Source organism: Zonotrichia leucophrys, chromosome 11 (assembly GCF_028769735.1).
Source record: "Zonotrichia leucophrys gambelii isolate GWCS_2022_RI chromosome 11, RI_Zleu_2.0, whole genome shotgun sequence".
Classification (NCBI taxonomy): Eukaryota; Metazoa; Chordata; class Aves; order Passeriformes; family Passerellidae; genus Zonotrichia; species Zonotrichia leucophrys.
Window position 1 is genome coordinate 16508823 of NC_088181.1, and position 117305 is coordinate 16626127.

General features: G+C 39.4%; 5 protein-coding genes across 12 annotated transcripts in view; 2 read left to right on the top strand and 3 right to left on the bottom strand.

Annotated features, from left to right (window-relative positions):
• Positions 1-4467, top strand: part of LOC135452982 (hydrocephalus-inducing protein homolog) — a 5002-nt gene extending 535 nt beyond the window's left edge. Inside the window, exons 2-6 of the mRNA XM_064723539.1 lie at positions 798-896; positions 1581-1790; positions 2999-3136; positions 3456-3633; positions 4108-4467. Coding sequence (XP_064579609.1) covers positions 798-896; positions 1581-1790; positions 2999-3136; positions 3456-3633; positions 4108-4373 — 891 coding nt within the window. The 3' untranslated portion in view covers positions 4374-4467. The remainder of the gene's footprint in view (positions 1-797; positions 897-1580; positions 1791-2998; positions 3137-3455; positions 3634-4107) is intronic.
• A 15417-nt stretch (positions 4468-19884) lies between these two features.
• SLC7A9 (solute carrier family 7 member 9) lies at positions 19885-37964 on the bottom strand. Of its 3 annotated transcripts, none has more exons than XM_064723478.1 (17): positions 37686-37964; positions 37307-37522; positions 34620-34780; positions 33351-33456; positions 32404-32773; positions 32064-32189; positions 30755-30902; positions 29578-29820; positions 28747-28872; positions 28258-28357; positions 26816-26860; positions 26370-26493; positions 24664-24767; positions 23794-23890; positions 22398-22547; positions 21663-21837; positions 19885-20153 (listed from the first exon to the last, which is right to left on the bottom strand). In XM_064723478.1, exons 6-17 carry the CDS (start codon positions 32166-32168, stop codon positions 20089-20091), a joined length of 1482 nt encoding a protein of 493 aa, XP_064579548.1. In that variant the 5' UTR covers positions 32169-32189; positions 32404-32773; positions 33351-33456; positions 34620-34780; positions 37307-37522; positions 37686-37964; the 3' UTR covers positions 19885-20088. The 3 variants fall into 3 exon arrangements, with proteins under 3 accessions (XP_064579548.1, XP_064579547.1, XP_064579549.1); XM_064723477.1 differs by having other exon boundaries at positions 37304-37522; XM_064723479.1 differs by lacking the exon at positions 37307-37522.
• A 2996-nt stretch (positions 37965-40960) lies between these two features.
• Positions 40961-74141, bottom strand: CEP89 (centrosomal protein 89). 5 transcript variants are annotated; one of them, XM_064722856.1, is made up of 19 exons: positions 74016-74141; positions 72201-72307; positions 70484-70639; positions 68215-68416; positions 66379-66484; positions 64416-64441; positions 63214-63268; positions 62300-62518; positions 61762-61904; positions 61323-61373; positions 60247-60330; positions 59279-59380; positions 58261-58372; positions 57462-57642; positions 56429-56596; positions 55606-55747; positions 54186-54275; positions 47609-47778; positions 40962-41635 (listed from the first exon to the last, which is right to left on the bottom strand). In XM_064722856.1, the coding sequence occupies exons 1-19, from the start codon at positions 74052-74054 to the stop codon at positions 41413-41415; spliced, it is 2376 nt and encodes a 791-aa protein (XP_064578926.1). In that variant the 5' UTR covers positions 74055-74141; the 3' UTR covers positions 40962-41412. The 5 variants fall into 5 exon arrangements, with proteins under 5 accessions (XP_064578927.1, XP_064578926.1, XP_064578930.1 ...); XM_064722855.1 differs by having other exon boundaries at positions 40963-41635; positions 64416-64444; XM_064722857.1 differs by lacking the exon at positions 56429-56596 and having other exon boundaries at positions 40961-41635; positions 64416-64444.
• A 39-nt stretch (positions 74142-74180) lies between these two features.
• On the top strand, positions 74181-78035 carry FAAP24 (FA core complex associated protein 24). Of its 2 annotated transcripts, none has more exons than XM_064722862.1 (5): positions 74181-74629; positions 74884-75046; positions 75643-75782; positions 76076-76228; positions 77552-78035. In XM_064722862.1, exons 2-5 carry the CDS (start codon positions 74935-74937, stop codon positions 77792-77794), a joined length of 648 nt encoding a protein of 215 aa, XP_064578932.1. In that variant the 5' UTR covers positions 74181-74629; positions 74884-74934; the 3' UTR covers positions 77795-78035. The 2 variants fall into 2 exon arrangements, with proteins under 2 accessions (XP_064578932.1, XP_064578933.1); XM_064722863.1 differs by having other exon boundaries at positions 74184-74629; positions 74895-75046.
• Positions 78036-80064: 2029 nt separating this feature from the next.
• Positions 80065-110626, bottom strand: RHPN2 (rhophilin Rho GTPase binding protein 2). Its single transcript, XM_064722861.1, has 15 exons — positions 110434-110626; positions 99857-99972; positions 96599-96727; positions 93811-93886; positions 92751-92828; positions 91991-92115; positions 90909-91075; positions 88406-88593; positions 86925-87081; positions 86325-86444; positions 86025-86219; positions 84844-84920; positions 83710-83856; positions 82761-82916; positions 80065-81533 (listed from the first exon to the last, which is right to left on the bottom strand). The coding sequence occupies exons 1-15, from the start codon at positions 110494-110496 to the stop codon at positions 81282-81284; spliced, it is 2046 nt and encodes a 681-aa protein (XP_064578931.1). The 5' UTR covers positions 110497-110626; the 3' UTR covers positions 80065-81281.
• Between the last annotated feature and the right edge of the window lie 6679 nt (positions 110627-117305).

The following is a 117305-nucleotide window of genomic DNA, read 5'->3' on the forward strand; positions in this document are numbered from 1 at the left end:
CAATGTAAAATGAGGTCTTTATCTGCATCATGATGAGAAGGCTTCCAGCTTCCCATGTGTGTCAGCCCATGAAGAGTTGTGATCCCCACATAGCCCCTTCCAAACCCAGCTAGAGCACTCACATCTGCGCCTTCACCCAAAGCTGCTATTGCAGTGACAGCTCCAGAGCAAGACTTTGCAAAGTCACTTATTATGGAGCACCAAAAAGTCACTTTTTATTATGCAGTTTAGAAAAAAAAAGAATGATGTAAGGAAGCTGAAGAGTTTCTCAAAAGCCCAGTGTTGGCATTAAGTTTATGGAGAAGGGTTGTACCTGCTCACACACAAATATCAGTTGTTTCTGCACTGTACAGTTTTTCTGAATCAGGAGAAACAAAGCCCTATATGAACAGTGTGGCTGAATGTTTTCAAATAGAAGCACAAAATCATCTCTATTTCCTGGTTGTTGCCATGTCTGCACAAGTAAACCAGGGAAATTCAGGTGGCCATCCTGAAATCCTGGAATGGCTTGGCTTGGAAGGGACTTTCAGAGATTAGTAGTTCCAATCCTCACTGCCTGAGTGCTGGGGGCACCCAGTTCCCTCAGGCAGGTTTGATGTAGGAGGTGCAGATGGAGCCCAGGTCTCATCTGTGGCTGGGCTTGGACCCACACTCGACTGATGGCCTGGACATTGTCACCCTTGGTTTGTGCCCAGGTCCCTTTCCAGCTGCTCCTGGTGTGGGAGGTGCTGGAGCCTGCAGCAGAGCGATCTTGCTCAGCGCAGCCAGCTCACTGCAGCCCGTGGTGCTTTTTCCAGGGGCTGTCATCCACTCCTGGGGTGTCTCAGAGGCTGCTGAGGATGAGGGGACTGAGCTGGTTCTCAGAGATGGAGCACCCCAAGCTGGGAATGCAGGAGGTAAGTGGGAATTTGTCTCATGTCCATGTTTCCAGTGTGGGAGGTGGTTCTGTAGCCCCAGTGCCACTGGTGGCCCTCAGCACTGCTCACAGAGGGCCTCACATCCTTCCCAGTCCATCACAAAGCTCTGCTGAAGCCAGCGCTCACTGGAGAGGCCATGTGGGATGTTTTGTAGGGCTGCCCCAGGATGCTCCCTGTGCAGCCCCTGTGGAGGGCATTGCTCCCATTTACCTCATCAGGTGGTTTTCAGGACATTTTTGTAGGAACTTTGGCTGTAGCAGCTTGAGAGAACAGCACGTAAGTCAGAGAGAGGGAGAAAGGCCTCAGAAGTCAGATGAGCCTTCCCCCAGCTCCAAGGGCTCCCACCTCCAAGTCTCCTGGTATTCTGAAGAAAGTGAGAAGTGTTTCCAAAGACAAGTTCTGCAGCAGAGAGAATTTCTTGCTGCCAGGAGACATTCTGGTTGACTTTAATGTAGTCTATACTCATGGATAAGTGATTATGGGAGAAGATTTTCCCCATGGTCCCTCCACCGGTCAGTGGCATGGGCACAGGATGAGATTAGGATGATTCTGGCTGTGTTTGGGGAATAGGCCCCTCCAGCTGTGACTCTGCTTTATTTCAGGACACAGCTGCTCTTGTGCATCCATTTCCACTCTCACCATCTCCATCTCCCCTCCCTGCAGGTGTTTGATGTGCGGCCGCTGTGGGGTGAGCTGCAGCCAGGAGAGAGCGAGCAGGTCACCTTCACCTTCTTTGGGCACGCCAACGTGGTGGCGCGTGTCCGGGCGCTGTGCCACGTGCAGGGAGGCCCCAGCTACGAGGTGGTGCTGACCGGGGAGGCCTCGTGCCCCAGCTACCAGCTGGACCTGCAGGAGATTGACTGGGGGCTGCAGGTACCACAGGCTGCTCCTGCCACAGCTCCTTGGCTGGCGTCATGGCCACCTCCATCCCAGGCTCTCTGCCCCGCTCAGCCCCTCTGCTGCCTCTGGGGCTTGGAACACAGCCTGTGGGAGACAGTCCAGCATCCCAGCTGGATTGAAATGGCCACCCCCACCCCTCCCTCCCTTGCCCTGGCTGAGGGACAGGACACTGTCCTCTCCAAGGCACCTGACCCTGCCGCCTGGGGAGCACAGGGCTCCCAGGGAAGATGTCCAGAGGGACCTGTCCCTGAGATGGCCCTCCACTGATCTGCTCCTAAAGCTTGAGCTCCAAGGAGATGCTCTAGTCAAATGCTCTTGCTTGATCCACAAAATCATCCAGGGAGGAACTTGGGCTTTCAGTCACTCCAGTACCTGAAAACAATGTCCCACAATAATCCCCACTTCTTTTCTTGTTAGAGTCCACAGATACTTCCAGTTGCTGGCACTGCCTGTGTTGTCCTGTGTGTCTCTCTTGTCGCCTGTCTGTTTCTTGCCAATATTTGCATGCAGGTGCCTTTTCTTCTGGAATGCCTCTCAGAAATGCACTGACTTTCAGATACAATTCAATGGGGACAAAGTTGTCAAAGCAAAACAAAACTGTTCATTACTAAATTCAGCCGAGCTGGGTGTGTGTCTCCCTGCCCCCGGGGAGGAGCAAACACACCCTCCAGCAAAAAGGAAATCTTTGTATCCCCTCTGTACCTAGCTGGGACAGTCCCTGGCCCCTTTCCCCTTGGAGGGGTACTCAGGAACTTCCATTCTCTCTGACCAACAACTTTTCTGTCCCCTCCCCTCTCATCCTCCTTCCTTTTGGTCAGGTCAGGTTGTCAACCCCGTCCCTCTGCCAGCTCACAGCAACACCCAACAAACCAACCTGAACAAATCCAAACCACAAACAGCAACATGCAGAACCAACAACTTTCATTCTTTAACTTCATAAGCTTTTGGCTCTATCTCACACATCTCAGTGCCACCTCCTCTGTTTCTCCTGGCTGTTGGTGGCCCCTCAGAGTGCAGAAGACCTGGTCCCCTGGTTCATTTATTCCTGGCCTTTCCAAGGCTTTTCCCTCTCTCTGTAGCTGTGTGGTTGCACTGTGGCTGTGTGCTTTCAGTGCCATGAAAGAGGCAGGAGGTTCCCAGCATCAGGCCTGTAACTTCTCCCTGCTCTGTCCTCTCTGCAGAGGTTTAACAAAGTCCTCAAAGCAGAGGTGACCCTGCGGAACACCGGGCTCATGGAATTCGCCTTCGTGGTGCCAAACTGCAGAACTGGCACTGCAGCAAAGCCTCTGCCTGGAGTGCCCGTGGTCATGCCCACCACAGTGAGTAGCACAAGTCATTGCCTCTGGCCCTGTGTCAGGTGGCCCAGGAGAGAATTAAAGGAAAAAAGGGGGGGAAAAGAGGGAAAAAAGTGGGGGAAAACCCCCCAGCTGTGCTGAGACTGCAGCCCAGTGAGAGCTCAGGAGCACACACTGCACCCCAGGGGTGGAGGTGCCAGCTTTTGGGCACAAGGAAGGTAGAAAGTGATGTGGTCTGATGGTTTCTTCTGGATGAGAACCTGTCCCCTCAGCCTGTCTGTCCCCTGAGCCATCCCACAGCAAAGCTCTGATGCAGTCCCTTCCTCCTCTCCTGTCCCTGCAGGGTTCCCTTGCACCTGGCCAGAAGCAAGTGTTGAAGGTCTATTATCTGCCAGGAAAGCTGGGAGCCTTCCACAAGACTTTCCAGGTCCAAGTGGCTCATCTGGAACCGGCAGAAATCGCCCTGAAGGGAAAGGGGACCTTCCCTGGGGTTACCAAGTACCGGCCCAGGAAGCTGAAAGGTGAGCACTGTGTTGGCTCCCAGGAAGATCCCCTGGTTTCCCCCTGCCATCACACATCAGGCAGCTCACACCCATCTCCACAAGCCTGGAAGTTGCAGGGCTGCCAGACCAATGCTTTGGCCTCTCTGGTTGCTTCCTGAGTTTTGAGCAGTTGAGTCCATTTAGGCTTTTTCCCAGGATCCTTTTCCCAGGATCTTGCCAGCACATTGTTGTAGGCCTGGAAAGATGATGGCCAGGCAGAAAAGCTTGGGAAAGCTGTGAGAGAGGCTGGCAGGGCTTTTGGCAGGGTTGGATGTGTGTGGCATTGCAGGGGATGAGATGATCCCCTGTGAGTGAGAATGAACATGATTCAGAGAGGAGCAGCAGCATCCATTGTTTCTGGGACAGGCCAGTGTTGGGGAAGTGGGACTTCTCAGCTTCAATGGGATTGGCAATGTGCCTTGTCTTCTATTTATGGATAATTTTTTCCTTCAGAAGAGGAGATACTGCAAGAGGAAGGAAAAAACCCAGAGGAAGAAGAAAAGGAAAAGGATGAATCATCTGTGACCATCTGTGGTGATGGAGTCACTGATGCAGTCATTGATGCAGTCACTGATGGGTCACTGATTGTCACACCTGAACAACAGGCTAGTGTCCAACATCTCCCCAGGCCCCTTCAGCTGAGGGACTCCCCCAGCAGCACCCTGGGTCTGGTGGAACAGGTGGGAGGGTTATTCCCACTTGGGAAATCGGAGGAGTAGCAGCTGTGCTCCCTCCCAAAGCTGCCTTTGCTTGTGGCCAGCCCATCCTCCATACTTGGAGCTCTCAGATAGGTACTGCCACTATCAGATTGCAAGATTTCTGGGCCACTTGCTGAATTTGGAGAGCTTGTGGTGTGTTCTCTTTTGTGACTGAGAGAAATATTTGTATTCAAGGGTTTATACCTAGAAAGTGAGCAGAATATTCAGAGTCAGTGAAGGGCCAAGCACCAGCAAAGTCTTCTTCATTTGCTGTGTAAATGGCAAGAAGGGCAACTGAACTGGTGAACTTTGTGATCTCCAAATGGCCTTATTCATGATAGCCCTCATTTTTTATTGGTGTATGATTCCATAAAGCATTTCTCTCCTGTTCCAGAATACAGAGGTTAAGCGGAAAAAAATATTATTTTTTTAAAAGGCAATTTCTATACCTGTATGATGGGAATGATGTGGTTTCTTCTCCAGTGATACTGCCAACCTTGAGTTTTCAGCTGAGGATAAAGAAACTGAATCATCCAAATATTCTTCAGAAGACAAACCTTGAGAAGACCAAGGGAAACTGGGAAGCTCTTTGAAGAATCTACAGAGCATAAGAACCTCAAGGATTGGCATTGGCACATCTTGTTTACCAATAAAGCAGGGAAAGGAATCTCTTATGGGAAGAAATCTGTGAAGGCTGAGCCCTGCCCAGGCATGGTGCAAACTCCATGAGATCCTGCACAGTCTTCCTCTTCTCCCAGTGAAGCTTTTCAGGACAGAGAACTGGATCCTTTCCACCTCTGGGAAGCACCTGGAGCTTTTACAGCCACCCTTAACCACTACTTGAAGTCCCACCTGTCCCTTGCCCCTGGAATTGGAGAGCTAATGCTGTAACCCCTGTCATGAAGGCAGTGACACCCTTGGGATGGTCATGGATGACAGTCTGAGAGCAGCCACGGTACCTTGGGGTACTTTGGCCCAATAACCCTGGGGATTGTGGCAGGCTCAGAGAGAACACTCTTGGTCAGGTGTGAGATGTGTGGCACTGATTGTGTGGGTCATTATGACTGAACTTATTGCTCATACAGTATCTACATATTGTCAGTGCAGTATAAAATATCAGCAGGTCTAATATAACATGAGCAGCTTTGGCTAGAAACCTGCAGGTTTACAGACTTTGCAACTGCAGAACTCACAGGGACAAAGCAACAAAGCACCTGTGGAGCTACTTCAGGATTTTATCTCTGCACATGACTGGGTCTTAGCTGGATCTGCAGCCAGAGGCACCAGGAAGCTGCTGGGGCATGCAAGGAGCTCAGGTGGCACAGGGGAGTGTGGCAGGAGCCTTTCAGCCCTTGCTCCTTGCCAGATGCAAGGGAACCCTGCAGGGCTCCCCTGGTGCTCTTCCTCTGCCTTCTGCATGCTTTCCCATCCATAATGGGATTTCAGACTCCAGAAGAGCAGCCTCTGTGAGCTGCACTCCCAAAGGCAAAGGTGTTCTAAAGTGAAAATCACTGCTCTAACTTGTGCCACTGTGCTGCTGAGTTGAACAAGAGGAGCATCCCCAGCAGCACCCCTTTTTGCAGCTCTCTGGCTCCCAACTAACTGCACACGTGCCAGCTGTGCCAAGTAATGGGGATTCTAGCTGTGATCACACACTGGCCAGATTGTGCTATCATGGTAACTGATTTTGAGAGGAATGGCAGATTTGTCTTTACAAACAAGCTGTGGGTCTGCTGGTAGATAAAACCAGCACTGGGAGATAAAAGAAACAATGGGAAGGATTCCACTGATTGATGAATGGAAAATATTTGCTTTTACAAATAAACTTTAGGTTTGCTGCTAAATTAAACTGGACATTGAAAGATAAAAGAAACAAAAGGGAAGAAAAACCCCTAAATTCCATAAGAATTAAAAATTAAAGGGTAGGGTTATACCTTAGAGGGAAATCTTTGGTATCAGGTGTATCAGGAAGTCTGAACCTCTCAAGTACCTCAGCCAAGGGGAAAGAGAGAAGGGAAATGTGGCTGGAAATTGGGATAAAAAGGGAGGCTGTGTCCTCCAAAAATTGGAGAGAACCCAGGGGAATGCCCCATGGCCTCTCCCTTTATCAAATAAAGCCAAATAAAGCCTCTGTCTCCTTTTTGGACATAAACCTCTGGTGTTTGTGGATTAATTTTCCTAACATTTTGATTCACTGTATTGCAATCAAGTAGAAAAAATATTAAAGAAAGACCTCATAAAATCAGGCCTGCTCTGTTAGATCCATGTCTGGCCTATCATTTCTTCTAAGTGGAGCTGGCACTTAGCAAGCTCCCATGTGAAAACAATCCTGGTATAAATGGTTTGTTAACATAACAATCTATTTCTGAATGAAAAACAACCGCACCTGCATAAACACTAGATCTATCCCATGAGAATCACTAAGAAAATATGTAAACAATTTAAGAATAAAGATATTTGATAGACAAGTTAAATACCTTTTTCTAACCAATACAGTAATTGGCAAAAAAGCTACTGACCAACTGGAGGCACACACGAGGTCTGTAAAACTTCTAAATGAAGTCTTGGCTACACTGAGTTACTGGGAGTGGGAGCAGAGCTCTCCAGAAACTTGTAGCTAGAAGGATTTAATGATATTCCTCACTTTGAGGCTCTTCTAGAGCTTAACTGCCAACACAAAAGCGTTTCCATGATTGTTTTAAGCAAATAAATGAGATCCATGAGAATTGGGATAGACCACAAGGGTCTGGGACAGCCTCAGTGCAGAGGCCAATGGGTTGGATGTGTTACAGAAACCCATAAGATGCACACCTAGAGAGCCCTTTCCACTTGTACAGCAGCTGGGCACGGAATTCAGTCCATGGAATTCAGTCCATGGAATTCAGTCCATGGAATTCCCAAGGCCTTATCAGTTTCGCACAGTCACTGAAGTCTCTGCTATCACAGAAACCCAAAATCACTGGGGTTGGAAAATCCCTGCCAGCCCATGGAGTCCCAGCTGTGCCCGATGCCCACCTTGTCCCCAGCCCAGAGCCCTGAGTGCCACCTCCAGCCCTTCCCGGGACACCTGCAGGGATGGGCACTGCAAAGCTCCCTGGGCAGCCCCTGCCAAGGCCTGAGCACTCTTTTTGCTTTTTCTACAAAAAGGAAGATTTTGTATTAAAGACATTCTGTACTTCTGTTGTCATTTATCCTAGGCCTCTGCTTGGAAAATTTCCTCACCATGGTTTGATAGACTTGACGATCTTGAAGTCTCTTCCAACCTAATGATTCTGTGATTCAAATATCACCAATTAAAAGAAAAAAAAGCTGTTGATTCTTTCTCTCTTCTTCTTCCATCCCCTTGTTAATTTTCATCTTCTGAATTCTGCTCTTTATTTTCCTCTCCATTGCATACAACTGTTTTTAGTACTCTCATTCATTTCTATTCCCTATCTATTAATCAGCAAGAGGTAGAAAAGAACAAATGGAACTGTATCTGTTGGGAACAGCTCTATGTTTTCACAGCATTCGTGGTAGTTTATTTTCTGTGAGACCATTGCCCATTTGTCAAATTCAACTGAGCTGCTGGACAGACAAACAGATGCTGCAATTACACAGAAAACAGAATGTTGTCTCCTTTCATGGTGACTAAGTAGAAAATTTTGACGTTTTCCTCTCCTTCCCTTTTCACTATAAAATCATGACAACAGGAAAATGTAGATGCTTTGACAGGCTTCAAGACCACCACTTTACCCAAGTCTTTTCTGCTTTAATTACTTTTTATCTAATAATACAGAGATTAATGAGTAGTATCAATGAATTAGTCTAACAACTGGCAATTTTAATGCATTTTTATACACACTTGTATAGCACCATGATACAGTCAGATCCTCAGACTGAAGCTAAACTCTAACCCATGTCCGGCATGGGAAGAAGAAGAGTAATTCCCAGGAAGAAAGTTCTGTTTCCAAACAAAAAAAATCAATATTTGATGAGCTTTATCACAAAAATTAAGTATATTTTTAATACAATGCTAATGATCATAGACAAGCAAGGCCTTAATATATCAAAATGTAACAGAATGGAAATCCTGCAGGTTGGTATAATGAGAAACTATTATTGTCACTTAGAAGATTGAACTGTTTCATTTAAGCAGTTCTGAATGCTAAAACGCTCAAAGTAAAATATCAGGAGTTGTTAAGTGTAACGATTTTTAAATCAGGATCATTAAACAGAAGGATTACTGCAGGAGCTGGTGATGAAAGCTGGGGCAATAAAGCACCCATTTAGCAGGTATTCAACTTGTAGCAGAGAACATGAGTGCTAACAGTTCATGATTTAGAAAATTTTACTTCAGTCTTGAGCATTTTCCAACGTTTTTGTGTATGACTCAAGCAGTCTTTATTGGTAATGTGTGCTTAATATGCCATGATGGGGTGGGAACTGCTGTGCAGAGGGCAGGAAATAATTTATTCTCACAGGTCCAACTTTCTTCTGCAGTGAACATTTAAAATTAAATTTAAAAAAAATGTACAACCCACATCCCCAAAGTTTTCTATGTTTATGGAGCTGTCAAAACAAGACACTGTACAGAAAGTTGAGAGTTTTGTGGGCCTGTTTTGCTGAGTCTTTGCAAGACTTGATGTGTTAGACTAACGGCTACAGACTTGCTTCCTAATCAAAGGAAAGCTCAATTCTTGATAAAGAATTTCTGCTTTTGGGTGTCTTGCTTGCTATAGAGCTCCATGGCACAGATGATGTAATTCCAAATCACCACATGGCAGGAATTATTAAAGGGAAGATGCACCCTGCATTATCAAGGACAGAAAAGGCTGGGTTTGAAATTAGTCATTCTAGAAAGCTCTTGAGGTTTTGTTGAGCTTCCTTAACAAAATTATTTCTCCATCCTTGCTCCTGTCCCTTCCCTCTGCCTCTCTTTTTTTTTTTAATATTTTTATTAAGAAAATACAGGAAATACGCTAATGTACAATGGAAGCATTACACTGTGTTCAGGACATTATTGCCTTCTTTTGTAGAAGGGCTTGGGATATTTGAAAAAGCCATGGAAGTGTAGCAGAAGCATTCTGTATGTTGGAAGCTTCCACAGAGGAAGCAAGATGTGATCTTACAAGTCAGAATGAAAAGAAAAAGAAAAAAGAAAAATAAAAAAGGGAAAAAAAAGGGGAGGGGGAGAAATCTGACAGTGTCACAGTAACATCTCTAACTGGTTATCAGGAAAACCAAAGAAATAAAAATATAAAGAAGGAAAGGAGTTGGAATGAGTTGTTTGAGAAATATGACAAATATTCTCAGCAGACTTAACAATGTGTCTAAATAGGAATCATTTTTTGTGTGCTATAAAAGCATCCAGGAGTTCCAGGACTCTGTTGCCACAAGCAAAGAACAAAATGCTGACCCCAGAAAGAATTCACATTCACTTACAGGGGAAACAGGGACACATTCTTTCAAAACCAGAAGCTTGCTGTTGGCACTACTAAAACTTATACAAAGGACAATTTCCCATTAAGCATTAAATTACAAGCAATGCCTGCAGATTCACAGGTGTGAATCTGGCAAGGGTGAAGGAGAACTGATGGTTGGAGGTAAAAATTACCCTGCTGTCTTTAATGTTTTCTTTTACATATTAACTCTTATATTTGGAATAATTATCTATAACATTTGTAAGGAAAATGTTGAAAGTACATAGACTCCACAAGCAAACAAATTAATTTTCAAGTGGTTTCAACTTGCCACCTTCTTATTCCAGTTGAGAACGTTTATACAGTTTTGAACATATAAAGTCTGGAGAGTGAAGTATAGGCACAGTCTGTACCACAGAGTGTCTTTTTCCATTAAAAGAATGTTGTAAGTGCCATTTATGACTTTATTTAAGAATGTACAGCTGGTGCTTTTGAGGAGAATATGTAAATGATGGGTTCTTTATAGGTTCAGTATTAAGTAAATACAGACTGCTCCAGCATCATCCTATTTGATGCTGCTGAAAGGAGCTAATCAAATAGTCTATAAATACCTGCAGTGTCCTTTTCCCTCAGAGGAGCAAGTTACTCTCTGTGAAATTAATTTCCATATTGTGTGTGCTAAATAGAGTAAGTGACAGCTTTTCAAACACGTTGTGCCATTTCCTAGTGAACAAGATTTGCATCATTGTAATTTAACATGGGCATCATGTTATTAAAATATATATAATAATAATATATTAATAAATAGAGAGGTCAGTGGCCTGATAAACCACTTCTGGATGATGACAATGAAGTGTTCTGCTTCTTATTCTAAGGATGGAGGGAGGTGAAAAGGTGGAAAGTGGCCAGTCTGATCACTGTGTCCATTCCTGTAAGAATGTGGATCTTTTTCCTTTGTATTATGTTATTCCTGGAATATCTACAGGCACAATCCAATCTCTACTATTATGCCTTAAAATAGAACCAACTGCCTTCAGCTCAACAGGCAAAAAGGGGAACTTCCTTTATTGTTTAGTTTCCTATGGCTGTGTTTGTTAGTGAGCACTGAATCTAATGCTGCCTGTGATGGGGAAAACGTCCATTTTTAGCTACTGTGCTTTCTGACCTGCATTCCTGCAGCTTTCCATTTGGTTTGATATCTGAAATAAAAGGCATGTGAGTATTTCAAGGCTTTCTTGACTGAGCAAGGAACAACTCTGGGTAGTTTTTGCCCTGCCCTGCCCTGTTGGAAGGATGGAATCCTTGCACAAATCTGACTCAATCCCAACTAACAGGGCCTCCTGCCTGGGAGCTGCACTTTCCAAAGAGAGCAGGCATGGAAACACAGCCTTGCTCTGCTTGCCATACCTGCAAACTCACCCACTCTGGGTTCCCAGCAGCCACTGGGTTATTTTATGCTGGACTATGGGCATAAAGCTGCAAATTCATTCCTGTCACACTTGTATTGCCAGTAATGTTATTTCACTTCTCAGTCCCAAAATGAACCACCTTGGACTGACTGCAAAACATAATTTATTCCCATATTGTGCATGTTGTGTTTGGAGGGATGACTCATTTCAAAAATCAGAAGAGAAAGTTCATTCTGTCCTAATTTAAACCTACTCATTTTACAAACTCTCTTTTACACCTTTATTCCTTATAAAAAAATATCCCATTGTAGAACAAAAGCTTATCAATTATTGGAAAGATTAGACATCAGAAATGTAAAGTTGACAACCAATCTATGGATAAAATCCTCCAAATACTTTCTATTTCTGTGCAGCATCTTATTGTTTATATTTTTGACAGGTTGCATGACCTTTCCAATGATTTTCACTAAATTTCCCATCCTACCTTTGAAAGACACTTTATTGTCATCCAGGTGTAGGTTATGTGCCTGCCCAACTAAAACATGGCTGTAGTTTAATTCTAGCAGTGATGAATTGCTTGAGCGAATTCATGCAAACAGGGAAATAGAAATTAAATTCATCACCCTAGGAAAACCATTCTTCCCCATGTAAGTTAGTAGCTTTACTGCTAAAATCAATTTGTTTTGGTAAATTATGCAAAAATTCTCAAAGGGCCTAGGTAGTTGATGTATTATACTCTTACTGTTTCATAATATTAGAAAATGAAATTTATTCACACAATATTAGATGGCATAAGCTGAGAGCTTTAGTGGCAATTTCTGTTTATTACAATTAATCTGTGTTGTCTGTGGTGACAGAATTCCCACAATGTGTAGGACATAATCTTTATGACAGATGCTTTTTATTAAACTGTACAGAAGTGTTCTTCATTTGAACAGAACAGGTCAATTACTTCTCTATTGCAAGGCCTTTCAATTTTTCTAATAATCTCTAATGAAATTCAGGGTTTATATGGAAACTGTTTGTATTCTGAATTCCTGGAGTATCAGGACTTCAAAATGCCCTCAGAAAATAAACGGCTCCTCAGACCTTCTAAGCAATGTAAGTGGGAGCTATTCAAAATTACTTCACACATCTTGTTCAGGGTTCTAAAACTCAGTTTGCAGTTCATTCATGCAAAGAGTCCTGCAGCTGAAATCATTGGAGTTCCTGTTAAATGCACATGGCTGTCACTTGATAGGATACAAATCCCTAAAGAAATACAAAAATAGTGTGCTAGAGATACTGGGGGTGAGGAGACAAGGAGTGGAAACCAGGATTCACACAAGTAATCCACGTCTGGGCAATAAATCGTACAGCCAGAGAAATACAATAAAGAAAGTAAATATGTTTTTATATTTTTTACATCTTAATTATGGAATGGTGAGCCGGCCAATATAAATTGTACATATGTGTGCATGAGCATTTTTTCTGTGGCCCTCCCTGGGCATTAACCAGCTGCAGTAACTCCAGAAGGTTTGTCCTTTGTGAGGAGTTTCTACCCAACTCCCTGCACAGGTTTAATGGACAATGGGGCCTCAGGCAGAAAAGCCATCACCCCAAAGGGAGGGAAACAGCACAGAGCTCAGCTTAACCGGAGTGAAATTAAAAATATACATAACAAAAAAGCACCAGAACGTTGCTTGCCGTATTTCAAGATCTGTTGCAAAGAGAGATCCCAGAATCCCAGAATGGTTTGAGTTGGAAGGAACCTCAAAGCCCACCCAGTGCCACCCCTGCCATGTCAAGGACATGTCCCTTCCACTGTCCCAGGCTGCTCCAGCCCCATCCAACCTGGCCTTGGGCACTGCCAGGGATGGATCTTTGTTCCTTCTCCTAGCAAACATAATCCCAATGAACTGCTACAGCTTTTTGCAGATGGAGGTGCAAAACAACTTTTAAAGTGTCTACAACTGCCTCCTTTAATAATTTCTTTTCAGAGGATAATTTTTGACATAATACATACAAATACAATGAATTAAATACATCATGCAAAATATTGTGAACTTGAACATTCATGTCAGTTTTAAGCACCAGACAGCTTGCCTGTGTTACCTCAGAAACCTCTAAATATCTTTATGTGAAGAATACAAAATTCATATTTTTGGACAAAATTTAAATATTTGTTTAATAAATATGGTGCCAGTTTAGAAAAGAAAAATCTTCTCTCCCAGTACTGTTTTACATTCCCTAACTTGTGTGTAGGCATGTTGCACTGAGTCAGGGAGAGGTAACAGCAGGTCTGGAGGGCAAGTGAAGCTTTGTGAATGTTAATTATAACTATATATTACAATTATAATTACAATTATAATGTCAGTGGGCTGGCAAGAGCCCCAGGCCCCAAGGGAGATGTTTCTTGGTGCCAGGTGACAAATGTGGTGAGCCTGGAGATGGCCACATGAACTGACCACTGAAGCTGGCAGGTTCCAGTGTGGTTCACAGCTGTATTCCCAAACCTTGAGCTCCAGGATCTTCACTGAGTGAAGCTCAGAACTCTCAGTGTCCACCCTCAGACCTGCTGCTCCTCTCCGGGGGCTCTCTCCATCAGGAATCCTTCAAATCCGTGGGTGTGAGGTATAAAACTAGACTGGGACAGAGGTACAGAGTATTCTAAATAACATGGACCTTTAGATGACCATCATTATAGAAGTGATTTTGTCAGGTTTGCCCCTCTGTCCAAGTGCAGAAGAACTTTTGGGAGGGTCCTTCCACTCAGCAAAATTCTGAGTACTCTAATTCTGACAGCAGTGTTGAGGAACTCCACAATGTGTTTTGATTTCAAAGGATTTTCTCCCAGCCCTCCTTTCCCTGTGTTCTGCAAGCTCACAGAGTTTGTGTGAATAGGCACTGACTAATCATGTACTCACAGTGGGAAATTCAGAAATTACTGTGTAGGGAAAAAACTGGGTAGGAAAAAACTACTTTTGTAATTTATTTTTAATGACAGTATCTTTTCCTCTAATCAGAAAATGGCTGACAAAATACATAGTATGATGCCTGAAAGGGGGTTGTCTTTTCTACTTTATGTCTTCTCTATTTTATGTCTTTTCTATGTTATGTCTTATCTTTATGTCTTTTCTACATTACTCCTTCAGTTTTATCTAAAGTCAAATTTTTTGTCTTTTGAATCTTTTGTCTTTTGAATCTTTTTAGTGGCATATTTCTGCTCAGGTCATGGCTTTAACATTTATAAAAGCTGCTCTCCCTTTAATTTTGTACCAATGAGATCCACCTTGACAAAGCACACAAAGTCCTTCAAAATTTTTCTCTGGTGCAAAACTCACAGGCTTTGTGCTGGTTTGGCACAGCCTTGTTTTTGGCAGTGGTGGAGGCCACAGAAGTGGCTTCTATGAGAAGCTTCTAGAAGCCTTCACCCTGTCCAAGAGAGCCAATCTGACGGCTCTGAAGAGGGACACGCTGCTGGCTCGGTTAGAGAGGCTGGAAATGCCTCTGGGATGCCACATTTAAGCAGAAAATCAAACCAGTGCACACAGGGTTTTCCACAGGGGTAGGGAGGTGCCAAGTCCACAATATTGCTGGAAAGTTTCTTTTATATACATAATATAGCTCCTCCCAGGGTCTCTGAGTTTTGCACCATCTGTTACACATTCATATTTAAAACTTTTATCTTCAAGGCTTTGTGACTTTGAATCCTCTTGTGATTCACATAAGCCTTGTGCCTTAAGCAATGGCCCATTCTTCTTCAGCACAATGCAATCCTCCAGCAAAAAGGGAACCATACAAAGGTAATTAAAACCATTTTTATGGCACAGCTGATATTTTTTAAAGTTCAGTTCACAACTGTTCAATATCTTACTTGGACAAAGTAACTGGCAGTTTATGGAGACAAGTTTAATTTTCTTTAATGGGCTAATTGAAATTAATAAATTCAATTATTTTGAGATAAAAAAACTTTGTAATTTTCAGGTAATGTATTGCCATGGCAATGTGGAATATCAGGAAAAATTCCTCACCAAAGCAGGATGGGAGAGATGCCAAAGGAGCAGCATCATGCTGCAGGTCATCCACAAGATGGCAATAGCAGAATGAGCTCCTGGAAGTTCAGGCCTTTAAGAAACTGTGCTCTTTGCATCTGGTGCTTATTTGGAAATTTAATTTCGCTCAGAGCAGAGCAGACCCACGTTAACAGAGGATTAACCCTTAAAAACAACAGCCTGTTGCATATTCTACACCTCATGCATGATGCATAAATTCCATTCTAACACAGGATTCTGTCTGGTCAGTGTCAGTTTCTTCCTCTGAATCCTCACGGTGCCTTCAGAGCTGAGTGAGGTGGGAAGAAGTTCGTTTCTTCTGATAAGAGAACAATAAATTCTTTTTTCTGTAAGATTTGGGTGTCCTGTGGCTGCTGTCTCAGTGGGAGTCCTTTCTTTAAAAAGGTATCCTACATAGCATAGTTTCTATTTTAACATTTTTTATAACCTAAAACTATATTTAACACAATACTTAAGAAAATTAATACAGCATAACTTTCTGACACAACACATATTCATTTTCATATTTGTGAAAAGACAATCATAAAATACACATTTTTCACACAAGGGAGAGTAAGAAGGACAGTCAAGGAAGCCAACTTGGCAACTTGGGTTGCCAGGACAAGGCAAGGCAAGTGGGAAGTAAAGATTGTTCCCAGGCCAGGAACAGCTAGTCTGTCCAGCCTTGATCTAACACCGAAAACATTGGGGCTGCACATTTCCCTTCATATGCTAAAGAACTGTCATTCTGGTCCCAGAGCCCAAGGGCAAAATGTGGATTTTTCCCTTTTGGTACTGTCCAAAATTCAGTACCTGCAAGCACCGGTCCCAGGCAAAAACTGCCCAGAAAAATGGATCTGGCTTCACATGGTTCTCCTAAGGGTTTCCTCTCATGTGCTCCTGGAACACTGGGATATGAGAGATCCTTGAGGGTCCTGGGAGGAGCAGGGAGAGCAAGGGAAGGCTGGGAAAAGCTCAGAGAAAAAAGGGATATTGAATTCCAGGTGGGGTGGGATGAGCAAGACAATGGAAAGCAAGGGAGGGCTTCAAAGGCAACTGCTGGGTGTGCAAGGCATGGCAGGGGGAGGTGGTGAAAGCAAGGAGAGCCCTGGAAGGGAAGGAAAGGCAAGGCTGGACCTGGACAAATCGCAAGGAAAGTCAAAGTGGAGATGGGTGAGCAAGGCAGTGCAAGGCAGTGCAGAAAAGGAGGGCCAAGGAAAGGCTGCAGAGGGCGTAGGAAGGCAATTCAAGGTGTGGGGAAAGAAGGAAAAGGAAGCAGCTGCTGGAAGTTTTAAGCTTTTTGGTATCTGCAAGAGTGAAAGGCTCCACTGGTACCTTGAGGGAGGGTGAATATTTCAGAGTACGAGACACACCTGCTGCTGATGCCAAGATGATTTTTGTCTCTTCTTTTATATATTTTTATATATCTTTTATGCATCCTCAGCACTCCTAGCATGCACACTTGTAGTTCCTTCAGTCTGACAACTCAGCACAGTCCTGGTGTTCTGTTAGGCCAGGAGACCAAACACCCTGGAGGCCTCACAGGGCCAGAAAGGCCTAAGCTAGCTTGAGAAAACAAGATAGAATATATCCTGGAAACTAAATATTTGACCCATTCAGGGGAAAATTCCTCAGGATGGGAGGATATCACACCATTCATTCAAGCCTCTCACTGGGGCATCTTTATTAGAAATGCTAATTTGTAAGGTCTATAAATTGTACACCTGATCTACCATGTATGTGCCTTGCAGTGCATTCCACCTTATCAAAGTGGTGCGCCACAAGAATCCCTATTAAAATACTGAGGTAAAAACCTTAAACCATGTCTGGCTCTTAACTTTTAGGACCAAGGAAAAGGCACCAGTGCAAGCCAGACTTTCCTTCCCAGCTCTAGAACCTGTGGCCTTTGGGCACAGTCTGAGTCTAAACTAAAGGGTTTCCTACTACAGCTCTGTATGAAAAGAATAAAAAGCAAAGAATGCTTCCCCATTGCCTCTTTGAAGATTAAAGTTGCCTCTAACAAAAACTTCAGAAAGTGCTTTGTTTTCCAGAAAATGAGGCACCCTGTTGGAAGTTACTCCTAGAGCTTGTGGTTGATACACTAGGGCTGCTAACACCAGCAAGCTGACAGCAGGACACTGCTGATCCATTCAGCAAGCGAGCAGCAAACTTTCCATATATGAGGTGAAAAAGCTTCTGATATACCAAGTGAGCCAGCAGTAAATGTTTCCATACATCCAGTGAGCCACTTGTGGACATGACAATTGCCACTCTCAAAACTCTCCCTCAGCAGTCTCCATTTGGATCCTGACTGTGAGACTGAAGGCTCAGGATGGTACCTAGAGCTGAGAAAGAAAGTGCAAATAACAGGGTGTGTGCTGGGAGTTTCATGGGTTCAGCTGAAATCAGCTGGCACTTTTGGGAGCTCTGTTTTTGCCAGGTGTTTTCAGGTTTGTAGAAGGACTCTGAGAGAGTGAAAAGCTTTGATAGAGGAAAGGAGCTTTTACTGCTCTTTGAGTATGGTGCAAAGAGAGGTGAGAAACAAGTGCTCACTTTGAAAATAGTAAAAAGGTTTATTAAACCTCAACAAAAATACAACAAAGGACTAAATAAGGAAAAATTTGCAGAGCTAGGAACTGCCCCCCATGGATACCACATGGCCAGTTCCCCTTCAAGATGGATGCTCAGTCTTTTATACCCCTGGGGGTTGCATCAGCCAGCCCTGGTCCCTCCCAAGGTCTGTCAGTGAGCTCTTCTTTGCCATTTATAGGTGCAGACTGCTTTCTTGTAACTGGATTGGAGAGCAGCTGTTGCCATGCCCACTCCCTCAGCACCAAGCTGCACATGTGTGCCTTGCATGGGGCAGGAGGAATGAAGAGCTTGTTACTGGGGCAAGGCAACAGCTGACCTGCCATCCAGTCACAAGAAAGCAGTCTGCACCGATAAATGGCACAGAAGAGCTCACTGACAGACTTTGGAGGCACCAGGGCTGGTTGATGCAACCCCCAGGGTATAAAAGACTGAACATCCATCTTGAAGATGAACCGGCCATGTGGTATCCATGAGGCGCAGTTCCTAGCTCTGCAAATTTTTCCTTATGTAGTCCTTTGTTTTATTTTTGTCAAGGCTTAAGAAACCTCTTTAAATTGTCGAAGTGAGCAGTTGTTTCTCACAATGAGGGAGACAGAGGACTCCTGCACCTTTACTGGGGTAATGGGAGCGAGTCCCCTGGGGCACAGCCCATGGGGGTTTCTCTCTCCCACAGGGTTTCAGAGGCTGCTCACAGGACTTTCACTGCTTAGAGTGACTCTGAGATGTGTCACAAAGCCTCTTTTCCCCAACCTAGCACTTGAAGAAGCAGTCAGGGCTCTTCACTTCTCGGTCTCAAGGTTGTTTATTGTTCCTTATCTATAAAATTCTTTCTCCTGCCCTGCCCAGGTCCATCCAGCAGGACAGTTCCAGGCACTCTGCCTGCCCCCAGGGCACTGTTATGGCTTTATACTAAAAACTACATTTACAATGTTTACAATTACTTCCCAATACCTATCACCTATGTTAGACAGTGAGCTTCTACTCTAAACCAATCTGTAAGTGCCAACATCACAGCAGAAGATGGAGGCCAAGAAGAAGGAGGAGAAAGGCTGGACATGCCCACATTCCTCCATCTTGCCTCCTGAACCCCCATTCTAAAAACCCCCAAAAAATCTATTTTTCACCTTGTGATAAATTCACTGTCATTCTGCTTAAACTTTCGTGGCTTATAAGTCTGCATATAAAGGTTGGTAATTGTTTTTTCTAAGGGCTGAATCAAAGGCACAGGGGTCTGGGGCTCTGTGCCAAGGTCCCTGAGCCCCCTGGGCAGGGGCTGGAGCCCTCCAGGGCAGCCAGAGGAATTTCCTGGGTTCTGAGAGGTGCAGCCCCTTTTATCCCAAATTCCCAGCCACATGCTGCCTTCTTCCTTCCCCCATTGGCTGAGGTACCAGGAAGGTGCAGCCTTCCCAAACCACCATCCCACCTACCCCATATTCCCCTCAAACCTGGCATTTCCCCCCAAAGTGCACAAACTCAGCCTTGTGCTGAATCTGTTTCAGCAATCACTGTCTGGGCTCTGTAATAAACCTGGGGCTTGAAGGTGGTAAAGACAGTGAGCGATTTCAAAGATGTTAATGTGAGAAATGGTTACTCAATTTTCATTATTTAGAAAGGTTTATTAAACCTAGCCAAAAACACAACAGAAGACTGAATAGAGAAAAAAGTTACAGCACCAGGAGCAGAGGATTTCCCCACCCTGTGCTCCCCCACACAATGGAGATTTGGCCTTTTAAGCCTTTAACCCCTCCCAAAGTTCTGTCCATTACCCCTTCTTCACTGTCCAGTGGTGGAGATCTCTTCCCAAATCCAGATTGGAGCTCAGATGTCACCACAGTGACAAGCCAGCCCTCCCAGATGTCCCTTGATAGCCACACAAGGGGGTACAACAGAACTATAAACCTATAAAACTTTTCTGAACCTCTACACATGCTATTTGTCTGTTAATTGTGAGAGTCAATCATCACATTACTCATCTCTCACACTAACACCCATGGAATTGCTTGTGAAGACATTTAAACACACCTTTGCTTTAATTCAGAAAAAAAAAAAACAACTTTAATTCAGAAAACAAGACACCATAATTTATTAACAAACAATGAAACCAGCTTTGCTAGACACTGTAGTCTGGCTTAGAAATCATTTATTATATGTATTTGATGCTTTGAAGTACTGAAGTGTTGCAAAACTAATACACCAGTACCAACATAACAATTTAGCAAATATATATGTGTGCCAAACTAAATTGAATATATTTCAACCAGTAGAGCACTTTAAAACAACCTGGTGGGTATAAAATACTTCATTCAGGAACGTCTTCTTCTGGAACGACTTCCAAAAGCATCTGGAGGTGCATAGTGATGGGCTCTGAGGAAAAGATTTATTGTTAGAGGCTTTATAAGAGAACTTTCAATTCAAACTCTGAGTGAGAAAACTATTCTTCTATGTCATTGGTTTTTTAATCTGTATTCCTATTTCAAAATAAAAAATAAGGGGTGGGGAATAAACAGGCTTAAGATCCAAACTACAGCATTCCTCATTTCCAAACTTCCACTGGAGTATAATGCTTCAAATTACATAATTTAAATTATAATTAATTATAATTATTAAATTATAATAATCATCCTGGGGACAAGAGAGACAAATGATGGGTTTTTAAATGTCTGTAGAACTACTAATGCTGTTGTATTCAGCTAATTCCAACTACCCTCCTAGAAATACCTGTGTATCCTGTTTTGCCTGAGATAATATCAGAGTTTCTCTAGGGATTATGCAATCAGTTCATAAATGGTCATTCTGAGTTCTTGCAGCTTTCACTGTACTCAGCCCTGGGATTATTTTTTATCTTAATGCTGTTAACATTTTCTTCAGCAAGGATAGTTAAATTAATAATCAGAGGTAAAAGCCCGGTGTTTGGTGGCATAAGAATGTCTGCTAATCTTCAGTTAATGGCTAAAGCAATGTTTTGAAATACAGATAACTGAAAAACTGACTTAACAGATTAATTAGTTCTGTTTCCTTGTGCTACTACAGTGATGTGTTGTTTTTGGTGAATTAAGTTTAATTTTTCCTCAAGTAGACATTATTTCTTTTCAGCAGGAAGGAGTGAAATCCAGTCTTCAGTAAAGCCCACTGCATGCTAGGGAAATTGCTTCCCTGCACATTCTGCTCACATGCTTTATGTGAAGAAAATGCATATTACATGATTGGCTCTTCACAAATATTAAAATGAATACTATATGTGTTATGTTGGAAAGTTATGCTGTATTAATCTCTTTTAAGTAGTGTGGTAAATACAGTTTTTCAGCTATAACATAATATTAAAATAGAAACTGTGTGATGTAAGATACTTTTTGTAACTAGCACTAAGAATGGAAACGATAATCAAGAAATTCTTCACATTATTCTCTCTGGATAGAGATAACAGCAACAGACCCAGAGATCCCAAGAGAAGAATTATTGCCTCCTTATAAGGATTCAGACTTGAGGAACCCAAGAAGGTTGATTTACAAGATGGGGGTGGGAAGCTGAAATTAACAAAAACACCCTGGTTTGAAAGGAATGTTTGAATCATATATGAGATCTATGAATATGCAATACGCTGTTGCTTTTAAGAGGTAATTCTTTGTTAGCAGTGTGCCTTTTGGCAGAGTGCAAAGCACCCAGATGTCCAGAATTCTTTGCTTTTTATTGTCTCTCACTGTCCTAATTTTTATTGCTATTTTCATTACTATTAAACTTCTAAAATTTTAACAAAAGCGAATGGCATTTTTCACACTTTAGTAGGGATTGACCAAGTAATGAACTTTAACATTCGAATTAATCTCAAGTTTAGCAAATACTGGGTTTGGAGCTGGCTACCTGAGGTATACTTACTTGATATTTTTTGTGCCCATCTGAATTTTAAATGAACAAAAAGTGCATAAACAATAAGTCCACTAAGTATAAATAAAGTACAGTACAAATAGGGCAGTTCAGGTGCACTGATGATTGGTGCCAGTACCAGCACTATTGACACCAGTGTCACTATGACAGGAATGATGATGGGGACCTGCAAGACACAAAGAATAAAATCACTTCCTCATTCTTTAGCTGTTTTTACAGAAATTGTCTGTATGAAAGAATATTTTTATTGCATTATGCATTTTTTTGCTTTAAAATTTTCTGGAATCAGATGGGGCAACGGAAGGAGTATCAGAAATATGGGCAGGGAAAGCACTTCTGCCAAATTATCCACTAAGATCTCTTATTTCAAATTGCAGTGTCCAAGTTTGCATTTTAATAAATAATATGGGGACTGACTTACATGCAATGGCCTGGGGTCTTATTTTGGATATTCTTTCAATGGAAGTCTGCTGAGTGCAATTACTCATCTCTGAAATTTTGGCTTTTGTGCAAGTGAAAAATCAATATTCTGTAATCTTTTCCCAGTCCTTATGAGCTTTGGGCTTATGAGTCCTGGTGCAGATCTGCTGTTAAATGGTTGGATTTCAGGCAAGGGGAGTAAAAAACAAGGATAGTCCCCAAGGGGGCTGTTGAAACATCCAGATACTGAGTGTGAATTCCTGCTACAGCATCTATGGAAAGGAGGAAAAGCCACACAGAACTTACCCTGATAGGTCTCTTGAGTTCCTTCCTTGTAAACCTCATAACAATTAGTGCAAGTACAGTTAAACCATAAAATATCCAGACTGCAAAGCTGAAGTAATTTATGAGGGAATTAATGTCACCAGGAATAACATAAATAATAGCAATGGCCCCCTAGAAATGAAAACAAAAATTAGTGTAGTCTATTATAGAAGGAGGCTGAATTTTACTTCTGTTTCATTACAGCAGCATGTGTGATGTTCCAGAGTATGAACTGTGAATTCTTTTGCTTAAATATTTGGGTTTAAGTGCGTTGCAGCACCTTTAAAGATTGTGACTGCTTCCTGCCAACACGTGGTTATTTTTGTGTGCAATCTGAATTCCATTTTAAGTCAAAATTCTTATCATTTTTATGCATTAATCTGTTTTATTGTTGACTAACTATCTTGAAGATACAAAATATATTTTTAGGTTTTTAATACTACTGGGATTGAAAGGAATGAGGAGGAGGTGTCTTTACAAACAAACTGTGGGCCTGAGGGTAGATAAGGCCAGATAGGGAGAGGTGAAAGAAGCAATGGGCAGAACCATAAATTCCATAGGAATTCCACTAATTGACACAGACTGTTACTCACTCAAGACTGTGCTGCATCTCTGGACTTAGAGAAAAAGAACAGGGACATGAGGAGAAAGAAAAAGCACATTGGAAATGAGGTCTGTATTAGGTGATGTGGGAAGTCTGTACCCCTCAAGTACCTCAGCCAATGGGGAAAGAGAGGGAAATGTGGCCAGGAAATTGGGATTAAAAGGAGGCTGTGTCCTCTAATAATTTGAGAGACCCCGGGGGGAATGCCCCATGGCCTCTCCCTTTATTCAAATAAAGTTATGAGACTCCTCTGTCTCCCTTTTACATAAACCTCTGGTGTTTGTGGATTAATTTTCCCGACAGGATTGAATAGATCTTGTTTTGCCTTGAAGATAAATGAGTAAAATAAAAATAACAAGATGTTCTAGATATATTCTTGAATGTGTCGACTGACTGGACTTTTTTAGTGTGAACTAAATCTTCTACATGGAGGAAATATTCCCACATGGAGGAAACAGGGTAGTGATAGCTGGCTTACAAGTATCCTGTGAAAGGTTTCCCTAACATTAACTATTCATTTAAGATTTTGTTCTCATGCCATTGATTGTTAACCATTTTGATTTTTAAAGTCCAGTTCTGGAACAAATATGTTCAGATTAGAGAAGCTGGGGGTTTTTTGTAGTCTTCTTCCCAAAATGCATTTAGCAATTTTCTTGTCTAGATAGTTAATGATAGGTGTCAAAACTGCTTGTAAGAAGCTGTGAAAGTATGAATTACTGGAGAATTTTTGGTGATAGGTGATGATTATTTTTCTGTATTTAAATACATGCTTACATAAAATATAATGGCAGGTGCTGGTGTTAAATGCTTGACACTGATGTAGGACAGAATCTTCAGCACGTGCCCCTCACGACCTGCGACGTACACAAGTCTGGAAAAACAAAAACAAGGCAGAGCAGTTGGTGTGGCACCTGGGCTTTCAAAGGTGTTACTAAAGTAGACATCCAGCTAATTCCATCAGGATTTTCTTTGATATGCATTGGGATTTAAAGATTGTAGCAGTTAAAAATGAAGGAAATTAAATAATCGGTATTAAAGCAGTGAGATGAAACAAATTCTGAACAGTATTAAAATAGTGCGCTTGAAACTAATTTCAGAATCATTATCGAAAATTATTTTGGAAAATGTTACCAACTGTGTCTCTTTTAATTAAATATTTCCTTTTTCATGTGTTTCATAGTAAAAAGCTGTATTGACAACCTTTTGTCAAAAAATGGTCTTTAAAGCCTCATGGTATTCAGATGCTTTTGAAATCTTAAAATATTTTAAATAGTAAATGGAAGTGCTGAACAACTGATAGAAAGGAATAGCTTCTCAACTACCTTTGCTGGTGTAGTGATGTTTTTACTGGTAGCTTTTAACTGTTCAATTCTCAGCTTTAAAATTGATGAGAAATTAAAAAACTTTTGTGCTATAGTGGTATACCTTCATTGAATTAAGAAGAGACAGTTTTTCTAACTTTCAAACCTCAATAGCCACTGTTTCTTTTTGAAAATTAAACAATATAGCTAGATTTACAGGCAATTTCAAATTACATTTTGTGTGATGTGGATCAGAAGAATGTTCTTATGTCTGTAGATACATGTATATACATTTTTCCACCCTTCAGAACCTTTCATGAAGATATTTAGAATGGGGACTTACCTGCCTGCAGTGAAACAGGTGCCATTGGCAGATCCAAGTGTGGAAAATACCACAAAGAGAGGAACTATCCAAGAGGCTGGATAAAGGACTCTGTCTCCAAATGTCTGGGAAATGGGATTAAAATTAATCACTTTTGTCATTTTAACTACCATTTAGTATAATCAGTAATGTTAGAACCTCTTTGTAAGTAAAGTAAATGGGTATCTGAGCTGTGTAACCCAACAAAACCATGTTGTATATTTTGTGTAGTTATTAAAGAATGCTCTGCCAGATAAAGACCTGGATTCATTCACTGACCACTATAAAATGGAGTGGAGTGTTATTGTCATGATGTTGTCAGTTCTTGCTGTAGAGCTCAGCTAGGTACAGTGTCCAAAGGAATTTGAATTTAAATGGTTTTGACAGGTAGGTTTAGTTTTTAGTTGGGTTGGGGTTTTCTTTTAGTAAATCAAGCATGAAGAGCTTTGCTTTTGCACAAGTCTGACATCAGAGATGTTCCTTGGTCCAGAACTGGGGCACTTAAAGGCTGCTGACAGCTGTGTAGAGCTCTCTGCTCAGAGCCAGTGCTGAATTTTGTTAATTCCTTTGTTAATTGATCAGTTCAGTGCTGGTTGCTGTGAGCTGTTCAGATTGAAAGTTTAAAGGTGTATTAAAAGGGACTGGTTCTTATACAAGATTTAACTTCATACATTCTCTGCTGTACCTTTTGGTGCAGACAAGCTGTTTAAATGCATAGATCTAAATTTTAAAAGGTTTTATTTTAATTTTTTAAATTTTTTTTTGTTTTTATTTTTAAAAATTTTTTAAGCATTTCAACATTACTGTACTTCTTCACTGGACAAGACCATTTTATATATATAAAAATTTTTTTCATTATATTTATTATTTATTATATTGTTAAATAGTATTTATATATTATTATGCCACTAATTTTATTATTTTATATGTAAATATAAAATATAGATTAATATATATGGAATATATACTTTTAAAATATATATTTGTATAAATATATATTTTTAATTATTATTAAGGGTTTTTTTAATGCTTGTCACATACTGTTTGTTTTCCCCAAAAACTAGCATTAGGAAAATTGTTGCAGGACCTCAACAGTTGTTTCAGAGACACAGAAAATTTACTGAGTGCAACTGAGGGGCAGATGTATTTTTTATGGCTTCAGAAACTTCTGTAATTTCTACTTTTACCTGTAAGAGTATGTCTTGCAAAAAATGTAAAAAACCTATCTTTCAAATTTTTTAAGGAAAAAAGCCCAAAAAGAATAAGGTGGAAGTGACTGATGGACAATTTGCTGTTATCTCCATAACAAACTCAGATCTATGTCCTTTGGCATATCTCAGAAATCCTGGGAACACTGAAAATGCCAAAGCAGCTGTCAGATGTTATTTCCCTTTCCATCTTTTTGCTGCCTATGGAAAGCAGTCCCTCTCTGACTGCAATGTTTACAATATGTTTGCTGAAGAATTTTGTTACTTTTGCTTCCTTCTTTCATTCCATCTGGAGATGACAGAACTACTCTCAATTTGGCATTACTGAAATTTTAGATAAAGGAATGATAATAGATAATGGGGGAAAGGTGGCACTAACAGCTTAGACTAAAATTAATTTTATCTTACAAAAAATTAATGGAATTTAATGGCTCACATGACTTCAATGCAGATGTTCTGTTACAAAATTAAGTAACTTACCACAGCAACAGCCTGGGACTGCAGGAGCTCTGTTGAAGTCATCACAGTGAAATAGGAAACATTTATCAGAACATAACAAACTGTGACCAAGGGGATTCCAATAATTATAGACAGTGGCAGATTTCTAAAGAATGGAAAAGCAAAACCCCATCAGCATTGCTGGATCACTGCTACAGTTATCATAGTAAACTCTGGATTCTTACTTTTCCTATTTACTTTTTTTTTTATACTGTAGAGCTATGAAATCAAGATTGTAAAAAATTATGCAAAGATACAAAGCCTGTAATAATAATTAGCTAATTAGCTTTGTCTGTTAGTGCTCAAACCTTGAATAATAGAATATTAGTGCTTTTAAAAAACAAACCAAAATATATGCTTGCTTATAGAAAAATATATAGGGCTTGATTTCTTGCCAGTAAAAACACTGCTTTCCTACACAGCTTTACCTGTAAGGATTTTTAAGTTCCTCTGTGATGTAATTGAGTTGATTCCTGGAAGGAAAAACATTCATAGAGTATTTCGGCAGTCAGGGGTTTAAATACTCACCTATGAGGTGAGGTTATTTCTTCTGTTATTGTTTTTAATCTTCTCAGTTTTAAAAAGGAAAAAAAATGTAAAATCAATTTTTTAAGTGGGAAAACTACAGGATAAAACCAATGTGAGCTTCTTATCCAAAAGTCAGGCTCTTGATTCACCATCTCTTTCTGCATTATCTCTAGTACCTCTGAGACTAAGTCTTGGTTAAAATATCCCAGAATATTCAAACAAAACTTTGGCAGACATCTTAGATTTCCAAAATTGTCTTTCAACTTCAAGCTTTGCAGTATCTGAGTCTTTTCAAAGAAAAGCACAAGTGTGCTGGGGGCAGAGAGAAAAGCGAGTCTGCTGCTGTTTCAGAGCGGTTCTGTAAGTGATCCTGCCTTTAGAAAACAGCCATAAAAACCTTTTTAAGGATTATACCTATCTGAGTTAAAATTTCCAAATACCCATTTTTGCTATAGTGTGTAGACCAATTGAAACAAGGTTTTTATATTCAGCCTAATTGAAACAAGGTTTTTACATTCATCCACTCTGAAAATCTGAAGAGTGAGTATTTACAGTTCAAAGGCAAATTTTCAAATGGTAGTGCCTGGTGGTTACAGACACAAATAATTATTTAGGGATCAGCTTCTTTACCCTCTAAAAAGTCCATGTGAATGCCTGAATTAGCAGACTCATGCCTGAGTTGAGGCTATCAAGCTTGGAAACAGAACCTAAAAAAAATAATCTATTTAAAATAAATTCAGTTTCAAAAGCTTTTAAATGGGAATTGCTGTGTGGTAGACCAAGATTATATCCTTATTTGCTCCCAAAGTACTGACCTATATACAGACTTTTGCAGTTTGTACATTTTAGAATAACTATGGATTTGTGCCAACAGAACTCAGTGCCAACTGACATTCCCCAAGAAAAAAACTGCAAGTTGAACCTTATAATTTCTGACACAAAGTTCCTTTTTATGTTCTCCTGGACTAATCAAACACCTCTATATATTTCACAAGAAATGGAGTTTGGTGGGGTAGCCTGCAGGGAAAGCTCTTTTGTCTAACACAATGGAATTAAATTTGTTATATTCTCCTTATTACTGCAATATCTAATCACCTTCAACACCAAAGCAGTAATTGTCCTTTTGGGATCTAAGATATTTTCTTTCCCTAACAAACAGCAACTAAAAGAGGGTGGAGTTCTGGGGTTTTTTTACCCAAACTAGTGTTCTTTTTCCAGAATTCATCAAGACATTCTTAATAACAAGTCAGTTGTTAATGCCTTCAGAGGGTTCTACAGGGAGAGAGTAAACCAGTTAAAGGCTGTTAAACTCTAACTGTGAAGGTTAATAAAGATTTCTTACCATCCATCATATGCCCAGAGTCCATTATAAAATGCCAAACTGATAGAACTAACAGAAATTTTACTGCCCTTGAAAGAATCTTTAAAGTTATCAGTTTTTCCTGCAAATAAGAGGAAGATTACTGATCAGTGTTGGAATTAATTCTTGTAATGCCCCCACCAGATGAAAAAAACATTCCCACATGGCTCATGTTTTGAAACTGTTCACTTATAAAATTAATGAACACCCTTTTGTATTAATTGATCTGTAGTTTATATTTGTAGATCTGTAGATTTGTAGTTTGTATTAATTGATCTATAGCGTTGCATTTTGCACACATCCCCTTCTGTGAAAGAAAATGCCATAATTTCCAAGAGATTTAGAACTAAAACCCTGAATGAAGAGATCCAGGGCTGTGTCTTATTTCTGTGTCTCTTCTCTCAGTGGGGAATTTTTAATCATCATAGCAAAAGCTAAAATAATGTTTTCAAATAACATATATTTTATTACCTTGTGCAAGTAGAACAATTCCACTTACAATAATGATTGTGACAATGATCATTTTAGCAGCTGTGAGAAAATTCTGGAGGTAACTTGCCAGCTTCACACTCAATGAATTCACAATTGTAATTACCACTAAAAGAAACCAAATTATGAATTTTCACACTGTTTGTCAGAATTTAAAGAAAAGTTGCCCCTCCCCTTATTTACTGTACTGCTTTTCTGTCACATTTTTTTGTCTATGTATATTATATATATGTATATTATATATATACATGTATATATATGTGTGTATACATATATATGTATATTGTATATATTTGTATATTATAACAACATATAAACATATAACATAAACTATGTATATATAGTTTGTATATTATATATATATATATATATATATATATTTGCCTGTCTATACAGTTTTTGCTTACTGTGTTTGGATAACTGTAGAAATAGTGAGGAAAAACAGATTTATGAATTAGACTTTTATGGTACATTTAATAAAAAAAATTTAAGTTGCACAGCATTCTGATAAAGAAATAGTACTTCCACAGTTATTTTTTCTTCCTTTTCTGCTAGAGATAAGCATTCTATATACAGATGTATCTATCTTAAGGAAGAATAAAAAAAACTCAAACTAGGGGAAAAAAAACATTTTAAATCCATCCTTTTTATGCAGTTTAATTAATTATTGTGGGAAGGACTCACTGGACTGTGTCTTAAAGATTTCTGGTGTCTCTGTGAAGATGAACATAAGGAAAATGCACTTGTGGATGGGGCCAGACACAGGTCACAATGCAATTTTGGATCTGGGCTGTCTAAAATTGTGATTCTTACCAATAGCAGCAGCTGCCAGACACTTGATGACAGCCTGGGGTGGGTCACAGCCCGGGTAAAAAGGAGCTGATGCATATTCTGCAAAGCTGAGGCAGATGATGGCAAAGGAGCTGGGTTTGGTCACCAGCAAGCTCGTCCAAGAGAACAGAAAGGCTGGAATTGGCCCAAAAGCCTCCATGAGGTAAGGATATTCTCCCCCAGACTTTGTGATCATTGTACCAAGCTCAGCGAAACAAAGTGCACCTGAATGACAAAAAAAAGCAGGTTTAGTTCATGCACTTCTGAACCTGGGACTGCTTGAAGAGATGATCACTTTTTAATAGAAAAGTGCAGGGAATTGATCTGTACTGTGCACCATTACTCTCTTCATGTTTCTGTTTATTTTACTGTATATGCAAAATAAAATTTTAATTACTTCTGAACAATTGAAAGAAATACCCTGAAATTATTCAGATGCAGTCTAAAATTTATTACCATTGATATTTAAAACTTCACCAAAACATGACAAACAAACGTTTTGATTTCATTTGATTTCTGTTTAAGAAATGAACACTGTAAGAAGCACTTAAGTGAGAACTGCACTGGCTGACACACCTTTTGGAAACTTGAAAAACATACTTTCTGCACAATTTTGAAATAAATTGTCTGCTAAGCTCAGCATTAAAGTACAGTGATACTTCCTATTCTATTGCTGTATGTGGCATTTTGAATTAAGGTTTTTCTTGTTTGCTGCCCCACTTGATACAATGTTCAAAATTTTGTTTTACTTCTTGAAATATTTTGAAGTGCTTCGTGCTAAATTTTCAGATAATAGAATTATAATTGCAGAAGTTTGCAGAAAGCCAGCAGAAAGTACCTAGCTTACTATCAGTAAATTTCACATATTGGCAGCTATTGAAGTAGAAGACTATTGTCTTTATTACAGTCAGTAGATGAAGCAGGAAAAACTAAAACTTCCTTTCGAAATAGAGTGTAATTTACAATTTTGAAACTTAATTTGTCTTCTAGAAACACCCCATTTTTAATTTATGGTTGAGTACTGCATATATAAAATACAGAGCAGTATTTAGTTGATTTTGTTCTGGGTGCTATAAGCTAATTTGTGAAATGAGAATATGCAGAAACAGCAGATAGCAAGATTTAAGGCAAAGATTCAGATTCTTTGTTGAGTTTTTACCTAATGTTGCCAGAACTCCACAGGCTGCCCAGATGGTTAAACAAGGACCCACAGCTTCCACATTGGCAAGAACTGATTTTGGAGAAACGAAGATACCTGAGCCAATGATGGTACCCACAATCATACAGATTCCACTAATCAGGCCCACCTTGAAGTAAAATGAGATGGTTTTGTAAGCAACTTCTAGGAATTCACCAATTACTTCTCAATATCACAGAGCTACAGTAATTGTCCTTACTGACTGGTTTTTATTGGCTTTCAATATGTAAGTTCTATAGAGAAATATATTCAACAATTTTGCAAAGTTTCACTCTTCTTATCAAGATCTCTCTGTGGTGTACTTCCTGCTGTTTTCAGAAGTACATCTGTTTGTGTTTTGCCTGCCTATTTCCTTTATTAAACTGTCTTTTGGACTATGTGAGTCTCAAATATAACCTTGAATGGGTGAACTTGCCCTTTCCTCTCTGATTAAGCCATGACATTCTTTTACAAGCACTTGATGAATTCTGAATTTTCTAAGATTCAGAAATTCATGGATGGGATCCTTTTTTGTTGCTGTTGTTGGGCAGCTGTTTTCCTGTCCTTGCTTTAAATATTTGCACCTAGGAATGGTGTTGCTACCAGTGGGTGAGAAGATCATGTTCTCCCAGATCTGCAGTGACCTACAATATTGCATGAAACCACTGAAACTGAGGCATGGACTACTCAATATTTTCTGATAGCTATGGCTACTCTAATAACATCAGTATTTTTCCAGTCTTGGCACCAAACTAAAACTACATAGGTAATCTTTCTCCAGGCTACTTAGATTAAGAGAAATGCCACTCCCTCCCGAGAGGAAGTGACACAACTGTTTTCTAAAGCCTCTGTAATTTTCTGTAAGAGACAGATTTTCACTTCTCTTCAAGTACCAGTGCCTATTTTCTGCCTATAAACACTAACAAACTTTCAGAAACAATGAGCTGGACAACCAACTATGACTTCTGAAAATTACATGCAGAAAAAAAAACCTTTATGAAATGCCTCAGTTGATCAACTTAGAGTAAGTCTTTGAGTTATTTTTATATCTGATAACTTCAACAACATATCCTTGGGGGTTTAGTCTGTTTTTATCAGTTATTTAACTTCAGTAACTGGCTGTCTCTGAGAATGCAAGCCAAGCACATAGCTGAGATATTAGGATATTTTTGCTAAATTGGACACAGTGGTGGTTTTGTAAGCTGATGCACATGCACAAATATCCCCTTGTGCCTCCCTCTGCCAGCCCCGGACCCAAGGGGAAAGGAAAAAGGAGAGGAAAAAGGTTTGCCTGCTTCTGTAGGTTCATCGTTTGGGGCTCATGACTCTGGATGGATTGTCTGTCCTCTCTTCCTTTGTCCTCTCCTTTTCTTCTCTTCAAGCTTTCTTCGCCCATTTGTTTTCCTTGCTGAAATTTCTAAGGAAACAACAACAAAATCTTACTCTAGCATATGAATGTTGCTGGACTTTAGCTGATGCCCGTGGGTACAAATGAGTGCAGGTAAATATGACCAGAAAACAAACACAGCACACGGTCACTCCCAGGAAAGGATTTCCATGGCACTGCCTGCTCAGAGAGGAGAAGGGATGCCAGCTCCACCTCCTCCTCTGTGGATTTTCCTTACACCCACCTGTGTGTAAGGGCTTCTGTGGCTTCTCACATTCACTTTGCAGGATGTCCTCACTGGAACGATCCAGCTTTTATAGCCAGTCCTTCCTTTGAACTACTCCAAAGGTCCGGACAGGTTTTATCTTCCTCCCAAAAACTGGTTTTCTTCTTATCTAGGAGACCTTCTTTCCATTCTTCATTTAATTAGGCTTTGCCTCAGTTCCTTGGAGATGGAAGCATGTGCTAAACAGAGTGTGGGCTACCAGAATTATCTGTTTGGCAGCTACCAGAATTATCTGTTTAGCAGCTCTTTGCCTCAGAAAGGGTGACCAGTCTTCTCTGTGTTGATTCAGGGTGAATGTCTTCCACTCAATGCTTTGTCCTTTTTAGAACTGGAATGTAAAGAGTTTGTTTTCAAATTTAAATTTACGGGGGTTTTTTCGGTGAGGATTTTGCTTGTTTCCCCTAGTACTGGTCTAAAATACAATCTGAGACAGGGAAGGAAATTGATGAGTCTCTAGATTCAGTCAAAAGTCTCTTCTCTCCTAAGACTCTGCAACTATATTTACTTCAATTTGAACGCTGAAGATCCTTATGCTTTTTTACAGATGGTAACTGTGGAAGGCATGTTTAGGAAACATAAGTTGTTTTTTTTGTAAATTAATTTGTAACTGTCCACAAAAACTGCAGCATTTTAAATTGAAAGAGTACCTATCTCTAGTATTGTTGGTCTTCAGAAACATTTAGGCTATAAAGACATCAGGTTTATCTTCTGAAATAAAGATTTTTTAAATAAACATAATGAATTAACTGTTAAGATTAAACCTATGAAGGAAAACTGCACACATGAAGAATGCAGGGCTTGGGTGGCTGAACTTCATTGCAGCTTTGTGCCCAACATTTCTCTTTGAAAGCCCTGTATTTAGACTGCTTCAATCATTACCTTTAGCAATTCTTGCTTTCACTTACCTTATTTATTTAAATTTGTTTGCAGTTAATCAGGTGCAGGAATCCTTGCCAAGTGTGTTTCTCCTGTTGGATTTCCCAGCCAGTTACAAGCAAGGCATGTCCATGTCTGAAAGCAGAATACGAAGAAGGAGCAGCAGCCTAAGTACAGAGGTTATAAAAGGTAATCATTAAACCCATTTTCTGCCAAGAAGTTTTGAGTTAGGAACCACAGGTAAACTGATAGTCCAGTTAGTTTATCTTTAAAAACAAGAAAATCCAGCTTTGTCCCATTTGTGAGAATGTTTGTCCAGTGCTAAGCAGCGCATCACAAAGTGAGAGTGAACCATCATTTGGAGAATCTATTTTGATGATCTTTACAGCAAGCAGCTGGTAATTCAGGAATGCTTTGGCAAGATAACCTTGAAGTAATTGTCACATTATGGGTGCATTAAAACCATGTGCTCAATTTGAAGCCTATTAAAAATAGTTGATGTTTGTATCTCGAGAAGGTAGAGAAGCATAAGCAAAAATATTTCCTTTGTTTTTCATTAACTTGAGGCAGCTGAGCGGGCAGCTGGTGATCCCTTTGCTTGCAGCTACAAAGATTTTCCATTTTTGTAAATATTTGAAGATCTTGCTCCAGTGAAAAATGCTATTCTCTGTTTCTATTCAGTTGTATATCCAGGAAAAAAAAAAAGTATTATTATCCTGAATTCTGCCATAAGGTAACTGCTTTCATTTGAGCTAGTCATCCCTAAAACACTTGCAAAAAGCCCCTTAATCATGTTAATCACTTGATTGTTTTTAGCAGTGCGGTTGTACAACTCCTTTGCTGTGTGCCACTCCAATCAGTGAGTCCTGAGCACCCCCCTGTAAATGAGTTTGTCAATAAATGCCTACTGGTAAAAGCTAAAAAGTGTTCAAATACTGGCTCCTGATGTTAACATTTAACATTCCTTGCCTCGTTGAGATAATGGCTCATTAACATGCACTACAGGGCTGGAAATCAAGACCAAATTGTTGGGTCTGAGTATCAACAAACCCACCCTAAGCACGTTTTGACAATTGTTTTCCTCCTGTTTTAACAAACTCCTTAAGCATGCAGGATTGATCAGCAGGAATTCCCTCTGCAGTGATGATGTAAATCTGTGACTAAAAATGGACTCTTCAGAACACGTGAAACATTTGTTAGTTTATATTTGCCATGTCTTCTGGTGCTTGAGCCAGACTGCACTGGGAATGTTTTTCTCCAAAGTAATGTTGGTACAGAAAACAAAATCAAAACTGTACCTTTTTAGTCACTGGCTTTTCCCTCTCTTTGTTTTTCTTGTTTAATTCTCACAGAAATGGGGTTAAGATACAAGAGGAGCTCTTCCATCTTAAATAACAACTTCTTGAAAAATTACCACAGTAAGAATGGCCAGACAAAACTTTGGGGTTTTTTTCTTTGCCTATAGATAAAGAGAATAAAACAGGTTAGAATTACAGTCATGCTTCAACCATATGAAAAGGCAAGTATGAACAATTTATTCATTTTGATGAAAGTTTTACAAGGACTTTTAAAATATTTTTCCTGGTAATTGTGATATATTATTAAAATAACCAATGTTTTCATATCCTTCAATTTCCCAATTTCATTTGGTATGAGATATTATGTAATGTACTTCTGTCTTCCTTATTCTGATAATTTTGAAATGAAGGTTTATAATCTTTTCATACCTGTGTTGTTCCTGAAATGCCACAGAGACTATTGAAATAGCTGATGTGAAAAGAAAAAAAAAGAAGGGGAGGTCATATTATGGGGCTAACATTGTCCCTTGAAATGAAGCAGGCACAACTTTCACATCATCTCAACCCTGGAATTTACAGACCAACAAAAACCCCAAAAAACACATAACTTTGATGAAAAGATAATGGGGTATGTAATGTTTAATGTTCTGTTAAGTAAAATTTTGCTGAGGAATTTTTCTGAGATTCAGTGTAATCTTTGATTCATTTGTGTAGATGTGTCAGTTGTCCTTTCTCCTTCAGATCTGTTTTCCATTTTGTTCCTTCAGATCCCATAAAAGCAGCATTGAAAAGATGCAGTTTGAGTTTTTGCCTGAGCACCTGGTTTCTTTAGTCCACCTGGAATGTCTGTCTGGAGAGCTCCACCTGCTCAAAAGGTGTCTTCAATAGAAAAGTACCTTCATTTATTTGTCTAGTTTTGTTTTAGGGGTTGCTCTCCTTGGGATGCTGTAAGCCCATTAAAAGGTTTTTAATTTTACCAGCAATCCTTCTTTTCCTCAGCCACCAAAGGGAAAAAAAAATAAAACATTGATTTCAAGGATTCTAATGTTATTTTCCTCATAGACAAGAGAAATGACATTTTACAGCCGTGGGAAAAGAATCCTTCCCTCTCACATAGGTACACAAATAGATGAAGACATGAATGAGTTCAAATTCCAAGGCATTTTGAGGCAAACACTTTGAGGGCTGCTCCTATTTAACCCTGTAGTTTGAACCTTTTCAGGATGCACTTTACCAATTAAATCGTAAAAAGTAATTTTCAACTTTAATTCGGGAAATAGCAAGGGTACAGTATATAAATGCACCTTTTATTATCCCTACTTACTAAAAATGAAGGTTAATGTTTGTTAGGGTTGGAATTTATTGCTTGCAGTAATGCATGCTCTGCTTTGATCAATACTAAAGCAAATGATAAGGATCATCCTAACTTGCAGTTTTTAAATGCAGCTTAGCAGTATCTCAGGGTGAATACTTTCCATTCCAACCTTCCTGCTTCCAGGTTATTGAATTTTAATGAGAGGACCAGCGTGTTTCCCTGCATTTTTCTGACCATATAAATGGTCAGATGTGTTCTAAGATTTTATCTCAGTACTGTCATTCTTTAAATAACTTTTTTTTTCCTAAATAACTGCAGGTATGCTGCAAGTGGAATATAAAGAAATTATATGATTTAATAGCTGTGGTGATCTGGGTCATGGTTTGCAAGAACTTTGCATCTTGTGGAGGTCAGCAGGAAATATTAGGTGACTGCAGTTCTTAGCAGAACTGCTTAATAAACTACAGCTCTTAAGAGAATACTTGGGGTTTAAATATCTGGTGTTTTCCCTACTTAGTTCTTGGTTCCAGTGGAATTGTTTTTTCTTCTGTGACAAATAAGGCTTTTGAAAAGATATTCAGGTCTGCTAAAGGTTTTGTAACAGACCTGCCTGAATAGTGCAGAGTCTTTAGTCCAACGAGAGATTTATTTTGTAATTTTTTAAGCAGAGCTGTTTAGAGACTCTCAATAAACTCGTAAATGCTGGGTAAATTCTATCCAAAAGGCCACCAAAAAAATCAAGAAGTCTCTTCTTAAGGATGTTATAAAGGAAATTTGATGGCCTCTGGAGAAAAATCAGCTTTAGTATGTCACACTAGTTTTTAACAGTGCTTCAAACTCTGATCAGGATCAATGATTTTTATGATAAACATCCAGCTCCGAAGGAGACTGTGGGGTTTTTTTTATTTTAAAAACAAAGCCTGACTTTGATCTCCTTTTTGAGTCCAAAACTCAGGTTGCATTCCACTGGCCTTCCACCAAGGAGGGGTTACCAGTTAACACAGGTTTTGGAAGGCAAACCTGCCCTGTGCCCATCTCTGGCTGAGGAAAGAAACACTGAGTACTGAGGCACTCACTGCGGTTATGATGTTCTGTGCTACTTTTGAAGTCTCATTTTAATTTCATATTTACTGAAACCAAATATTTCAGGTAGAAAACAATCCTAAAATCTCAAATTTTTTTTTCTCTATTTCATATCTGAATATGTGCTTATATAGGTATGTTGAAATAAATTTAGTACAGAAGAAAAACAGGATTAAAAAATCTCGAGAGCTCACTCCTTGAGAAACCACATTTTTAAACATAAAGAAGCTTTGAAAGTGCTTCTGCTTTCCTATATCCAAGCTAATTGACACCATGGAGTTTTTACCACAGATTTGCAGAGAAGGATCAGTGCTCAGAATTCTCCTAAATTCTCCATCCATGCCTGCCTAAGGAAGGATTTGCAGTCCCAAGGGAAAAGGTCTCAGAACTCCTGATGCCATGTGCCAGGATAGTGGCAGGAATTTTTCATGGTGAAAAAGTCTTAGGAGGTGCTTTTGTCTGAGCTGGTGAAAGGCAATCTCCTGGGCTGAAAAACAGCATCTTCCTGGAAAGAAAAGAAAAGAGAGGAAAGGGGAAAGGAAAGGGGAAAGGACCTGGGTTTAAATAACTAATAATGGCCAGTGGAATTTTTCTAGGAAGTGGGAATAAAGATAAGGTAAGTACACATCAAAGCTCTGTCAGGTCACATAACGCTGGTACACACTTACCTTAATGTACTGCTGAGTGTCACTGTCCCTGCTGCTGACACACCCGAATACAGTGTGAAATGCTCTGTTCTCACTGAGGAGTAAAACGTAACGCCACTATCACAGCTGTAGCTGGAAAATGCATTGGAACTACTGAGAATTACTCCTGGCAGGAAAATTAATCCACAAACACCAGAGGTTCATGGCCAAAAAGGAGGCAGAGGAGTCCTTTTTCTTTAGTTAAATAAAGGGAGAGGCCATGGAACATTCCCCTGGGATTTCTCCAATTTTAGGAGGACACAGCCTCCTTTTTATCCCAATTTCCTGGCCACATTTTCCTCTTTCCCCATTGGCTGAGGTGCTTGGGAGGTACAGACTTCCCCAAACACCTGATACCAAAGACTCCCTTCTAAGGTATCACCTCCCACCTTTCTCTTTCCTTGTGTCAACTAATGGAATTCCTTGTCACAGACATGTTTTCTGAAAAATCCTTTCCTTGGATTTTTTCCTCCTGAGAAGCTGAGAGGCCTCAGGAACAAAATGTAAACAATGGTTATCTGCTGCTGTGGAATGCAACAGGTGCATCTGGGATTGGTCTCATGTGGATGTTTCTAATTAATGGCCAATCACAGTCAGCTGGCTCGGACTGTCAGAGACACAAGCCATTGTTATCCATTCTTTCTATTGTTAACTAGCCTTCTGATGAAATCCTTTATTCTTTTAGTATAGTTTTAATGTAATATATATCATAAAATAATAAATCAGCCTTCTGAAACATGGAGTCAGATCCTCATCTCTTCCCTCATCCCCTGTGAACACCATCACAATTCCTTATGGAATTTATGGTTCTTCCCGTTGTTTCTTTCATCTCTCAGTATCCAGTTTTATTTACCAGCAGACCTACAGTTTGTTTGTAAAGACAAATCTCTCTCATTCCATTCATCAGTCAGTGGAATCCTTCCCATTGTTTCTTTTATCTCTCAGTATCTAGCTCTGTTTACCAGCAGATCCACAGTTTGTTTGTGAAGTTCCTCATTCCTTTCACTCCGAATTCTCCTGTGGTTTTGCTTCTAAAAGGTGATGGCAATGTTTGCTTTTTCAATATATAATCACATTATTTATTCCAAAATATGGCAAAATTATGTTTATTTATTATGGACAAAATATGCTGTGTAAATTCATCAATGAAACTTGACTGTGACTACAGTTCCACAAATCCAGAATTTTCTCCTTTTCTTGGTAGGAATGGAAGAATGTTTTTATGTTGTCTTGGGAAAGAAGCTGAAACTACTTCATGGTTTCAATTTACCAACTGGAAGAACTGGAAGGTTCTGTAACTGGAAGGCAGGAGCAATATAACAGAGCCAGGATGCTCTGTCAGCATTTTCAGGGGAAAATAGCAAAGTTCTATTGTCAGGTGGGTAAAAGGATAAACTGGCATAGGTAGAGTTACTGTACTAGACTAAAATGAAATAATTTCTTTCAGCTGTTAATAAAAAAGAGAATCAGCTTGGAAGGAACTGGAGGGAAGCACCTGTCTAATCATAATTCTGTTTGTACAACACTTGGCACATTTGCAAATGGGTTTACTTTTGCTGATCTGAAACAATTCCAGTATTTTACTCTCCAAGTATGTCAAGTGGGTTCATATGTATTTAAAATATGTTCATAAGTATTTAATATAGCCTGTAACAGGATTTTTGTTATGCCAGAAAATTGTTCCTGAGCCACAGAAGGACTTTTTCATCCATGGGATATAACTTTTACTCAGTTCTCTTCCTGTGAAAACTGAGCATGGAGAATCTGATTAAATGTTAGTTCATTTCAAGTTTAACAATGTTATTCATTTAAAAGTCATATTTTAATGATGTGCAAATGGCAAATTAAGTGTAGCAATTCTGAACAAGGCCTTAGGAGTGTCACTGTCAGGGTGCTGCCCTTTGAACCATGTATTAAAACCTACTCTAAAACAAGAGCTGTGAAAATGGGCAGCAGGTGTGGCAAAAGTGCAGTTCTAAGACATTCCCAAGTCACTTCAGTGGAAAAACAGACCAACATGGAGAGTTTTGGAAATCTTGCTTCTGTTTCTAAGAATTACCAATACAATACCTTTTCCTTGTGAAATTTTTACAAGCTCTTAAAACATACTCAATAGGGCAATTAAAAACAGATGAGGGTAATATTGTAAATATTAAATCAGTTCTGAGATTGTATTTGCTTATTAAGAGATGCTTATATTAAAAAATATGGCATGAAAGGCTTCATTTTCCAAACCTGCCTTTAAAAGGTGAAAAGCTGAGGGTATGGCCGTGTTCCCTGCTCTTCCAGAGCCTGCACACCTGCAGATTGGAGCTTGTGTGGAAACCAGAGGAGTGTGGGTGCCTGTCTAACTTACCTGCAGAGGGATTTCAGACCTGACATTTCAAATTAGGGTTTTTTTTTCCGTTTCAAGGAACATAGGGGACAGGACTGGTGTAGTGATAGACCACCCCCATGAAAATTTCACATATTAATAAAGTTATTTCAGACTGTACTTAAAAAGAGTTTCTGGTTGTTATGTTGAGGCATGGAGTGTTAGAATAATCAAGTTGAAAAACCCAGGAGAGTGAAAGGATTCAAAGGTGTAGCTCTTGTTAAATCTCTGGGCAGAGACCAAAAGATAGTGTGCTGTTGAGAATAGCTCTGTTAATCAGTGTCTTAAAGACTCTGACATGCTGAAGTTGTATCCTGATGAACTGATAAGGCTGCTGCACTTAAAGGGAAGGAATTAAAGTACATCCTAAAATCCTGCTTGCATATGTATTACTGAGCTACTTTGGTGGTTTCCCATAATCAGGGAAATGTAGTCTGAGCGCACTGAGGTTCTGCCAGTGCTCTGATCTGTAGATTATTTAGCTTTGCACTGTGCTGCAGAATCTGCCTTTGAAAGCTGTACATCTGTCTGTCCCTGACCACCATGGTGTGATAGAAGTGCTGTCCCCACCCTCTCCTGAATAAAGCCATTCCTCCTCACCCTGTAGGAAAACGCTGCAGAAACCTTTCTAGAACAAACATTATGAATTTCTTTTAGTATTTTAACTTGGTTTTCTGCTCTTTTTGTTAACTTTGATCAAAGCCAATAATGAAATAATTAGAATTAATGAAATAATGAAATATTTCATGTAGTATTAGAAATAATGAAATTCTTCCTTATTTCCAATACTACACAACTATGATAGTTATATGGTTTTTGTATTGTTACAGTTTTCTTGGTACCATTTGTGTTTTCTTATGAAAATGAATCAATGAAGTATACCATCTGGTATAAGGACATCCTTGCATCTTAGAAAGTCAAGATGCTTCCTCATGAGAGAAAGTACAAGCCACACTTTCTTTTCAGCTTGGATCATACTCCACCTGACAATTTAGGGAGAATTCACTGAAACTTGTCATTTTAATTTTAACTAGCACTGTCTTGCTGCTCACTTGTTTTGTGGCATGGTGTGTCTGTGCTGAACACCAAGATGTTAACTTAAGGTTGCAAAACATTTTGTCTTGAGAATGAACAGCCTTTTCTTCAAATAGCAAAGTTGTATTTTAGGCTAGATTTACATTATTAACAGAACAAGTAGAGAATATGCAGTTGTCATTTCCATGACCTTAAAAATACACTAATATTGAAGACAGCAAACATCCCATTACAGCTTGTGCTGTTGGAAAGTCAAATTCAGGCACCAAGTTTTCTTTCTTGGATGAGATAAGATTCTTATCACTGACATTGCTGCTGAATTTCATTTTCAGTAGGGGATGAAGTTTTCACATCACAATAGCTAAAATCATGTCCATACACTAGGTCCTTCTGAGAGAGTGGTTCATGAACTGTGACAGCACTCCATGTGTTCTTCCTCAGGGATTTCTGTAAGAGTTCTCTCATTCTCTTGTTTTCTTTGGCTGTGGATTCCCACATGATTTCAAGTTCCCCTTCTGTTTTCCTAGGAAAAAAAATGAAGATAAATTTTAACTTTAACAATGTTTCAGCAGTACAGAAGTACAGTATGTGGATAAACAAATTAGAAATAGCCTGTATTTAGGTGCCTGATTGGAATTCATTCCTTTTTTGCTTTTGAAAAAGTTCATTAAATGTAATGCTGTATAGGATATGACCAGAAAACCACCCATTATGTAACAAGTTGGATTAAATCTGCACACAGAGCAGTGCATGTGAGACCCAGATATTGTGAGTGTCCCTCCTGCACTGAGGGAGGCTCCCTGGTGAGCACAGCTCTGCCCCTGGTCACTGCCCAGAGCACTGTGCCACCCCTCTGAGCCCCAAGGCTCTGCTCAGTGCCAGCCTCTGTGCTCAGCCAATGCATCTTTGGGGCAGCCAAACCAAAGTGATACCAACTCCAAAGGCAGACAAAGCCCAAGAGCTTGGGTTTCCTTTGGCTCCTAGTGTATGTCAAAATACAAAATAATAAGAAAATGAAGATCAGTTGATGTGAAAAGCACAGCTGATGCATGGAAAATGAGCACACATATTTTAATACAGAACCAGAGGACACAGGCTCAAGCTGTGTCAAGGGCAATACAGGTTGGATATAAGGAAAAAGTTTATTACAGAAAGGGTGATAAAGTTCTGGAATGGCTGCCCAGGGAGGTGGTGGAGTCCCCATCCCTGGGTGTGTTTAACAAAGCCTGGATGTGGCACTGGGTGCCAGGGTTCAGCTGAGCTGTTGGGGCTGGGTTGGACTTGATGATCTTGAAGGTCTCTTCCAACCTGGTCATTCTGGGAATTTGTGTATCTGAACTCTTCTTGGAGGACTAATTTTTAAGCAGAGCTGAGAGATGCAGAGGCAGAGAGTGCAAACTGGCTGTGCAATGAGCAGTCAGAGCACACTGCAGTCCCAGGTAAGGCTCTGCAGTGTGGCACCACTACACAACTTGCAGTCTGGTATTTCACAGTTCAGCTGTTTTCCCAGCTCAGCATCTGACAAGAAGCAGTAGCATCTCAAGTGTAGTTACACAAGGGGATTTTGTTTGAAAATTCTGACCTGATTGAAATTTAAAAATGCATTCATTGCTTAGGGAGAGGGTGTCTTCTTGCTAGTCACAACCTCCCTTCCCTCCCTCAAGGAATCTGGATTACAGAGCAGCTTGGTTGCTACAGCTGCTGATGCTCTGTGCATCTTTCTCAACACCAAAATTTCCTTGTCTCTACAGCTGGTTTGGCTTTTGAAACACAAGTCTTTGCCACTTGGCATTTAAAACTAGATACATGTGCTGTTTCCAGATGCCTTTAGACAAAAGGCATTACATTCATTTCTTATTAACATAGGCTATTATTAAATAAGTAAAAATAAAAAATTAATTCAACACCTACCCTAGCCAAAATGAAGGATTTTATAACTTGTTAAGAGTAAGCAAAATTCCAGTGCTCCACTGATGTTTGAGGATGAAAAAATTATTAGATGTAGGTTCTGAAAGATTCCTCTTTAAAAAAGACATGCCTTCATTGAACTAAATTCATCCAGCCTTAAATCTCAGAATCTTATTTCGGCTGGCTCAGGAATTCATTGTCATCTCTCCTGTACCAGTTTATTTATATATTCCTTATCACCAAGGTTTTTATTATGGTTATAATTTCGTATGTCACCTCAGAGATAACAGAGCTCCTCCCCCTTGCCTGTGCACAAATGCAAAGCTTTTCTGCTGTGGAGCCTCTTCCAAGGACAGTTTAATGCACTTTTCAAACTTACATTCTGCATCCAAAGCACAGCAGCTGTGACTACCTTGAGGTATTGTTTCTCTGCAGAAGTTTTATGAAATAAACCCTGACCTAGAAAACTCATACAGGTCAATAAACCTTTAAATAAATAAATAAACCTGTCAAACAAGACCGAAAACATTTAACTTGTTTTTAACCTTAGGTTCACATCATGAACTTTGTTTATATCTCAAACCTTTTATTTAAGGAAAGGTTGTAATATTGATATCTCTTATAGTTACTCAGTGACTAATAAAGATTGCATTATCAGCTGCCTGAAAAACAAAATGCTATTGCTTTCTCATTAAGGGTTGCTGGGAATTTGCAATCTTGTCTAGCAAAGGCTGTAATTACTGATAAGGCTCTAAAGAGCAGCTTCCAGTAAGGGAAATCTGTTTATCTTTAAAAGCTTTTATTTATCAAAATACAACTATATCTTTATGTGTTTCTTCTGAAAACCAAGTAGAAAAATTCTCATCCCTTGGATGCAATGGGTAAGTAGTGGAACTCCTGATTTTTCTTATGAGTTTAAAGAATGCAGGAGGGGAGAAAATTTCAAAGGCAAGTAATCTCTATTATATTTGCTGAAAGCCTGTGCCAGTTTGGAGTACACTTGTTAAAAAGAGAAGGAGAGAAGCAGCATGGATACATTTCTTTGTCTACTTGTGAGCATGCTGTGACTGCAGTGTAGGAGTGATGGGGGTAGGACAGTCAGGATGGATGGAGATGAGAGATCTCTGAAATCAGGTTTTGGAACTTGGGGTTTATTGCAAAGGGCCTGGGTGCAGGGCCCTGCTGGGAGCTGCAGCCACAGAGAATAAAGAGAGTGGGAAAGAGAGAGAAGGCAGGAGCGTGGTAAAGAGGATGAGAGAGCAAAAGAGGTAAAGGGTAAAAGAGAATAAGAGAGTAAAAGAGGGTAAGAGTGAGGTTCCTGTTACAGTACCATAAATCTTCTTCTGTGTTGAATATTCTGATTCTCACTAACCAATCTAGTACAATACACAAATCCTATAGCCTTTACATACAGCCTGTAAGAATCATTACATTACCATACTGTGTTACATTTAAACCCTAAAAACTCCTCTTTGGGCCCTTCTGCCAAGCTGTAGGGTCTGCTCTGACCCTTGGAGCTGTCTGCAAGCAGAGGGTGTTCCATCAAAAGGGGATTACCTTCATCCACCCACACCATTGTTTTCCAGTTGTCCAGTAACTGAGGGATCTCAAAGCTTGCTTTCATTTCAATCTCGCTTATAGTTTCTACATTCTCAAAATCCTTTGCCAGACAATCCTATTGATAAGGCTTTGCTGTTTCACCTCCCCCAGCAGTGCAGCACACAGGGGCTGGGCAGGGCCCTGTTTCACTGGGCTCCTCCTCAGGTTCTGCTCATCCCTCTGCAGCCTCTCACTGAAAGCACCAGGCTCTTTCCAGATCCAAACTGGGATTTCACTTTGCTGTTCAAGAGAACTTACCAGCAACAACAGGTACAGTATGCTTTTATGATAAACAATTTCATGGTGGTAGCTAAGACAGACTTGCCCCAGTTTCCTGACTCCATATTATTAAACTAAATGCATGAGCAAAATAAATGATATTAAATAGTTTTCTGTCTTCACCAGCTTACAGTGATTCATCATATCTCCAGCTAGATTTTAAAGTAAACTGTCTTTTCTGCTTAAAATGTAGCATGCTACTCTGATTTTCATTATGTAACAGTGAAATCAGAGAAGAAATATTGATTGCATGCACTCATCTTAATGTCTATGTAGGCATTTTGCACAGTTACATTATCAGCTACACAGTATTCCGGACTAAAAATCTACTCTGTACACACAGCTAGTCACAATAAATTGGAATGTTTTGATGTTTTGTACCCTCCTAGCACTAAGGGACTTTAGATGATGAGCAACATCTGAACTACAAATAATTTTCCCTTCCTTGCTCCTGTGACTGTGTGAAGGGAGAAAGAAAATAATAAACCTTGTAAAATCATAAAAAAAAATCAGAAAAAGCAAACTAAAAGACATGTTTAATTTCTAGCTGATAGGCATAAAAGAGTAGATACATATTTGGACTACCTTGGGAAACTACTTTATATTGCAGTACTTGAGAAGAATAATGGAATATGAAGAAATTAGTTAATGTGAATTGTATCAGCCATGGTGTTAGTTGGTTTATTGATTTTGTTTCATAAGCATAAAAATTTAATATTTCTTACAGAGTTGTAGAATTTAACTGACTGCTTAGTAACATTTAAAATTTTTTAATCTACATTTTTTAATACAGTAATCAAAGGAAAACAGCAAATCACGAGGTTAACTAAAATACTACTTGGAAGATTACAGTAAAAATTCTTTTTTACTTTTAGACTTGTGTTCATTATATTATATTCTAATAATTACTGTTAAGATTTAACTACCACCAGAAAAAAGCAGTCACTCATTACACCACTCAATAATGCTGGAGACTACAGAAATGAAAGACTAATCTTGATGGGATTAATCTTGGGCTTGTTTCCATAAACCATTTTTCTTCATCATCCTACAATTAAATGGACTACAGTGATGTAGTTCCAGGTGCAGATCCTGTTTCTTAAAAGGAAGCTGCAAGTATTAATTGTGTGTGTTTACTGAAAAATAAAAGGAATTATTTTGGACTGAAAAGGTAAAAGTGATTTAGTGTACTGTATGGAAAGTGTAATTAATTATTTTACACATCTGTGCAGCATTATCTAATTTGTCTGCTTTGGGGCTTGAAGGGTAAATTTTGAATTATCCATATTGTGGGATTTCAAATTTTGCTCTATCCTACACTGAAAAAAAAACCCTCCTTATTTAATTGTTGTTCTGTACAGTAAAAAAAATGTACCATGAGCCCAGAGATATGAAACACATTTAATAGTTTAAAATCTTAAATAAACATTTCCAGAGAAATGTGAATCAGTTCAATCTGGTTTTTAATGTGAATTTCAGAAATTAATGGAATCTTCATTGTACAACTTTGCTACTTCCACCTGTTTAATTGCACTGTACAAAGTAACTGAGAGGGACTGCACTGATACAAGGCAGATGATACCAAGCCATGTTTTCCTATTGTCTGTTAAAATCTATTTAAATCTATTATTTCACAATGGCAGTGATGACTTGAGAAATGACTGCTTATTACTTTTCTTTAGTTGTAAACAGAAACTGGTTTTCTTTTATGCTGAGAATGCAAATGTGCTATGAAGCTTTCCACTATCAGAGGGAAAAATACTTTTAAAGGACTCTCTATTTAAAGGATATCTCAACACTGCAGTCATAATCTTCTACAAATCTGTTCCATTTTCTTCTCTTTATTTTGCACATAGCCAATCCAAGTCACTTGTTAACAGATCAGTAAGACAGACTCAAAAGAAAACAGATCTTTGGTGTACTCATCAGATTCCCTTCATTTCCTACTGTTCTGAAAACTGAGGGGTATGAATGGGGAAGTGTTCAGCCTTTAGCAGAAGGTGCTATTAAAATAAATCAACATATATTTTGATTTACAGAATCCTTTCAAATTATCAAAGATTCGCACAGATTGATATCTTTCTCAGACTCATACCCTTCTTAAGAAGTTTTAACAACAGCAGCAGCCATTCAGAATAAATTCCTCCTTCCAAAGACCTTTCTTTGGAGAGCTGGCAATCACGAGCAGGGTTTCAAGCATTCTCATTTTCATGTCACAGGAGATGGTTTGTTTCCAGCTCTGCTGGAAAGCAAGTGCTGGTGGCTCTGTGCAGGTGCTTTCCTGTCACTGACATATTTTATGAAAATCCTTTTGCTAGGATTTTTCTCCTGAGAAGCCTCAGAAAAGAAATGCAAACAGTAATTATCTGATGGCTGTGGTATGTGGTCTGGAGATGCTTTACCAACAGGTTCATCTTTGATAGGTTGCATGTGAATTGTTTTTAACTAATGGCCAATGACAGCCAGCTGTGTCGAGGCTGTGAGCAGTCACAAGATTTTTCATTATTATTCATTCTTTTCTAGCCTTCTGATGAAATCCTTTCTCTATTCTTTAGTATGGTTTTAGTATATCATTCTCGTAATGTAATGTAATGTAATGTAATATATCAGCCTTCAGAAACATGGAGTCAAGATTCTCATCTCTTCCCTGGGGATCCTCAAACACCACCACACTTTCCCTTGTCCCTTCCCCTGCCTGTGCCCCCCTCACCTGTTTTGCTCCAGCACCTCCTTGAGGGTTTCCTGTTTGTCTTGCAGCAGTTGCTGCAGGTGCTTCTTTTCTTGCTCATACTGAGCAGTCTTCCTTTCAAATTCCTTCTCCTGCTCACTCATCTTGAGGTGGATATCTCCAAGCTTCCCAGCTGCTTTCTTTTTATATACCTGTAAGGGTTAAAATTAATAGATAAAGGTGGGATTATAGGAGAAATAAGGACAAGTCATTCCCAACAAAAGAAAGAGTTAGAGATACTGATTTTCAGATTTTCAGTTGAATCTTTACTTGAGCACTCAGTGCTCGATTATGCCAGGTAGGTTGCACTATTGGATTTTTTTAACCCATTTGTTAATTTGAAAGTATTAAATTTAATTTTGTTCTGCATATAAAACTACTGTGTACAATGAATATCACACTGTATGTTTGTTTTATTACCTGCAACAAAAGGTTTGTTTTCCAAGATACAAAGCTGCACTTACAGCACAGGTTGCTTACCAGTCACACTTACAGTACAACCCATGAAAAAGTGTTTCTGTTTTGTTAGCTGTTTAATCTCAGTAATTAAGAGGAAGAAAAGAATACCTTTGCTTGCTGCTTCATGTATCAGTCCTCTTGTTCAGTGAAGCACAAGTGATTTTTTGATTAATGGCTATAGTAACTAAATGATAACTAATGACTGGTCTCATCTCAAAAATAAAAAATTAGTAACTTTGCTTTCTCAACTAACATCCTCATTAAGTTGCATAAGCACACAAGAAATTGAAAACTGGTTTGTGTATCGTTACACATTTCTAGATGCTGCTGCTCTTGACAATACTAAAATCCAATATTAACTTAATTTTCTCATGATTACAAATAGAATGCTAAAACTGTTATTTTTCTCTGCATATTGTGATGTTTCCTACAGGCTACAGAACAGAGTTTTGAGATAGAAACACCTCCTTTAATAAAACTGTAAACTAATTTAGAGAAGCTTTGAAAATACTGCTAATATAAAGTTTTATTTCAGGTGCTAATCCCTAAGGCTTTATCTTCATCTGAATCAGGAGAGAAAAATCTGAGTTTCCCTTTTGGGAGGAATTTAAAAAAAGCCATTTTTAGACATGCTGTATATAAGACTATATAATCCTTCCCACAAGGTGTTTCCTTTTAACACTTACAAAATGGTCATTGTGAAGTTTAATTTTCTAGAGGTAATAGGATAACAATAGGTAATATTTACCTAGGATATCAGTAATTCAATCTTTAAGGCTGACTTCCATAGGGTTTTTATCCTATTTTTTCCCTGACAGTTCTAATAGAAGAGTAAGAAGCCTGAAAGTTAACCAGTACCCAGAGAAGCCTCCAAAATGCAGAGTAATGTTATGGAAGGCTACAAGTAAACAAGTTCCTTCTCAAGAGAAGGCTGCTCAGAGCCAGCCTGGAGGAAGTGCAGAGTGTAGGAAACAGCTGAACCTTCCCCTCTGGCAGTAAAAGGCCCAGCACGTGCCAGGCCCAGCCAGGTGTGACTGAAATGCCCTCTGCAGATTAGATGCATGTAAAAATTTCAAAGAACAAGAGCAAACTTCCTCTCTCTGCTTTATCACAAGGAAGGAAGGCTGGTGAATTGTAGCACTGGTGAAACCCTGCTTTCCATCATGTGCTGACCATCTGAGGTGTGTGTTTTCAGCTGCACTCTGTCCTCCCCAGCCCACAGCTGCCTCTGCTGGCTCTGCCCTCCTGCTCTGCCTTTGCCAACTGCAGCTGAGTCCCGTGTGCAGAATGGTTGCAAAATCAAAGGGAAAAAGTGCACATTTTTCTTATGATTATAGTCTGAAACTAGGTATGAGTGCTACTCTGTTCTGATCGATTGTAAGTCTGTAAAATGCAGCATGGGCAGGTTGGGCACACTGACACAGGCAGCTGCTGGCACTTACAGATCCTTCACACCTTTGAATTGTTGAGGATAACCTATTACTGTGAAGTGAAGCAGGTAGCAGCAAACAGACTGGTGGAGGTGACAGTTTTCAGTAGGAAGATGGTAACACATAGCTGGAAATCATAATATTTCCCTCCAGAGATGGTCATGGCACCCCACATACGTAGCAAACAGGATAAGGAATGATCATAGATGCAGCTGCTGGTACTGAAGGGGACATAATTTACTCCTAGGTGGTAAAGAGACAGTAAAACAGACTGCAGATGATGCAGAGGAAATATGTATACATGGTATTTTTGGATCAGGGTATACATTATGCTGTCATTCTGGGTCTCCTAGGAGGCCCTTGGCTCCTGGGTTGGTCACAGAGATCTTGGAAATGGATGATTTTGTTGCAGTCATGGAAAGATAGGTTCTGGACACATAACCAACCTTCCTGGGGATATTAATCTCTCCCCTGATTTTTGGCAGCACTTTTGTGTGAGTGGCAGTGTGTGCAAGTCATCTCCTGAGTTCACAGCTGAGTGGAGAAGTGTGAGGAAACTGAAACAGCTTCAGACAAAAGCCAGCACAAATTTGGGCACATTTCTCTCTCCTCTGCACACAGATCAACTTATGAGTGTGAAACAGAATCCAGTGTTTCCTTACCAGTAAGATGAATGCATTTCCTTTCCATTTTGGTTATACTTTCTGTTTTCTATGCAAACATGGTTAACTCTGGGAAATAAGCTACATAGTATACAAAATAGTGACATACACCAGAATAATTTAGAGATTCTTTCTATACATCAGCTAACATCACAAAGTGTGAAACATTTTGAACACAGAAATGAAGGGAATACAGGTGTTGCAATATTATATGCTGTACTACCTGTGCCCTTGTATTTCCTGATTGGTAACTTGGGACAAAAACAGGGGTGAATTCCTGCCCTGAAAATTAAAATATTTGGGGAAAAAATAATCCAGTTTTAGGACTGACAGAACAATGGAAGAAGTTTCTTAAGTGGTTGCATTTAAAAAACCAGCAGTGCTCCATGAATTTTCAAGGGTCTCATACTGGAAAAATCTAGAGTCTAACAAAGCTGAATGAATACTCTGGATAGAAAAGCCATGTATGCAGCAAGACTTCAATCAACCCATGGTATCCTGATTTCAGACACAAAGCACCTTTCCCTAAGTCCAGATTAATGTTGACAGGAACATGGCAAAGGAACACTGGTGATAGGAACATTGTCTCCTTCAAATGTGCTGGCATAAACAACTGCTTATACAAAACAGCAAGTTCTGCAATGAGTACATGCAGTTCTAAATACACTGCTCCTCAGTGATCAGGAAATGCTAGGAACAAATCTTTATTGCTTTCTCTTCATCAATCACCATTTTGTACTCTAAATGCAATAGGGAGCAAGAGGACAGGAAAAAAATTAAGGCCAAATTAGCAAACTTGCATGAAAATGAGGGCAGTTACAGCAGGAGATGGTAGATGTCTTCAATACAAAGGTTGTTTCTGTTTTTACTAAAACCTCATGACTAACAAAATTATTATCAGATAGAGATTCAGAATGAATGAACTTCTTGTAATTCTTTTTATCAACAGTGTGTGTGCATAATTTAAAGATTAATTACATTTGCAGTAAAGGAAAGGAAAAGGTGTGTAATGATGAACTGGATGCAAATTCTGTTATCAGAGATTTACTATTCACAGTTGTAAGTCCAAAACCCTGGATTGTTTTCACAGAATTTCTACTAGAAATGTTTGACTAAAATACTTCATAAAAAGACAGATTTTTCTGTGTTAGCTGTCCCTTTTGCATGAAGTTGAAGGACTCCCTGATGAGACAAACATGTCCAAGCTCATATTAAAAGAGAACAGTGCAGAATTCTGACTGTAAAGAAACAGTTTTAATACCAGAAAGATTGGCTTCCTCAAATTCTTGCCGTGGATCATCAAACTGCTTGGTAATTACAATTATGAACTACAAAGAACTCCCAGGGAACCCCAGCTAAAGTACTACCTCAGGTTATCATGCTGAGCCCAGCCAAAGTACTACCTCAGGTTATGCTGGCCATGGCACGAGTCAGTATCTCTCAGTTCACAGGATCACAGAATGAATTAGGCTGAAAAAGACCTTTGTGATCATGAAGTCCAACCCATGACCTAACACCTCCTCATCAACTAAACCATGGCACTGAGCACCACATCCAGCCACCTTAAACAGCTCCAGGGAGTGACTGCAGCAGCTCCCTGGGCAGCCCACTCCGATGCCCAATCACCCTTTGTGTGAAGAACATTTCCTAATGTCCAGCCTAAACCTCCCCTGGCACATCTTAAGGCTGTGTCCTCTTGTCCTGTCACTAAATGCCTGGGAGAGAAGAGTGACCCTCACCTGAGCACAGGCACCTTTCAGGCAGAGAGTAAAAAAGTCACCCCTGAGTCTCCTTTTCTCCAGGCTGAGCACCCCCAGCTCCCTCAGGGGTTCCTCACAGGGTTTGTGTTCCAGCCCCTCTCCAGCCTCGTTGCCCCCTCTGGACATGTTCAAACATCCCAAGGTCCTTCCCAAGCTGAGGGCCCAGACTGGACACAGCACTGGAGGTGTGGCCTCAGCAGTGCTGAGCACAGGGAAGGATGATCCTGCTGGTCACACCATTCCTGATCCAGGCCAGGAGCCATTGGCCTCCTTGGCCACCAGGGCACTCTGCTGGCTCACGTTCAGCTGCTGTTGGCCAAAACCCCCAGGTCCCTTTGTGCCTGGGCACTGCCCAGCCACCCTGTTCCCAGCCTGAAGGGGGTTTTGTGGCCAAAATGCAGGACTGGGCACTTGGACTTGTTAAACCTCACCTTGTTGGACTTGGCCCATCTATCCAGCCTGTCCAGGTCCCTCTGCAGAGCCCTCCTACCCTCCAGCTGACCAACACATGCTCCCAGCTTGGTGTCACCTGCAAATTTACTGATGGTGGACTCAATCCCCTCATCCAGACCATCATGGAAGATCCTGAACAGGAGTGATCAGTGCCCCAGCACAGAGCCCTGAGGGACATCCCTGGTGCCTGGCTGTAAGCTGGATGCAGCACCATCCCCACCACTCTCTGAGCCATCCAGCCAGGTCTGAGCCCAGCACAGAGAGTGCTCATGTCCTGTTGGGATCTTTAGCTGGTCAGAGTGACCCCAAAAAAAGGTGGAAAGTCTCTTTTCCCAGTCCAGTGGTTGAAGAAGCAGTCAGGGCTCTTCATTTCTTGGTCTCAAGGTTGTTTATTGTTCCTTATCTATAAAATTCTTTCTCCTGCCCTGCCCAGGTCCATCCAGCAGGACAGTTCCAGGCACTCTGCCTGCCCCCAGGGCAGTGTTATGGCTTTATACTAAAAACTACGTGTGCAATGTTTACAATTACTTCCCAATACCTATCACCTGTGTTAGACAGTGAGCTTCTACTCTAAACCAATCTGTAAGTGCCACCATCACAGCAGAAGATGGAGGCCAAGAAGAAGAAGGAGAAAGGCTGGACACACCCAGATCCCTCCATCTTGCCCCCCTGAACCCCCATTCTAAAATCCCCAAAATTGACTTTCTCGCCCTGTGATAAATTCACTATCATTCTGCTTAATTTGTCATGCCTTGCAGATCTTCATCCAAGGTTGGTAACTTGCTCTGTGGGTCACAATCAAACCCACAGGGGCATCTTGGGCTCTGTGCCAGGGTCTCTGAGCCCCCTGGCAGGGTCTGGGCTGCCAGAGGGATGTTCTGGGTCCTGACACTGTCCCAGCCCTGGGCTGCAGCTTTTCCAGGAGTGAGCTGTGTGAGACAGTGCCAAAGGCCTTGCTGGAGTCCAGGTAGACACATCCCCAGCCTTCCCCACTGTCACAAACACATTTTATGAAAAATCTTTTTCTTAGGACTTTTTCTCCTGAGAAGCTGAGAGGCCGCAAGAACAAAACGTAAACATTGATTATCTGCTGCTGTGGAATGCAACAGGTGCATCTGGGATTGGTCTCATGTGGTTGTTTCTAATTAATGGCCAATCACAGTCAGCTGGCTCAGACTCTTAGTCAGTCACAAGACTTTATTATAATTCCATTATTTTCCTTTGCTTGCAAGCTTTCTGATGAAATTCTTTCTTCTATTCTTTTAGTATAGTTGTAGTATATAATTTTCTTTAATATAATATATGTATCATAAACCAGCCTTCTGAAACAGAGTCAACATTCTCATCTCTTCCCTCGTCCTGAGACCCCTGTGAACACCCCACCCCACATCCACAGGTGGGTCACCTGGTCCCAGGAGATCAGGTTGGTCAGGCAGGTCCTGCCCCTCCCAAACCCACACTGGCTGTTTCTGATCCCTGGCCATCCTGTAGGTGCCCTGGGATGGCACTCAAGGTGAGCTGCTCCATAACCTTGCTGGGCATCCAGGTCAGGCTGACAGGCCTGGAGTTCCCCAATCCTCCTTCCAGCCCTGCTTGGGGATGGGCTCACATTGGCACCTCCAGTGCTCTGGGACCTCCCTGCTGAGCCAGGACTGTTGGTTTTGTTTTTTTCAAAACTTTTGAAGATAATCCATACATAAGTCTTTCCCATAACATTGGCAGAGATTAACTACTTTTCTCATTAAAAAACCCCAAACATTTCACAATAGATATTTATCTTAGAAACACTGCTTACCTTTACTTTTTCTTCCAATCTTCCTAAGCGCAGGCTGCCTTCTATAATTTTCTTGAGAACACCCTGATTCTCATTTTCCAAACATCTGGCCTGCAACCATGCAGTAAACAAAGCCACATGTAACCATTCTGTCTGTTTGTCAGGGCAGACAAAATGCACACACTGAGGGAAGCAGCAATTCCATTTTGAACTCCAATTGTCTGAAGAACCAACATGGATAAAGAGTCCTGGAAATTATTCTCAGAACAGCTCATTAATAATTTGTCAGCTGACTGTGAATACTATGTAGCAGTGTATTAGCAGTACATTATTCTGAAATGAAACATACTGTAAACCCAACCAATTCTGTGATTTTTTTCCTACAAATCTAAGTATGCATTAGTAGGGATGCCATTTTTAAGCATGAGACTCATCCTTTAGGTCACATCTAGCAGTCTGCTCTCAAACAAGCCCTTGAAATGGGCAGGGGTTCAGGCAAGGATATTTTTAATATGGTATGATTAATATTGAAAAGCAGATATCCCAGAGATTGAGATCTAAGAATTCAGTTCCCCTAGTTTCTAGGAGACATTTATTGTGCTCAGTTTCACAATCCTGAAGTACAGTTTGTAGTGGACAAGGATTTGAGCTGTGTCACCATAGTTCTCTCCTAGAATTAGGAATTAACTGCTCCATCTTTCCATCCAATGCTGATTACAACCTTTGTCTACTACCTGAACAACAAGTAAAAGAAGCTTTATTTTTACAAAGTTCTGTGAAATTATTTCAGATTCGATCTGAAGACAAAAGCATGTATATGAAAAATTGAAATTGTGCCCAGTATCCTGTAAAAGAAACAAAATGGGTTTACAAAAAGCCCAGAAACCTCCATGCCAGGCACTTCCACTAAAGAGAAGTTGTTCCAAAACTCTCAATCAGCCTGTCAAAATGGCTGCAAACCAACAAGGAGCAATAATATGCATCCACAGCAGACAGTCCATACAGACAAGGGTAACAGTCCACCCTTAAGACTCAAAACAAATATTAAAATTTTATGATAGTGTGCTATTTTTAAATACATGTAGCTGTTTTTAAATACATGTGCTATTTTGAAATACATGTAACATCAACTTCTAAAACTAGGTTAAAAAAATCTTTTAAACTTGCCAAGTGCCATTTCAGACCCTAATGCTCATGTGAATTAAGGCTTAATTATATTACCTCCAGAAATAAGGGTAGTTGCTTTTAATTGCTCCTCTAGAAAAAAAATCTTTCACTGTTCCTATGCTATTTGCTACAATCTACTTAAATAGAAATAAATCCTTAAACTGGAATTACAGCTTTATTCTTTGATAATTCAGATTAATAATAACTTGTGCCAGTAGTATGATAACTGTGTGAAATATGAGTTAAGTCACATTAATTATTTAAAGGTAATTACCAAAAATACAAGATGGTCACGTTCCTTAGCTATCTTCTCCACCAGCCCAATAAGGTTTGCTAGATAGTGATGGGCTGCAACTTCTTTTTCCATTGCTTCCTCCAGCTGCACTTGCAAAAGACCAATTTTCTTCTTTAATCGTCTGTAAAAGAAAAGGGAAAATCTTTGGATTGGGACTTAGTAATGGCCTTAAAAAACTTGTATCACACATGCAAATCAACATGTACAAGTCTCAAACAATCATACATACTGTTAAAAATGCACTGGCTCAGAATATTTACAGTGCCAATAGCATCATGTTCTGCTTTTTCTTTACAATATGTCATCTGAATAACAACAGTAACAATGGTTCAAAAGAACAGTTTGTGCAATGGCTACAAGCTCATATTTCTTAAGATATAGAATAATAATACTGTATTTTTAAAATGTTGTGAAATCCTCTCTAAGCAACCAGGTGCGTAAGAAGATCTGCAAATAGTAAAAGTCTTATTCTTTTGTAACTGCAAATTGGATATGTCTACTCATCTTATTTTCAGGTAAGTTCACCTAATGATTAATTGCTACAGCTAACTACTAACTACTAAATTAAAGATATATTCCTAATTTGCAAATAGACACAGAAAAGTGAGCATGAAAACATACAAAAATTAGCAAAACTTGACAACCAGGCCTCTAGACAGGACAAACATGTTCAGATAACATGGTTTTTTTTGCAGTAGGTAGAAAATACACATTATGGGAAGTCAGACGATTTTTACAGGTATTTCTGTTGTTTTTAGAAATAAAATTATTTCTGTACAAGAAAATAAGACCATTATAAGACCTGTTTGTCTTTTGAGTCAACTGCATCTCAGTTTCCAGGATCTTCCTGTCAGCCATGAAGTTATTTTTCTCTAAGAGCAGTTTCTTGTTTTCACTTTGCAGTGATGTTATTTTTCCCATTACAGCTTCCACCTCAGAGAGCTTTTTCTCCTGCTCCTGCTGTAAACAGCTGCAAAAACCAACAGTGTAGAACAGGTATCATGTACAGATCTACATCATGGGTATCTACAAGAAGATACCCATGTTGAAGTTATGAAATAAGATACACTGAGAATGCTCAATGTTTCCTGGTGACATCAGAGAGGTATTACAATCTCATATCAAATTATTCAAGTAATCCCTTCTGACTGCACTTAATTTAAATAATAAAAATATGCTGCCCAGATGTAATTCCTTTGTGTTTCTTTTTTTTTCAAATAAATTACTATCAACACCAAAATACAAGGTCTGAGGACTTCTCAGGATGGCACTGTACCATGAAACAGTAACCAGCACTGTCCAAAGGCTTGAGAACATCAAATTTATGCAATGTCTTCACAGAAACATTACTCTGCAGAGCATTATGCTGCACAGCAGCACTTTAGAGTTGCGATGTTTCATGTAATTTCCATATTGTAACAATTAAAAAAACTTACAACTTTTGGCTCAAAATTTCAGGATTCTTTAGACATGTTCCAAAGATGGGAACACAAGGATGAGAACATTTTATATATAGTACTGATAGAAGCAAACAGATTTGACAAAAATGGTATTTTTAATGCCTCCTATTCCACTATTCAAAATGGTACAATTAGCAGTAGGTACTCTATGGTAAAAACACATCTGCCAATATTTCTAGAACTGGGATTTTGTAATTTTAAATGTCTCTAAAAACTAAGACAGTGTTTTTTAAAGACTTCTTTCCCTTTTTTTTGTGCTTTGGTGGTTACCTTGCTGGATTACCAGCATAAGTTTCCTTCCTACAAAGTGCTGTGTGTCATGTGCACGCCTTGCACCAATGTTTCTCCATATGTGCACCATAAGTAAATTCACACCTTTTTAAATCATTCACCACAGCCAAGTGCTCCTTTTCTGGTATTCTGCTGTCCACTTTGGCTTTCAGCTCTTCACATGTAGAACACAAAGCTTCCAGCTGCTTCTGGTACTCTGCTATTTCTTCCTCTTGACTCTTGTTCTTATCTTCTAAGATTACTATTTGTTTGGTCAACTTTGAAGCTTTTGGAAGGAGGGGAAAAAAGTCAAATGTGTATAGCAGAACTAATTCAAGCACTGAGTGAAACTTCAACAAAACCATTACTACATTCATTCCTAGTTGTTTACAACATTATGTAACAGAGCATTTGTCAGTTTGTGTTTTAACAGTTTGGACTTGACTTTTTGCTGTCTCAAGCAACTTGGTTTGGAATAGTGCAGAAACTTCAAGAGTACTTCTTTTCAAGGCTATAAGCTCACTGAAATGTCATTTTACTCTGAAAAATTCTGATTCAGTTTGAAGTGCTCTTCAATTATGCAAATGACTAGGTTGCTGTTTAACAGTTGTCACTTTTTCAGAAAAAGTCAAAATTGAGTATTTTTATAGTGTCAATAGGTGATAATGACATTTTTTTAAGTATCAGTGGACATCCACAGCTTGATCTCTACTAATGTTACCTACATTCAAGGACACTTTTTAGACATATATAAGTTGCAAAAAAACCCCAGCCAACCAAAACACTGCCAAGCTTGCCAAAACAAAAAAATGACAATAGAAAACAAATAAAAACCTACAAAAATCAAAACCTGCAGTACCACCTTTAGTGTAATTCAGATGAATAGCAACTCAAGCACTTTTACCTTCTTGAACATGCTGTCTGTGACTATCTTTTGCTTTAGCCTGTTGAATTTTGAGTTGCTCCATCAACACTGCGTTTTCTTCCAAGACAAGCTTGGCCTGAGTTTGCAGCAGCTGCCTGCAATGATAAATGTAAATAAAATATAACTCAGATGTTATGTCCAAAGAACAAACACAACTGATTGTCAACAGTGTAAACTTAAAAAAATCATATTTGAACCTCTTTAAAAAACAGATTAAAAATCCTTAAAAATCCAAAAAACAAAACTTGTTCCAACCTTCTTGTGAGCAGAAGCAAACCCACAGTACACTCAGAGCAGGATGAAAACTCTGCAGTGGCAGCAAATCCTCTGGACAGCAGGTCTGGCATCAAAACCACCCCTGTGCACTCCCATCCCAATCCCAAGAGAGAGAGGAGCTGAATCCCAGCCAAAATCTCCAGGGATCTCTGCACTTCCCAAGGGAAAGCCCCACAGCTAAGAGACTGCAGTCAGCTGTACTCTTCCTCCTCCTCCTCCTCCCAGCCACATCTTTTAAGTATCAGTCATTCCCATCTCTTAGGCAACAAATGGGAGAAAAAAAATTAATAAAAAAAGAAAAATCCTAACATCCAACAACTACTTAACTTCATTATGCACTGTCTCACTTAACTGCATTTGCATTGTCTCACTTCTCAAAAACATCAAATTCTTCTAATGCCACATTCCAGTGCTATTTTGTATTAGTGGAAAACTGATGCCATTGGCACACTGTAAAGGTATGTAACCTGCAATACCTAGGACAGAATTACATGGGCTCCCCCTACAAAACTCCACATTCATATTTAATCTTTACTCTAAAATTATTCCAGGCATTGCAGATCAGCATTGTTCCAACATGACAGTTGTGATGCTATTATTTCTTCAGAAAAACAGTGTTTAAAGAAAAAAAAAACCCTAAGCTCTGTAATTTTAAAAGTTTGCATGCAATAAGCATGCAAAAATAATTTCTGAGTTTGAAATTAATTTCTAGGAATATAACTTGCCATTCTGTAGGACTAATGAAGTTATTTAATTGCCCATGCAAATCTTCATTCTCCTTCACCAACTCTTCAACTCGTGCTTTAAAATTCTTCATATCCTCCTGGAAGACAAAGGATTTCATATAAAGTTCTTTATAATTATTTTGCTTTAATTTTTACATCAAGAAAAAATTTTATGAGTACACATGCTTAGGTGCCTTCTAGTTCTTGTCATAATAGAATATTATCTCACTACTCACTCATCTCTAATGAGTGAGTGCATTCAGGTGTGCATATTTGATTTCTAAATTGGTTCATTAATCTAGTAATAGTTGATTAAAAATAATACTGATATGGTGCCACATTTTTGCAAGTTGCAGACCCTCAGAAGAATTCTGAAAATTACTGGATGACACTCTCCATTTTCAGTAGGAGTGACATGGATTTGGATATGGTAAGACAACACAGTGAATTTACAATAATACAAAAAACCCTTGCTGCTTTCTGCTTATTTTATGGCTGAATTTTTTGAAGGAAATACATTTCTTTTTAAAACTCAGAAAAGTTGTACTCTGAAACAAATAGCTATTTTTTCAAAGATTCAGTGACAAAAAATGCTTCTAAAAAGCAACACAAGTACCCAATCTTTTAATACCTAGAAGTAAGTATTCTTCTACCATAAAACCCACAAGCAGCTGCAAGAGCACTGAGTTCCCATCATGAATGACAAAAATTCATTCCACCAGTGACTAGTTTATGTTTGCTCTATTTTCAGAGCATATCTTACATATGTCAGTGTAGTGCATGCTCCTAAAAGTGAATAGGCTGACAAAAATAAGCAAGCCAAGTAGGATAAAACAGCACAATACTATGCATGGAAAAGAAAAACAAAGTAGCTTTAAATTTTAAGCAGACAACAGCATTGGTAAATCCTTCTAAAAATTCAGTAATTTTTTTCTGCTTTAGTGGATATTTTTTCTAAACTTGCCTCATGTTCAAGAATAAAATCTTCCTTTTCTCTTATTCTATCTTCATATGCCAACAGAAGAGGTGACAAATACTTCATATCCAACTTAAAAGAAAATTAAAAAATAAATACATGTAGATTAATTACAAGCACACAGACCATTATATACAGAATGATGCTGCAGAAACACCTCACAGTACTGTGTTAGCAGCAAGCTTTGGAAAGGAAAAGACCTCATGCTTTACTTGCATCTTTCTTCTAAAAAGCAGCTTGAACTTATCACTATATGTAACACAGCAGAACATGGATGCAAATGAATTCAAAACAAGATTAAAACACTATAGTGAATATAATGCTAAAAAAAAATTACCCCAGATTCATTACTAAGTGGGAAGGGAATTTTTACACTCTCAAATCTGCATCATTAAGACTAAATATGTGATTATTGGCTATTTTGGCTAAAAAGAGCAGGAGAACTTTCCCACTCTGTATAGTTCTCTGTATAGTAACAGTGAGGAAAGAAAATATCAGATCTGTTTAGTATTTCAAGGAGAAATTGCTTTTACATATTACAAATGCATTCCCTTTCACAGACTATTTCCTTCTCCTTGTCAGAAATTCACAGGCTACTATTGGATTCATGACATTCCTACAATCAGAAAAATTCTGTTTTCTTTTAGTATGATCACAAAAAAAGTAACAGCAAAAGAATACCAGTTAAGACTAACAATTAGGATTACCAATTAAAATTAACAATTAAGCAATAGACCTTGAAAGACCTTGAAGCAAACTAAATGCTACACAATTCCAAGTGAAGATGGCATTTATGATTCTCAGCATGACAATACTTTTCAATAGTTCAAAGTTGGTGACAATGTGCAGTTTGTAATTTACTGTACATTCAGCTGGAACATGCACACATTCATTACAAAGTTCTGCCATACATATTTTTCTGCCACAAAAGAAATGTTTATAATATTCTCTTAGTATGTGATAGTTCAGCAGAGTAATATCTGAATACTTTGATTCCAGTAAAGAAATTCTACTTCTTTGCTTAGAGAGAATGAACAATCAAATGAAAATATTAGTTGACTTACCAGCCATGGTGGTTGTGGTCCTTCCATGGGTAAGCTTTTCAGCTTTGCATTCTAGAATGGATAATTAAAAATATATTGACATTACTTCCTGCTTTTTGAAGCACCAGCAACTGTCCACTGCAGTCTCAATTATCATCCCAAACAAGCTTATTACATATGTTGCATAAGTAACACACACCCAATAAAACTGAAAATCCACTATGTTACTGATACTAAATAATATGAATTCTTAATGATAAAGGCTTATTTTAAATTTCAGAGAAAGCCTGTGCAATTTGTAGACTTTATGGCAAATCTGAAGAAAACAGTAATAAAAACCTCAAAAGATTCAACAGACAATGGAACATTTCAGTAGTAATTATAATGAAGATAATGAAGAATGATAATGATAATGAAAAATAATTGATTAATAATGATAATTGATAATGAAGATTCTCACCTCTTCTTGGGACAATGACCTGAATTTAGTCTGATAACGACTTAATTCCACATTTAAACGATGGACCACTGTTTTCAAAGCATCATTTTCATCTACCAGCTCTTGTGCTTGTTGTCTGAGAGAAACTAATTCTGTTGCCTCTCCTATTAAAACAAAAATCCAACAAGAAAGTTCCATTAAAATTCAAGGAATGTTCACAATAACTTGTTAATTATAATGAAAAACAAAAAAAATAAGCTAGAATAATAACCAATAACTTCTCTCAAAGAGAAAGAAAAATTGAAAAATCCCATGAAAACTACTAGCAAAAAACCCATTTTATTTCAAACAACAAGTGATTTTTTTTTTTTTTTTAATTATCATGTACTTATTCCTTAACAAAATTTTTACAAATGTAGAAAATACTGTTTGGAAACCACTTCTGCAAGCATACTTGCCTAATTCAATGACTTGAAACCTGCTGCTAGGGGAAAAGGTTGTAAGAAATTAGAAAAATTGAAACAAGATAAATACAGAAGAGCTTGTATGTTTCTCCCACCTTCTCTATGTGAGTTCTCTGCAGCTTCTTTAAGTCTTTTGTTTTCTTCTTCTAGCATCTTCAGCTTTAATTCCTGTTCTTTTATGAGCTGTTTTGTTCCCTCAAATTGCTGGACCACAGCTTGGTATGCCTTTTTCAGAGTCCAATTTTCTTGTTTTAGTTCTCTGAACTTTTCTTTGCTTATATTTTCCCATACTTGCCTTGCCCGAGCAGACACATCTGTAATGCCACAGAACAAGGTATTTAAATACCAGCCAGACTGGAACAGGAATTTCAGCAATAACAATCCATTCTTTCTAATAATAACATTATATTGAGTGATACTTTAAGATCTAGATCAGTATCCAGACTGGAATAGGAGTTTCAGCCAATTACACACCATTTTCCCCTAATATTAACATTGTATATGAGTGATACTTTGTAAGATCTAAATCAGTATCCAGACTGGAACTGGAGTTTCAGCAAATTAAAATCTATTTTTTCCAATATCAACATTATAGATGAGTAACATTTTATAAGATTTAAATCAGCTCATGGCTCAAGATAAGACTAGGGAAAACAAAAAACCATGGATTTGGAAAGAGAGCTGTGGAGTGGCTGCAATTTCCCATCTTTTCCCTCAGACACTAAAAATATTCATCCTTTTAATGAGTTTTGTGCCCTGCATGGACTAGTCAGTATTCTTGATCCCTGCAAATTTTAACCACCTATACAATGCAAATTTACATGCCTTCCCACTGAACAGCTTCAGTGTCATTGAAGAGAAGTAACTGACCAATTCCTACAAAAGTAAACTTTTAGATTATCTGCAAAACTTTGGATATGTTGTTGCATCAGTAAAATTGATTTTCATATACACATGCATATTAATAAAGTGAAAATGTCTGACAAAGTCATTGAAAAATCCAAAGTACCTGGGGATGGTGGAGGTTTGTCATGTACCAGATTTTCAGCTACTGATTTTTCCTCCTAGCAAAGAAATAAAAACTGAGATAATCTGATTTAATAGCATCACTGCTGAAGAAGTTAAATAAAATTTTTGAAGGAGTTTATATCAACTAAATTGAATGTTGCATTCACTGCTGATAATACTCAACTTATCATCTACTCATCTAGACATCATTTTATCAATTATCACTGCCATCAGTCACTTGTGGACACCTGAAACTCACTATTATCTTTAGTAGTCAGAAATGTACAGTTCTCAAAGCAATTATTTTACAGCTGATATAAAAGTCACAAACACAAAGCTTCTTGCTGAAACAGGAAGGGTATTCCTCCCACTTGTTAGTTTGTAGAGAGTAAGACTTTAGAGCAGTCAATTAACTGGTTATCAGCAAATAAATTAAAATGTCAAGTGTTTTTCAGAGTTGAAGAACTTTGTTCTTGCTTTGCTGGAGAAAGGATTGAAAATATTTGTATATTTTCAGAAGGGAAAGAATTACAGTGTCATTTATGCTAATGTATTTACTTGAGGTGAAGGTGATGTAGAGATTTCTCCATGTTTTTATGAAACAGCAGTAAGTTTTGTAAGGATATGCTGTCATGTAATTTAACACATTGATGATACTGAGTGACACCAATGATTAAATGAGACAAAACTCATGAACAATTCCAAAGAAATAGTTATGTGATTAAGAACTTGTAGAAAAAAGTTCTGATAACAATGGAAGAACTGACCATTTTCATAAACAATCTTCTGGCAAGTTGATCTGAGAAACTAAATTTTTGGGTATTCCTTTTCAAGCTTATGAAAGCAGTCAGATCAGCTTAAATAGAAAACTATACAAAAATGCAATAAAGTCAGGCTCAGAGTTTGAAAATTAACAATATGAGCTATGCCTTGCTAGAGCATGCTCTCATTCTAAGTTTCTTTCACATGAGGAATATCAGACAATATACTATAAAAAAAATAAAAGCAACAACTTTTCTATGGCTTATTTACCTATATAGTAGCATTTTTTCAAAATGAATGATTAGCCGTTCTCATATTCCAAAAGAAAAAGAATAAGTGGCAATAAATTAGTTTTCTTTTAAGTGACTGCAAACCTAGCAGCTTTTTATGACAGCCTATTTTCCAAAATGCATCATAAATCAACTTTTATAAAAGTCTTACCTTTAAATTCGAGCCCAGATTTTGGTCTTCTGTTAAAGAAAAACAGATCTTTCAGTCAATTAGAACAAAAATTATTTTAAGTCCATAAGCTCTAAGGGTTCATAAGGATATGTATGCACACATATAATAAATGCACATAAATGTAAGAAAGTCCTTCCCAAAGCACAGATTAGATCATTAATCTTCCATTAACTCTTTCATGGTGTAGCAGGACATTGATGCGAGACCTCACTTTACCTCACAGTGGATAGGTGCAAGTAAGCTGGATTGTTGGCTTCTGTGATAAATTTAGAATTTAACTGAAGAACAAATGAAATATTGTCACTGATTTTACTGGACTCGAATCCTACTGCATCTCTGAACAAAACAATGTAATTCTGACAGCTTTCAAGGCCTGCAGCAGTTATTATGTACAAGAGGGATTAGAAAGAGTTTATATATCCCACATTTTCAGTTTAATGACTTCTCTTCCCAAATGGTTTTATCAAAGCAACCATTCTTTCTGAATAGTGTTCTCTATGAAATAGAGAAATAAATACAGTCCACTGAAATAATACTGGGATCCAACATGAGTAAAATTTAGAAAGAATTTTTTGCAAATTGACTCAGTTTTGCTTCCTCTTTCCTATCCACTAGCTAGAGAGTGCTACCATCTGTGGGAGATAAGAAAAATGTTATAAAATAAGGGCCTGAGAGGCCTCTGTTCATTTCTGTCACCTCAGCTCATGGGAAAGCACTCTGGGAAAGCCTCAGCTAAGGGGGCAGCAAAAACCAAGTTACAGAACCTAAAAACCAAGTTGTGTAAACAGAAAACAAGCCATACATGCAGTGTGTGCTCAGTTTGTGTTTGGGGTTCTGACTGCTCAGGGCACATGGGGACAGTGTGAGACCAAAAAGGGGATGGGGTAAAGGCAGGCACCACTGCATGTTTATTCTGTTTCATGGCAATGGAAACAGGTAAGAGTTTACCCTCTGAAAACAGCATAAAAAGGTTTTTTGCAATAAATAATCTTCCCTTGCAGCTGCTACCAGGAGTCTGTGTTTTTCATTCATCATTGCTACAATCATCCTCTGTAAAACTGCATTTTTCAGCTCCAAAATTAATTCTTCTTTCCCTACTCTTGATTTGAAAATAACAGACAAGATAATTATGCAAGACAACTGCTACACCCATATATTGGTGTTGCTTTATTGTTACAATTTTTTTCCACAATATTCTATTGTTATAAGAAAATTGCCTAAGGACAGATCCAGTAACAATCCAAAGGTCCCTAATCTAATGAAATTACTTAGTGAAAAAAAAATATTTGTGAATCTTAACAATTCAGTGCTTAGGTTGATATTCTGAGACTAATTATCATGTTTATTTCTCTATTCTGAAGAAACATCCTGACACCAATAATGATACGACTTTTGTAGAAGGTATAAGCAACACTACTATCATGCCATTTGATTATTAAAAAACTCAAGAAATTTTTACTACTGTTTTTCAGACAAGTAAAATAACTGATTAAAAAGGTTTTCCTCTATCTCTCTATCTCTAGCTTTTGGCTTGTTTTTTTTTTCTTTTGAACACTGCTAGTTTCTACAGCTTTTACTTTTTTCCATTTTATTTTTGAACACATTAGCACTCCAAAAAGTTCCAGATTACAAACCTGACTGTTTCAACAAAAGCATAGTAGAGAATGACTGCACTTTACAAGACAAGAGTTCACAAAACCTTTCTCCCCATTTCTTCATTTAACAGTGGCTGACAGTTCAGTGAGTATAGACCAATCTTTCCTCTTTATGCAGGTTTTTAATTTTCTATAACTATTAGAAACTGCTAAGTACTTAGTAGCATTTTTAACTGCCATTATAGAAAAGGAATATAATATTACAATATAGTATCACATTTATTTTATTAATTTTTTCCCAATGTTATTAAAAGCATAGCATTTTGACTTAAAGTAAGTTTACTTACCTTCTATTTGTACACTTGACTTATCCACTAGCACCTGACATTCAGCTTCATGGGAAGAAACCTCTTTCTTGTCAGCATTAGGAATAGGAGATGGTGGAAACTCTTCCTATGTAAAAATAAGACAAACCTCTCTAAATCATGAGGTCACTGTTAAAACAGCCCATGAACCTTGATACCTGTATGACACATTTAGTATAATTTTAACTCCCAGTCACATTCAGAATTGTTCACTAATATTTTAAAATAGTAAATTATAAAATTTGTTTCTTCTCTTGTTTTCTTGGGGTTTTTTTTGTGGGTTTTTTTTTGTGTTGCTGTTGTTTAGGGCCCTATGTAAATAAAATCTAAACCTTACAAGGATCAACAGGAGGTTAGCAAGTATGAAGTGATAAGTTCAAGTACTCTCCGTCACCTTCTTTGGTTACAAGAGTCCATGAAATTATTCTGTTTCCTTGCCTGCTGTGGCATAAGTAATCTCAATTATCAACCAATTATCTACTGTATCACTCTGTGAAGGATGAATGAACCACGAATGAACCACAATTAACATTATCTTTGCTGGTTTGCCCACTGATCACACAGCAGTATTCCACATATTCTACTCACTCTCCCCGCCCCCCTTTTTTTTTTTCCCTTCTCCTTCTGTGGTATTTTCTGTGTTTCTTGTCATAGGGAGGAAATGATGAATTTTTAGAAGGCTAATTTATTATTTTATGATACTATATTAGAGAATACTGTACTAAAGTTATACTAAAGAATAGAGAAAGGATACAGACAGAAGGCTTAACAAGATACCAATGAAAAACTCCTGACTCTCACCAGAGCTCTGACACAGCTGACTGTGATTGGTCATTAAGTCAAAACAATTCACATTAAAACAATCAAACAATGACCAGTTTGATGATGATGATGACAATAATAGTAATAATAATAGTAATAATAATAGTAATATCTAAACTACATTCTAAAGCAGCAAAACACAGGAGAAGCAATCAGATAATTATTGTTTTCATTTTTCTCTGAGGCTTCTCAGCTTCCCAGGAGAAGAAATCCTGGGCAAGGGGACTTTTCAGAAAATGTGACAGTGACACCCTTCCCTCCTCTTACCAGCTACTGTCTCTGCACCTTGGGGTGTTTTATGGATTCTTCCACGTTTTGGGATTTGTGGTGTATATTCTAAAGCTGATGGTCATACTTTACTGGTGCTGGGTTTTTTTGAAGAGGCATTTTTTAAGAGATCTTTATTTGCCTTTTTCCTACTCAGATACTTCTTCCTGTTTCTTAAATTTTTGTCTCATTTTTGATTTAATTTTAAATGTGCCTTTGGAGTATTAAATTCATTACTGTTTAAGACAATCCAAAATTATATCATACATAAATTCCCTGGTCTTCAGGAAAAGGTTATTTATTTTGTTTGATTCTGAATCTTCCCATTTCTATATAGGCCTGTGCTCATTAGCACAATACTGAACCCTTAACTAAGCTTTCACCATCTAATAGTAAAATTACTACTGCTTTTAACAAATCATCTACTGTGTAAGTACCATGCTCAATATAAATTATTGGACATTTTACAAGACTATGCATCATTATTATATATAATTATGCATGATAATTATATGCAATACCAGTGTGCTCCTAATAACCAGAGAAACTCTGTGACAATCAACAAATCTAGAAAATTCATGTAAGAGTAAATGAATCACAAAAATTAGCATGTGAAATAAATATTGAATACATGTGAAGAGTAAGAAGAGAATAAAAAGCATCTGAGATATGAGCATGCATTAATATATTAAAACATGGTAAAGGAACTAATGCATTTAAAAAATTTACCTTTTTAGTTTTGCAGGGAACAGAATAAATAGCATTGGTGCTAAAGCTTCCTTCCCTTTTCTCATTACTCTGGCAGCTGGACTCTGCCTCTTTATCAGCATCTGAAAGATATGTGTCCATGTCCTCATCTTCACCATCATTGCCTGATATTTCCAGGGACTGTAGAGGAGATCTGTCACAACCATCGAGGTTCCAGTTAGATCTGCAAAAAGCAATTTAATAATTTAATGCCTGTTTCAGCACTGCCTACTCTTCAAAACAACCCAACACTAGTAAAGTAGAACCATCAGTCTTACAATGTACACGAGTCCAAAGAGACACAGAGACATCTAGGCTTGCCTTCATTCCTTGCTGGCTGAACAAGGAACGAAGGCAGAAACAGGACAGCAAGCAAGAGGCAGCAGAAACTCCTCAGCTGTAGCTGAACTTTTTAGCTCCTGGAAGGAGGGGCAGAACAGCTCCAGTGCAGGGAAAACCCCAGAGCAGCAGCCCTGGCTCCCAAACACGGCAGAGAAACTCCCAGGGACTGCTCACTGGCACTGGCTGGGGCCTGGCGTGGGGCTGGGCAGAGCTCCTGCTGGGCACACACTGGCCCTGGGCTTCCCCAGAGCACAACAGCAAAAAGGGCCAAGCTGGCAAGCTCAGTGCCAAAGCAAAAATAACAATAATAATAATAAAAAAAACCAAACAAAAACCAAACAAACAAAAAAACCAAAACAATATGAAACAAACAAAAAGAAACCAACCAAAAAACAAACCCAAAGCAAAAAAAACCCAAAGCAAAAACAAACCCCAAAGCAAAAACAAACCCCAAAGCAAAAAAACCCCAAAGCAAAACAAACCCCAAAGCAAAACAAACCCCAAAAAACAAAACCCCAAAGCAAAGAAACCCCAAAGCAAAGAAACCCCAAAAAACAAAAACCCAAAAAACAAAAACCCAAAAAACAAAAACCCAAAAAACAAAAACCCAAAAAACAAAAACCCAAAAAAACAAAAACCCAAAAAACCCCAACCAACCAAAAACCAAAACAAATCCAAAAAAACCCAGAAAAAAAACCAGAAAAACCCCAAAAAAACCCCAAAAACCCAAAAAAACCAGCAAGAAAATAAAACCACAAAAAGAATTAGGCAAACCCCACAGAAACAGCAGGATCCTGGTCAGTGTGTCCAGTGGAACAAGCCCATGCCCCTCACCCTGCCCCAAACTCCCTCCAGACACCCCAGCTCAGCTCCATTCTTCTCAACAGCCCCAGAGCCAGGCAGGGTGGGGGCTGAAGCAGGGTCAGCAGCCCCTGAGCACAAACTAACCCAAACAGATCAAAAACCCCAAATGGTATGGGATAATAAACCATCTCCAAGACAGTGTCTATGTGTATACTCTAAAACAGATAATTAACAATGGTACTACCTTTTCCTCTCTATCTTAAAATTGCAGATTAGAGACAGCTCTTAATTCTACCAAAAAGACAGTTTGAAATAATCATTTTAGTACAAAGGAAATATCTTGCATGTAAATCAAGTGATTCCTCAGTTCATCACCGAGGAGTTCGTTCTGTAAAATTGATCATCATTTGACAGAAACAGTATGTGACTTTAGTTATGACTGTTGTACAATCAAAATCTGCCTCTTTGAGAATTGTATGTGTGACACCACTTTACAAGAAACAGAATAAGGATTGTTATGTTGGAGATTTTTTCAGAAATGGCTTAGAAGGCAGCTGTGAGGAGTAAAATTCTCACAGCCTGTTTCTGTAAACAGCAGAAGTTCTCAGGTTGTTTTTAATTACAAGTAAAAGTGACAAACATGAAGGCCTTGAGAACCTTGCATACCAGGGTTCTCAGGCAGCTTTCTCATAACAAGTAGATATTCTATCTTTGGCTGTTTTGGGAAAGCAAAATTAAGTTTTGAGAACCCAAATCTTGGTATTGGAAACATAAGGAGGGGTTGGTGTGTCATCTCTGACCTATTGTGAGCTCGGGTTTGCAATATGCATAAACTTAATTAACACAGTTATAAAAAGTGATTGATTGAGTGAATAAACGGAGTCAGATGCTGAACAAGGAAGTTGGGTCTCTCCCTCCATCTTCAATATTGTTAGAGACTTCAGACTGAATTTATGGTATGGTAAGAAAAAAGTAAGTAGCTGTAACAACAGCTGTAACAAATTTTACCAGTTTGCTGTCACTCTGGTAAAATTGACCACTGAGAGATTCCAAGGTATCATTTATCACCACAATTTCAGGTATCAAACCAGAAAGCATACACTACCCTATTCCAAGCTCTGTGACTGTTGCATACGGCTCCAAACATTCTTGCTCCAAGAAGGTGGAATCACCTTCAGAGAGGGATCTCTGCCGAGGCTGAGGAATAGCAACAGTGCGCCCTGTTAGTGTTGTTGCAAGGATTGCTGCTGCTAGAGCAGACCTGCAAGGAAACACAACAAAGCAATGAAGCAATACCGGTGCTTTCCCTGCCCTCCACATTTTATAACTTTTCCTTTGCAAAATGTCTTCATTATTTAATCAAAGCAAAACGTTCACAGTTAACAAGCATAAATATCAGTGACTGCTGTGGGATTGGTTACAAACTATAACCTCCTGTCACAGACATCTTTTATAAAAAATGCTTTCCTTAGGATTTTTCCTCCTGAGAAGCTGAGAGACCTCAGGAACAAAATGTAAACAATGGTTATCTGCTGCTGTGGAATGCAACAGGTGCATCTGTGATTATCCCATGTTAGATGTTTCTAATTAATGGCCAATCACAGTCAGCTGGCTCAGACAGAGAGCCAAACCACAAACCTTTGTTATCATTCTTTGCTATTCTATTCTTAGCCAGCCTTCTGATGAAACCTTTTCTTCTATTCTTTTAGTATAGTTTTAATGTAATATATATCATGAAATAATAAATCAGCCTTCTGAAACATGGAGTCAGATCCTCATCCAAGAACCCCTGTGAGCACCATCACAACCTCCCAAAGCAAAGCACAAAACAATGCAGCTATCCAAGAGCAAGGTACAATATCTATTGGTTTTCCCAAATCACATGCATGAAAATCATGGAATATACCAAGTTTCCCAAAATTTACATCAATAATTTACAGTATTTAGCACTCACTTCAGCCATAACAACACTACCTTGTGCTGTGTTGAAAAGGTCTTCCATGTCCTGCTATTTTGTCTCCATTATTCCCTACTCTAAACCTTTTACTGATGACTCTGAAGTTGTTAATAAGTGTTGGCACACTGCAAACCAGGACAAGCAAACAGAAGTGCCTATTTGTGTGATGCTGTGGAGTACAGAGAAGGGTATGATGAAAAGGAAAAATAAGCAGTAACTAAGATTAAAGCAGTGAAAAGCTGAGAACTGTAAAATGAATGACAAGAACTTGAGGCCAAAAAGGAAGAAGAAATTAATTATAATTAAGTAGGAATGTTAGAGACACTAAAAAGGCCACAGAAAACAACCGGAATGCAGAAAAAACAGAATAAAAACTAAGAAACTACAACTTAAAAGAAAAATAATTTGCATGTTTCCAATCCAGCGTGGTGTTACATACCAGTTTTTGAAGTCCCTGGTATGGAAGCAAGGCTTAATTTATGTTTTTCTAATGAGCTAACATTTCCTGACTCACAGCACTCGTGCTGCTGCAGTTCTACACTCTACTGTAGCAGCCAAATTTAAAATTCCATTAACTTTAAATAGTCCATTTGTCTTTAATTGACTCAGACAAGTCACATATTCACAACAGTTACTGTCCTGAATATTTACCATGCTTAGGAGTGGGGAAAAAAAGTTCAGAGTGAGAAATTTCCCTCCTTAAAAACACATTATTTTGATGAAAAGTTCTGTAAATATTGTAAAGACACATAATTCTTCTAATCAGATTTTTCTAGTATGCTACAATACCTGATTAAACAACAAAAAATATTAAAAAAAAAAAAAAGAAAAAATAATATTAAAAACCCCAAAAAGCAAGACATACCTGGGCCTTTCTGGAGAAGGGTTTGGACTACGAGGGGGAGGGGTGCGGGGAACTGCAGGTTTAGGAGCTATGGTAGCAGCAGGGACCAGGCCATGAGCTATGTGTTTCTAAATGATTTAAAATAAAATTAGTTGACAATGATTGTAAGGATTACAATGAGAAAAAACACACAGAACTGAATGTGCACAGAAACTAACAATGCAAAATAATGTAAACAGGAAGAACAATGACATGCAATTAATGTAAACAGAAGACTTGAAATGGCATTTCATTCCCCTTAAAGTCAGAACACCATGTAAAGCTGAAAAGTTCATTTCACATTTATCAACAGCTGCTCTTGAAGGTTAGAAATGTAATTTACATGAGGCCCATTAATGTACACTTTCTATCCACTATATCACAATTTGCAAAACCAGAATTTCAACTTACTCATCTTTTTCCTATAGATACACCAGAAAAACTGGACTAGAAAATAACTTTTTCAAAATATCAGAATGCTGCTTCAAACGAACAATATTAGTCCCTTTCTTCTAGTTTGTCAATCCTCAGTCATAGCAGTATGAGACAGAAAAAAAAACCTCACTACCACTAAGTCTTGCAGTCAAAAGTTCAACCTTAATTATAAAAAAAACCAAAAAACCAATACATTTTTTCCATCAGCAAACACAATATTTTTTTTTAAATGGTATAACATTAAATACCAACTCAGAAAAAATGGGACCAGAGCTCCTGCAAAAGTACTGTGAAGGAAACTGGATGCTGGTTGAGGTTGAAGGGAGCTCTGGAGATTGTCCAGCTCCTGCTGGAAGCTGGGTCAACCACGAGAGGGTTCCTTGGTGTCCTGTCCAGTCATGTCTTGTGTATCTCCAGCCTGTACAATGCTGAGCCATCTCACAGTATTTTATTATTATGTTTAAGTTGAATTGTCTGTGCTCATTACCTCTTGTCCTCTCTCTAGGCATCAGAAAATACTATGCCATAATAATCCATCACCTTCGGGCAGATGTTACTTTTCTATGCAGTGAAACAGACTAAGTTCTTGCTATTTCTGCTACAGATCTTTTCTACCCCAATTATTCCGTAATTCACTTCTCCAACAGGAGAATGAAGATGAAAACTGGGAAATATTTCTGGTTTTTTATGAAGTCACATAAAACAATTAAATAGTGCGTTAAAAGACTGCCTTTTTACTCAGCCATGCAAACTCACTGCTCCCTAATTCTGCATGTGTGTCTGGCATGCACCATTTCGTCTATTGCAGGCTGTTGACTGCAGACACGACTGACTGACCCTGCTAAGACTACCAGGGAACACAGCTGAAGCAAAAGTCATCCCATGGTAAAAGTATGACAACAACAGAAGATCAATACTTTCACTGCAGTAATAAACAAAAATTCATTTAGTTCAATACGTTGGAAGAGTACACCGGCACAACTGCTGATAACCGCACAGCCTTTGGCTGCCTTGGGCCAGAACTTTTATCCGCTCATTTTACAGTGAACGGTGCTTTGAGGATGGGCTCGGCAAGAGCTGGGAGCGAGCGAGCTGCGCTGCCAGCCCGGCCACAGGGAAGGGAAGGGAAAAGGGAAGCTCGGCGTTCCTGAAAAGCCAAGCAGGCCGGGATTGAGGGAAAGGAACGCACCAGCCCCCAGACACCATTTTATCTTGGCTTGGCTTGATTTTTCTCCCCAATTTTCACTTTTAAGTGCTCAGCGATCATGGGCATCACCCCTGGCCCCAGCCGCGCACAGACCCCCGCGCCCTGCTGTCCCCGCTCACGGTAAAGGAGCCCCATGCCGGCACAGCGATACTCACGAAGGGGCCCCTGCGGCCTCTCCTGAACAGGAACGCCATCGGGACGGGACGGGACGGGACGGCTCCAACCACCGCCTCACGGTCGCCTCCTCGCCGCGTCGGACGCTTCGCCTTCGCGACCCGCCTAGAAACAAAGGCACGGCGGATTTGCTACGGGCCCGAGCTCCTCCAGTCAGCGCGGGCCTTACTCAGCCTCGCTCGGCCGTAGCAACAGCTCCGGCTGCGGCCCGCCCTCCTCTCCTCCGCTCCTCCTCCGCCCGCGGCCTGTGGAGCTCCCGCTGCCGCTTCCCGGTACCGCTGCCCGGCGGGCCCTTGGCTGCCGTGGGCGGCTCCTCCGGGCCGGGAGGCTCCTCCGGGCCGGGCAGCGCCCCTGCGGTCTCCACCGTGGGATGTGTGTCGGTGTGGTACCGGCTTGCCTGCGGTGCTTGTCCTTTAGTTCATGCCTCAGCCTCCAAGGCTCGTAAAGTCAACACCGCTAAAACTGGCAAACCTGGACATGATCTCTCCCGCCTTTTAATAATTGGTCTGGAGACTTCCACCAGCGGAGGGATGGAGGTGCCTCTGGAGTCGGCTTTGTAATTCAGGAAGATTTCCTCGCAGCAAGTTGGATAAAGGTATGGAAAAGGCAATGTGGGATTTTTCACCGTCTCTGTGTTTTAATTCAGGCTGAGCGGTAAAGCTGAAAGTGGAATTTGCAAGTTAACAGCATGTATTAAGTGAACAGAGCTGCTGGCCGATTTTGATATGTTCACCTTAGCTGTAAGAAAGCTTGTGGAAGGAGATAGTGTCTCTTCCAGAATATTGCATCCTAAGTTTAAAATTTATAAGCTTGCAACAGGTTTGTAAAATGTGTTGCTGTTTTTCCTAGTTTCTTTCTAGGGTGTAACTGCTGCTGAAGGAGGATTTTAAAGGAGGGCTGATGACAACAAAAGCAAACTCTCCTGTGACAGCAGGATCTATAGTTGTCCCTTTAGGGCATGTCATTGGAAACGAGAAGTGGAGAGGGTCGGAGCTGGCCCAAAGGCTACAAGGTAAGCACAAATTGGAAGAGAAAAAGCAAGTCAGGCAAAACATTCCCTTCTGTTGCCCAGTAACATTGAGAACAGCTGGAATGTGCTTTACTCTGTGCCTGACTGGTCCCATATTTGTGGTATGGACTGTTAGCAGGCTGAAAGATCCCGTTTGTTTGTCATAAATCTGTGTGATCAGCTCAGTTTTCAGAGCACTGCAGGGAAGCAGCAGAATCTGCTGGTGTGGGGCTTTGCAGATTTGCATCTCCACTGATCTCCCTTGAATTTACATCTGTACTCTGCTACTGTCCTGCTGGCACAACAAACTAAATTATAATGCTCCCTCCAGCAAAGCATGTGATATTTTTGTTCAACTCCACAGTTTACTGGGCAGCTTTAGTACTTTAAAATCTGTGGATTGGAACTGCTATTAATTTGCATTACTAAAGATAGTTTGGACTGCTTGTAATAGATTTACTTAAAGGAAAAAAAAGCTTTTTATAAAGTTCATTATCAAGTCACTAGAATTACTGACACTTTAGGAAGGCTGTGCTGTGAAATAATTGTTAGTATATTTTTAACTACTGTATTTTTTCTTCTAACAATCTCACCCTAAGGGAAAGTTAGACTCATCTTTGAAGATGGCTTGGAATTGGTGGACTTTCATCTTCCAAACAGAACTTGCATTTTACTTATTTCTGAAGCAGATTTGGTTGCAGGGGATGAATTCAAACGAAGATTGGTGAAGTTTAGAAATGTAAGTATATAAAGAGAAGAGTTTTCACTTGACACTTGTTTATTCCATGCTTCTGAAAACATTCTTCTTGTATTTTTTTTTTAATTCCATTGGAGATGACCTTTTGGGATAATTTTCACATGGAAACAGAAAAATTCTGCAGCTGTATTAAATCTCTGTCCTGTTGCTGCAACTTACATTCTTCCTCTGATTTGCTATTAGGCAGCTCATACTTGAAAGAATTTCTCTCTGTTACATTGCATTAACTTGTCATTAACAAGGTTTCTCCTAATGTCTTTTTCCTTTCAAAACAGGCCAGCAGTCTGAGGGGAATTGTAATCGTAGAGAAAACCCCAATCAGTGATCAGTACTACCTAGGAGTGCAAAAACTTGTGGTACTCGAACTTGGCATGGTGTTGCTTCCTGTGGCAAATCAAGGAGAAGCTTCTCAGCTTATTATTCAACTAGTAAGTTTCTGAGTTATATTAAAATATGAGATGTATAGCAAAGCAGGTAAGTTTCTGTGTTATATTAAAATATGAGATGTATAGCAAAGCAGGTAGATCTCCTCAATGGTAATTTCAGAGAGAATACACAGGATCTTAAAGGAGCACAATATCATTTGAATGTAAGGAATAAATCTTCTGCAACAGTAATACAGTAGTAGAGTTCAGTGGAAAGAAGGCCCATTTGGGAACAAAGAAAAGAGGCTGAAGAATATGATCCTGGATTTTTTAATGTAATTTTGTATGAGGTGCCCACTAGGTGGCATTAGCGAAATTATCACTGTCAAAATCAACTTGAGATTTGGCTTTCTCTAAGGCTAGGGAAACTGTTTTAAAATTGTTTCTTGTTACCCTTTCTCTGACTGCATCCAAAAGGTGACAAAACCAATTGTTTTCTTTTGTTGTTGCTATTAAGGAATTGTTGGTTTCTGTGGTGGTGTTCGCAGGGGTCCCAGGATGAGGGAAGAGATGAGAATCTTGACTTCATATTTCAGAAGGCTGATTTATTATTTTATGATATACATTATATTAAAAGAAAATGATATATTAAAACTATACTAAAAGAATTGAAGAAAGGATTTCATCAGAAGGCAGGAAAGGTGCGGAAAGGAAGGGGAAGGGAAAGGGAAAGGAAAGGAAAGGAAAATCTTGTGACTGACCATGCAGTCCGAGACAGCTGATTGTGATTGGCCATTAATTAAAAACATCCAACATAGTCCAATCACAGATGCACCTGTTGCATTCCACAGCAGTAAAGAACCATTGTTTACATTTTGTTCCTGAGGCCTCTCAGCTTCTCAGGAGAAAAAATCCTAAGGAAAGGATTTGTCATAAAATGTGTTTGTGCCAGGTTTCCTAGTAAGGTTTTGTCGAACCGCATCCCGTAAGGGAGCACAGGTAAGGAGGGAGTTTGTATTTACACCTTCCTAGCGGCTGCACTGAATGCTGAGAGATGAAGCCGAGCGAGGAGGAGCAGGAGCGCTGGGTGTCGCTGACGGCTCTCTCTGTTCGCAGGGCTGTGCAGGAGCGCTGGGTGTCGCTGACAGCTCTCTCTGTTCCAGGGCTGTGCAGGAGCGCTGGTGCCGCTCTCTCTGTTCCAGGGCTGTGCAGGAGCGCTGGGTGTCGCTGACAGCTCTCTCTGTTCGCAGGGCTGTGCAGGAGCGCTGGGTGTCGCTCTCTCTGTTCGCAGGGCTGTGCAGGAGCGCTGGGTGTCGCTGACCGCTCTCTCTGTTCCAGGGCTGTGCAGGAGCGCTGGGTGTCGCTGACGGCTCTCTCTGTTCGCAGGTGCGGGAGCAGAGCCGGGATCGCGGCTCCAACCCGTTCGTGGGCCGGCAGCGCGGGCGGCCGGCGGAGCCCGCGGTGCTGCAGGCGCTGCAGCGCATCCCCGGCGTGGGCAGAACTAAAGCTCTGCTCCTGCTGCAGCGCTTCGGGAGCATCCACCGCCTCTGCAACGCGGACAGCCAGGAGCTGGAGCAGGCAGTTGGATCAACAGCAGCTCAACAGATTTATACTTTTCTACATTCCTGACGTGCACGTGCAGTGGTGCTTTCCAAAACAAAACCTTGCGATTTTTCTTCTGAATTGCAACATTTTCACTGTAATAATCACATATCATGCTGATTTCTGTAATCATAGCTAGCAGCAACTGGCCTCTGATGCTTCTTTTTTACATCTGCTCTGTTCATGTAGATTAAGCTGTGGAAATTGCCTTGGAAAGAACTCTGTGTATTTTGTATCTATCTGGAACAAATAAAAAAGAAGAAATCTCTTTTTCAGCATCAGCGTTAAAAAATGGAAGAGCAATCTGCTTGCTTACTTTGGTCTTCCAGAAAAAACCACCATATGAATATGTGCATAGTAACTTCTCAGTAACTGGAAATATGTTACCTGTGTTTAAAAAGACAGCATATATTGCTTGAGAGATGCTTTTCACACACCTGCTGAAGGGAAAAGGCAATTTTACCCTTAGAAAATAGGATAAGAATATAACTTAAAATGCAAGATCTCAGGAAAAGCAATTCTCTTTACAAATAGGTTTTGTAAATCTATTTTTAACATTTTTGTAACATTTTTGATTTATGATTTGTAGTTCCTTTGGAGAGTCCTACTGGAAAACACATTTGACTTCACACTAACTTATTTCTCTCGTCACCCCTCCAGTTCATGGAGTGTTAACAAATTTATTCCCATGTGTCTGATATCCAAAATATTGGTTAATTTATGTTGTCTTTCTGAATATAGGTTGGCATACTAATAATAAATTGCAAAATATTTTGATAAATTATAACTTCTAATATGTTAATTATACTACCAATCATACTATAATATACACTACAAAGAAAATATGGAAGCTTTGAACAAAACTGGTAATTCATACTACTCTTTCAATATTAATATTTTGAAAATCTATTTGTAAAGCATATTGGTTTTCCTGACATCTTGCATTTTATTTTAAGTTATATTCTTACCCTATTTTCTAAGGGTAAAATTGCCTTTTGCCTTGAGGAGGTGTGTGAAAAGCATCTCTGATACCATTTGGGAGTTTAGACCACAGCAGGAAGGCAGCTGAGGATTTTCCACTCCCTGCTGTGGTGGGAGCCTTGGCATCTCTGAAAGTCCTCTCTTACACACATGGTTAGCATGGACAGCAGGTGGACCTGATATTTGTATTGATTCTGTACTTGGGATGAAAATTTGTCTCTAACTTAGGACATAATTATTTAATTTAGTGAATAATAAACATTAGAATTTCCAAAAGTACAGGAAAAGATACTACTTTTTTTTCAGGCAACTAGGGAGTACTTTAAGCTTCTTTCTACATGGGTTTGCTCAGATTTTATTCCTCTACGATTTTGTCACTTTGCCATGAAGAGTGGATTTCACACCTAAAGGCTGTTGTGTTGCAAGACAAACACCTTTTCCCTATGGAAAAGCTCAGTGCATTAAATACAGTTCAGCTGAAGGAGTAACAATTAATATTCATGGGGTAACAGGCTGTGCTACTAATCCATTGCTAACCTTTCTTTTTAGGGCCTTGCACATCCTTGTGGTAGACACTTGCTACAAAAATTAATTCCTGTGGCCTGAGCAGAACAAAAAGCACCCACTCCTTTCACTGCTAGCTGAGTTAGCTGTTGGCTGCCACTCAGTGTAGAACAGAAAACTAAGAGTATTTGTTTGGCACCTGAGAGGTCCACATTTTTGCTTGAATTTTGGGGTGTGTTTTAAATTTTAAAAGCCAAGCTTTCCTCAAGTGAGTGTGATGATGGGAAGGGAAATACAATTATCCAGGAGCTAAGAGGGAAAGTATTTCCAGGAAGACTATGAGAGTGGTTTAGGAGAAATGAAGAGCTGCAAGAGTGATTGCTGTGACTTTGTAAAGGTTTGGGTACTTGGATAGCAATTTCAGGCACAGTAAATCTCATCTGTATGGAACAGTGTGAGGCAGGGCTGTGCACATCAGGGGCTGGCTGCTGATTGTGTGTGTGTAAAAGAAGCACTACTACCAGTACACCTAAAGAGTAACTGCTGAGGATAGGCAAGTCACAAGGAATTTACAGCTTATTTTTCATGTAACCTTTACAGGGAAACTGGAAATGTGTTTACACTCTTTGTAAAGAAGTTGGTTTTTAACTCTTAGTTGATATTTCACAATACAGGAACTTTTAAGAAAAGTTTCTTAGATCTCTGTAAGCAACATTAGAGAAACACACAAGAAGTATGGCAACAGTAAATAGCAAAAACCTGTAAATTATGCTTTATCATCCAAACTGAAGCAGAATTAAAAAGCTACTAGTAAATGGCAGCATCTGATTTTTATTCTTAAATAAGGGTCATCAAGATATTTACATCTACTACATAAGAAATTAAAAATAAATGACAACTCAAAAGTTTACAGCAAGATGCAGATGTCTGTGTAAATTTTAAGTATCTATCTACTCTGTAGATGGCAAAGTTAACTAACACTACAGTGTTAGCAATTTTCCATTAATTTAAGGAAACAGAAGAATCTCAAAGAAATGCTCACCAGTTATTTTTGTTCCCCTCCTTACTCTAGATACAGCTTGCTCATTAATTTTTCCAAGGGCAGAAGATTTTTTTTGCTTGATGTGATAGTAAATAAATATCCTGCCACTTAGCACAAGCACTTCCTTTATCATATTTTAAAGCACCACTGCAATTTATGTGCCCTCGAATCAATATATTATAATACATCCATTTTGAGATTTGTTTCACAGCTATCCATTTTATCAAGACAAGTGAGATACAAGTCTTAAGGTAAGTAAGTTAAATAACATTTGGAATAAAGCCTGTTTTTAACAACTGAATCAACAGGCATTTAAAATGTTACTTAAATCAGAAAAAAGAAGAGAGTAAAAGCCTTTTGGAGTTCAAAAGACCTTTTAAATTTTCAGCCTTGTAATTCTCTTCCAGAATTAAATGACCTGTTCAGTAGGCTACACCTAGTACTGTGAGGAAGCACCTCTGCATAAAACACAACTCTATCACACTGCTCCTTGACACTAGATTTGTTTCTCTGAATAATAATATATTCTCTCACCTGTGCTTTGTCAAGATAGTTTTTCAAAGTAATGTTAAATGATTTATTATTGACTCTTAACTTTAAGAGCAAAATCATTCTCTAACATGTCCCCTTATTATTTTGCATTCAGCATCAAGTTTGTAATAAATAACTCCCATCTAGCATAGTTATGACTATTTTTATGAAAAATCAGTCATAACTGTATTTTGAAACCCCAAAGGAGTCCAGTCCTCATGTAAGCAATTCTAGAATCTACATCTTGTTATTGCATACCTCCCAAAGGACTTCATTCTAACCTTCAAATACCTCAGTTTTACATTTTCTGCCAGCTTCTGACCACAAGTGGCTCAATGCACAGCAAATGAAGTCACCAGTATTTGTCTGGGTTTATACATACGTATGTGAAGATAAAATTGATCAATATTTTTACATTTTAAACAAAAGTCACATTAACAGATACTTCTGGAAGATTCAGTACAATGAACTTTCTGTATTGAAAAGTGTGAAGGGAGAAAGCTTCTTCTTAGTCTGAGAACTTCCAGCCACAGCTGAAGGAAGGCAGAGTGTACTTGCAGCTTTCTGTCTGTTTTTAGTTCCCCAGCTTAGAAAAGGAAGTTTTAGTGGGGTTTTCTTGGTCTGATCAATTTTATCCTCATCCATGGCTAAACAGATTAAGGAGTATGTCTTCTGCATTCCCATGGAGTAAGTTGCACTCTTGCTATGCTGTGGGAAAAAGAGAAGCATTGTAAGAATCACTCATCCAAAATGGGTCAAAATTTTGAGAATAACAAAAGGTTACTGTGCAAGCAGTTTTGCAGGGCAGCCTGCAGCAAGCTTTCTGTGCTAATGACACTGCTGAGCACGAGGCCCTTCAGAGTGCTGTCACCCTGATTGTGCACATGGAGACTCAAAGGGATACTCTGCAAAGCATAAAGGAGCTTGTGAATCTTTCCTTGGGTTGTTAATATTTACTGGCTTCTAGCATAACTATTTAATATACACAGTAACCTCCCTACAAAGCTCAAGTGTGCAATTCCTGCACAGATGTGAAGGAGAATCTCTTTGGACAGGTTCTGTACTGATCACAACTGCAGGAGCTCCTGTGTGACATTCTCCTGGGATACCTGAAGGGCACAGCCTTCTCTGTCTCCTCTTAGCTGTGCCCTGAAACAATTTGCTTATTTTCTAGCCTTTGAGTTGCAGCTTGGAATGGCAGATGCATAATTCCTTATTTTCAATAAGAAAAACCAATTTTAATAAAACAAGAAAACCTAACAGCAGCAGGGGCACCTTAACAGCTTCTCAGGCAACATTACTTGAGTGTCTAATCTTGCCAGGGAATGTTAAAGGCATGAAGCAGTGGATTTAGCTGAACTACAGGTTCTTTCACACAACTATTAAGTTATTTAGAGCTTAATACTTTTTAATCTTGTGATGACTTTCCCTTAGTCTAAAGCTTCTATAGTAGCTTTGTAACTGATTAGACAGTTATAAGTTCACCAAAATAAAAAAAAAAGACATAAAATAATCCATGATCTAATACAAAAGTCACAGATCATTTAGAATAACAGTGCATAGAAAATAAGCACATGGTCTTGGATGTTCTATTTCATTCCATCATTGTTTCATTGTGGTTTTTCCACTGCTGAAGAGGGTAATGCCTTCATCCTCTGGGACAAGTTAGGGGAAATAAACTGGGTCTTCAAAATTTTCATGCAATTAATCTAAGTAGCTGCACTGCAAAAAATTCCATCCCATTCTTATGCAGCCAGGCTGCTTTAGCTTGCTAGGTCACAATGGTTTCAACAGATGGTTTAAAACTGAACATTACATATTCCCAGGCTGAGTGGGATATCTGAGTACAGGAAAGTAAACACTGACCAGGAACTGAAGGCAGGCAAGTGACACAAGTCCAGCATATCAAACCTGCCAGTTTGCCTCATTACATACCAAAGATGCTGCTGTGTCCTGGCAACTGATAACCTCCATCTCCACGGGCTGCTTTCCCACACTTTTCAGTTTTTCCAGCACTTCACTGACACCAAGCCACTTGCAATCCACACCACCAACTGATACAATGTAGTCACCTTCCTTTAGGCCTGCTGACTGTCAAAAAATTGGACACAGGTTGTTTTCCAGAATTATAAAGACATGTAAATGTTTTTGTCATCACAGAGTACCTGCTCCAAAGGCATTTCACTCTTAGATGCTACAAACACATTCTCTAGCTACACATGTGTAACTTTCTCAAGTACACAAGCTACCTCTGGAGTTACCACTGATGTGATTCTGCTATACTCAAATGTTGGCTGGTTTTATGTTCTTTTCACTTTTCTCCTTCAGTAAGTGAACCCTGGGTTTTGCTATGCTATTGTCATTGCCTGCAGTGTGTAATTCTTTCTCTTCATTATTTTAATTTGTATTTCTGTAGTTACTTCTGCCTTTTCTATAAGTGAACTGCTTTTCACTGCATGCTGCTTTATCACTTTGGATTTTCCCTGAAAGAACATTACAAGCCAATAAAATATCCTTGCCCTTCTTTCCTTAGGCAAACATTACACCTTGCATTCCCTTCCTGATCCTTATTCTTGATGCTACCTTTTGAAGTATTTATCCCTTCTAACCTCCTGAATAAGACAGGAAGTAACATTTGCTTTTATTATTTGTGACTTTTGAAGAATGAACAGAGAAAGAAATCAACTCTAGTTTCATGTGATGTTGGGGATATGGGTACTTTAACAATCTGCAGCATATATAACACTTAAAATGTATTCAGATTATAAGAATTTACTACCCTAATGTAAAGGACTCAATAAATCCATGAGTATGAACTAGCTAAAGGTACATTTTATTGCTAGAGTCTGCAGAGAAATGGTTCATATCACACCAATATACTTACTGCTGCAGAAGAAGCTGGATCAAGACAATAAATCTGTACTGGTGAACCTCCTTTCAGACTGAATCCAAGCTCTGCTGCTTCATGGTGGAGGCAGATGGTCCTTGGGGCTGTCCATCTCTGCTTGGCTGAGAACACTGTCAGTGGGCCCTGCAGGGAGCACAAAGCAGGCACCTTGTGCTTTACTGTCACTTGTAAGTCAGCATTTCTGGCTTTGTAAGTCACAATGCTTTAAACTCATCTTTTGTAGGTTTTACTCAGGTTAACTCCCAGCTAATTCCCTGGAAATGCAAAGGGATTTCCTGACTGTTCAGCTGGTACTCAAACAGAGTGGGATAAAGGCAACTGCCAGGTTCTTCCAGGATTTCTGTTAAGGTGTGCAGAATCTTCTGGCTGCATAGGCTATATATGGTTACTCATTCTAGCAGTAATTCTCCTATTTAAATATAGGTTAGCCCATTAATGAGGGGAGTCATAAAGTTCTTATATTTTTGTAGTGTAGAGCTTTAAGGCAACACTTTGTTGATGGCTGCTTTAGGGCCCACAGTATGGTTGGGGAATTAATATTCATCTGCTCATAGAGATTGTATTCTTTTTTAAAGGAGCTGTACCCCCTCTAAATAGCCCTTAATTCTCTTCATTAGGGTTCATGGGTTTTCCTTGGTCCTGTATAACTCATTTCAGAGGAGATAAACTGATTCATGAAACCTTGCATATTCTGATCCTAACCATATTCCCAGTTCCTTTTGCTCACTGACACACACAGAGCCACCTGAAAGACTGGCTGTGTCACATGCAATGACACATTCTGCATGCCTGTCTCCACACACTAGGTATCCATCCCTCCCCTTAAGCTGTGTGCAATTATCTGCTGAGACTTCATGGGACTTGTATGAAGGTTTTCAAGACTGAATGCTGTGCAAGCCATACAGAAAAGGCACTTCTATCCTTTGCTTCTCAAGCTGACTTATACCTCTAAAGCTAGGAGTGATTTCTCCAATAGATTCTGAAAAATCAATTACTACAGGATCATTTTTCAGGCTAAAATACATGTGTCCCTTCCCTCAGGTTATAGTGAATTTATAGGTGCTATCAAAAGGGCAGAGGTTGGTCAGCATCAGTGTGTTAATTACATACCAGCTTGTGAAAGAAGTCTTTCACTTTCACCTTGGAAAACTGAGGAGCAATTGTTTCTATTTTATGTTCTGTTTTAGCTGAAATAAAAAGAAAACAAAATTAATTTTCTTTTAAGTATTAGTTAAAAGACATTAGAATTTATTTTTATTGCATTCTAAGCTAGACAGGAGTTTGTCCTAAATTCTTACTGGGCTGGAAAAATATTAATCTTTGTGAAAGTTTGTTAGATATCAGAACTGCCTTAAAAATATCTACAGAGCCCATAGTATCAATATGGAAAACTTGAAAAAAATCCATCTGAACAAAATTAGGCTATTCCCATCTTTAATTTATTTTTCTTTGAGAAGTTTTTAAAACCAGCACTCAGTTTCCTACTGCATCCAAAGAGGAAAGAGTTGTATGAGCTGGACTAAGGTAGAAAAAAAAATAGCAGTCAAACTGAGTTAACAACCCAGTGTAGTACAAGAGCTGGGCTCAAGAAACAGTTACTGTAGTTTTCCCTCAAATAATTTTAACTTTTCAAGTTTCCCCATTTTTTCTACCTCACAAGATAGTCACCAAAAAAAGCTGGATTCTAACTAACCACCATTGTGATCTACCCCAAAAAACAATGTTGCTAGAGACAGAAATCCTGTAAAGCAGCTCTAACAAAATCATATACTGATCAAAATATATTGATCTGTGCCTGAGAAAACATGTAAGGAAGTGACTTCTGTGAGCCAGAGAGAAGTCTGATAAGAGGATCCATGCTTACCCCTGAAAGAATTTCCTACCAAGGTCACTGACACAGAAACCAAGAAAGAAAGAAGGATATATAAGAGAAACCTGCAACTGCCTATGCCAATGAGCACTTTGTCTCTTCTGACCACTGAGTAAAGTGTAAACTTATGAGTTTGTAAGAATGTATAAAAAGCATCCATGCTAGAATAAAAACAGGTTTTAAGCCTTCTGAAAATGGAATGTTGCTTTGGATTGTGTTCATCTCAACTATGACAGGACCTCTACAAATGTACAGTATATATTCTACATTATTTCTGTTCTGGATGGAATACACAGATATATATAATTAATATATTATACTATTCATGGGGAAAGGCCTTTAATTTATGTATTGATATATAAAAATGAAAGCATATTTGCCCATGCTTAGATACCCTTTATTTCTGGCTGTGCACACTTACAGAGTATATCTGGAGCCTGGATGAGACTGAGGAAATCATCTTCTGTCTCCTGCTGAGCATATTTGAGCAGGGAACGTTTATGTGCAGCTGTCAGCACCTCCTGGAGAACCTCAATGTTGCGAAGCTTTTTGCAGAGCCCACAGACTCTGAGAGCTTCTTCGTGGTAAACAATGGCTTTGCGCAAATGTGCTTTTCCTGCAAACATTAAAAACCTCTGCTGGTCATCCAGACAATGAACACCAGGTCACTTTCAAATTATTTTCAAATTGTAGCCACTAGCTGTGTGAAAGTGGCACTTACCTAATTGTTTTCTCTGGACTTTGTCCTTTAGAACATCAAGAAGCATCAGCCCTTCAGGCACACAGTCATAGAGCTGGGACAAGGCTTTCTCCTGCTGATCTTCATCATCACCAGGCTGCACTGTAATCATGGATAAAAAACATTAATCATGCACTCCTCCTGGTCCCCTGTTCCTTTAGGTGCATTACTGTGAACTATTATTGAGAATTATTACTACATTCTCTCCCAATGCAGTAAAACTTACATATGTGTAATAAATACATAAATATGAATTTCAAGTTTTTATCATCTACAATATGCAAGTAATACTTACAGGCCAGAACATATTGATAAAATCTCAACTATTTAGTAGCATATAATGGATATATAACTTTTCATTTGTTTCTGACAAAGTTAGTTTACTGAATGTTCACATTTTTCTCAGAAGACAAAAAGAGCATGGCCTCATATTTGAGTGGGGAAAATGACCACAATTTAACATAATTTAATATTAAAGCACCAAAGTTATTGCCTCCAAAACTTATTCACAGACCAAATTATAACTGATGGTGTGTTTATTATTTTTATTTATAAGAACATATAAGGAAGTATGATGCTTACATTCATGGTCACACAGAATGGTGGCAGTGAAATAATGTGCCAGAGCTTTGTAATGGTCTGACTTTATTTGTGCCAGCTTAGACCAGGAGTAGGGAATATTCTCTTTCACTGGTTCCTGATTCATTGCAGTGTTGACCAGCATGTAAACCTCTCCCACCTAAAAAAAAGGCAAATAATTGAAATATTAGTACTTAATATGAGATAGTAGGATCTCAAGTAAGGGATATCATATTCGGGCTTAAGATAATGTCATATACAACCACATCAAAGAAGGGGAAAATATAGTCAGGATGGGGTGGAATGAAGTTTGGAGAAAAATCTGAAATGTCTTCTCTGATTTTGCCCTCACAAGAAAGGTAAATCAATTTTGTACAAGAACAGATGGACTAAGTCAGTCATACTATATGGCTTCATAGTTAAATAAAAACACCATATAATATACAGGTCCTAATTTACAAATATATCTCATTAATTCAGTTGAAAAAAAGAGTGAATCATATTCAAACAGTAGGTTTCTGCCACACTTTGGAACTGTGGAGTCAAACATAGCCTTAAGTTCGTGTTGTCTAGTTAAAACTGAGATATAATCCTTTATACAGAGGAAATAAAATAATTTTTCAAGCAGTGAATGCTGATTTAATGGATCAAAAGAATCAAAAATCTTTCCCCTACAGATAAATCACAGAGGCTCTGCAGGGCTGGGATGAATGACTTTGCCTGTTTTTCTTGCATGGAACCACTTTTGTATCTGCTACTCTGAAATAACAGAGAAAGCACAGGAATATCCTCATGGCACACTTATTTTTTAGTACATATCTCAATCAAATATTAACACTACCTCCTGGGACAAGACTATGTCACCATTTTCTGCCAAGTCCCAAAACAGCTCTGCAGGTACCAATCTGACTCTGTCAAGGTCACTCCCTCAGTTACAATTCAGCTCTTCTTTTGGATTAATCCAAAAGATTTTTTAGGTTTCTATACCCTTCAGCAGCTGGGAAACAAGACAGGTTGTGTTCAATACTTACATCCTGTGACCTTGTGTATGTAGTTCTGTGGATAAAATCTCTACTGTTTGAAAAACCAACATAAATAGCTTATAAAACACCTTCAGCAAATTCACTGCCTATTTCTGTTAATCTCCATGAATTATGAATTAAATAAATTGTAACAACTCTAGAATAATATTTAAATTTTGTTCACATTTTACTCTTTTGAAAGGTTGTGCTTTTAACTGTAGTTTGTGAGCTGCCTCATGTTATTTTTGGTTTCTAGTAATGGCTGCTAACATTTAAATGTATTAAATATTAATATTATATAATATTATATAAAATAGTATACATATAATAATAGTATACACAATAATAATAGTACATATATAATATTAAATAATAATAGTCAATATTGCTAAAAGCTGTAGAAAATAACACAGCACTGTAAGCAGTTATTTTACAGACTAGATTTAAAGTCCCATATTTTACCTTGGCAACTTCCTGTGTCATTTTTACCAGTGTGAAAAACTCATTCCGTATTCCAGAAAGGCCAATCTGCTCAAACACACACTCCTGAGCTTGTGCAAGCATCATTTTTACCAGGACACTCAGCATAGCTGGGCTCATGTCATAACTTGGTGTGTGAGTAAAGGTCTCCTTTAAGTAGCCTAGAACTCCTGCAATTACAAAATGGTTTTGTCAGCATCACAAAGATAAACAAGTGAACTTAATTCTAATATTCACCATAAGAATTAGGATTTAAAGGATATTTTCTAGAATTGCACTACAGCAATCTGAAGGAATTCTTGGTGAGTAAGAAGTTTGACCTACAGGTTTTGCTTTGCATTGCCATCAACCATCCCCAGGCACAGCTGTCAAAATTACACTGCTGAGGAGCAACAGAAACTGCAAGTTTTGAGGGCACTGCCTTCAGATTTGCTTGTAAAAGTTCTTGTGGTTGACCATAAGATTGTGCTGAACTGAATGTGATTTATACGTGGGAGTGGCTTATACAGGGGACAAAAAAGAGAAAAATCCGCACAGCTATAAGGAGATGACAGTAGTAGAACCTCAGGATAGAAGGAAATGACATAAACATACAAACTTAATTAAATATTAATCTTCATTTTAGATGGTGCTAAGAGCATTGTGTGTCCCAATGAAAGCTCCAATCCATACCTGTAACTTAGAATTTTCATTTATAGATATATAAATATATTTATAAGGGTAAAAGTTCTCTAGACATTTGGTTCCTCCATGACATCAGTAATTTCTATCATTTATCAAATCTGAAACAAACACTAACTGTAGTGCAATACTGAGTAACAGTTTCATGGATGGGAGCATAACCCTCAGCAGGCATCTCATCAGACTGGTTCAGTGACTTCTCCTGCCTTGCCAATGCTGACAGCCCTGCAGAGGTGGAACAGTTTCTGTAACCTTACTTCCTCCCACCACACTCAGTTCTGGCCATCTTGTGCTGTATTTCCCCACTAAACAGTGTCTGTGATTTTTGATTTTCCATCCTACACTCATATCTGAATTTTTAATATGGCATTAAACAAATTTGAAACGTGGCCATCTCTACCTTTTTGCACTAAGAAAATGAATCCCAAATTTACCAGGCATATATTAAGTACGGATGGAGTGCCCTACTGAAAGAACTGAAAGTATAGGAGGAAAAAAAATGTTTGTTTTTTTCTTTCTCAACATATTTCTGCTTATGCTGAGGATAAATTCTGTGTAACATCATCCATCCAGCAGTGGGAAACAGTTAATACAGACTGTGTATCCTGCCCCTGCCAACACAATGAAGTGTCACAGCACCATGCACAGGTACAATGAAATGCCTCCTGAGCACGCTGCTTTGGGGCCCTGCAAAGGTCACTGTGGTAGCAAATAACACCTTTCCAGTTTTGCAGTAATTCTATTCTGAAAATATGTTAAAGTGAAAAGCATTGATTTTTAACATTTATTTATTTTTATTATTTGATTTTATATATTTTTATTTACAAAATGAACGAGTAAAATGAAGAAATTTCCTAAATATTGAAATTTCTTTTAGATTAAACAGAAAGGTTGAAAAATAATTGATTTATTTATTTTAAATATGCATGAAGAAACACCAATTTTTTTTAATAGTTGTGTATTCAAAGGAGGGGATTTATGAAAATTCAACTCTGGTCTCCACAGCTTTTAGTACCCATACATCACAAACCAACAGTCACAGGTGTTAGTGCAGAAATAAATCCTACAGAACATATTAATTACAAAGGACATGTCTTTAAATATTATGTGTAGAACAGAGGATACTTACAAAACAAATCAGAAAATCTATTTAAAAGCCCCCAATGAAAACAAAAGACTTTATAATATGTTAATTCAAGGGAAAGGATTCCCTTTATAGGAATTTCTATTTCTCCTTGCTTGGGACAGAGCTTGATTATTTTGAACCTGTCTGCCTTTGGAATCTATGGAAAACAGGTATGAAAATGTTTATGTTTCAGGTATGGAAATGTTTCCATACATGGTATGCATGGAAAACAGTCATCTTCCAACGAATTGCAACTTTCACCAAAGGAAAAAGTAAGATTAATTTTTAAGACCTCATATGGATAACCAGGCTTAAGGGTTTTTATCAAATCTGTCAATTGTCTCCTGCACAGATTTGACACCAAGGTGCTACCACTGAGGTAGAAGCAGGTATGGCAGTGAAACAAGGAATGAAGCAGTTAATGCCACTGCAGTAACTCTGACCTTTGAACTGCAGCTCAGTAATCATTAACCACAGCCTTCAGTATCTTATCTGCATGTTCAGACTGCACTTCCAGGTTTTAAAGCTCCATCTGAGCTCTTCACTGAGCTTCTTGAATGCCCCTGTTCCTCCTTTTCTGTGTAATCAGGCCAGTAGGAAATGCAGAAATCTCTATGATATCAGAATGAGCCTGGGGACATGTGCATGAAGACCTTTGCATTATTTTAAGATGTGTACCTGCAGCTTTCTGAAAGGCATCAACAGCATTTTCAAGTCCAGCCTGGGTCTGACGATTGCACCTTGTTCCAATCTGTGTGTAGAGAGCTCCAATGTTGAATAGAATACTGGCTTTTTCAAGCAACAGGTTTTGCTGACACACTGGGACACCTGTGAAGGAATCATACCTTGGGAAACAAATATTAGAAGTGTTAAGATTAGCAGAGTCCATTGCAAAAAAGCAAGCACTTTCATTCTGTTTTTCTGACTGAACAGTGGAATTATTAACTGCTCTGCTACAGTGAAAAGGAAGGGGAACAGAAACACCATTATGTTCTGCAAGGACAATCCACATAATTAACCAAGGCAGGGAACAGCTTTATTGAGACAGTTTTCAGCAGGTTTTACAGCAGTGCCTCCATAAGCTCATTACATTTAACTCAGAAATGCCCAAAAAACATCACAGAGGTGGAGAGCAGACTGGGGCAGTATCTACTTAGGTGCTGCCAAAGATCAGCTGGCATGGTCAGATCCTCTACTGCTTGTGTTTAAAGTTTCTATTTGCAGTTCTCGCTAGAAATGTAACAGTTCCTCTTGGCTACACAGTAGTCATCTTTTTTCATCATAAAAATTTTGAATTCAGAGTCAAATTTTGCTCACAGATATAGTAAATACTCCCCTTTAAAAAATAAGTTGTTCTTTTCTCTTTTCTGGCCCAAGTGGTCTTCTTAACATATTGAAGGAGAGGAATTAAGGTCTGACCCCATTCCTTGTCCTCATTTTGTACATCTAGGTTCAGAATTCAGAAACATCTGTAGCTGTCCAAAATGAAGATTATTTCCTCTCTTTCTCCCTTGTGCTAACCTGTAGCCAAATCATAATCTAGCCAATGGTTTCACTCTAAGCATGTAAAGAGTGTACTGTATGCAGGCTTAGTCTTAACTTAAAAAAAAAAGAAAATAAAAGAAAAAAATTGACAACACACACTGCAGGGATTCAAGAGGAGACACAGACTGACATACTTCAGATTAAAGATAGTTCATGATTAACCAATGTTCTGGGGGGAAAAAAGTACTAAAGAGAAACATGAACTCCACACTTACCATGTAAATAAAACTCCAATGTGCCTGGTGGGTGGGAAAAATCTGTTTTCTACAAAACCAAGTTGCAGGAAATAGCTTATCAACATCTCAATGCCAGCTTCATCTCTGCTAGGAGTGCGGCAGGCCTTGAAAGACAACAGATTAAAATTGAGTTACAGGGTGAATGCTGAAACCCCAGGGATAAAGCTCTGCTTCCCTTGGACTTCTGCATATCATAGAAATGTGTGGAATCTGAGAACAGAAAGCTTAAAGCCATTTGGATTCATGCCAAACGTTTTTCAGCTGCACACAAGTAGCACACAACCTTTAAAAAAGCAAACAGAATCTGTTTGGCAAGTCTCAAAGTTAATTAAATAAAGATTGTAGGTATTTTATGGAAGCTAGAGAAGGTTTATGTTTCTAGCATAGTACAGGAAACAAACAATAGTCAGAAATACCCAACACTCTACTACAGTATTTTGCCAGGTTAATCCACTTTAACACTCTCCCTGCTAAATTTAATATACTTTAAAATAAAAAACAGTCTTGGATAACAAAATTTACAAAGTTACATCAATAGCTCAATCAATTTTGCATAACTTCATCTGCTTCTTCACTCAGATTGTAAAGCTCTTGGACAATGGCCATTCATGCACCATGTCTCAGGAATGAAGTGAAATGGAGTACAGTAAGTTCTAAGTAAAAATGTTGTATTTTGATTCCATACAAATATTATTTACAACTGTTAAAAGACCTCCTAGGATACCATAGTTGAACTTACTTGTCTCAGATCCATAAGATCTGCTATTTCATCTTCATACTCTGAACTGTCTTGGCTATAATGTTCCTGAATAAAGTCCTAAAAAGAGAAAAAAGATAAAAAATTGGAATATCTGAAATTAGCCTAAACTGTTTTTTCTGCAGTTCCAAACAGCAGGAAATGGATTCAGTTGTGATTTGAACAGTATCTACTCCCTTTCAGTGAACATGTAACAATGAGGCTACAGTAAAACAGCAGGATTAGGATTTAGTATCTTAGATTTCACTGTGGTGTAAAGGAACCAAACATCTGCTACATTAGCTTCAATTGGTTTTAAAACAACAACACTCAGTAGTTTTGAAAGGGACAAACAAACTGTTATCTAAAATGACAAGGGGATCAAGTGACCATAAAAACTTGTTAACAGAAAGAGACTGTCAACTTTTTGTGAGCTCCACTAGGGCAATTCCACTTAAAATAACAAAGCTGCAATGACATGAAGTGGTACCATGATCTGACCATGGAATTTAACCCACAGAAGTAAAAATAGACACAAATGCTACAGTGACACAAGGTGGTTTACTGTGAGATTAACATCTGTATTGCACAATACACAGAAGTACAGAAAATACAGAGGATGGTTCAAACAGTCAGCAAAGTACATCAGACAACAAACAAGCAGAGTTAATGCTGCAACACTGCTTCCCAACTGAGCTATCCTAGTGTAAACTGGTGTATCACCACATTATGCTGAGTAAAACCTTCATTACTACTTCCTCTCACACTTACACCAGTAACCAATACCATTATTAGAAATAAAACCATGGAAGGAATTATTATTCTTTGGTTTAACTCTATCTTCAAAGAGTAATTTCTTATAACATTTTTGGACTTCTTGTCCTAATTAGGTAGGAGCAATGATGCAAATCAGTGGTAGTTAATTTTTAGCATGTCATAATCTTGATCTTAGGGCAAAACAAAAAATAATTTGTACCTGAATTACTTCTGTTTCTTTAAACAAATCTGAAATGGAAGTTATTGCTGTTAACTATTCATTCTGAAACGTGCATGTAAAACTCACCTTGAGGGGGAGTGTGAAGTCTACATCTTTGGTTTCCTTCAGGCCAAGAGGTACCAGGGGAATACTGAAAGTCTCTCTATGAAAAAAAAAAGGCAAAAAGATCCACAACTTTTTTTTCTGCTTCTGTTATAATTACTTTTGTTTTATTTGATGACAGAAGTTCATACATGGATGGAGTAAAGAGAAAAGTATACAGCTCCTCCCTGCACAAGAAAACCTGGCTAATGGCCTGTACTTCTCAAGAAGAGAGTGAGGAAAGCTACTTGCCTGCACTTTGATTTTTTCTCTATTATTTAAGCCTATTTTTCCTCCAGGCAAAGGAAAGGAGACTCTCAAAGGCTGCCTCACTGCAATTTAGCTCCACAGCAGCAAGGAGTTCTGCCACAGCAGAACCATGGTAAGTATCAGCAGTTATAATCAGGATTTTACAGGTTTCCAATGGTTCTGTATGTAGTGGTTATTTATGTGTGCAGCACAGGGAGAAGCAGGGCCAAAGGGCACCAGCTCTCACAGAGAAAGGGCCAGGAGAAGCAAGCCCAAGAATTACTTCATTTCTAGTCAATGCTGGGTGTTAACCTCCAGACAAGTCAATTTCTAGAATATCACAGGGCAATAAGGATGAGAGCTGACTTTAAACAAGGTCAGAATTGCTTCCAGATACATAGCTGGTTGTGTAGATTGAACAGATCAGTATCAAGCAATTATAAAGTTCATCTAATATTTTCATTTTTCCTGAAAACAGCTTTTTGACTGTCTAACCATTGTTTAGAGCACTCCATTACCAACTACGAAATCCCATGTTCATTCATGGCCTTGTCAGCAAAACCAACCTTCTTACTGGTGAAAATTCCATCTTGAGAGAGTGGCAGCAGGAATGCAGCTCCCTAAGCAGAGCAAGAGTCCATGATGCAGAAAGTGGCTCTGCTAGCTTGAAAAGGACTTCAGAGCCAAAACACCATTTCAAGTGGTGCAAATGATGTGATTTCTGATGAGGCTTTTAGAAGAAACCTCAACACCTTTCCCACAGATTATATCAAAACTTTTTCCTCACAAGGAAGTGAGACACATGGAAAAGAAATCCTAACTTACTGATTTGTGGATGGTACATTCTAGTACCATCCACATGCCCTGTAGATATCAGCATTGGTCATTCAAAGAAAGTGAATTTTAACTTTTTTTCCCACAGCTAAGGTGCCACACCCATGGAGCCAATCATGAGAGGATTGAACATTTAGGGAGGTGATCCTGGATTTCCAGAACTGAGAAGAAACAGCATCACCCTTCTCAATCAAGCAGAAATGTGTGCAAGCACTGGGAGGGCCAACCCTTACATTGTTATAACACAATAGAGGGTAGTGCAGCAAACCATGGGTGTGACCCTGTGTTAACAACTGCATGCACAATAGGCAGAACAACTATTAATAGCTACTTACTGCTAAGGGCTGGATAGCACTTACAGGGAATATTTTAGCTGATGAAACATGAAAAGCATTTAGAGCTTAAGAATAAGAAAGGCAAAACACCATTCAAAATAGACTGGGAAAGTAGGATCAGGAGAGAATAACAAGCATTTTGCTGTCCAGCCTCAAGGCTTTTGCCTGCCTACTGCTCAGCCTTCAGTGAGAATCCAAATATTTTTAATATTCTTTAGCTAGAAGAAGAAATAGTTCTTGTGGAGCCCTGCTCTCATTTCCATAGCTGTAACTGCTCTCTGTGCTCACGTGCATCTATGAAGAACAGTAAAATCTTGAACAAGAAACCCAAATCTCAAAACAAAAAGACCAACCAAAAAAACCCCAAAATATTTTTACATCAAATAGTTGTCAAAGTTTGCCATGGGGGTGGAGAGTAAGAAGTTTAGCACAAGTTGCTGTTTGGGAAAACTACCACATAGGTATTTTGCATCAAGTCAGCATTCAGTTGGAAGTTACCTCCCTGGAAGTTACCTCCCTTCATCCTTTTACATTAAGAATTCCTTGTAATCCACCTGGAAGTTTAACACCTAATGAGAACAGTGCTAAGAGGGACCCAAAATTATACCCCCATCACATGAAGCATGTGTATTTGTACCTTGAGCTGCTGTTGATCAAATAGTAAATATTTTAGTTTTAGGAGGAACAAGGTATAGAACTGATAGAGAAATCATTTCAGTAGGCAGGCAATGAATACTCCTTAACTTTGAAGTTTTATCTTTCAGGAATCCATTGCAATTTAATGTGCTCTTCAAAGTGGAGAAAAATATCTTGGAAAAAATCCAGCTTCATCTACTAAAAATTCCTCTGCTTTAACCAAGAAATGTATGTTTTTCTGTCACTGAAGGTCACACATTCAAGATTACCCAGGCTGCTGTAAACATCAGATCAGCACCGTGTTTCTGTTCCCCAGCTCCAGGGACTGCTGAATGCACCACATTTGAGAAGAGATTTTACTGTATGGCTAAGTTTGCTCACTGCAGAATGCACTGAGCCAAATTCCCATTCCAATGGGAATTCTGCCCAGTGCCAACTGCTTACAGTACAGCACCAGGAGCTTTCAGTTCTCACAATACTCCTCTCCTCAAAGGAACTCCACATCCAAGGAGTAGTGGCACACACATTTCCCAAGAGAAGGACAAATATGCAGACAAACCCTCAGTCAACAAATCCACCACCAAGTATGTTCCCTTCCTATCAAGCTCTGCTCTTTCACACGATCACTGTCCAACATTCACACTCACCTAGAAACAATTTTGTTTTCAAGGGTAAACAGAAGATCTGTTAATAATTGAATCACTTAGCTTTATACTTACTCTGCATTTTGATAAACTTCTACTGAGATGTTAAGTCCTTCCAATTCTTCCTTTAAGATCTGCAGGTCTGAGTTGACAAAACTGAGTTCCAGCAGTACTTGCTCCCGTACTTTGTTGTTGGTGGTTGCTCTGCAGAGACACATCAATGTTTTATTGCTCAGGAAAAGGTTTTCTGCAAGCTTGGTTGACCCCCTTCAACCTCCAATGCAAGCATTCTCAGCATTTTTAAGATTTCTTTTTATCTCCTTAAGAGATGATACAGGATCTCATGTTTCAGAATTTATTAGGTTTTTCTGTCAAGAGAGTGCCTGGGATAGTTTCCAGATAATAGCATGCAGCCACAGAAAATGTCCTATAATGCAGATTTTCCATGTATGATTAAGAGTTTCAGATTATTTCAGTTATTTTCAGATACATTAATCAACAAAACTAAAGCATCTTAATCAGAATTACTATTCTATTTTCAGATTATGTGATTTTTTTTTTCCTATGTAGAAGATAGGTGGGTGGAGGTGAGAGGAGTCAGGAGACATTCTTCAACAGAGACTTCCCCATGTTATAAATTGAATAAAGCTCTGTTGAGACTTCTGATCTTAAGATTAAAAGAAAATAACTTTCCCCCAAAAGTTATTGCAGAAAGAAATATCTTTCAACCAGATCTTTTTAATACAAGACAATTTTGTCTATAATTTGATTTTGTTGGATGCAAATATGATTTTGTTTGTTTCCTTAGCCATTTATGTATTTAAATGGCAACACTTTGAACTGCAAGCACAATAGATGTTAGCATTTAACATGCCCTGAGCATTTCTTTGTGATTATTTATTTATGTATTTATATCACAATTTCTAATCTGTCTCCACACTGACAATTTCATTACAATATTACTCTATTCAAGATACTTAAATCACCTGTATCTATAAATCCACAGGTATGAGGTTAAGGTAAAAGGTATCTATGATTAAGATACTGTACCCTTATATTAGAATCTGAAGACAAGAACAAACTTAAATTTGCAGCATTTTGCATTTACCTTTATTTTAAGACAAAATTCACCTTCATAAATATTTATGAACAACCATCTCATAAATCTAGGCTCCACTTGCAGCAGTTCTCCAGTAGTGAGGGTTCACAGTAGTAGTGTAGTTTTATGGAGCACCTTGATGAAGAACTAATTATTCCAAAACTAAGATTCTAAGTTTGTTTTTCATATTATAAATCAGTTATCTGTGATTTTTCTATGCTGTACTTTGGAGAATACTTTGGATTGCTTCAATTAAGCAACGCTAACCTCTGTTGCCTTGATAAACCAAACAGGACACAAACATATGGGGGGTGGACCTTCCTTGATAAAGGCAGCACCCCACAGATAAATGGCAATTTTTGATACCACAAGCACTTTAATTGTGATGTATTAAGGCTCCATGCCTGGTCTAGCTTACCATCCTCCCCAGGAGGGATTCTAATATCTCTGTAAGAAACCCCAAAATTCCATCCAAATTTACTTCTCTATTTTCCCTATGGCTGTGAACATCCATGTCCATTTTATTTGATGACCTTCTCATGTTTTTTACACTGCAGACATACTTTTGAGTATCAACCAGTGAAAGACAGCTACAGGGGCAATGGTGATATTGTCAAGATTCACATAACTCTACACTGAATTTAATTTTAATTTCCAATAAAAAGGAGAAAGTGACTTTTAGAAACTCTAAAAACCAAAGTCTTTGCACTATGTGGATCACGTGCTTCAAGCCTAGTGCTTACTTTCAGCCAAAAGTAAAGAAACCTGTATTTCCAGTTTTTTCTCAATTTCTACTCCAGGAGGCTTCTTGTGGACAGCAATTGGTTTGTTTCTTTTAGAACTTGATGAAATTCAAACAGAAACTGCAAACATAAAGCTTGTTTACGTTTTTCCTTAGGAGACTGTAGATACAACTTAATCCTGTGAACTGTCTGGTGGTCAGGTTACTTATAAAATTGTTTCTTTCAAAGAATTAGCAAGTTTTAATAGTTCAACAGATGTAAATTCATTTTAGATTTCTAAAATCTTAAAGATAAGTCTGTTCCTCTACTCTTAAGTAGATTTAATTCCCACTCCTGTAAACAGCAGCTTCATTATTTCAGCAGTTAATACTGGCAGCAGCAACTGAACTTTAGGATATCTGGGTTAAATGTTACCAGTTTCCACATTAGATATTACTCATCTCCTTAGCCCTTCCCAAACACTCCTGAATCAACAAGCAGAAACATTACCTGAACGAAGCATTCTGCTTCAAAAGCAGGTATAATAATTTTGCTAGCCATACAAAAAGCAGTGAAACTCTAAGTCTCACTCCTTAAGTTAATTACCAGAAAACAAAGCACACTTAAGCCAGTCACAGAGGCTAACATTATTTAAGTTTCCAACCTGTCACATCTCTTGCAGGAGTGGAGATAAAAGCAGGTAACAGACAACAGGCAACCCATTGATTAATGGCAAGTTTAAGAAAATTTAATTTATCCAAGCATTTTCACTTCCTTAAGTATATTTATTAGATTTTGTTTCTGAAGACCCATTGTTGCTCCAGTTGCAGAGAAACAGACACTACAGGAAACTACTGCAGATGAGAATTGGGATTATTTCCAGTTTCAGATTGGAAACCTACAGGCTGTTTATCAAAGAGTTAATCACAGAGTCAACATCAGGCTATTCCTATGGAGACTGCCACATATGGAAACATCTCCTGACAAAATGTAATAGATGAAGTTACCTCAAACTGCAGGAGAATTTGGAGGCAGCTGGTGGTAACCCAGCTCAAATTAGATGTGTGCTACTCCTGTACATTATCACAGGGAGTAGAGAAGGCAATGGATGGCCCTTTCTACTTGGCAGCACAGAACTAAAGGATCTTGGAAAAAGCCAAAAGCAGAGAGGCAACACCTTTATTTGATTTGATTTGAGGAGTAAAAGGGACTCATTACAATATTCAGCCATTATCACTAGCAATAAAGCAGAACAAAGAGAGCAACCTAGGCAAGTCTAACATTCAGCTAATTTACTACAACATAGTATAAAAGAGCACTTGAAAGCAAATAATGGCTCTGTAGAGCTACAGCTTGAAAAAAATTCAGGGAGATTCACAAATAATTCTACACTAAGAGATGCAGGATGTTTGGGGAAAAAAAAGGAGAAAATACAATAGCTAAGAGACTTTTAAAAAATTAAATTAAACCATTGTTGGTAGGGCAAGAAAACCAAGAAACCATGAGACATACCTGAGAAGATTTTCAGCACCAGCTCTCATTCTCACTGCTCTTAAGATCTGTTGGTTTAGAACAGCTCTTTGATTTTGCAGTTTGCTTCGTCCAGTCTCAGCAAGAGGATTACATCCCTAGAATTAAGAAAACAAATTTTTTGTTGCTGTTGGAAGAAACTTCAGAGGAACTAACACTGAATTTAAATGAGCTTTAAGGGTTCGTTTAGATTCAATGTTAAAGGCATAGGTTCTGTATGAATACAAATTAGCTACCTTGACAGCAATGATGATCTGACATTAACAAAGGTATTTCTTGCCTCAAACTTGGTCATTAGAACCAAAACAGACCATAACCACAGTACATTTTAACATCAAAATTCAAACATAAAATATCTGCTTTAAACTTTAAGAACACATGAGAGCCACTCTCTTCTCCCCTAAAAATATTTTCAAGATATTTTGCAAATACAGCCAAATTTGACAGAATGTTCTAAAGTTTGTAGGATTTTATGAAAATAGTATCTGGCAAGACATCAAAGCTTCTGCTTAACCCTTGTAAAATATCAGAGCTCCAGTCTGGGATATAAGCAGTCTTGAAATACAACTCTGTTCAAAACAGACTGTGCTGCTCAAAGTTTGGGCTCAAAAATCTGCTCTCACTTTTAGGGTCTCTGATCTTTCCTTCTGGTGGCTCAGACCTTCAGTACAATTCCTCCTTTCCCTCCTTCTCTCTTCACACCTCAAACTTACCAAAATAGAGCTTAACAGGGCAAAATGATTACACTGTCAGACTCTTATCAAATCAGGCTCTTAAAGAGTAAAGTGTGAAATCCAGAATTCACAAGAATGCTCCCGTGTGTGTGCATACCTCACACAAGTACCAGACTCAAACCTGTGTTTGAGCAGGGCTGAGCCATTGTGCTCTGAGCACTGATAAGCTAAAACTGCTGCAGATGAATAGCACTGCATGTTTGTCCTTTTTTGTTTAAGGGAAACACGATTTTAACACCTTTTTAAAATAGGTTAGAAATTTCCCTTACACAATTTATTCTTTGCTTCTGCCACCCATTTTTTAAAAAGTATCAAATGCCTTTGAATCTTAATAGTCAAGAGTATGCCAGCACATCCCTGGAGCCTTAACTAATGATTCTGAAGCAAATCACTGTTTTAAGGCTTACCCTTAAGTGAAGAATGTCCTTTTGAGTGGCCTCACTGGGTACCATTACAAAGCTTATCAGAGTCCTACTGTATTGTCTGCTACACAAGAAAGAGGCTCAGACCTCTCTAAGTCCTCTTTCAACTACTCCAGCCACTAAATTATGCACTATTTTGGACCTCTCCCTTAGTTTTGACTAGAAAAAATTGATTTTCTTATATGAGCATTTAAAAATCTATTAACAAGTTCTAACTATGAGTGGTCAAGCAATGGCATACCAGCAAAACAAAAGTGAGTATTTAAATAGAACATGGCATTCTGATCATGAAGTTCAGTTCTTGTTTTTGTTGTCAAGCGAAAGCAAATTGACTTGACAACAGAGAAATGAGCTGATGAAACCAGATTCCTTAGTTCAACTGAGAAGGCACACAGCCCAATAATATTAATTCTACATATCTAGTTTGAAAAGCTTGTAATAAATAGGTCAAATGACAGGGAGCTTGTGCAAACATCTTCAGAAGCACCATTTGCTGTGTAAAAACCACACCACATGGAATTACTGCACTGAAATGTTTCTGCGTTGAAATACCACTCACAGCACAAGCCCACAGCTCTCTTCATTGAGGAAGCTCTCGCAGCAAGATTGTCACGTTGTGTTGGGTTAGCCCAGCCCAGTTGTTTAGCAGTGGGGGCCACAGAAGTGGTTTCTGTGAGAAGCTTCTAGAAGCTTCCACCATGTCTGACAGAGCCAATCTCTGATGGCTCTGAAGATGGCCACGCTGCTGGCTCAGTCAGAGAGGCTGGCAATGCCTCTGTGATGCCACATTTAAGAAGAAAATCAAAACAGTGCACATGTGGGTTTCCCCAGGGATGGTGAGGTGCTGTGGGCACCATCTCAGTGCAGCTCAAGCCATGCCCTGCCTGCCTGGCCACCCCTGGCCAGCAGTGGAAACATGGTGAGCAATTCTGACAGGGAACCTGGACAAAATCAACCTCTCAGCACAGTGGGATGTAGGGGGATAGAATATAAGAAAATAAAGACAGTGTAGAAAGTAATCTTACCCCTAAGGAGGTGCAGCTGGGCCAATTATCAGAGATTAGGAACAGGCCTGACTGTAAGCAACGAGAAGAAGGTGCTATAAAAGAGTGGGGCAGCTGGATGAGAGGGAAATTGGAGTTGGTTGGCTGCTTTGTGAAGGAGAAAGAGTCAGTGCTCTGAGGAGCTGCCCATGAGAAACACCAAGAAGGTATGGAACTTTTGTGATAAGGAGACAACAGTATGGAACCCCTGCAGTAAGATAACAGTGGGATCCTGCAGGAATCTTTGAATTGGTGGAATTTGTTGCTAATGGTACCTAGGAGGAGCAGTTTTTCTTCTAGTCAGAGAAGAGGAGGAAGCAAGGGCATGTGAGGGAAAACAATGTGGTGACACCAAAGTCAGTGGGAAAGAAAGAAGGGAAGAGGTGTTTGAAGTGTCAGAGTGGAGATTTCTTAGCCAGCCGTGGTGAGGACTATGGTGAAACAAACTGTCCCCCTGTAGTGCATGAAGTGCACAGGGGATGCAGAGATCCACTGGAGCCCGTGGGAAAAGCACTCAGGCCTGAGTGGGTGGGTGCCACAGACAGCTGGGGTCCAGTGGGAGACCAGAATAGAGAGAGAGGGCCCTGCTGCCAGAGACAGAGAGCCCTTGCTCCCAAGCCAGAACAGCCTGTCCTTAGAGAACTGCACCCTGTGGATGAACAACCCACACCACAACAGTTCTGGGAAGACTCTTTGCCTGTGGGATGGACCCCACAGCAGAACAAAGACTCCTCTCCCTGAGTGAACAGCAGATGATCTCAGGTGCTGAACTGACCAAAACCCCACACCCTCTCTCCCTACACTGTTGGTGGGAATAAGGGAAGAGCTGCAGGGAAAAAAGGTGTTTTAAAGGCTTATTTTACTTGTCATTATTTTATTTGTCATCCTCCTCTGACTCTAAATTTACTTTGTGCCTTTAAATTTGATCCTGTTTTGCCCTTAGAGTGTTTTCTCCCAGTCCTCAGCTCAACTCATGAGCCCTTGGTTAATGTTTTTTCATTCCCTCTCCTCTGCCCAGCTGAGAGCAAGAGAGGATGAGCAAATGAGACTTTCATGGGTGCCTGGTGTTTGGCCAGTGCCCAACCACAACACACAGAGAAAATGAACATTTTACTGGAGGGAATACACACATGCAGCAAACTCATTCATTCACCTCAGATTAGAAGCAGGCCTTTAACTACTGAAATACTTTATGTTCCTTTACACACAATTATACACAAAGACATAAGCAATGCACACTTTAGTGTATAACATGGTGTTGTAGCCACAAGAGCTGTCTGCTCTTTTTCTGGGATGAAGCTGTTCTTCCTTCATTTTGTGTTGTATGGTCTTTTCTACTACTGCTATTCAAAGCTTTATCTCCTTCCATTCTATCCATGCCATTTTTCATTTGGACCTCACCAATTATTTCCTCTTGCTCTTGCATTCATTTTGAGTATTTAATTCTCATCTCAGACCTGTTATCTCCATATTTGCACACACTTATTTCCTTCCAACTTCTTTCTTGACCACTTGGTTCAAGCATCCTTCTAAAATGTCTCCTTGCCTTGCCCTTCATTTTTTCTGAAAAGCTGCAGCTTCCTCCCAGAACTCCCTGGCCCTTTCTGTGTGCCAAACAGGTTTGATGGCATCATTCAGATACTTCTTCAGAAATTTGTCAGGAAGATCAACTGTCTGACTCCCAAGCCCATGAAGCTTGTAGATGTGATCTCTTCATTTTAATGAACTTTTGATCAAGCTCCCACTGAACAATGAGTACAAAAGTGCAGTGCTCTGAAACTCTCTGCAAAGAGAAAGTGTAAGAGATGTTTCCCTCTATTCCAGGTCCCCAGGCACAATTCTCTACAGGAAGGAAAACCAACCTAGGCCTAACAGGACAAGGCACTGACAGACCAAGGTATGTGTACAACCTCCAGTGTGTCTGCAAGTGTGACAGGTTTGATCAGAGGCTTCTCATGGACAGAGGAGTCTCTTTTCAGGATATGCTCACCTGTTCAAGCATGTGGCTCCAATAAGGAGGAATTAATATTTCACTTTTTGCAAAATGTTGCTCTTTATGTCTCCTGCACAGGGATTAAAGACATTCAGCTAGTTTGTGTTCATTTGCAGCTTAAACTCTTAATTGTAATCAAGCTGCCATAAAACTGATGGGTGGTGTGGGAAATGGATTTCTAGAAAATTCTCCAAGCCTGACAGAAGGCTCACATAATGTGCATCTGTATGCAGACTTTGAGATAAGAAACACTGACTCAGAAATGCCATAGAATAGGACAGACATGGTTGAGAGAAATGGAACTAGAAACAAGTGTTACAAGATTAAGACTAGATACCTTAGAGAAACTGAACTATGAAAAATGCATTATAGTAAGACCCATGAGAAGCAATTTTAGGTGATTGCCTTTAAAGCATTTACAGCATAGTGTAGCAAAAATTAATAAGCCAAGAAATGCTTCTAATGTATTGTAATTAAGAAATAATTAACTTCTGATTGTGATGGTGTGAATTATAATATCTGGACTGTCTCACCCTTCACATGAGATTGAAAATATAAGTTTTTAAAATGTCTCTCAGTTACCTCATCTCTAAGTCAAAAAAGAGCTTAATCTGACAAGGTAGAAGTCTGTGTAGAGAACAGTAAAATAACCAATATCTGAAAAAAACCCTCAAGAAATGCAGTATGGGAAAGACACCCCCTTGTGTAAAAAGCACAAATTCTGTATACTAAAAAGTTATTTAGCAAACAGGTCCAAGCAAGCACTTAGTTTTGTCTTCCTCCATGCAGAAGATCCCTTTCCCAAACAGCATTTCTACATAGTTCACATCAGAAGTCTAGTCATGATAAATGCAAAAATCATGACTGTTTGCCAAACAATGAGTAATGGCAGTAAGTATTCGACATTAACATAAATACGCTTCACAGAGTAGTGGTTTGAACTTTTAAAGATGAGCCACAGGGTCTGAAGGTGACACAGAGGTGAAACTGGGTGTGCCTCCCTGCTGAAAGGAGAACAGCCCTTTCCAGCCTGTGCAGCTGGTCGAGCCCAGCAGTGTACACAAATGGCCATATCCTCCAGGTACTTAAACATGCATGTTTAAATAACAGCTATGGATGGAACTTATGCTTTGGTTCTGGCAGCAATCGTAGCAAACAGCATATTCACACCAGTATTTCTAGAAGTCCTGCTAAATTGTCATTTCCTTGCTTTCCTGCAGTACTATAATTAATGGTTCTTTGTGCAGATTGCAGATTACCACTAGTTCAGTTTTGAAAATTTAGCTGTAACCGCAGATGTTTCAGAAGCACAAGTTTTATCTGAGTGTTTTGTTGTTGTTGTTTTGTTTTAATACAGAGGTTGGGAAGATCTGGTCTTCCAGAGCCTGGTCTACTTCTGCTATCAATGAAGTATTTTATAGTTCTAAGTGCTTGGCCCATAATACAAAGTTAAAGAAGTAATTATTGTATTGGACCCCAAATATGTATTTCCTACATGAACTCCATCTTGTCACAGCACTCACTAAGCAAAATTTAACATTCATATTTCATCAGAGATGTCTGTCTCTTGACTAACCAAGTTTCAGATGATTCTTAGTTTCACATGAAGGCCTACAAACATGAATTTGTATATAATGAGTGGACTTTGGATGACAAGGGTTATGAATCATTGCTAAGTTGTTTCTGTCCTGCCAGACAAGTGGAAAGAGAACAAATAGCCAAATAAATATTCCTGTGGCAATGCTAATGCTGATGGTTGCCTGGCTACTAATGACTCTAAAAGAAGCCCGTGAGCTAAACCCCAGTGGCAGGACAGGTGTGGCAGGTTGGTAAACTGATACATTAACAACAGGTGGGGGGAAGCCCTGCAGAAAAAAGCTCAAAAAGAGGGGAAGGCCACAGAGTTAATTAGGGAAGTGCTGATTCATGAGCTAGTTACCATACCTTATCATCATTTTCAGTCTGGTGCTTCACTTATGGAGCTGCCTGCTCCTGCTTTTAGCCTTCTTCCCTGACACAGGGGACTAATACACAGTCATTCATTCAGAATCAGCTGGCTCTGTGTGATAGGGATCTAGCCTCACACATGAAAGCAAAGCTTAGAAAGAGAATAAAATTATGCACCTTTGTTCAACTGATCAGAATCTAGAGATTTATTAAGCTAGCTGTCCTCTGTGTAGCACAGTGGACTGCTATCCAGAGCAGCCCAGCTGAAGCTGGGATGTCTCACGTTGAGCCAGCCAAAGCTAGAGAGCTGCTTGGAAAATTCACTGTGGCTTCTTCTTACCATTTATTGCAACTTTCTGATTGGTGAGAGAACTTTGAAAATATGGCCAGTGTAGTGTTACAAAGCAGTGAGTCAAGGTGGGAGAAACAGAGTAGAAAGAACTTGCTGGGTATCTCTTCCCTGCTCTGCTACCACCAAAAAACCAAGCAAGGAAAACAAAAACCGCCCACAAACAAACAAACAAAAATAAGGCAGGCACAGCCCTACTAACAGGTTATCACACAAGCACTGGATGAGCAGTATATCATAAATATCCTGAGCTCTGTATGTTGATGTGCCTCAGGGATATTTACTTTGCAAAAGCTTACTGGAGTGGTGTACTGCAAAAAAAAAAAAATCAAAGGAGAGAACAGCTTGAAAAAAGAAGGCTGTTCCTCTCATAAGAATTAAAAGATAACTAAAAAACCCAGGAAGACATTTGAGGGCAAACAAGCCATAGAACCATGGCAGGTGTATAAAATAACCATGGCTGGGAGAAGCATCTAATGGAAGCAAAGCAGCACATGACCTTCTTTAATTACTATTGGTCTGCTGAAAAATGCTTCCTGTCTAAATGCTTCTAAAACAAATTGTTCTTTGCTGTTACCATTAGTTTTGTCATTATTTTCATGGACTGGGGGCAGAATGTGGATGGATGTGTGGGACATGCATGGCTGATTCACAGATTGCTGTCAGTAACAGTGCAGGAATGTGAAACTCCACACACAGTAGGTCAAGATATGAAGCTCATGGCCCAAGAGCTCTCACACCACCCAGGAGAACAGGTACAGTGTGCCCTGGCAGTGTACACTGAAACAAGCCAAGATAAACACAACAGCAGCAAAACCAGTTCCTGCTACATTATCATCCAGAAATTAAAGTTCCAGGCAGAAGCTCTATCTTCTCTTTGATGGAAAGTAAGGTGCTTCTTCCCTTTTGCCATACCCTCTTCAGGACACCACAAAGGATATTTTTTGTTGTTGTCTGTTTTGCTTTTAGAAGTAAAATTCTTCTCACAAGTTTGGCTGCAGATATCAAAGAGCTCAAGTAGGTTGTTTAGGAAGGGCAATATATGAGGAAGTGAACGGAGCAACAGTGATAGAGTTATATGAACCCTGTGTGGCTGCACAGGTAATTTCATTAAAATTAGGTAATTAAAAAAGAAAAAAACACCAACAAAAGACACACCAGCACTGAGCCAGCTCAAAGTGTCTTACAGGTTTAAAGAAAAAAAAAATTTATTTTGTACATATAAATGATAAATCTTTGCCACAGGGAAAAAGGAGATAGTGGGAAAAGGGAAAAGGTCCATGTGGAGCAGCTCTGACATCACTGGAAGGGAATGGGGAAGGTAAAGCTGAGAAAGGGTGCAAGTGGACTTCAGCTCCTGGCACCCATCACATCTCAGACTCATGGCAGAGTCACTTTTTAGTGTGGCACCACAAGTCAAAGCAGGAACCATGACTGTGCACCTGTGTCCCCATTTCTGGCCAGTCACAGTTTTATGGGGTCCCCTCCCTACATTAAAAAAAAAGGCACTAAGCAAAAATTAATTAAATAAGTTGTTTAACATACTGCATCTTGGGGATAGTCAGGGCTGCTTTCCGGTATGCTGTATTTAAAATTTCAAAAAATATAATACATAAAAGAGCAAGTGAGCACAATTTTGATTTTGAGCACAATTTCCATAGTAATCCATTCATCAAAATAAATTATCAAAAGTCTTGATAAAAACCAATTTGATATGGTATGAATTGCCCAATTTTTCTCAATTATAAAATTTCATTGTGCACAATATTTCTTAGAAAGTATGGGAGGCAACCTCACTGTGTAAGTAGTGCTTGGAAGCCACGTTTGAGCAGGACTATGCAAAGCAAGTGTTTTCACCCTGCTACACAGCTTACAGAATAAAAAAAGTCAATTAAAGAAGTACCTTTTGACTTAAAAACACAAGGACTACCCTTGGAAAGTGATGTGATTCTGCACCAACAAATGTAGTAAACCAGCCCTCAGATCTTTTCAGGAAAACAAACGGTGTGATTTAGGAAGGAAGGAGAAAACAACACCAAGATAACTCAGAGGGGAAGGGGGGAAGGCCCAAGGACACCCATCCAAAGCTGTCACTAATCTCAGTCACATGAAATCACCAAGTTTACCGTTCACAGGGACATGCAGATACCACATTTAAAGAATCTCCTCGGGTTCACAGCTTGTGCCTGGTTAAAGATTCCAGGAGAGGGATTGTTTTGGTCCATTTTTCTTGTGTTTTGTTTTTCCTCCCCTTCACCTAGAGCTTCTAAATCAGAATTAAAGCTCTGACTTTTCAGACCATTTAACTAACATATAACAAGTTATACAATATTCCTTCTTACTTTTAGGGATTAAGGCTTTGAGCATCTAGCCTAATCTCAAGTTCATAACTTTAATAAAGACACTTATGAGCTGGCAGAACCTTTCCAAGATCTGAGGGAACAGAGGCAAGCATGTGGCTCATTCAGATTTTATCAGATTCTAAATTTTTCATTACTTATGTCTTAAAGCAGTAAGTAATAGGAAAGATGCTCCTGATTAGGTATTAAATTGATCTTACAGTATTTTCATATATGAGAAAAACTTCATTCTTGTCCAATAGGCTTTACACTGATCTGATACTGTTTCAGCAACCATAACTGCAACATAAAGCAATTTAAAACAAAGTAAGTCTTTTAGCAAGTCTGAGTGTAGAATATCTACTACTCTTATGACCTGAGGCACAACTTGGCTACTAAACTTCAGTTAGTCCTTATCAGTAACTTAGTTCATGAAAAATCAACTTTTTCACTAACATGCCTCAAGGCAGCCTATGAGCTTCCTACAGTGTAGAAAACATAGCTACGAAAACGAAATAATTACAACTTGGCCACATGGTATGACTGGGAAAGACTGCTAAAGATTGAACGTTCTGCTAGATACTAAGAAAAAAGTGATTTACTGACCAAATATTATAGTAGGATTACTCAAATGAGAAAGCCAGACAAGATTTGGTCCAAGTTTTGTTTCAGTCTCTCTAGTTATTTACAAGGTGGTAGAGATTCCTTGCTGCATGGCTGGCACAGGTAAAGCTCGGCTCTTTTCAGCTAAAAACAGCTCCTCTGCTAAAGGGCAATGTTCATGAATTTGACAAATAGTGTGGCAAAAAAATCTAACAGCCTGTAAATAGGGCAACAAAGCCAAGCCTATGTGCCTCCCTGCCAGGTAATCCAGGTGGTTGCTAAGTGCGCAATGGGGCTGTTTCTGCGCAAAGGCGAGCAGCAAGAACCCGGTGTATGCAGCTTTTTTTTTACCCCCTCCATAGACTAGACAGTTCATCGTCTTGGATCCGAAACCAACACCAAAACCCCCATGGATCTATGGACGGGATTTACAGGTGCTGAGAACTTAAAAACAGCGAGGGAAGGCCGAAGCAGAGCTCTCTGAAAACGGCATTTGCTGCCTGCCCTTTACCTCCAGCGAAGTTCACAGAACCCCACAGGGCTGCATTACAGGCGATACTTAACTCTAATTACTGTTGTGCAGAAAGAACTCAGGTGCAGGTTATGGCATAAGCCGCCCAGTCAGTCTGAAAAGTAATTAGGGCAGATGTTCATTAGCAACTTCCTAATGAATCTGTTAACTTCGTTACCTTACTCCAGTAAACTTTCTTACAGGTACATAAAGCAATTTACTAGAAAGCGCGCGAGGAGACGCAGCGAAACCGGGGAAGAGAGCAGGGGGAGAAATAAATAACGACAGCAAAAAGACGTCGGACAAGTGCAATTTGACTTATTTTGGGCAGCTACGAGGGGTCGGTCCTTCAGGGAGACGCCCAGCTCAGAAGCAGGGGAGGGCTGCGGGATCCGAGCGGCCGCGCTCCCTCAGGGCCAGGTCCCCATCCCGCCTCCCCCAAAGCTCCCTGTGGGCAGCCACAGGACGGAGCCCACAGCGCTCCGCCGGGAGAAAGCAAACCCAGAGCGGCGGAGAGGGGACCCCAGCGCCGAGCCGCCCTCGGGAGGCGCTGCCCCGGGCACACAGCCCACTGTGCACGCAACCCACCCGCCCCGGGCTGGCCACCGAGCCTCCCACCTTCCGAAAGTAGCCGTCCCCCGCCGGCTCCGCCGCCTGGCGGGGCAGCAGGGCGTCTGTCATCTTCGGGCGGGCCGACAAGCCGTCCGTCTGTCCGTCCGCCAGCCACTGCTACGAGACGAGCTCTCCTCGGCGAAAGCACGACCCTGCGGAAATGCCAGCGCTGCCCCACGGCACCGCCCGGCCCCACCTCCGGTGGTGGCGGGGAGGAGCTGCCACGCCCCACGGCGCTGCTCCTCCGCCGCCCAGTGGTCCAGTGGAGGTCCTTGCAGCGACCCCCGGGTCTCGTCCCGTAGAAGAGATCCTTGGTGGGGTGGCTGACGTGCCCCTCGTGCGGGGAAGGGCGGTGGCTGTGGCTGACTGAGAGCCCCGCAGCGCGGTGGCGGCTCGGCTCGCTCCTCCCCGGCCCTCCGGCCGTTCTCCGCTGGAGCGTGCCGGAGTCCGGCTGGCCGCCTCGAAGGCACGGCTCGCCTCCTGGAGCTTCCCCACGGCCTCCCGCGCCGCCGAGCCTGGCCACAGCCCCTGGGGGTGGCCACCCGGAGCGGCCGCTCCCGGCACCGTGGGGCCGCCACCAGCTTTCCCCGGGCACCGCCTCGGAGAGGCGAGACTCCCCGCGGGTGGCTGCCCCTCAGAGCGGCTCGTTCCCCTGAGAGGGGCGCTCCCAGCCCCGGGGATGGCTGCCCCTCAGAGCGGCTCGTTCCTCGGAGAGGGGCGCTCCCAGCCCCGGGGATGCCGCCTGCAGCCAGGAGCGTCACCGTAGTGGGCCTGTGGCCCCTACGGCCGCTCGGCACTGACCGCTTTGAGGAGGGTATCGACCCACGGTTGGCAGCGCTGGTCTCTCCCTGGCCCCTCTGGGGGCCCGGCCGCCCGCACCCCGATCTAAGGGTGGGAGAGGAGCCGGAGCCCGCGTCCGTAAAAACGACAGCGATATCTCAGTGAAAGGCTGAGCAGGGCTGGCCCTGCTCCAGGAAACTGCTGTGGGACCAACCTCAACATTGCCGAGGTCTGCAGTGATTCGTGCTGCACAGACCACCTGTCTGAAACACTCCCTTGTGTAACTGGTTTCGCAAATGTTATTGGACACAAATATTGGAATTTGCCAATATTGGTTTCTATTCCAAGCCATGCCTAACCCACAGAGCTTCCCAATTCCAAATATTGGAATTTGCCAATATTGGTTCCTATTCCTAGCTGTGCCTTACCTGCAGAGCTTCCTGCACATTTAGCATCAAAAGATGCAATACTTCTATCCATATTGCCAAATTTACCTTCCTCCCCACCTCCCCCAGCCTTATTTCTCTTTTTTTTTAGCTTTCTTTGAATTATGGTGTAGTTTTGTAAGGCAAAAAAATTTGGAGAGAACATTTTTTTATCAAAGGAAAAAATATCCTTAGAATTATATCATTAATGGAAAACATTGGGATCTCCAAAGGTTTCTACACGGCAGGCTGGTTAAACTGTGTGTCTACTGCATGTTTTTAAGGAAGAATACTAGAGTCAGCAACTCAGAAATTAGGATCCAAAGATTTGCTGTGTTGAAAGCAGCAGAATTTTGTTTGTTGTGATTTTGCTTGCTCTCACCTCACTATTTTTCCCCCAATAATTGTAAATACTGGATGAATGTATAAAAATATGTATTAAATATGAATAGGTGAAAGTAGGAAACTTGCTTCAATTTCTGATCTGAGCGTGTAAAAAAGTTTTAAATTTTATGCTAATAGAAAAGGTACTTATCTGACAAAAAGGGTTTTAAAATTCAAATCTTGCAAATCAGTAGAAAACTCCAATGCAATACACAGGAACTAGGTTAGTAATTTGCCAGGTGGGCTGTGCCGATACAATCTGCCAATTAAAACAACATCAATATAACCCTCTTTGGAGTTTGCACTGGCTTTACTGAAAACTGATTCTATTTAAAGGCTACAGCTATTACTCCAAAAAAAGTCCTAAAAGCTTGTAGTTAGGCCAAAGGCTCAGTTAACAACAATGATGATTATCATGGTTATGTGTAAAACACAAATTTGCAGAGATTTCTGCATGATACACTAAAGACACTTTCTAATATATACTGGTGGCAAAATGCAGCTTTTCTTCATTGTACTTGGATTCTTTGAATAAAGCAAAGTCAGCACATCTAGTATGTTTTACAGTAAAAGCAGGAGTCCAAGACAGCAGGATTCCTCCCTGTCAGTGTCTGGGGTTTGTCACCAGCACCCTCACAGCTGCCAGAGCAGACTGTGCCTTCCTCTGCTCAAATAAAGGGCATTTCATCATCACTGCACTAGGACTGATTGAGTGTTTCTTCACTGAGTCACTGTAGGTTTTGTGTGCACATATAGTGAACATGATTTTTTTGCAAAAGGCACATATTGATTGTATGGTCTCAGAAGTGCTCAGCTGTGTAATGACTGAGTAGGAGTGCTCTCTGACCCTGGAATGTAAATTGCAGCTTAGACATTCCAAAACCTGATTTATGCTCAAAAAAATCCCCCATGTCCCTGATCTTCTCATCATCTTGTCTCCAGTAGCTTTTTGATTGCTGTTAGGATTCCTAAATAGAGTTGGGTTCATACCACAAACTTCCTCATGATTACTGCCTGAGTCAGAAGGCTTGGCTGCTGCATTGTAAAGATTGAGGCTAGAAATACAGATTAATGCATTCAGAAAATACATTATGTTGTATAGATACAGATGTTTGCTTGACATTTATTTTTAATATTCAAAGGGACTCAATTCTGTGACCTGGTGCACTGGACATGCACTATCTGTAAGAAATCATCAAATGCTTCAGAATTTGCACCTAAAGAATATCAGTATGTGCTGAGGCCTGAGCAGCAGGCCTAAGCCAGGGCTGATTTACAATCCTGGGCACTGTGTGACCAATACCATCAGTATTACTTACCTACAAAAAAAAAAAAATAGATGACCAACACACTTATACCAGCTGTTTAACACCAAACGGGCTGCTTTGGAAACTTTCCCATAATCTTGTGTTGTTATCTGCAAGAAATGTATAATTTTAAGAAATTTTCCCAACTGACATTAACAGAGGTTGGTTTGTATGATATTTTAGGAAAAACCCACCCAGCCGAGCAGGTCAAAGGACTGGCTGATTTGGCTGGATAAAAACTGGACTACTTTTCAGGGCGAATTTGGAAGCCTCACCTATGGGTGGATGCACCAGGTAGGATTTTCCCAATTGACAGGAAGAGTTCTCCAGGTCCTCTCTGCGAAATGAGGCTCAGCAGCAATTGCAACTGTGGATTCTGGATGATGGTAAAGTATTTAGGCACTTGGTGATCTATCTTTCTACTATTCTCTTTCTTGTATAGTAATGATTAGCTGCATTACTTGCTTATTTTTGCTTGTTGTTAAAGCTGAGTTGTCAGCTTATTGTTTTATTAAATGTATCATTTTACTTTTGTGTTGCCTTACTGTTCATAGTAAAATGAGACCATTCTCTCCATTGGTGTCTGTGTCCTTTAAGTTGCCCTGTCAATTGGCAAAACAGTTCTGCTTGAAGTGTTAAATCTGAAAGAATTGGTTCTTATCTCTGCATCATCTCTCTCAGTTCTTTCCAGAAGAACTCATCATCTCCTGGTTCTTTGCAGAACTAGGTGCTAAGTGGCTTTGTGCATTTTCAGATAAAGCAGCCAGGTGGTGTAGACAATGACCATGCTGAAACAGGCACGGAATGGCAGACCCTGAGCTGTCCCATGTTTTGTCCCACAATCGTAAAGGTAAGAGGGATGAGAACTGGGACCAGAATCTGAACACCCTTCTCGCAGACACATAAATATGATATATATGTATATATTTCTCATATGTTTGTATCACTCCACTCATTCTGTTAATCCTCTTCTTCTGCTCCATCATATGAAAAAATATGTGAATATAAGAAACCCCATCAATAGTCTTGTCTTTGGTCACTAGGAAATAGTCCCAGTTTGGGAATTCATTTCCTGCTGGGGTACCGGTTATGTATCATTCCACAGCCAAGACAGCAATCTGGCTGCTCTCTGGAGACACAATATTTCTTATCTCTGATTTTACAGACCTTTTGGCTCTATGGTTGTAGCAGGTCACAAGACATCTTTTGTCCCAGAGCGACCCCCAGGCTCACCAGCAAAAGCACATTAGAATTATTCTGTATGAAGGGAGAAGTATTCATCAACTCCTGCTGCTTCTCAAGGCAGGTTTTTGAATTCTGAACCTGACACATGGCTACACATTTCTGTTCCTATTGTTGGTGGCTTTGAATATTAAACTTAGATTCTGACCAGAAAGATTTTGTCAGTGATCATGACAGCTTTTATGTCAATAAATTCCAGTGCAGTGGTTTAGTTGAGTTAGTATCATCCTTTATTTCTTAAGATTGCAGTTCTTAATGAGCAAACGTCTGCCTACTGGAAGCAAGTACTAGGTGAGGAGTGAGGAAACATGATCATAGGTCGATTATTTTTTCCATTCTCTTTCCAAATAGTATTTGTGGGGAGGAAAAAAAAGGTTACAAATTGCAAAAATAGGGCACGAGGCACAGTAGCGGCAGTGATGTAACTCTGCTTTGAGACCGTTACAAATTTACTGAATGGAGTAAAAGATTTCCTTACCAAGAAATTTACTGAGGAACAATAAAATGATCTGAAAATGGTACACAAAGTCAGTGTCAGGACTTTGGATAAGCACGATGTGATTGCTGCAGGTGCAGTGCTCCACTGCTGCTTCTTCCCCTTAGAGGTATTAACTACACTTATTAATTGCAGCATTATCTTCACTGAAATCCCATTTATTATCAAATAACTAATATGCTTTGCCTGTTCTGCTGTGAAATCACAGTGGAAACAAGACGTTGCAGTTTACCTGGAAACTAAGACCAAACATGGACAAAATCATCGCCACTTTTCCCAGCTAATGCCTTGCCTTTAACCGAGACCGACAGATAAAAGTCTGGGTATTTGAGAACAATATGTGTTATCTCTTTATTTTGCAGTCCTTTAAATAAAGAAAATTAGCACTTTGGAGAAGCTAAGGCAATGCCTCAGGGGCTGACCTTCAGGTGACTGTTTTGTCAACTGATTCAACAGCCCAGAGTTAGCAGGGTGAATATTCAGTGAAACACTGAATGCAAGGTAAGGCAGAGATGAGTTTGTCTTATTGTTTGTAAAAATATGGGATTTTTATATTTCCTGTGCTTATGATTTTTGGTTTTTTTTTTCTTTATTGGGATTTTAAAAACGCCTTTAAATTAATCGAGTTTTTGCTTTTTTCTTTTATATATCGATTACACAAATTTTAGCCTGAAGTTCCCGTGACTTGCATGACTTAAAACTAATTAACAAATATATTTGAAGAAGTGGTCTTAAATAATACAACAAAAGACATAACAAGACACTTCCATGCCTGATCTTCTCGATGAACCAATACAGAACCAGATGTTGAAAACTATGTATTAGCAAACAAAAGTCTAAAGTCCACCTCTGGCTTTAAGGCTCAATTTCAGCCTTACAGCCACTGGCAAATATGTGAACTTTCATTCAAAAATGCAGTTGTTTGTTTTTTTTTTTACCAGACAAATTTCTGCCAAAAAAAAAAAATATTTGAAACGTAAGCTAGTCAGTTCTACTTATATTTTAGTTTCCTTGCAATTAAAAAAAAAAATGGAATGATTGTCTTACGTAACAGCTACAAATAGCAATTGTCACCTGGTTTAGTAACTATAAACGAGAAAGTTTACCATGGAGAAGGAAATACCACAGGGATGCAAAAGTAATTCTAATCTGAGAAAAGCTTGAACGGAAAAAAGCTTCAGTATCTGATTACCTCAACTCTTTGAACTCTTGATCACACAAAACACTCAAAAGATTTTCTGTTAGCATTGTGCAAAAAAGGTTTATTTAAGCCGGTGTGTTAAGTCAAAGTCACACAGTATCACTATTCAGGAACAATTCTTTCCTAAATAAAGAGGAACAGGAGGTATGCTAACAACTCGTTGCCGCTGTATGTTCTAGCTAAGTGCTCCGTAATGATGAGAAAAGACAATGCACGCAGAGTGTCCGTGGCTTTTACTTTATTGTTCCTAAGTGAATTAGAGACCTGAATGAAACAGAGAAATCCCTATTTGCATGGAACCGTGTCAATATTCCCCATGGAAACCTGGAGCCACGTGAAACTCCAGCAGTTTCACTGTGGAAGAAACCAGTTCCATGTAATCAAATGAGAAATACTGAGATGGAGAATACAGAGAAGTCTTACCTGTTAAGGGAAGGAATACCTGAAGACTGTGTTTTGATTTATTTTCAAGGATCAGAGAAACTGCTGATACTTTAAAAAGTTGTGGACTGATAGAATCTTCAGTGCAAATTGAAGCGTTTGCTCTAGAGGGGGGGAGAGGGGGTAACAGTGGAAATCAAACCCAAATTTTGAACACTTGGATCCTACTGGTGAAAACTGGTCTTTGTACAAAATACATTCAGTAAACGTTTCTCTCTCGATACAGGACATCCCAAGGAAGTTCAGAGATTCCTGAAGCCTTCAGGGATGAACTCTGTGAGGGAAGGTTTGAACGCCCAGACTTCTACCCCGATTTCTGCGCAAATTCATCTTGAACAGCGCATAGGACAACGTGGTTAGGCAAAAATTGCCATGTATTTGCTCAAGTGCGCAATGAAATCCTCAACTCCGTTGATTTTGATTCAGGGTGCAGTCCGCTTTACACTTTGATTTAGATGAAATCTGTTTGTCAGAGTTGTTGCTGCCCTTTCCACAGCCCTGAGTCTGAGGGGGGCTGATCTGGTGCACTCGATGTTTGGCGGGAATGGCTGCTGACCACCGGCAGTTTGACATTATGTGCCGTGGGTTATTTCTGAATACAT

Coding starts and splice junctions, on each gene's coding strand:
- CEP89 (XM_064722855.1), bottom strand. CDS start 74,054: ATGGCGTTCCTGTTCAGGAGAGGCCGCAGGGGCCCCTTC. Junction 61,905..62,299: donor AGAGAACTCACATAGAGAAG/GTGGGAGAAACA, acceptor TTGTTTTAATAG/GAGAGGCAACAGAATTAGTT. Junction 56,597..57,461: donor GTGGTGAATGATTTAAAAAG/GTGTGAATTTAC, acceptor TGGTTTTTGCAG/CTGTTTACAGCAGGAGCAGG.
- SLC7A9 (XM_064723479.1), bottom strand. CDS start 32,168: ATGGGCGAAGAAAGCTTGAAGAGAAGAAAAGGAGAGGACAAAGGAAGA. Junction 29,821..30,754: donor TGGAGTTCTGGCAACATTAG/GTAAAAACTCAA, acceptor TTTGTCATTCAG/GTGCACTTTGTTTCGCTGAG. Junction 26,861..28,257: donor CTCTGGGCATATGATGGATG/GTAAGAAATCTT, acceptor TTTTCCTTCCAG/GAATCAACTCAATTACATCA.
- RHPN2 (XM_064722861.1), bottom strand. CDS start 110,496: ATGACAGACGCCCTGCTGCCCCGCCAGGCGGCGGAGCCGGCGGGGGAC. Junction 86,220..86,324: donor AGTCCAGAGAAAACAATTAG/GTAAGTGCCACT, acceptor TAATGTTTGCAG/GAAAAGCACATTTGCGCAAA. Junction 81,534..82,760: donor AGGACACAGCAGCATCTTTG/GTATGTAATGAG, acceptor TTTTTCCCACAG/CATAGCAAGAGTGCAACTTA.
- FAAP24 (XM_064722862.1), top strand. CDS start 74,935: ATGACAACAAAAGCAAACTCTCCTGTGACAGCAGGATCTATAGTTGTC. Junction 75,047..75,642: donor GCTGGCCCAAAGGCTACAAG/GTAAGCACAAAT, acceptor TCTCACCCTAAG/GGAAAGTTAGACTCATCTTT. Junction 76,229..77,551: donor CTCAGCTTATTATTCAACTA/GTAAGTTTCTGA, acceptor CTCTGTTCGCAG/GTGCGGGAGCAGAGCCGGGA.